This window comes from Eleutherodactylus coqui, chromosome 1 (genome assembly GCF_035609145.1).
Source record: "Eleutherodactylus coqui strain aEleCoq1 chromosome 1, aEleCoq1.hap1, whole genome shotgun sequence".
In the NCBI taxonomy this organism is placed as follows: domain Eukaryota; kingdom Metazoa; phylum Chordata; class Amphibia; order Anura; family Eleutherodactylidae; genus Eleutherodactylus; species Eleutherodactylus coqui.
The window spans coordinates 480204463-480333429 of NC_089837.1; the positions used below are offsets into that span (position 1 = coordinate 480204463).

General features: G+C 45.2%; 3 protein-coding genes across 4 annotated transcripts in view; 1 reads left to right on the forward strand and 2 right to left on the reverse strand.

The window, feature by feature from the left end:
- The first annotated feature begins 36153 nt into the window (after window positions 1-36153).
- CD63 (CD63 molecule) lies at window positions 36154-65909 on the forward strand. The gene is made up of 8 exons (XM_066585456.1): window positions 36154-36307; window positions 36541-36619; window positions 59007-59195; window positions 59296-59370; window positions 61972-62067; window positions 62387-62533; window positions 64042-64125; window positions 65241-65909. Exons 2-8 carry the CDS (start codon window positions 36554-36556, stop codon window positions 65304-65306), a joined length of 723 nt encoding a protein of 240 aa, XP_066441553.1. The 5' UTR covers window positions 36154-36307; window positions 36541-36553; the 3' UTR covers window positions 65307-65909.
- Window positions 65910-77470: 11561 nt separating this feature from the next.
- On the reverse strand, window positions 77471-118929 carry RDH5 (retinol dehydrogenase 5). 2 transcript variants are annotated; one of them, XM_066585473.1, is made up of 5 exons: window positions 118842-118929; window positions 83783-84112; window positions 82713-82971; window positions 80911-81074; window positions 77471-78599 (listed from the first exon to the last, which is right to left on the reverse strand). In XM_066585473.1, exons 2-5 carry the CDS (start codon window positions 84093-84095, stop codon window positions 78376-78378), a joined length of 960 nt encoding a protein of 319 aa, XP_066441570.1. In that variant the 5' UTR covers window positions 84096-84112; window positions 118842-118929; the 3' UTR covers window positions 77471-78375. The 2 variants fall into 2 exon arrangements, with proteins under 2 accessions (XP_066441570.1, XP_066441561.1); XM_066585464.1 differs by lacking the exon at window positions 118842-118929 and adding an exon at window positions 96029-96110.
- A 7392-nt stretch (window positions 118930-126321) lies between these two features.
- Window positions 126322-128967, reverse strand: part of BLOC1S1 (biogenesis of lysosomal organelles complex 1 subunit 1) — an 11907-nt gene continuing 9261 nt past the window's right edge. Inside the window, exon 4 of the mRNA XM_066585485.1 lies at window positions 126322-128156. Within this exon, the coding sequence (XP_066441582.1) occupies window positions 128046-128156 (111 nt within the window). The 3' untranslated portion in view covers window positions 126322-128045. The remainder of the gene's footprint in view (window positions 128157-128967) is intronic.

Genomic DNA, 128967 nt, shown 5'->3' on the forward strand with positions numbered 1-128967 from the left:
AATTTCCTAATAATTACTAGTCGTCTGATGTTGGGCGGTTGCGCGCCAGTTTGATTTGTACATCTGCCAAAGTGACACGCAGCCGTCCAATATCCATTTTGTCTTTATCCCACAGTATCTCCGACACCGATGCAAGAACTTGTTGACTATATGCCACCACCCCCGAAAGCAATTCTGTTTGTTCATCAGATGCTCTTAAACCTGATCTGGTCATCCTGGTGTCCATTAAGCAATTAATGGGTTCATTTACTGGCAGGCTGAGTGTGGTTGTAGCATATTAACTCTCCCCTTGCAAAAAGGTGGTGCAATAAGGAGGTGTGGTACATCTGGATTGCCAATTTCCTGTTGCCTTGGGGCACTGCTCTGTGGCTCCTGCAGACGGTCTTGTGGTCCATCTGCTGGCAATTGTAACATTTGGACTGTGTTGAATCTGTCCTCTGCTGAGGAAGCCCATTGTGTTTAGTAAACTGTCCACGGCGTGATTGGGGACCTCGTACTACAAAGATTCCAGGTATCTTTATTTGTCCTCATATTCACTCTACAAACCGTCAGACCATCAAAAGTCACTAACTTTCATAGTCTTAGCCTCTGGTATGGCTCGAATCCCTGCCTTCCGGATGGGTATGTTTATCCCATCTAGAAATGAACAGCAGAGGCTTCTGTCATTCATTGCTGAGTCTGATTTAAGCCCCATGTCCAGCCATGCAATCTTGTAGTCTGGTTTCAAAGTTTGTCACAGTTTCTCTTTTCTTTTGTGTGATGTGGTCAAGAGTCATAGGGCTCATATGCAGCTGAGTCATAGGCCAACATGCCCTTCCTGACTGCTCGGTTCTTTCATTCTCTGCTTTCCCAACACCACATTTAGCCCAATACGACAACAATGACCCATCACTTCTGTAATCAAAAACCAGTGAAGTCATCATCATAACAGTGTATGTTGCTTGAACAGTCTGCAGTTGACTCACAAATCCCATAGGGCCAGTATTGGGATCTGGCAATCCCTTAACCCGGGTAATATTGGTCTGTTGGCATCCAGGGTTTATAGGCAGTGTGGGGTAAAACTATCTGTGGTCTCTTTCCATCTACCCCTGCATCTCCTTGCACTACTCTAGTTGTTGTGTCTATAGGGTAAGCAGGGATTGGAAGCCCTGGTCCCCCTGGGTGGGGTCTACGACAGTTGATGCAAAAGTCAGTAGTAAGAGGGTTCTCTTGGCCACAGCTAGTACAAGTCCAGCTCTGTTCTCCTCCTTTGTCTTAGACAAGTTCAAGTCATTGTACATAAAACATCCTTTCAATTCAACTTGTTTGTAACCTCCAGCACACACTTTCTGTCACACTTTATTCCACTCATCCACTTCTTTTTTTTACATCATGATCTGCTATCCAACCTCTACTTTCTCTCTCAATCTTGCTCCACTTTTCCACATTCAAACACCCTGTCTTTGGCATGCGCACTTTCTCCTATGGGCTGCAGCTACAAATATTGTTCCCTGAACGATATACTTTAATGAAAACTTCCTCGAAGTCTTTTAATTCAGAATTCAACTAATTCAGAATTCCATTAATCTAGAATTCCTGCTGCAATGTCAAATGACTATCTAACAGACACTTCCCAGAAGTTTTTAAATTGTTAGTGGGGGGTCCCAGACTCAAATGCAACAATTACAAAAGTCTGGCAGCAAGGTAGCCCTTTCTCTGATCTACAACAACTCTATAACAAATCCACAGAGTGAATAAACACAAAACTACCAGTATCAGACTTAATCCTTCAAATCAATGTTCATCTATCCAACACAGATCAATCTCTCAATGTGTTACTTTCATTTGCTGGAGGTTATTAAAATTTTTTCCTTTGAGGACAGAACGAAAGAACAACATACAGATTGACCATACAAGTCATTTCTCCCTAATCTCCCAGTCTTTCAGGGCACAAAGCATCATAAGAATAGCCACTACATTCCAAGTTAAGGGCTTCTTCACACAAGCGTATGCTGATTTGCATGTGCCTCAGTGCAACATATTTGAGCATTGAATTAGGCTTTATTGCATGCGTATTTTACTGTACATTCCCCGCTCGCAGGGCATGCTCATTAGCGTGGGGCAAACAAAAACGCACCACTTGAAATGGCTAATTTAGTCTAATGAGTTCCAGATGTGTTGCTTCTCTAGTGAAATTATGTATCATTCCACGCATCTCCTTGTGCAGTGAGCAGAACCGAGCACAGACCAACAATAAGGGAGGAGAGCAGCGGGGAATGAGATGGTAGTCAACAGTGGCTCTACTGCTTCCCTAGATGTGGCAAACCGTGATCTGGTGCGGTGCACCACATGCAGTGTATGACTTTAAAAGAGACAGTTACAGTTGCAGCAATTAATTTTTTTTGCAGTTGTTCAGGGGCTAGATACAGGGAACTACATTTATTTTTTGTGCTTTTCCTTCTAGCTTTATTCCCTGGCTGTGCCTACGTCTGGCCAACTTAGTTCTTCTTCCTTGCTGTGCCTATTTATGTCTGACTTAGATCTCCTTCTGCTCTACTCTTCTCTCTTTCCTTTCCTATTGAACAGTTCTTGCTCTTGAGTACTCACACTTTCAATGTTCTCCTTCCCACCACACTGGCTTTCTCCTTGTTCCTCCCAGGCCTCTCTCAAGCTGAAGCTTAGTTCTGTACTTGGAAGACTAACTTTACTCCACCCACTCTCTACTCTTTTACTGTCATCTCAACCCAGCCTATAGAGTGTATCTACCAATTACAGACCACCTACACCTGGCTAAACACTCCCCTGACTGTTGCTAGGTAACAAGTATTCACTAGGGGCTAGAGGATATTACTAGTATACATACATCAGTGAGGATTATGAACAATATAACATTTTGGACATATGATACACCACATAATACCCGATTGAACACTGTAATCCTCTGAAAAAGTGCTGTAGTACCCAACTCTGGGATACTATACTTGCATATAGCGCGTGCATTTGGGCACTCCCATGAACCTATATGGAGACCTTTGGTGAACAAATATGCTGAAAAATAGAGCATGCTTGTTTTTTTGGCGTCCACGAAATACAGAAGTGTATGAACACATCGACATCAATTGTTTCTATTCTCTGCTTATTGCACACGCAAATACGCCTGTGTGAAGGAGCCTTTAGTCACTGTCTTTGTATCACAATCTCACATTGTGGACACAAGAAAAGCCACAACAAGGCTCTGATTGCAGCGTGTTTATTGACTTCTAACATCAGGCTGTGCTGTTCTTCAGCAGAAAAAGGTCAGTTTCACACGGCTGAGAATCTTGCACGAGTTCGGTGCATTCCGAGACTCACAATACTTGAGCCTATATGAATTTTCAATGGAGTCGTATACATGAGCGATGCTTTCCTGCACCAAATCCATATAGTTAATAGCATGAGTCACTTTCACTATTCAGTGTGGCTCAACACTAGGCCATTTTTATAAGTGGATCGCTCCCTACAAAAGGCTTATAGAACAAAGAGCTTATGTGTAAAGACAGACGTCGAATCATCAGCTGATTATCAGTTACAACAAATCACATGCAGGAAATCAATTTCATGTTTTGTTGCTATTTGCTTTATTATATATATATGATAATAATCTATTTAGTAAATTGGCAAAGGAATTGTGCAAACAGTGCATAGGAGGTGGCCAGGTGCAACTGTGCAAATATCTGCTTTCTTTACAGAAGCGGTCCACACCTGTCTGCTGCTCTTTAGACATGAATCAACTGGATATTGTATTAAAGGGACTGTCCACTTTAGCCATGCCATTTTCGTATGGCGTTGAAGAGCTCAAAAGGTCTCCCTGATCATCTGAAACCAGTACACTTAGGCCGCCTGCAGACGGCCAGGTCGGATCCGGCTGCGAGAATTCTCGCAACGGGACCCGAGCGTCTGCAGAGAGCAGCGTGTCACTCACCTGCTCCCGCGGCCCCGCCTCTTTCATGTGCCAGCAGCCGGCGAGCGCCGTTCCTCTGCGAGCCCCGCACAGAAAAAGAGCATGCTGCGATTTGTTTGCCGCGCGAGATTTTGTGCGGCCAAATCGCGGCCATCTGCCTAGGATTGCGTTTGTTAACGCAATCCTATGGCAGCTTCCAGGGGAGGAAATTCTGCGGGAAATCCCGCAGCGGAATTTTCGCCCGTGTGCAGGCGGCCATAGGCTGCTGTAGACTAGTTTCACACAGGCGTTAGCGATTTTGCCACGAGAAAATCGCAGCAAAATCGCATATTTGTTCAAGCGATTTTTGGGCGGCCGCAACCCTATGGAAAGCTTCACAGAGCATCGCCCGTGGACAGGCAGTCTTACACACTGGATGAATACAGTAGGATTGTTGTTGCTGCTGATAAGTCAGATCTTCATTCATGGATTGTAGCAAAGATTTCTTCATCTTGAGTGATATTACAAAATGTCATTGTTTAGCAATTTCATCTTTATACACATTTACTATTTCCAGGCACAAGTTGTGTGATTCATCCTTTCATAACTCTCCATACGATCTCAGTACCGCAGCTCATAAATCATGTGAACTCCTCACAGCTTTATCCTGTGATGAAACTCAATCATGTGATGTTAATGAGGTGAACCATCCTCTCAACTATTTTATTCCATTTTATATGGCAAAAGTTTATAAATCAAGCATGGGAGGTGTCACTTTTTCCCCTAAAGGGCCACTCTGGTGATTATTTTTCATTCATTATGTAGCTAATCCCCAGTATCTACCAGTGAACTAAGTGTGGTTAGTTATTCATTTCTATCAGAAACTTCTGACCTCTTTCTCCTCAGATGGTCATGTGACCTTCTTCTAGCCAGCTCACATTTACTTGGCTTTATGTTGTCTGAAACTGGTCAATTTCTCAGTACACAGCACTCAGCCAATCACAGACAGCTCTTGGCCATTCATTGAACTATATGAATTCTATGATTGGCTGAGGGCTGTGACCAATCATAGACTGCAGTCAGCTGTCATTCAATGAATGGCTGAGTGCTGCCTGTGATTGGCTGAGCGCTCAGCCAATCAGATACAGCCCTTACAGCAGGCGGGGATTTTAAATCCCTGTCTGCTGAAACAGAGTCAGAGCAATGCAGGGAGAAGACAAGCGGGATGCACCTAAACCCTGGCAGCTGAGAGGTGAGTATATTTTTTTAATTTTAACACATTCTCTGGATGATTTTCAGGGAAGGGCTTATATTTAAAGCCCTTCCCTATTGCTTTCAATAGGATTGCAGAAGCGCCGGTCTCATTGAAAGCAATGGGAGAACATTGCAATCCTCTGCCACAGCTGTGACAGCTGTGGCAGGGGATTCTTTACTCCCCGCGGAGATTATGATATCCTGTTCCACAGCTGTGGCAGGGGATTCTTTACTCCCGGTGGGGAGTCCTTATGTCACTGAACACTGCTGTCACAGTGTACAGTGACAAGGGGACTCCCCGTGGGGAATAACTACACGCACCACGGACCTATGGTGCATGCATGTTCTATCTTTCACGGGTATGTGCGTTTGCACAGATATGTGTAAAACACGGAAATATAAACACACCACATGGAACCAATGGATAGTAAACAATGTTTACGTTGTTTGCTCAGGTGCACGTGTGTTTATGCCAGGGATTATCTGGCCAGTAGGACTTTAACTCGTGTAGAGAAATCCATTGTCTTCTCCAGATATAGGTAAACAAGTACTCATTGTGTATGCAAGGCAAACAACAACACCTCCCCTCAGGTTGTCAAGCTGCTCAAAAGATGAAATGAATTCCATTCAAACTGAACGAATTTTGAACTGCCTAGTGAGTGTTTTAAATGACAAGTGAATGAATAGTGCCCGACAGCCCGTGTTTATATGTAACGATTCACACACTTTCGGCCATTTGAACAAATTTTGAGTGATCAATATATAATCGTTGCATGCAAATAGATTTTTACTGCTTCTTCACCTTATTTACAGTTGTGCATAAATTGTTAAATTATTATGCCAGTTCTAGTTAATTGAATCAGAGATACACAATCAGAGCTCCATTAGCATATTACCACTAAGGCCCTCTTCACATAGTCACAAATGGAGAACTAAGGGATATTTATCAAAGCAGCAACTAAGGCCACCTGCAGACGGCCAGGTCGGATCCGGCTGCGGGAATTCTCGCAGCGGGACCCAAAGCGAGCGTCTGCAGAGAGCAGCGCGTCACTTACCTGCTCCCGCGGCCCCGTCTCTTTCCTGTGCCAACTGCTGGGCCGCTGGCGCATGTGCAGAGCGGAGCCGGCGGCCGGGGAGTGACGTTTCACAGCGCACAAATTTCATGCCAGTTTCTCGGCCGTGTGAAACCAGCCTTAGGCTTCTTTCACACAAGCGCATATTGGCCGTCTGTTTTCACGGCCGGCCGATATGCGCTGTGATCTGATGCGTTGGATTCCAATGCATGAGATCACATGGGCATATTTGTGAGACGTAAAAACGCCCGGCCAAGCCAATATAGCACCAGGTGTTTTTACGTCGGACCCAAACCATAGTCCTGGAACTACGTTTTGGGCCGGAATATGTCAGCTTCCCCGCCATGCAGGCTCACCTCTCGACCCCCTCGCTCGTTTTGCGCAATGGGAGGGGGCAGTATAGGGGGAGGAGCCAAGCACTAATCTGTCTGGCCTCCTCTAATTGATGCTATTGACAAGGGGCGGAGCTAAGTGCACTCTCCCCACCCCTTGTCCATAGCCATCAATAAAGGAGGTGGGGGGACCGGCGCTTAGCTCCGCCCCGCCCCCTCCCATTGCACAGAACGAGTGGGGAGGAAGAGAGGTGAGCCTGAGATGGGGAGGGAGAGGAAATGGGAGATGGCCTGGTGAGGTTGGCGCATTTGCGCCGCCTCACCAAGCCATATGAAGGGGTGCACAAACGTTTGATTTGTGCGCCCGTTCGCCAGATTTTGTACTAACAACATAGCGTATATCGTCCGGCTGTGAAAACGGCCGGCCGATATGCGCTTGTGTGAAAGAAGCCTCACTCTGAATAATGGTAGAACGCCAGAAATAAGTAAGCCCCACTATGTATTATTCTGCCAATTAGATGATTTAAAGAAAATAACTTAAATACAAAACCAGACAATTTGTTATGTACAATGGTTCGCACAAACCTGTCTGCAAAATAATAATAAAAATACCAATTAGGCAGGAGGTTTTGAGTTAGTTTAATTAATCCCATGTAGCTGCCCTTGAGCCATCAAGAAGGATTTGTTTCTCATAATAAAAACAGTTTGCTTTGGAAACGATGAATCATGGACTGGGGGCCGAATATCCTTCACTCTCAACTTGTGATCAGGTCACAAATAATTGTTATGCTGGCCTAATAATTGTGCCAAACAAGTGCTCTATAAATATATTAGTAAGTTCCTCTAAGGCTTCATTAACGTCTGCGCCAGAGACTCCATTAGGTGCAGATCTGGCGTGGAATCCTGGACAAAATACTGCAATTTCGGGTGGCACGCTGGATAGACCCCATTATAGCCAATAGGGTTTGTCTGGCACCATTCGAGTCTGCATTATGCCGCTTCAGGTGGTTCTGGTATTTTTGTTCTTCCGGAGAATCTGGCCCAACTGATGAAAGAATCTTGCTTTATTAAAACAGAGCCGAACAATGGAAGTCACAGTGGAGGCCTCATGCAGGAAATCCACTGGGTGTAAACATACCATAAGGCTATATTCACAAGTCTGGAATTTGATGAGGATTTAGGTGCAAATTCTTTGCCTCATCAGATTTGCTTACATTCCACATTCAATGAAAGCGAATAAAGTATTTAACCCCTTAGGCGGGTTTTGCATTGGCAAGAAAATTGCGCCAGATTTGTGCGTTGCGAGACACACATCTCGCATGACTATGGACCCTATTCGTTTGAATGGAGTCATACACATGAGCAATTTCTTTTCCGCATCGCAGTGTGGGGAAAAATAGCAACATGTCGTATTTTTAGGCGTTCATTCACATCACCCATTTTAATTTTTCCAGGAACAGAGCTCTTTGTGGGCTTGTTTTTCATGTGAGAAGCTGTATTTTTATTGGGCTACATATGGCTGTTTCTTAGTGTTTTTTTAATACAGTTTTTACTTCTGGAGTGCAATGCATTATCGCTTATAATAGCGATCACAGACCATTGCAGGCCCTGACCCCAAAGTCTGGCGTCCGTTTGCCATGGCAACCCATCAGCCCTCCACGATTACACGGCAGAGGGCCGATGTCGTCACAGTATGAGCACGCTCCCTATTTGAACCCTTCACATGCCGTGATCTACATACAAGTGGTTAACAGCAGTCAGCTAGATTCAGTCACGGACAGCTTCTAATGTGGGATGGCGTGGGCTCACTTCTGAGCCCATGCCATCCACAGGACATACGTTTATGACCTGTTGCATTAAGTAACATGCCCCCAGGGGATAAAATTATGTTCTCTGGCATTAAGGAGTTAATACCATATTAAAGCGTATCTTAGATTTTAACAAGTTTTCTAAAATATAATAGTTTCTTCTTAGCCTTTACACCCTGCTTCATGTCTGTAACATCTGATTTTCAGGTGGTCTTCCCAATTTTTCTGTTGTTCTGCTGTTAGCAATCCACTTTCAGGAAGGGGATGTGTAGCACGCATTCTGCCAGTAGTTCACTATCCTGACTTCCTTGCCCTTACTTTCCATGTTGTCCTTCACAGATCAGACTTGTTAAAAGATCACTATTGATACTCTTTATTAGAACCTACTAAAAACATACACACTAGGGCTAGACAGCTGGGGTGGGGTATCCGGACATAATAGGAAACAGACAGACAAAAAACAAAAGAACTCATACACGCTTTATGTGTCCCCACCCCAGCTGTCTATCAATAGTGATCTTTTAACAAGTCTAATCTGTGAAGGGCTATTAATTACTATTTAGACTTTCTGCACTCTGGAAATTCTACTTTCCATGCTGCATTGCACTCCAGTCAAATCAGCATGGAGGCAATATCCAAATGCCCAGCCCTTTGCTTTCCCAGGACAATCAGACATTAAAAAGGCATTCTGGTCAAATTGTTAATAAACCTCTATAATGTGTGTGTAATGTGTGCACATAGCCACACGCTTTAACAGCCGGAGAGGCATAAACTGTGGAGATCATTATCACAGTGTCTGCACATCTGTAAGCCTGCAGCCTGTGAGTGCAGGAGAGCTACCTGTGAAGATAGAAACATCCTTGTATTGTTGCAACTATACAAGTTCTGTACCTAACAACAGAGTGGATTGCAGAGAAATGGAAAGGAAGACCCCTGGTGGCAGATGCTTAAAACATGATTTACAGTGGTAAAGCAACAACATTTTTAATGCAAGTATATTACAGAAATGATGGGACTAATATAAGCTAGTAGATGGGCGGAAGTTGTCTGAAGAGTCTGTGCCTCTTTAACATGCAGAAACAACACAATGTATAAAAAATAAGCATAGAATATTGACCATACTGTGTTTAAAAAAAAATGTGCATTTAACGTTACATGGAAAAGCAATGGATATTTGTTTATGCAGAAATCTGAATGTTAGCCTGTAAAGCTGGGTTCACACGGGGCGGATTTGCCACGGAAATTCCGTGCGGAATTTCACCGTGGCAAATCCGCAAGCGGACGCTAATCCCGGGATTAGCCAGCCATGTGGCCGAGATTTCTCAGAAATCTCGTCCACACGGGATGACAAATCCGCTGCGGCTAAGTCGGCAGAAGCCGCTGCTGCGGCGCGGATTTGCCAAACGCAGCATGTCTATTTTTTTTTCCGCTGCGGCCGCGCTCTCCTCTATGGGTGCGCCGGCCGCAGCGGAAGAGCGAGCGGCCAGGCCGCTTCAAAGCCACCGCGGGTTTTTTCTGCGGCCAAACCACGACATTTCCGTTGGGAATCCGCCCTGTGTAACCGTGGCCTAAAACACACGTCAAAATTACCACAGGCAAATCCTAAACATGTGAACACTCCCTTTACAAATTTGTTTATGAATGATGTTTTAGATGTTTGAACTTTGTGTTACTTTTCCTTTTAGTACAATTGGCTGAACTACAATTTTGAATATGAGCTGCACTGAGACAGATGATGAGGTTTTGGACAGCTGGTGTGGCTATTACCAGAAGTTGTCACCCAGGAAGATGCTTGCATGTTTATAGCCCTTCCTTGTTCTCTACTCAATTCCTGAAGTTTCTTTCCCACTGTATTTACAATGAATCATTTTAAAGCATGTTCATCTGTATAAGTTGGGTGTTTCCTATATTTACCCTATAATGCAAGTTGTGGAAACAGAAATAAACCCTAGTTCCTCCAGCAGTGAGATAAGCTCATGACGTCCACTGGTCACATGAAAACTAGAAATTGTAACATGATAAAGGAAGCTAGATTAGATGGATATTGATAGAAACTGCAATGTCGCTTACTAAGGGCATAGTTTTAATATTATATATAGATATATAAATAAATACATCTTGTTAATTGTATAGCGCCAACTTATTCTGTAGCGCTTTCATGTAACTTATTTATTACCCCTGTGGGAGAGTCAGCTCAGGTAGAGCGCAGGTGTGAGCGGCAGTCAGAGACCACAACAGTTGATACCATACAGGCTTGGCCTGTGTTTATTAGCAAGCAAAAAAATAAACAAAATACAGCCTTAACTTCAGGCATAAATCAAAATCCTGCTTATCCAGCACTCACTATACATAGTCCTTCCCTAACTATACGTACGGCTTGCTGCAGCCGCACGAAAACCACACACATTTGTACCAAAGTCCAGTTTGTCCCTTGGTTAGGGATAAGGCGTCTCTTGAGACCAGCAGCTTCCAGCATTCCTAGTTGCACCCGGACTCCCTCTGTCTGCCTCTGTGCAGACTTTATAGGCTGGGTTAATTACAGCCTCTACACCTGGGGAGCTTGCCTCCTCCTAATAAGACCTGGAGTGGAGGGGGTGGAATAGACAGCCCCACTACCAAGCCTGCCATCCATTCCAAAAAAAACAGGCCCAACACATTTTGTAAGAAGCATCTCCAGCAACTAACTTTGCTGGAGATCACGTCACCCCTGGTTTTTCCCGTGTCTCACATAGTGAGACACAAACTCCCTAACAGGCGTAATACCTGAATCCAGGGGAAACATAGCGACCATCTAGGATTAACTCCTTCAGTGTCTCACAGCCCCCCCAAGTTGGGTACTCATTTTACCGACCTCGAAAGGATTGTTTTCAATGGGGAAAACTTGCATCATATTGCACCACGTTCACCTAGCTGGTATTATTATATTATGTCGCCACCAGAAGTTAGGGACGGTGATATAATACAGGACTTCAAAAAAAGGTCACGCCCCCAGGTTGTGATTGGCTGGGGGAGTGTTTCATCGGCGAAGTGCAGTCCTCAGGACTGCAGGACCAGAAGTGTCTAGGGCGTCATCAACTGTCAGTGGGGTACTGGCCGCAAGGGAGCAGACAGCCGACGGCCGGCATGCACCACTGAGATGGCTGGTGGGAGAGACGTGATTCGCCAGGCGGCCTAGAACCATAACAGAAAAGTGCCTCCTGACCGAGCACAGCTACGATGCAAGGGGTGAGGGGTGAGACGGCGGCCGGGAGCTCCGAGGACAGTGAGAGGTGCAGCGTGTATATCCTTTTTTGCCGGGCCTGGAGGCTTAGGTTGAGGGTTCGTTTTCTTTTTAGGCTTAGATAATTAGCTGTAAATGGTGGCCAGCATTTACAGCTCATAATGTTAGCCTGGCTGCCAAAGTAACCCTCATCCTAAACCTGTCTGGCCGGCAAAAATCAATCCAGACGCTGCTAGCACCTTCAAGCTTTGACCCAATCAGGAGCTAGGGGTGTGACAGGGGCGTTCCCCCTGTCAAACCCCTAGCTTCCGATGGCATCAAGATACAATAATACCAACCTAGCTTGTGGTATGCATGTACTATGCTGCCACCAGACGCATTGAAAACAATTGGCGATGCGAGGGCATGCCCAAAAGATAGAATGTGCCACAATTTGTTTCCTGCATCATGGGGCGTTGCGAGAAAAAAAATTGTTCATATGTATGACCACATTCAAAATAGGGTTCGTATTCGTGTGAGATTTGTGCATCACCCGTGTGAAGGCAGCCTTAGGCTTTCTTCACATGGAAATTTAAAGGGGTTGTCCCGAGGCAGCAAGTGGGTCTATACACTTCTGTATGGCCATAATAATGCACTTTGTAATATACATTGTGCATTAATTATGAGCCATACAGAAGTTATAAAAAGTTTTTTACTTACCTGCTCCGTTGTTAGCGTCCTCGTTCCCATGGAGCCCGACTAATTTTCGCCCTCCGATGGCCAAATTAGCCGCGCTTGCGCAGTCCGGGTCTTCTGTAGTCTTCTATGGAGCCGCTCGTGCCAGAGAGCGGCTCCGTGTAGCTCCGCCCCGTCACGTGCCGATTCCAGCCAATCAGGAGGCTGGAATCGGCAGTGGACCGCACAGAAGAGCTGCGGTCCACGAAGCAAGAGGTTCCCGGCGGCCATCTTCACAGGTAAGTATAGAAGTCACCGGAGCGCGGGGATCAAGGTAAGCGCTCCGGTAAGCTGTCTGTACGTCCCTGCATTGGGGTTGTCTCGCGCCGAACGGGGGGGGGGTTGAAAAAAAAAAAAACCAGTTTCGGCGCGGGACAACCCCTTTAAACAAACCCTATTCACTTACAGTGGAAGATAGTCATGCTGCGGATGTTTAAATCCACAGCATGCTCTATTTGTTGTGGAATTGCAATGAATGAATTCCATAGTGAAAATCTGCGCCAAAATCCTAATCAAAAGCTGCATGCGGATTTTAGTGTGGATTTACTCTGCAAATTCACACGGCAGTTTCTGACATGGACTTCATTTTTAAAACTGCAGCAGAAATCGGCGGCAATTCTGGCATGCGGAAATGTGTTGGTAATTCTGCACACAGATGTTGCCCATTGAGAGGACTAAGACCTCGGTCAGACGGGCGTTTTTTGCCGCGATTTGCAGATCGCATGTCGGATACGCATCCGCAAATCGCGTGACTGGGCCCGACGATTCGCCGAAAAATCTGCAGCTAGCAGTGTTTTCGGCAAATCGGGCAAACACGAGAAATCGCAGATTGCGCCTATCTGCGATTCCTTGTTTTCTCTATATGCGCTCAATGGGGCCGGCGGCAGCAGCGCTGACCCCATTGAGAACATATACTAGACAAATCATTCTCCTCTGCCACAGCTGTAACAGAAGAATGATGTTTGCCCATTGAATTCAATGGAGCCGGCAATACAGCCGGCTCTATTGAAAGCAATGGGCTGCCGGCGAGCGCAGGATGAATTTTCGGGAAGGAATTAAAAATATAAGCCCTTCCCTGAAAATCATCCAAAAATGTGTAAAAATAAAAAAAAAAAATATATATATACTCCCCTTGTCCCTGCAGCCGTAGTTCAGCCGCGGCCGGCCGGCAGTTCTCCTGAACTGCTCTGAGTAGTATTCAGCAGGCGGGGATTTTAAATCCCCGCCTGCTGAATGGGCTGCCTCTGATTGGTCACAGCCTCACCAATCAGAGGCAGTTCTCACTCACCCATTCATTCACCAATCAGAGGCAGCCCATTCAGCAGGCGGGGATTTTAAATACCCGCCTGCTGAATACTACTCAGAGCAGTTCAGGAGAACTGCCGGTCGGCCGCGGCTGAACTCCGGCTGCAGGGACAAGGTGAGTATATATATTTTTTTTTTTATTTTTACACATTTTTGGATGATTTTCAGGGAAGGGCTTATATTTTTAATGGGCAAACATCCTTCTTCTCTGCCACAGCTGTTACAGCTGTGGCAGAGGAGAATGATTTGTGTAGTATATGTTCTCAATGGGGTCGGCGCTGCTGCCACCAGCCCCATTGAGCGCATATGGAGAACACAAGGAATCGCAGATCGCAGATAGGCACCATCTGCGATTTCTTGTGTCCTATAATTTATCGGACAACCGCATAAAAAGCGGCCATGTGTCCGATACCATTGTAAAGCAATGGTTCTAAAAGATCGCAGATCGGATGCGCAAATCGTGGGAAAAAACGCCCGTGTGACCGAGGCCTTAATCTGCGTGTGGATCTGTGAGAAAGTCTGTGACAGAAAATCCATGTCAGATTCCCCCAAGTGAACATACCCTTAGAGGTCCGAGATGGAAATACCCCTTGTGTCCATTCATTTCTATGTGGGTGATGTGGAAGACAAATGCTATTTATACCACAATATGATACTATTAGTAGTTGCTGGTTTCTAGCCCTTGCCACCATTACCCAAAAACCCGTGGTGCTGTATAATTAAGCACTTCTCCAATTTGCTATTTTAATAATTCCTCTTTTAACAATGTTAACAAAGCCTTCCTGTATTTCACTACAGTTCTTAGTTTGTCTAACTGAAATCTGCTTATCACTTTACTGACCTCGTACTGGAACTTGCAATGTGTGTAACACAACTTATGCAGAGTCCTCCTAACTCTAGACCTATTCACCAGCTTTATCGCCTGATGATATGTACAGCTGGCCTGATATTCTCAATTATTACAACCGGATGGTTTCCCAGTCTTAGGCCGGCTTTACACATGCGTAAGCACAATTGCATACGCCTTAGATCAACCTTTTTACGCTATGAATGAGGCTTTTTTGCGTGCCTATCGGCGTACTTTACTGTACTTTTTTTGCCCACAGGACATGTTCAATTGTCCGTGGCAAATAAACGCACCAATTTAAATGGCTAATTAGTTCCAGAGGTGTTCTTTTTCCAGAGGAATTATGCAGCGTTGCACGCATCTCCTTGTGTATTTGCGCACCCCCATTAACTTCTATGGGGACCATTGGTGCACAAATGTAAAGAAGAGCATGTTCTATCTTTTTTTGCGCAGCCGATAATGCGCAAACAAAATACACGCATGTGAACAAACCCATTGATACGCAAATATGTCAGTGTGATGGAGCCCTAACAGTCAAACAGAATGTCCAGCTACGATCCCATAAAAATAAATTGTATTGGCATCTTGGAACGTGGTGAAAAGAAACTAAAATCTGCAGCCATTGGTCAATCCAGGGGTGTACTAAGGCTTCTATTCACACAGGCGAGTGCAATATCGGTCTATAAAACCTGGACCAATATCTCACTCGTAAACCTGCGCTTTTTTGCAAGAAAAGCTAACTGCATCGCTGTACATGCAAGCTTCACATGGGTTTTTCATACAAATGAAAAAAAAATTGCATGTTGTCCCAGTACTTATAAACAAGTGTGATGCAATTTTTGCCTCACATAGGAAATAATTGGTGATAATACCCCAAAAATAAGACATGCTGCAATTTTTCCATCTTACAGCATGACTGCGAATGAACAATCGCACATGTAAAAACACCCCGTAGATTGGTGGTGGTGGAGCACATACAGTGCAGTTGGTTACAACACAGTGCTATCTCTAGATCAAATAACAGGATGTTGAGAGATGAACTCCATTAAAAAGAGATCCTAGTTGTACTATGATCTAGATGGAGAGCAGAGCATAACAAAACAGTACAACATGTGCAACATGCTAGGGCATGGTGGCTGGTGAGATGATCAGCATCTCTCAGCACTGTCATACAGCCTTCTGTAGAAAGGTTTCTCCCTCTGGAAATAGCAAAGGTTTTTTACCCTCTTTAATACAGCCATAGACTTTCCATAGACTGTATATTCCTGTGTGTAAGACTCACATAAACGTAAAATGACAATGCTGCCTTCTTTCTGTCACTGCAGAAAGCCCCTGAGTGGTCGTTTCTAAGAAATCCCTTACTGTGTAAAATGTAGCATGCTAGTTCTTGCTCAGGAAAGCAAGCTTGGGCAGGGCTAAGAAACAGCTGTCAGTTTACTAACACTTTTTAAACACTTGATTGGGAAGTGATAGGTTTTTATTAGAGATAAGCGAACACCAAAATGCTCGGGTGTTCGTTATTCGAAACGAACTTCCCGCGATGTTCGAGGGTTCGTTTCGAATAACGAACCCCATTGAAGTCAATGGGCGACCAGAGCATTTTTGTATTTCGCCGATGCTCGCTAAGGTTTTCATGTGTGAAAATCTGGGCAATTCAACAAAGTGATGGGAACGACACAGCAACGGATAGGGCAGGCGAGGGGCTACGTGTTGGGCTGCATCTCAAGTTCACAGGTCCCACTATTAAGCCACAATAGCGGCAAGAGTGGGCCCCCCCCCCCTCCCAAAAACTTTTACTTCTGAAAAGCCCTCATTAGCATGGCATACCTTTGCTAAGCACCACACTACCTCCAACAAAGCACAATCACTGCCTGCATGACACTCCGCTGCCACTTCTCCTGGGTTACATGCTGCCCAACCCCCCCCCCCCCCCCCGCACGACCCAGTGTCCACAGCGCACACCAAAGTGTCCCTGCGCAGCCTTCAGCTGCCCTAATGCCACACCACCCTCATGTCTATTTAGAAGTGCGTCTGCCATGAGGAGAAACCGCAGGCACACACTGCAGAGGGTTGGCACGGCTAGGCAGCAACCCTCTTTAAAAGGGGCGGGGCGATAGCCCACAATGCTGTACAGAAGCAATGAGAAATATAATCCTGTGCCACCGCCATCAGGAGCTGCACACGTGGGCATAGCAATGGGGAACCTATGTGCCACACACTATTCATTCTGTCAAGGTGTCTGCATGCCCCAGTCAGACTGGTAATATGTACCTTAACAGTAACCGCGTTGGTGGTAATGTGGTGGTGACTGCGGACCTAGTAGCGCGGTTGTATTTTGTTGGTTTTCGGAATGTGGCCAGGATTAAGTTGGCCGTGGCGGGGGATGTTTTTGAGGCACTACGTGTCCTCTCCACGTGTCCGTGGTTATATGCACCTTATCAGTAACCGCGTTGGTGGTAATGTGGTGGTGACTGCGGACCTAGTAGCACGGTTTTATTTTGTTGGTTTTCGGAATGTGGCCAGGATTAAGTGGGCCGTGGCGGGGGGATGGTGGGGGGCTCTCTTGTAGTGTCGGTAAAGGTGAAATTCTTGGACTGCCACCAGACGAACCAATGCAAAGGCATTTGCCAAGAATGTTTTCCCTGTTGGAGGAGGAGGGGGATGTTTTTGAGGCACTACGTGTCCTCTCCACGTGTCCGTGGTTATATGCACCTTATCAGTAACCGTGTTGGTGGTAATGTGGTGGTGACTGCGGACCTAGTAGCGCGGTTTTATTTTGTTGGTTTTCGGAATGTGGCCAGGATTAAGTGGGCCATGGTGGGGGGGCTCTCTTGTAGTGTCGGTAAAGGTGAAATTCTTGGACTGCCACCAGACGAACCAATGCAAAGGCATTTGCCAAGAATGTTTTCCCTGTTGGAGGAGGAGGGGGATGTTTTTGAGGCACTACGTGTCCTCTCCACGTGTCCGTGGTTATATGCACCTTAACAGTAACCGCGTTGGTGGGAAATGGCCTCGCCGCCATCATGTCTTTGGGAAGCCTCTGTTTCCACACCCCAGAGACATACCATTAGCAGCGGTATAGGCAGAGCCCATAATTCGTAACATTTCAGCCGTAGCATTAGGACAGGCCCCACTAACATATCACTAGCAGCATTATAGGAGGAGCGCAGTCTTCGTTCCATGTCAGCAATAGTAGCACTCAAGACAGGCCCCAGTAACAATTCCGAAGCAGCAGTATAGCGGGAGCGCAGTCTTCGTTCCATGTCAGCAATAGTAGCACTCAAGACAGGCCCCAGTAACAATTCCGAAGCAGCAGTATAGCGGGAGCGCAGTCTTCGTTCCATGTCAGCAATAGTAGCACTCAAGACAGGCCCCAGTAACAATTCCGAAGCAGCAGTATAGCAGGAGCGCAGTCTTCGTTCCATGTCAGCAATAGTAGCACTCAAGACAGGCCCCAGTAACAATTCTGAAGCAGCAGTATAGTGGGAGCGCAGTCTTAGTTCCATTTCAGTAGCCTTAGTATAGCCAAGGCCCAAGTTACATTTATGTAGCTAAAGTGTAGGCCAACCCCACACACACTTCTGTACCATGAGTGCAGGCGAAGAACATACAAATTGCTATGATTACACTGTAGGTGAGGGCCCCAAAAAATTGGTGTACCAACAGTACTAATGTACCTCAGTAAACATTGGCCATGCCCAACCAAGATGGCAGGTGAAACCCATTAATCGCTTTGGTTAATGTGGCTTAAGTGGTAACTAGGCCTGGAGGCAGCCCAGTTTAACGAAAAATTGGTTCAAGTTAAAGTTTCAACGCTTTTAAGAGCATTGAAACATATAAAAATTGTTTCGAAAAATTAGATGAGTGAGCCTTGTGGCCCTAAGAAAAATTGCCCGTTCAGCGTGATTACGTGAGGTTTCAGGAGGAGGAGCAGGAGGAGGAGGAGGAGGAATATTAGACACAGATTGATGAAGCAGAAATGTCCCCGTTTTGGATGGTGAGAGAGAACGTAGCTTCCATCCGCGGGTGCAGCCTACGTATTGCTTACGTATCGCTGCTGTCCGCTGGTGGAGAAGAGAAGTCTGGGGAAATCCAGGCTTTGTTCATCTTGATGAGTGTTAGCCTGTCGGCACTGTCGGTTGACAGGTGGGTACGCTTATCTGTGATGATTCCCCCAGCCGCACTAAACACCCTCTCCGACAAGACGCTAGCCGCAGGACAAGCAAGCACCTCCAGGGCATACAGCGCTAGTTCAGGCCACGTGTCCAGCTTCGACACCCAGTAGTTGTAGGTGGCAGAGGCGTCACGGAGGACGGTCGTGCGATCGGCTACGTACTCCCTCACCATCCTTTTACAGTGCTCCCGCCGACTCAGCCTTGACTGGGGAGCGGTGACACAGTCTTGGTGGGGAGCCATAAAGCTGTCCAGGCCCTTAAAGACTGTTGCACTGCCTGGGATGTACATGCTGCTCGATCTCCGCACCTCCCCTGCTACCTTGCCCTCGGTACTGCGCCTTCTGCCACTAGCGCTGTCGGCTGGGAATTTTACCATCAGCTTGTCCGCAAGGGTCCTGTGGTATAGCAACACTCTCGAACCCCTTTCCTCTTCGGGAATGAGAGTGGGCAGGTTCTCCTTATAGCGTGGGTCGAGCAGTGTGTACACCCAGTAATCCGTTGTGGCCAGAATGCGTGCATCGCGAGGGTCACGAGAAAGGCATCCTAACATGAAGTCAGCCATGTGTGCCAGGGTACCTGTACGCAACACATGGCTGTCTTCACTAGGAAGATCACTTTCAGGATCCTCCTCCTCCTCCTCCTCCTCCTCCTCCTCAGGCCATACACGCTGAAAGGATGACAGGCAATCAGCCGGTGTACCGTCAGCAGCGGGCCAAGCTGTCTCTTCCCCCTCCTCCTCATCCTCCTCATGCTCCTCCTCCTCCTCCTCTACGCGCTGAGAAATAGACAGGAGGGTGCTCTGACTATCCAGCGACATACTGTCTTCCACCGCCCCCGTTTCCGAGCGCAAAGCAGCTGCCTTTATGCTTTGCAGGGAATTTCTCAAGATGCATAGCAGAGGAATGGTGACGCTAATGATTGTAGCATCGCCGCTCACCACCTGGGTAGACTCCTCAAAATTACCAAGGACATGGCAGATGTCTGCCAACCAGGCCCACTCTTCTGAAAAGAATTGAGGAGGCTGACTCCCACTGCGCCGCCCATGTTGGAGTTGGAATTCGACTATAGCTCTACGCTGTTCATAGAGCCTGGCCAACATGTGGAGCGTAGAGTTCCACCGTGTGGGCACGTCGCACAGCAGTCGGTGCACTGGCAGCTTAAAGCGATGTTGCAGGGTGCGCAGGGTGGCAGCGTCCGTGTGGGACTTGCGGAAATGTGCGCAGAGCCGGCGCGCCTTTACGAGCAGGTCTGACAAGCGTGGGTAGCTTTTCAGAAAGCGCTGAACCACCAAATTAAAGACGTGGGCCAGGCATGGCACGTGCGTGAGGCTGCCGAGCTGCAGAGCCGCCACCAGGTTACGGCCGTTGTCACACACGACCATGCCCGGTTGGAGGCTCAGCGGCGCAAGCCAGCGGTCGGTCTGCTGTGTCAGACCCTGCAGCAGTTCGTGGGCCGTGTGCCTCTTATCTCCTAAGCTGAGTAGTTTCAGCACGGCCTGCTGACGCTTGCCCACCGCTGTGCTGCCACACCGCGCGACACCGACTGCTGGCGACATGCTGCTGCTAACACATCTTGATTGCGAGACAGAGGTTGCGGAGGAGGAGGAGGGTGCTTTAGTGGAGGAAGCATACACCTCCGCAGATACCACCACCGAGCTGGGGCCCGCAATTCTGGGGGTGGGTAGGACGTGAGCGGTCCCAGGCTCTGACTCTGTCCCAGCCTCCACTAAATTCACCCAATGTGCCGTCAGGGAGATGTAGTGGCCCTGCCCGCCTGTGCTTGTCCACGTGTCCGTTGTTAAGTGGACCGTGGCAGTAACCGCGTTGGTGAGGGCGCGTACAATGTTGCGGGAGACGTGGTCGTGCAGGGCTGGGACGGCACATCGGGAAAAGTAGTGGCGACTGGGAACTGAGTAGCGCGGGGCCGCCGCCTCCATGATACTTTTGAAGGACTCCGTTTCCACAACCCTATACGGCAGCATCTCAAGGCTGATGAATTTTGCTATGCGGATGGTTAACATTTGAGCGTGCGGGTGCGTGGCGGCGTACTTGCGCTCCAACAGTTGCGCAAGCGACGGCTGGACGGTGCGCTGAACTACACTGGTGGATGGGGCCGAGGACAGCGGAGGTGAGGGTGTGGGTGCAGGCCAGGAGACGGTAGTGCCTGTGTCCTGAGAGGGGGGTTGCATCTCAGTGGCAGGTTGGGGCACAGGGGGAGAGGCAGGGGTGCAAACCGGAGGCGGTGAACGGCCTTCGTCCCACCTTGTGGGGTGCTTGGCCATCATATGTCTGCGCATGGTGGTGGTGGTGAGGCTGTTGGTGTTGGCTCCCCGGCTGAGCTTTGCGCGACAAAGGTTGCACACCACTGTTCGTCGGTCGTCAGGCGTCTCTGTAAAAAACTGCCAGACCTTAGAGCACCTCGGCCTCTGCAGGGTGGCATGGCGCGAGGGTGCGCTTTGGGAAACAGTTGGTGGATTATTCGGTCTGGCCCTGCCTCTACCCCTGGCCACCGCACTGCCTCTTGCAACCTGCCCTGCTGCTGCCCGTGCCTCCCCCTCTGAAGACCTGTCCTGTGTAGGTGTTGCACACCAGGTGGGGTCAGTCACCTCATCGTCCTGCTGCTCTTCCTCCGAATCCTCTGTGCGCTGCTCCCTCGGACTTACTGCCCTTACTACTACCTCACTGCAAGACAACTGTGTCTCATCGTCATCGTCCTCCTCACACACAGAAAGTTCTTGAGACAGTTGGCGGAAGTCCCCAGCCTCTTCCCCCGGACCCCGGGAACTTTCGAATGGTTGGGCATCAGTGACGATAAACTCCTCTGGTGGGAGAGGAACCACTCCTGCCCAATCTAAGCAGGGGCCCGAGAACAGTTCCTGGGAGTGTTCCCGCTCCTGAGCAGGTGTCATTGTAGTGGAGTGAGGAGGCTGGGAGGAAGGAGGAGCAGCAGACAGAGGATTCGGATTTGCAGCAGTGGACGGCGCAGAACTGCGGGTGGACGATAGGTTGCTCGAAGCACTTTCTGCCATCCAGGACAGGACCTGCTCACACTGCTCATTTTCTAATAACCGTCTCCCGCGTGGACCCATTAATTGGGCGATGAATGTGGGGACGCCAGAAGCTTGCCTCTCTCCTAATCGCGCAGCAGTCGGCTGCGACACACCTGGATCAGGAGCTCGGCCTGTGCCCACACCCTGACTTGGCCCTCCGCGTCCTCGGCCGCGTCCACGTCCTCTAGGCCTACCCCTACCCCTCAGCATGCTGTATTACCAGTGATTTGATTTCACAGGCAGGAAATAAATTGGCGCAAGACTGCAGGCCAAATATAATTTTTTCCCTTTTTTGAAAACGAAAGGCCCCACTGCCTCTATTGAATGAATAATCTAAGTTTAATAACTGTGCTGTGTCCCTGCTAATGTGTCACAGAACTTGAGGGTAGCAGAGTTATTAACTCTGGCAGAGCAGGTATTTTTTTCCCAATTAAGGAAAGCAAATGGCGAAGCCAGCAGTAAACCGTAGCTGGGTGCGTCTGATTTTTTAACGTTGTACACGCAGCTCACACGTGTCCACAGCCCTTAGGACGGACAGAGGCAGGACAAATAGATTTCGTTTCCCTTTTTTTACACCAAAAGGACCCACTGCGTATATTCAATGAATAATCTAAGTTTAATAACTGTGCTGTGTCCCTGCTAATGTGTCACAGAACTTGAGGGTAGCAGAGTTATTAACTCTGGCAGAGCAGGTATTTTTTTCCCAATTAAGGAAAGCAAATGGCGAAGCCAGCAGTAAACCGTAGCTGGGTGCGTCTGATTTTTTAACGTTGTACACGCAGCTCACACATGTCCACAGCCCTTAGGACGGACAGAGGCAGGACAAATAGATTTCGTTTCCCTTTTTTTACACCAAAAGGACCCACTGCGTATATTCAATGAATAATAACTGTGTTGTGGCCCTGCCTACACAATTCTTTCCCTGTAGTATCAATGGAGGGTGCAATGCTCTGCAGAGGCGATTTTGAGAAAAAAAAAATATGCAGCACAGCTAACAGCAGCCTGGACAGTACTGCACACGGTTAAATATGGCCCTAGAAAGGACCGTTGAGGTTCTTGAAGGCTACACTCACTCCTAACACTCTCCCTGCCTATCCAACACTTCTGTCCCTAATGCCGGGTGCAACGCTCTGCAGAGGCGATTTTGAGAAAGAAAAAAAAAAGGCACTGCTAACAGCAGCCAACACACAGGTATTACTGGCCCTAATAAGGACCTTTGGGGTTCTTGAAGCCTACACTAACTGCTATTTCTCTCCCTACAGCAGCTCCGGTACCAGCAGCACTGTCCCTCATCTAACTCACAAGGCATCTGAGGCGAGCCGCGGGAGGGGCCGACTTTTATGTTCGGGTGACATCTGATCACCCCAGCCACTCACAGCAGGGGGGTGGTATAGGGCTTGAACGTCACAGGGGGAAGTTGTAATGCCTTCCCTGTCTTTCAATTGGCCAGAAAAGCGCGCTAACGTCTCAGGGAAGGAAGTGAAAGTAACCCGAATACCGCATGGTGTTCGTTACGAATAACGAACATCCCGAACACCCTAATATTCGCACGAATATCAAGCTCGGACGAACACGTTCACTCATCTCTAGTTTTTATTCTTATTATTTTATACTATTGATAATGTATGTCCATATCAATACATTTTATAGCTTCAAATAGCTAATGGGTGTCTTTTGTTTCAATTTTGCAGGTGGAAGAAAGATGATCCAGACAGAAAATTTGAACAAGCTATAGAATGTACCTGAACACAATGCTAATTTAACAATATGGCCAACATTGCTCTTGCATGGGCCCACTGCCACAGCTTTCAAACCCTTGAATAAGCTATATTTTTAAATCCAGTAAACAGAGAAAAATCTTCCTTACTAACGGACACCGTGTGCTATTTGACAGCCTGACTACTCCTCGTCTTCCAGTGTAAGAGTTCAGTGTGTGCATCTATGACTAAAAGATGGGGAGAAGTTGGGTTGTCATGCTGCATGTTAAATCTGACAGCTAGGACGGTAAGCAGAGTTTTTCTCTGCTAGAGTTGCGCTAGAAGGGTGGTAGGGGCCACAAAGTAGACATTTCAATTTATGGAGTTATTATTACATTATAGAACACTGAGGCACCACTACTACTTTGTGGGGCGCTGAGGGACTACTATTACTCTGTGGGTCTACTATTGCATTACGGGGGCACTAAGGGACTACTATTGCTTTGTAGGGGCACTATCACATTATGGGGTAATAGAGGAACTACTATTACTGTGTGAGGACACTATTACATTATGGGGCAGCAGAGGCAGCATTATTATGTCATAGGGCACCAAGGGGGCATTATTACTTTGGGGCCATGGAATATTATTATATGGCCATTATTACATTATAAGGACCACAAAGGGGAATTATTTCTTATGATGGGAACTATGGGGGAATTATTAATATATAGGGTCACTTCTATTTTGTGGAGCACAAAATTGGACACTAGTAATCTGTACAGGGCACTCAGAGTATGCAGAGACGAGTCGTGACTGAAAGAAGTCTTCATGGCGGTCTGGGCTTGGACAGAGAATAAAATGGAAACTATAGGCCTGGAAGCTTGACTTCTATACTAGGAAAGATCTTTGAAGAAATTATTAAACATCGTATATGCAAGTACTCGGATACAAACAAACTAGTAATACCGACTAATCTAAATTCCTTCTATGGATTGATCAGCAAAATGAGGTACCATCGTTCCCTCTACTCTTCCTTAGTCAGAACTCATCTGGAATACTGTGTCCAGTTCTGGGCACCCCACTTTAAAAAAGACATAAACAAGCTGAAGCAAGTTCGGGGAGGAGCTATCGGGATGGTGAGCGGTCTACAAATCATGTCCTATGAGGAACGGTTAAAGGATCTGGGAATGTTTAGCTTGCAAAAAAGAAGGCTGAGAGGAGACTTAATAACTGCCTACAAATATCTGAAGGGCTGTCACAGTGCAGAAGGATCAGCCTTAGGCCACCTATCTACGGCCATGATGGAATATTGCTAACAACAGGGGGAAAAGCTGTCAGGTTTCCGCACTGAGCCTATCTGACAGATGGGCTCACCGTGGAAAATCGCGGCAAATCGCGACATGCCGCGATTTAAATCCCACGAGCAGAGAATCACTATGATTCTCCACTCGTGGATGTCGGAGCTGCGCTTTCCATAGTAACGCTATGGAAAGCGTTCATTGCGTTACCCGCAGCCGGATTGTGGCTGTGGATAATGCAATGAACTATCGCCCGTCGACAGGAGCCCTTACTCTCATTTGCACAAGGAAAGACTAGAAGCAATGGGATGAAACTGAAAGGGAGGAGACACAAATTAGACATTAGAAAAAACTTTCTGACAGTGAGGGAGATCAATGAGTGGAACAGGTTACCACGGGAGGTGGTGTATTCTCCTTCAAAGGAAAGCTTCAAACAGAGGCTGGACAGAAATCTGTCTGGGGTGCCATAAATGTCTCTGATGGTAATACTTCTTTAAGTTTTATTTGGGACGATTTGGGTTTGTTCAATCTTGCGAAGTGGCCTTTGACCAGAAAAGGTTGTCCAATTTTGCATTAGACTAAGGTTGGCCGAACCTACCGATGTTGAATTTCAGCAATTTTGCTCTCAAAGGAAAGAAGGCACTGCCCAAGGTGTCTGGCCGCAGCTCACATTCCTTTCCCTATTGAGAGTACATGCATGCTTGGCTGAACCGAGCATGCATGTGTATGGGGAGATCAAGAGGAATAGCTTTCAGACAAACAAGGACTCAGCAGACAGTTATTGAAGGTGTAAAGGTACTTTCAGGCTACATTCCCGTATAGCGTATTAGTCGTGACATTTCCATTTCAGAATTTGCACCAGTATTCTGCAACAAACTAGAATACACTGCAAGTCAATGGAGCTGTAACAAACTCCATCTACAAAAAGTGTAACATTTCCTAGCAGTTTCCAGGCGTGCTGCATATTTCAGTAATTGAATGAGTCTGTGGCAAAAATAAATGCATTAAAACCCACATTACATTTTCAGACTGATCTACAGTGTATTTTTCATGTATGTGAACCTAGCATCATAGAAAAAGGTTGGATCAGACAACCTACACTGCCTGAGGCTAAAAATCACACAGGCGACCGTGATGTCGGGCTGAGAAGCTTGGTCTGATATCGTGCTGGCCAACATGTGTTTTTCACATCGATGCTGTGAAATTGCGATCCTCAGGTGCGTGTTTCACATATGTAAGAAGATCGCAACTGTTTACCTTTGAATTCAATGGGAAACATCGCTTCACACTTGCATGCACAAGGCACGGCATGCAAGTGTCATGCATTGAAAACAGTGGGTGAGGCGTTCTGAGGGATTGCCGAAAGATAGAACAAGCTGCGACTTTTAACCTTGTGGCGTCGCTGCGAGGAGAAAAAAGTCACTCATGTGAATAAGTCCATTGAAAAGAATGGAGTTCATATTCAGGTGAGTTTCGTGCGTCTCGACATTCTCGCCTGTGTAAATGTAGCCTCACAGACAAAATGCTGCACAATGAAGAAATGCTCCAAGTAATGCCTGGTTCAGACACAACGATTATCTTTTGAGCGATAATCATTGTGTGCATTTGCAGGGCAAGGTGATCGCTCAAACGGTAGTTTGATCGACAGTTTTCAGCGATCACTTTGCGCCCCAAGCGGGTTATGCAGAAGACAAGCGGGGCCGCTTGTTTTCTGCATCCAGCTGTTCTCTGCTCAGAGCGCCCAGCTGAGCGCTCTGAGCGGGGTATGCACAACACAGCTGGATCGCTGTGCTCTTCATACTCTGCCTGTGTTCACGGAGCAGGATACAGTTGAAACAATAGTATCAGCTGTATCCCGCTGTTAACTCATGATAAGGCTGATCGTTCTCTTTCAGCATGCTGAAAGACAATGATCAGCGACTCGTTAACGAAAACTGCACGATGTCAGTGCAATTAGACTAAATGATTCTCACTCAAAAGACGGCTTTGAACGATTTTTGAGCAAGAATCGTCGGGTCTAAATGGGCCGTAAGCCAAAACTCAACACACAGAGAATTAAAAAGTAGCTGCACTTTCAACTATTTTTTAACATGTCATGAAGACATCTCAAAAGTATTGATTAGTGCGGATCCTGCTGCTGAGACCCTCGCTGATTGCTAGAATGTGGGGGCTGAGCAAGTGCTTAGCCCCCTTGGCAGTCTTCTCTGCTTTTCAGCTCCTTCTGGCAGCTAAAGACAGCTACTTGGAGATCTATAGAAAGTGCTATACACCTCTATGAGGCCATGTTCAGCTGCCAGTAGTAGCCAAAAAGCAGCTAAGACAGTCAAGGAGGCAGACTATTTGGGTGAGTCCGGCAGCCCCTCGTAGATATCAGCTGGAGTCTCAGCATTGGGGCCTCCACTAATCAATACTTTTGACATATCTCTTAAAGTTGAAAGTGCAGCTACTCTTTTTTGCTGGGTTCACACGGGGTGGATTTGCCGCGGAAATTCCGTGTGGAATTTCGCCGCGGCAAATCCGCATGCGGCCGCTAATCCCGGGATTAGCCAGCCATGTGGACGAGATTTCTCAGAAATCTCGTCCACATGAAACGGCAAATCCGCCGCAGCTAAGCCGGCAGAAGCCGCCGCAGCGGCGCGGATTTGCCGACCGCAGCATGTTCATTTTTTTTTTCCCCGCTGCGGCCTCGCTCTTCTCTATGGGAGCGCCGGCCGCAGCGGTAGAGCGAGCAGCCGGGCCGCTTCCAAACCGCCGCGGGTTTTGAAGCAGCGGTTCTCCCGGCGGAAATCTCGCGTTTTTTGCTGCGGCCAAACCGCGAGATTTCCATCGGGAATCCGTACCGTGTGGACCCAGCCTTTATGTTCTGAACAAACATGGCAACATAGTATTTTAGGCTGACAAATGACCACGCAGTTCACCCTGTTAACTTCTTCCTTCACCCCCATGTTGATCCAGAAGAAATCAAAAAAGCCCAATGAGGTAGAAGTCAATTTTTCTCCTTTTAGGGAGGAAAATGTTTCCTGACTCAAAGTCTGGCAATCAGAATTATTCCTGGATCAACAACTGAAGTAATCAGTGACCATAACATGTGATATTATTATGCTCCAGAAAGGTGTCCAGGTCCCTCTTCTACTCTTTCTAGTGAGTTCACCATTATCACATCCTCAGGCAGGGAGCTCCATAGTCTCACTGCTCTTAGGCCTCATATCCACCAGCGGTTTTGATATGCAGAACCCATGTGGGACACCCGCAAACCAAGCCGCCTATATGGAAGCATGGGGATCCGCAAAGTAATTTAAGCATGCAGATTTGTTTGGCGGACCTTTTCGGCTGAAAAACAAATTGCAGCATGCTCCATTTTTGTGCGGATTCAAGTCAATGGAAGCTGTCCGATCCACGACACACCCGCAGCTGACACTGTCCGAAGGCGAGCCGTGAGGATCATGTGCAGTACAACAAACCCAGGAAGAGGGGAGATCCACGCAGACGCCGCTGCTGGGAAGATACAGGTAAGAATGTGTCACTGGCCAGGGGCAGGGCTGGATTCTGTGTGGGATTCCGCCCGTGGACATGAGGCCTTACAGTAAAGAACCCCGTTCAATGCTTATGTAGAAACCTTCTTTCCTCTAGACAGAGTTACAGTCACAGTCCTGGGTATAATAGATGATGGGAGAGATCTCTGTATAGTCACCTGATATATTTATACATAGTTATTAGGTCGCCCCTCTGATGCCTTTTTTTTCAAAGCTAAATTACTCCAATTCCGATAACCTCTCTGGGTATTGTAGTCCACCCATTCCATGTATTACTGTAGTTGCTCGCCTTTGTACCCGCTCAAGCTCTGATATGTCTTTCTTGAGTACCGGTGCCTAAAACTGTCCGCAATATTCCATGTGTGGTCTGACCAGTGACTTGTTAAGAGGAAGAACAATGTTCTCATCATGTGACGAGATCAATGAATTTTAATTTCAATCGCTCATCTCCTGTGGCCCAGTAAACAGGATGATTAGGAAGTAGTGGGATCACCATCTTGGGCAGCATAGTCATTAACCCCTTCGTGACCACCAATACGCCTTTTGACGGCCTGTATCTGCGGTCTATGTATGAAGAGAGATCGCAGGGTGATCTCTCTTCATACATCTTGAGTGCTGGCTGTTTCTTACAACCGAAACCCGACAGCAACAGCACCGATTAGCCGCGCAGCTTATAGGAGCTGTTAACCTTTTAAATGCTGCTGTCAATTCTGACAGTGGCATTTAAATCCCCCGAGATCGCAGGGTGCCGTGCAGGTGTCATGGCAGCCGGGGGCCTTCTAAAAGGATAAAGGGCTGCCATGGCAGATTGCCTATCAAGCCATGTCCGTGAGGTGGCTTAACCCGTTAGTGACCAAGCCTGTTTGCGCCTTAATGACCGGGCCAAATTTTGGTAATCTGACATGTGTCACTTTAATATGGAATAACACCGTAAAGGTTTTGCAGATCCAAATGATTCTGATATTGTTTTTTCACCACATATTGTACTTCATTTAGGTGGTGAAAATAGACCGATAGAATTTGTGTATATTTATTAGAAGCGTTAAAATTGGGGACATTTTGGAAAAAATCATCATTTTTTCACATTTTCAACTGCAATATCTCAAATATGTGCAAACATAATATAGAAATTTTTGATAAGATATATATTTCCATCTGTTTACTGCTTCTGGTCTTGCGTTCTCCATTTTGGCGACGGGCGCATGTACCAAAGCTGGGGAAAGTTCCATGGATAAGGATCCCATGGGGGGACATCGCTGCAGACCTTAGGTAAGTAATTTCACCTCCCCCTCATGGTTCGGATCCGTGACGGCAGGTGAAACTTTAGCTTTTTTTTACTTTTACATGATCACGTGACCTAAAACGGTATACTGCGGCCCCCAAGAGATCTCCAGGCTCTTGGTTACATTTAGTAACCAGATGCGGGGAGATTTTAAATTACCCCAGCAATCTGTGGCTTTTGCGCATGTGTCTGCTATTTTGGAGACGACGCTTGTGCAGAAGCCGGGGTAAGGTCTGCAGATAGATCCGGGGGCCTTAGGTACTTAATTTCACACACACACCCCTCCCCCAAGGATATAATCCATGAGGGAAGATGAAACAAACTTTTTTTTCACACTTTTTAAACTTTTTTTTAACTTATAGATGATCGGTTATCCATTGGATAGCAGCGATCGTGTGACTGGGAACCGCATACAGCAGCTCTCGGTGACAGCTCCCTGCTCTCGGCTACTCATACTAGCCGGGAGCATGGAGTTCTTAAATTTCCTAGGCCTCCCGGCCCTCTGCCCGTGACGTAATGACATAACAGATGCACAGATGCCGGCATCAGGTCCTCCAGGATCAGAATGTGGGGGACATCGCAGAAGACGGGGGTGAGTATTCTCAGCTACCCTACCGGATCAAATCCATAAGGTAAGCTGAAACTATCTTTTCTTTGTATTGACTTTAAGGCGATCGCGTGACCAGGGGAAGTGGGGGTGTTCGGCGACCCGGGATGACAGCTCCAGGATGTCGGCTACCTCCGGTAACTGACAGTATGGAGCTGTCACGTCCTGAGTCTGCAGGGTTTTAATCCCCAGAGGAAGCATGTTTTACGTCCTCAGGGATTAGAGCCCAGCAGGCCAGGACGTTAAAACACTATGGGCTGGTCACTAAGGGGTTATTAGACTGCCTGCCTGATAGCATTACATCATACTGCAGAAGCGATCACAGTATCGCAAGTTGCTGTCCTCTCTGGGGACTAAAAAAACTAAAAATAAGAAAAATAAAGTTTTACTAATTATTAAAGAAAAAAAGTAATAAAAGCTAAAAAAAACATTTCTTGCCCTATTTGTAATAAAAGAATTTAAATAATAAAACGAAAATCCATATTTGGTATCACTGCGTCTGTAAAAGTCCGATTTGTCAAAGTAATGCGTTATTTACTCAGCACGATGAACGTCGTCAGAAAAAAAATAAAGAACACCAGACCTGTCTCCAAGAAAAAATGCAATAAATAGCAATCAAAAGTCGTATGTATTCTAAAGTGGTACCAACTAGAGATGAGCTAAGGCAAATTACTCGAGCGAGTATTACCTTTTGCGGGTACCTGCCCGCTTGTCTCAAAAGATTTGGGTGCCGGCGCGGGAGAGCGGGGAGGAACGGGGGGGGGGGGGGAGATCTCTCTCTCTCTCCCACGCTCACCCCTGCTCACTCCCGCAACTAACCGCTCACCCCCGCCGGTACCCGAATTTTTTGAGACGAGCGGGCAGGTACTCGCAAAAGGCAATACTCGATCGAGTAATTTGCCCTAGTGAGTACACTCACTCATGTCTAGTACCAACTCAAACTACAGGACGTCCCGCACAAATTGACCCCTCGTATAACTATGTTGATGGGAAAAAAAAAAAGCTATTGCGCGCAGAAGATGGCGGCCCGTGGACATTGGGCCTTAGACAATTTAATGTACGATATGAATGTGTCTATGTATTGTTGCTTTTCTATTTCAATCGGGTTATGTAAACAGTTATCCAACAACTGAGAACCAAAGCATTGCGACCACAATAATTTACTGCCTATACACAACTGCAGCACAACTGGGCTACACGGCGGCTGGTGGTTGGGTAGATTTTTTTTCTTCTCTCCTCACTGTTACATTTTTTTTGTGTGTAATGTATAGTGTTTGTGGTAATCTCACAATTTTATAGCAACACTTTTCTTGTGATTTTCAACCGCATGAACAGAATGGAATTTTTTATAATTCCGTTTCTTAGGCTGCATTCCCAAAAACGTATATCGGCTCGGTTTTCACGCTGAGCCGATATACGTCGTCCTCATCTGCAGAGGGGGGAGGATGGAAGAGCCAGGAGCAGGAACTGAGCTCCCGCCCCCTTCTCCGCCCCTCTGCACTATTTGCAATGAAAGGAGGCGGGACGGGGGTGGGACTAAGTTCTGAGAATTAGCCCCGCCCCTGTTCCACCTCTCCCCATTGCAAATAGTGCAGAGGGACGGAGAGGAGGCAGAGAGGGGGCGGGAGCTCAGTTCCTGCTCCTGGCTCTTCCATCTTCCTCCCCCTGCAGATGAGGAGGACGTATATCGGCTCGGCGTGAAAACCGAGCCGATATACCTTCATGTGAATGCAGCCTAACAATGTAACATTTGTCTTCCGTGTTATACAGAGAGGTTAGACTGTTAAATTATCACAACAATCACAACAGAAATAAAAAGGTGTTAACAAGCTGTAATAATAGTGTCTACATCTGTACCCGGCGCCCAAATGTTTCTCTGTATCAGCATTAGAAATGTCACCATTTGGGAGGTTTCCTGTCCTTACGGCTGTAATTACTACAGAAGGAATAGTCGCAGACAGCTTGCGGCTCCACATGACTTGCATTGCAGTCTATGATGGCACAGTCACGTTCAACTTGCTACCAAAAAAATCAGTTTGGGATTTTTGCGACTGTTGTACCACAGTTGTGTGAGGTCTTAATGTGCCCCATTGACAATCATGAAATGTGATGTTGCAATGCAACATTGTGTTCTTCATGTCCCGCGACCAAAGGTGTTGTGTAGCCATAAGGTCGACTTACACAGTACAAGTATCATCTGAAATGCCTGTCCATGTGCGGTTCGTACATGTATCGGACAGCATACGGACAAGTGTCTATTGCGAGTTGTGCCAGAGCCTCTCGGATCCAATTTTAGAAAAACGTTTGGTGCCGTGTTAGCCAGTAGAGCAAAATGTGATTGTTCCCAGCAAGAGAAACCAAGTAATCTTGTAGATGTGATACCTTTGAATGGCTAACAAAAATACATGATGTTATAGCGAGCTTTTCAACCCACTCAGAGTTCTTTCTCAGGCTTAAATTGAGGCATATACAGTATAGATACACACATACATATAAAACGGCATAGACATGGTGTGATTATTTCGTCACCCAGCAAGTATGTCTGAGGCCTTTAAGGACTTTTACACAGGATTACTGTCAAGCACTTAAGTGCCCAACAACAATCCCAATGATTATTGCTCCTTACTTTCAGACAGGAGTGATAGTCATTGACTGGAGACGGAGCGCACTGGAGATCTCTTCCAGACGCCTGCCTCTATTCACAATAAACAGGCAGTTGTTCATAGATGAACGACTACCTGTTTACATGGGCCAATAGCCGCTTGGTTTTCAGGTGAGATAAAACAGGCTTCAAGCAAGCCCATTTTTACAAGGCCCGGCAGGGTTGGGCGGGACATGGGCGGGGCTTTGGTTATATGGGGCGGGGTTATGAAGGGGGTTGGAGTTTAGTGCATACTTATTTAATTATGACATTTAGAATGTCCTGGCGGTACACACATAGGGCAGTATATAATCTACCCCCCCCCAAGCACACACATAGGGCAGCATATAATTTATCTCCCCCCCCCCCAGCACACACATAGGGCAGCATATAATTTATCTCTCCCCCCCAGCACACACATAGGGCATCATATAATTTATCTCCCCCCCCCCCCAAGCACACACATAGGACAGCATATAATTTCCCCTCCCCAAGCACACACATAGGGCAGCATATAATTTATCTCACCCCCCCAGCACACACATAGGGCAGCATATAATTTATCTCCCCCCCAGCACACACATAGGGCATCATATAATTTATCTCCCCCCCAAAGCACACACATAGGGCAGCATATAATTCATCTCCCCCCCCAGTAATAAGCAGCCCCCCCAGTAGTAAGCAGCCCCCTCCCCAGTAGTAAGCAGCCCCCCCAGAAATAAACAGCCCCCCTAGTAATAAGCAATAAGCACCCCCCCCCATATACTTACCTCCTCCCTGCTGTCAGCATCGCGCTCTCTCTGCTTGCCCTGACGTCAGTGTGCAGCCCGGCACGCTTCCTCCCCGAGTCCTCTCCTGCGGAACTAATGAGCAGGGGACTCGGGGAGTAGGATCCTGGCTGCACACTGACGTCAGTGTGCGCCGGGATCAGCACGATTACCAGCGGGGAGCTGTGGCGCCCACGCTGGTAATCGCTTCAGTGGTGAGTGGCGTCGGCACGCCGCGGGCCACATAACACGAGGCAGTGGGCTGGATTCAGCCCGCAGGCCTTGTGTTTAGAAAAAAAGTTCCCGGCGGTGACGCGGACCGGCGCTAAATACCTAACGGCCCGGCCCCGGTCCGGTGGTTGGGGACCCCTGAGCTAAAAGCCAAGTAACTCCACCAAGTGAGTGATTCTCACTCCCTTGCCCTGTTGTGTCCCGTTTGTACATGGCACCACAGTTCCCTGTTGCTTTCTTTTGAGGAATAACTCGGGCGACTATTGGCCCATGTAAAAGTACCCTTAGCCTGACCTGTCCAAAACTGGTCAGCGCACTCACACGATATTATATCCTGGTGCATGTTATGTCCCTACAATTCAGTAATAATGCCAGATAAATAGTACAATCATTGTCTAAAAAATTCCATCGCCTAGAAGGAGTTGTCAGAATCTAATGACACTTTCTCTGTGTGATTGTAACATTGATATAAGTGAGTGATTACAGTATCAGAGCAAAGGAGAATGTATTGTGGAGAATCGACATCTTAAAGGGAGGATCCAGCTCCCTGCTGTACTGCCTCTAGCTTGGATACAAGATGTGATACAGGCGGGCATGGAGGCTCTAGTACCCTGTTGTACCGCCTCTAGTTTTGATACAAGATGATATACGGGGGGCATGGAGGCTCTAGTACCCTGTTGTACCGCCTCTAGCTTGGATACAAGATGTGATATGGGCGGGCATGGAGGCTCTAGTACCCTGTTGTACCGCCTCTAGCTTGCATACAAGATGTGATATGGGGGGCATGGAGATGTACAGGCTCCGTATGGTATCGCAGCATATCGGGCAACATTGTCTGTAACTGAGCCTCTAGATCGTTCAAACTTGTAAGCTGCCAAAATTGGCATCCCAGGTGGTTCCATACATGTGCTATTAGCGATAAATCTGGTGACCGGGCAGCCACGGAAGTGTGACAATGTTGTAGGGACATCCTTGTGACCCCCTTGTGTGTGCGGCCAAGCATTATCCTGCTGCCTCTTGGAAGCCGCCATGAGGGGAACACGTGGTTGCAGGATGTCCTGAACATATCGCTGAGCTTTCATTGTCCCTCGTACCACTACTAGAGGTGACCGACTTTCATATGCGATGGCCCCCAGACTATCACACCAGCAGGGGGCAGTGTGTCACTCGACAGCAAAGGCCGGACAGAGGAGCTCACCCCGAGGTCTCCAGACACGAACATGGTGGTCATCAGTGACCAAACTAAACCTGGATTTGTCGCTGAAGACAACCTGGTTCCTGTCCGTAGCGTCCAGATTCATTGTTCACGACACCACTTCAAACGGAGGTAACGGTGTCAAAAGCCGTACATGTAATAGGCACCTCGATACCAAATATCCTTCAGCAAAGTGCCTGGAAATGGTTCAGACGGACACGGGGGCCTGTAACGGTAGTGCCACCTGTCTCTGGATGGTGAACAAAACAATTGGAACTGCTCGTACTTGTCGGACAATCAGACGATCCTCTCTACTGGTGTTCTGTAGGGGGCGCCCTGATCCCGGTCACCTTGTGTGCCCCCATCCACCGGTCCCAACACCTCCTAACAGTCTGGTCAGACGCTCCGCTCTACTGGTGGTCTGTAGGGGGCGCCCTGAGCCCGATCACCTTGTGTGCCCTCACACATCCGCTGGTCCCAACATCTTCTAACAGTCTGGTCAGACGCTCCTCTCTACTGGTGTTCTGTAGGGGGCGCCCTGATCCCGATCACCTTGTGTGCCTCCATCCACTGGTCCCAACACCTTCTAACAGTCTGGTCAGACGCTCCTCTCTACTGGTGTTCTGTAGGGGCCGCCCTGATCCCGGTCACCTTGTGTGCCCTCACACATCCACTGGTCCCAACAGTCTGGTCAGAACAGCTAAAGGTGGTGGCAATTCGTCAAAATGACCATCCAGCTTCTCACGTCCCAATAATGCCCCCCCCCACTCAGACTGGGTGAGGTCTCTTCTCTGCGTCATAGAGGCGTCAAGTGGTCAACAAGCGAAAAAAGAGGTCACTGCCCCCAGGTATCGTCTGAGAGCCTTTGTTTAGGCCAACGGTGGAACCACTTTTAGGGTCTCAGGTGGAAACCGTTCATCTAATAACACCACAATGCTAATAATTTGCCTGAGATGTAACTGCATGCCGCGTTTTGCATCACCACCACAACTCCTCCCAGCGACTGATTATATTTTCGGACACAGAGAGTATATTAATACTTATTTATTTCCTATACTCCATTACTGTAGAGAACTACTGGCCCCGAGGGATCATAATCTCCAGGTTGAGCTCTGGGAGCGGGCAGGAAGCTATGACTCCACTTTACCTCACACGGTTTTCCGTCACCACAGGAATGACGCCCTGAAATGACGGGGATTCCCGCCATGAGGCAGCAGAGTCAACTCCCGGGGTCACATGACCGCTGATTAGAGTGCGGGGGCGGGAGGCTCAGCTGAGGGAGGCGGCCGTACAACTCCAGCATTACAGCTCGCTGTGGAGCAGCAACAGGCAGGAGGAGAGCGGCGGTGTGAGTGCGCGGTATCTGGAGTGCAGCGAGGTGAGTGCCGCCGGCAGAGATCACTGCGCGGTAGAACGGGGTGGAAAGAACTCTTGGATGAAAGTTGTTACTCAACGTTCGATCCTTTTTAACTGTTTCCTTGCTGTAGTGCAAACTCCAGGGAGTGCTGCGCGTCTGCTCCGCTTTGTTTAGGGTGTAACTGGGTACTTGGTGGAAGGGAGGGCCGCTTATAAATACTCTGTAACATCATGTCATCCTCTTTTATTGTGCAGACACGGCAGCAGGATGGCGGTGGAAGGAGGCATGAAGTGTGTGAAGTATCTGGTCTTCATTTTTAACTTTTTGTTTTGGGTAAGTGCATTTTTCCCCCCCAGTTCTTTTGCCAAAAAAAAAAAAGACACGTAGCGGTTGTGCTAATAACCAGACGTTCCTACAGCCATCACATGACGATCTGCTCCTTAGGGATGATGGGAGTATTAGTTCTGCGGTCACGTGTTGGTGTCCCGGATCAGGTTCTTAAACCCCCCCTGGCGCAGCGAGAGCAACAGCTGTTTTGTTCTTGGTTCCTGTATTCGCACATTACATGGCGATCGCCTTCTGGAAGGATGTTTTTGTTTTGACAACCTGTTTTGAAGATGACTTTTACGGATCCTCATGATTTCTTTTGGTTATTTGGTGTCACTGCAATCGTGATTGTGTTACTTTTCATCATTGAGGTCAGCTGATGATCAAAAAACAAATGGCAAAGTTAGATCGCCTGCCGGAAGACTTTGTATAATATTGTTTTTTTTTTTTGTTTGTTTTTTTTTATGGAAAAATGAAATTTTGGGTTTAATTTCTGAACATAGTGTGTAAGCAGGCTACAAGTACTGCGATGACTCTTCTCACCTGGCCATCTTCTGTTGCTGCTGAACGTATTTGCTTTTTGATGCCTACGTATAAAGGAGCTACCCTTTTTTTTTTTTTTTTTTTGAGTGCTTTTAGACAGAGCGACTTGGCGTCCGCTCAAGCAATGTCGTACGCTTGTGCAGCTTGTTTATACAAATTGTTTGCTTGCTAAATCGGTCAGTCGTTCACGTTCGCTATATGTGAGGACTGGGCGATCTGTACTTAAACCAAAGGAGTAACGAACGAGCCAATGATGATTTTCATGCTCGAATGAAATGACAAGCGAACGAATTATTGAACTATTATCGTTAAATCGCTGGATCATTCAAATTTTTTATTTATTTTTTTCCTCATCTTGAACCATAATAGTTAAGTGTAAACGCACATTAAGATAAAGCTTGTGGTTGAACGGCCTGCTGATGGTTATCTAGCCTTAATGCCCCGTTAACGTATTTAATTTGGTAGATCAGCCAGGTGGAGGGAGAAGCGGATGCCAGTCACCTGCTTTCTAGTCTCGCCCTTGCCCCCTTATGACAAACATTGGGATGTTGCATACAGGATGATTCATGACGGCATATCCGCTGCTTCTAGTAAAACTTAAACTTTATTCCTCCGTAAATGTGAAGTGTCAACCATTGCAGTCTTTATCAAACATCAGGATTGTTTTGGTCAAGATGTCGCATTTATGGGGGACTTAAGTTTAAAGGGGTTGTCCCGAGGCAGCAAGTGGGTCTGTACACTTCTGCATGGCCATAATAATGCACTTTGTAATGTACATTGTGCATTAATTATGAGCCATGCAGAAGTTATAAAAAGTTTTATACTTACCTGTTCCGTTGCTGGCGTCCTCGTCTCCATGGTGCCGACTAATTTTCGCCCTCCGATGGCCAAATTAGCCGCGCTTGCGCAGTCCGGGTCTTCTGCAGTCTTCTATGGGGCTCCGTGTAGCTCCGTGTAGCTCCGCCCCGTCACGTGCCGATTCCAGCCAATCAGGAGGCTGGAATCGGCAGTGGACCGCACAGAAGAGCTGCGGTCCACGGAGGAAGAGGCCATCTTCAGCGGTGAGTAGAGAAGTCACCGGAGCGCGGGGATTCAGGTAAGCGCTCCGGTGAGCTTTCTTTACCTCCCTGCATCGGGGTTGTCTCGCGCCGAACGGGGGGGGGGTTGAAAAAAAAAAAAAACCCGTTTCGGCGCGGGACAACCCCTTTAATTTTTACCAGAAGCAGCGGATATGCCGCCATGAATCCTTCTACATGCCACAGTGACCTTCTTGATTCCAGGTTTGGTGCTGCATATTCTGTCCTGACTTTAGGGCTTTAGGAGGTGGCGTTAACTCTTGAACTTTTCCAGACCTTGGGACATTTCTCGGCCTGCCCACATAGACCTTACATTGTCAGCAGATTCTTCAAAATAGAGCAATTTAATATGGTTGTGTTCATATTTTTTTTTTTTTTTGTGGAATTAAGTTATTTTAGACTGCTCACATGGGTTATCCCACTCCCATGTAATTTTCGGACCAAAATCATATAGAAATAGGACACATTGATTTGAATAGGGTTATTCACATGGGCATATTTATTTCCCCTTTACTCAGGTGGACAGTATAAGTTTAAAAACAACAGTTTTTTTCTTTTTTTCTGATAAAAATCGCACTTTCAGGTATTTTGTTAAAAATGGATTGCATGCATTTGATACGAGTGCAATCCATTTGTAATGCATGTAACTATGAAGGTCATAGAAAAAAACCAAACTGATCCCGAGTATTCTCAGGATCACTGAGGGTCTCGGTGGACCCCCACAATCTATCAGTTTCTAGCCATCCAGTGGATGGGTGCAAACTTGACGGGGAAAAAACCTACAACTGGAATACCCCTTTAAGAGAACTAGGAAGTACACCAAAGCATGGAATTTATTTATTTATTTATTTTTTATGCATGGGAAGAAGGATGGAAATCCCATTTGAAAACTGGAAACTCGTAAGAAAAGTACACAAAACCTGGACTATTTTATTTTATTTTTTTGGATGATTTGTTATCACCTGTGTAAATGCAGCCAGTTATGAGGGCTAATGCCCACGGCCGGATTTCCGCAGCGTTACAACGCAGCTATTAGTTTCTATTGAACCTAATAGCTAAATGTTCATGCTGCGGAATTCCACAGAGTGAAATAACCTGCGTCATGCCCTATTTGCTGCGGTAATACACTCGGCCGGCTTCTATTGTAGTCAATGGAAGCCGGCCGGCACGCTATACTTCCGCTGTAACACAGCGGAAGTATAGCGTAAATATGCCCACCGCCGGCTGCGTCATGCGACCCCCCCCCCCCCCCCCCCGGCGTGTCATGCGCTGTACTGCTGATGCGCGCCGTCGCATCATGCAGGACTCGCACCGCGGAACCAAGAGGTGAGTTTAGTCTTGGGGGGGAGAAGGGGGGGCAGTGACACCCCCGCTGCGGTTTTCCGCTTGCGGAGCCCATCACAGCCGTGGGCATGAGCCCTAAAGCTGTATGAAAACCCGCACATGACGTGAGCTTTAACATGTGACTGTCTCTCCAGTTGTTTGCTCTTAGTTTCGTGTTTAACCCTCTTTCCTGACATCTGCTATACAGCGGAAGCTGCAGAGGAGTCTATGGAACAGCCTTGGGCATTGAGTTTGTTCTACATCTATTAGGCGTCAGCTCTGGGACAGAGGGAGAGGCACCATCTGTCACCTGATCACCCTGTGCCTGAACCCTACTCTCTAGGGCGTCATTGTAGGATGCTGAGGACTAAACGTGGCATCCTAGGGCCTAGTGGTCAGCATTGTGGCCTCTTGGTACTCCTATTATACCCTAATAGAGGAAATGTTTAATAGAAAAGCACTGACCGTGTAAAACACATCAATACCAAGTATTGCAGTGCATTATACAAGTGATCAAGCATAGTTAAGTCCATTAGTTTAATTGTTTTTTAATTTTTTTTAATTTTTTTTACCCTAGTCCCACTATCTCCATTTCTCACATACATGTCACAACCCAATGCTCTGAGCGTGTTCTTGAAATTGATAGGAGTCTCAGTGGTAACCTCCCCCCTTCAAAAACAGCTGTGTTTATGAAGAATTAAGAAAAATGGTTCTTGGGAAATTGTGGATGCAAAAAAGCTGAAACATCATTGCCAAAACTGGCTAGGATGAAGGGGTTAAATGTCAATTTAATCTATGATTTCAGAATGTTCATATAATTTGACTGTGTAATTCCCTTGTGTCGAAATTAACCGGAAAGATTACATCACATCATGTAGGCAGCTGTTGTGCAATCTTGTAGCCCAGGTTAAGTAATTTGTCTACACTTTCTTCTTCTATATAGTCTTCTTTATGTATGCGCTGCATTTCATGTCCAGTACACTTAAAGGGATCATCCAGGCGTATAAAATTGATGCACTAGCCTCAGGATGGGCCATCAGTATTTGATCAGCAGTAGTCTGCCTCTTGGGATCCCCGCTGTTCAGTTGATTGATGGGGGCTGTGGTACTTATATGACCGCTGCGGCCGCCTCAATGTGCACATGAGAGTGCGATCATGCTTGTATTGAGAAATGTCATATTGATCGTGACTGTTCTGAGTACTATTAATGTGTCCCATTAAAGTGAATTCCACAAGCCTGTAGTACTCAAAATAGCCACCATCAGTGCTGTTTTCTGCGCTGGCACTACCACCATGGTCCCTTCAATCAGCTGATCAGCAGGGCTTCTGAGCTGCAGACTCCCACTAATCAGATATTTATGGCCAATGCTGAGAATAGCTCACCAATTTTCGAAGGTTGGATAACCACTTTGACTTATGTAAACGGTCTCCTGCCTCGTTGCAGCGGTACACAAGATTGGTGCTTTATGGCTGTGTGTATATGGAGGCACAAACTTTTTTTGCTCACTGGAAATATTTTTTTAGTCACTGCGTGAAGTCTATTATAAATCGAGAATGTCAAAGTCTGGATTCTTGTGATGGGTTATCACTAATATTGGCATTTCCTGCTATTTGAGGACTTTTACTGTAAAGCTCCTTAAAGGGATTTTCCCACCACTTAAAACTTGCTTCACAACCACTCTGTCCTTGCCGGGTGCTGCTGACCAGGACATGTGAATGCTCCGGCCAATCACCAGCTGTAGAAGTGATTGGCTGCAGCTGTCCGATATCCTTGTCAGCTGCAACCAGAAACGACAGAGAGGTTGTGAAACAATTTTAAGTGGTGGGTAAACCCTCTTAATTCCCCCCCCCCCCCCCCCTATTGCCTCTTTTATTACCATGGAGTACGGTCTATAGGATAATTAGGACTACATTTTACACTTGTGAAGGATTTGCACAATGTTCCTTTAAGGTCCCTTTCCCATCCTGAACTTGCACTACAGGTTTTTCTGCAGCCTCTTATGGCTGTCTGTGTTTTTTGGTTGGTAGAAAGCCGAAGGATGATTATACACAGAAGAAAGCAAGGAAACCCGTAATCATGGTAATCATATGGTCTCTGCAATGTGACTATCTGCTTACTGATTCACTGTGTCATTGACATTAGAAGTCTTCTATTACATTCTGTGAAAGCGGTTTGTACTTCTGACTGTTAGGGGTCTTCACACTGGCGATAAAACCGCGCAATTTTCGTGCGATGCGAGAGTGAGTAAAAATACACACCCACCTTTCCCCAAGGTTTCCCTATTGAGCCTCCTATTTATTGCATCACAAAGCAGAAAATTGCAGTTCTCGTACTTTTTTTTTTTTTTTGTAATGTGTAAATGGAATTGCGGATTCTGCAGCGGATTTTGCCCATAGGGAATCATTGCCATGCGCGGGTCCATTAAACTGATTTTTGCACCCGCGGATGGCATTATAAAAGAATTGCGTTTTTCATGCGTGGGAGAAAAAACGCGGTGTGCTCCATTTGCCGCGGATCGGCAACATTGCTATCACATTGATAGCAATGTGTGCGGATATCTGCATGCAAAAAATGCCATTTAAAGCTAATCCGCCGTGGAAATCTGTGGCAGATTCTGCGTGGATTGTATTTTTTGAGTGGACATGAGGGCTAAGACGGAGCCGTACGTCCACAGGAATTTGTCTTTCCTGCTCCTCAAACGGAGGATTTGTCATACTTATCAAACACATAGTGGTAAAAGCAGTCCTAGTTCCGGATGTACTGCAAATACTCGAGTATAAGCTGATTTTTTTTATTTTATTAATTTTTTATTTTTTTAAATGCTGGAAAAAAAAATGCAATGCTCACCTCCCAGCCTGCATCTGTGTCCCTGGCGCGATGGTCTCCCCAGCCATGCGGCAAGCTGCTTGAGAATTCTCCCCGATGTGATTCCCCTGCTCGGCTTTGAATTCCCCCACCACCAGCGCTGTATACATAAGCGCTGTGATTGGATCAGACGCCAGCCAATCACATGTAGTATTGTAGCTAAGCCTTATTCATGTAAATGGCAGTGCAATACCAGACACAGTCTGTGAACAAGTGTGGCGCTGTTTTTGGAACAAAGCAGACATATTTTTGTTAAACTGACCCCCCCCCCCCCCCTCCCTGTTTGTTTCTTTCTTCTTTCTACTTTTCAAGTAGCTTAATTGCTTAATTGCTTAATTGCCACACGCGTATTTCTGCAATGTATCACTCGGCAGAAATCTGCGGCGTTGCCCCGCAGCTATTGGGTTCTATTAGCGCAATGCTCACGGTGTGGAATTCCACCATGGAATTCCGCCCCATGAAAGCACCCGTAACCACCCGTGGCATGTTCTATTTGCTACGGGCGGACGGCTTCCATTGCAGTCAATGGAAGCCGTCTATCACTATCTATCTGTAGCACAGCGGAAGATAGCATGAAAATGCTTTTCCGCCCACCACCGGCCACGTCAGGTGATGTGGCCGGCCGGTGCGCAATGCGCTGTACTGTGCTTGCCCGCCGGCACGGGATGCGGGACGTTGGGCAGCGGATCTGGAGGTGAGTATGGGGTCTCTGGGGGGCACCATGACTGACTCCGCTTGCGGGGCCCGTCACGGCCGTGGGCACTAGGCCTTAAGCACACATTTGACTAATTGAAGGCCCTTTTATACTGCACAATTATGCAAACTGCTTGTCAGATCAAGCTTTTTGCACGGTAACTGTGCACTGACAGAACAATTAGTGATAAATATCTGATATCTTTCATGCGGACCCAAAAATCATCGTTGGTTTGCTGCATCAATGGCCGATTTATTGTGGATGAAGGCAAGTGGGCCAGGAAAGCCGCCCCAGCGATGATCGCTCCTGTGCTGTCGGGCACTGGAGCATCCAACAGTCCTGTGTAAGGGCCTTTAGCTTGGATCTGGGGGTCATCGTTGAGGGGAGAAACTGGAAAAAGAAAAAGTGGTGTCCTTAATGGGTTAAAGATAACAGGTTAGGCTGCTTGGGGTCCTCCAGGGAGAATGGAAAGTGATTCTCCACTTATCCAAATCGAGTGGTGTCTATAGTTTACATGTGATGGACCCGTATTACTCATCACAGAGCTACGCTTTGAAGCTCCTGGGCCCCAAAGCAAAATCTGTAACAGGGCCCCCAACTATAATGCTTTATTCACAGTACTGATCTCCCTATATGGAGAAGAGAGGCCTTATGGGCCCCCTAAGGCTCCTGGGCCCGGGTGCAACCGCATCCCCTGCATCCTCTATAGTTACGCCAGTGGTTTGATGGATTTCCTTTCCTTCAGCACACAGTACAATTCTCACCATGTGGCGGTAAAGTTAGTCGTCCTTTTAAATACAAAGTTTGTTTGTACTCGACATAACTTTATTTAATGATGATGTAACTACAAAGAGTACAGAGGTGTACTTCGAGCTGTAATTGTGTTCATTAGTTCTCGCTCTTGTTCTAATTGGCTTTTGCCGTGTGGAATTCTCCAGCGATTGTTGCCCTCATCCTGCATTTAGTTTAAATAGACTTTCTAATGGGAAACCTTCAATATAAGTGATTCCAGCCTAATAAAAGCTGCTGCCAGTGACTTCTTATATTGGACTTTCTGTAAAGTATTTTGGTTAATGAATTCCCAGATAGTTAGTTCTTGGTTGTGATAGATAACTGGCTCTCCTCTGTTGTATGCCATAAGAATGCACTGGGGCGAGGTATGGCATTGTCAGAGGTTTGCACCAGGGCAGCAGCGCTTGACGTGTCTCAAGCAATACTGCAGTAACATCTCTTAGGCCTCCCTCACACAGGGCGTTTGCAGAAACGCAGCGTTTTGCAACGCTGCGTTTACTGCAGATTCCGCCTCGTTTCAGCAGCGCTGGCATACTTTATGCCAGCGTTTTGGCCGCCTTTTCAGCTCGGCTGAAAACGCAGCCAAGAATGCTGAAAAGAAAAAAAAAAAAGTAAATACTCACCTAGCCGCTGCAGTCTGGGTCGCGGCCACTGCTCTCTGCCGCTGATCCGGACTTCCTCTGCACTCAAAAGTCTATTGCCGGAGGCCAGGTTTGAGAACCCCGGCTCCGGCAATAGAGTGCTGTGATTGGTTGTCGGCGCTTGCTCGATGCCCAGTCACAGCCCTTCATTGACTGTCTCAGCCAATTAGAGCTTGCCGGCGCTGATTGGCTGAGATTGACTGTCTCAGCCAATCAGAGCTTGCCGGCGCTGATTGGCTGAGACATTCAATGAAGGGCTGTGATTGGGCGCCGACAACCAATCACAGCACTCTATTGCCGGAGCCGGGGTTCTCAAACCTGGCCTCCGGCAATAGACTTGGGAGTGTTGGAGAAGCCCGGATCAGCGGCAGAGAGCAGCGGCCGCGACCCGGACTGCAGCGGCTAGGTGAGTATTACTTTCTTTTTTTCTCTACCTAGCTGGGACTGATTTTCGGGGCAGGGCTTCTATTACAAGCCCTCACCCCGAAAATCGGCGAGCGGTTAACGCTGCCAAAAACGCGGCACCAAGTGTTGCCGCGTTTTCAGCAGTGCTAAAACCGCTGCCCCTTCATTTCAATGGGCGACGCAGGGCTGAAAACGCCCCAAAATAGAACATGCATCGCTGTCAAAGCGCAGCGTTGGGAGGCGCTGCGTTTTCAGCCCTGTGTGAGCAGGCCCATTGAAATGAATGGGAGTGTTGTACAGTGTTTAGCGCTGGGCTGAAAAGGCAGCGCTAAACGCTGTATAAAACGTCCTGTGTGAGGGAGGCCTTAGAAATGAGTGGATGTTTTAGAACTGCAGAGTTAAAAAGTTGCATACGTTGTGGCAGAAATTGGGCAATTGTTGCATCAAACATACAGATAATTATCTGCAGACTATTGGCCCATCGAGCTTAAGGTACCTTTAGGCTGGATTCACACGAACGTATATCGGCTCGGTTTTCACGCCGAGCCGATATACATCGTCCTCATGTGCAGGGGGGGAGGATGGAAGAGCCAGGAGCAGGAACTGAGCTCCCGCCCCCTCTCTGCCTCCTCTCTGGCCCTCTGCACTATTTGCAATGGGGAGAGGCTGGATGAGGGTGGGGCTAATTTGCAGACCTTAGCCCCGCCCCATCCCACCTTCTTTCATTGCAAATAGTGCAGAGGGGCGGAGAGGAGGCAGAGAGGGGGCGGGAGCTCAGTTCCTGCTCCTGGCTCTTCCATGCTCGCAGATGAGGACGACGTATATCGGCTCGGCGTGAAAACTGAGCCGATATACGTTCGTGTGAATCCAGCCTTACACAGGATCGACTATCGGACGAATAATTGCAAATTCATCATTATCGGCCAACAGAGTAAATTCAAATGATGGGATGACGAAGGATAAGTTGTTTCGGCTTACTAAAAGTTGTCGCTGGTTAATCAAAAGTTGACTGACGTCACAACTGTTTCTATTTGAACGACTTGCAAATAAACTTGCATGGAGATCCTGTCTGTGAATGATACCTCGGCAAACAACTGATGAACAATCATCACGCCATGTAAAAGCAAGCAAATGACTCTCGCTTCAACTTTTCTGAGGGACTACCTGCACTATAGTTGCACTGTGTAAAGTTACTCTAAGTTTGATGAGATCTGCTCTTATCTATGATGGTCTTACTCGGGGGCATAACATCTGCTACTGGAGAGTTGCTGCCATACCCATCAGATGATCAAATGCTGAAATCTGCAGGTTCAGACAATGTATAGCTAATGTGTATGGCCACCATAAAAGAAGCTGGATCGGCAAGTACATCCTGTATATGGCCGCCTTTTTCCCTCTAGCCTAACGTTTGAACTTCTGTTAGATGCAGCAAAATTGCAACTTGCAGTAGTACAAGCCAGCTCTGTATGTGACAAATTACATCCAAATTGATTGTGTCAAGAAGACAAGGCTCATTTCCCCCTGCGGTATAAGTGAAATAACATGGTGCAATCCCTTAGTGCCCTCACAGTGAAAAGAGAAACTTAGTTTCTTATGAGAATTCTCCTCTAGTCACGATTGGTCCAACGACTGGTTGGCATTCTTCATGCTTCTTCATCTGTATCCCCCCACCTACCCCCAAGCATCTTGCTCACAATCTAAACAATTTACTATATGTAACCATAACTTTTCAAAAAGTTTAAGAGGTAACCTGGGTGGAAATGGTGGTGTTGTGTTATATGGGAAAAGTTGAGGTGATGGGCATGACTTGAAGTGTCCCTCTGATTATAAAGCGAAATCAATAGTACAAGTGAATGTTAGAAACTTTGCAATAGATCTTATTGCCGAAAATGCCTTTTTCCACTTATCAGGCCTCTCCTCCTCCTTAAAGGGGTTATAAATAGAGATGAGCGAACGTACTCGTTAAGGGCGATTTCGCAATCGAGCATCGCTATTTTCGAGTACCTGGCTACTCAGGTGAAAAGATTCGGGGGGCGCCGGGGGTGAGCTAGGGGTCACAGAGGGGAGTGGGGGGGGGGGGGGGGGGAGTAGAGAGCGCCCCCCGAATCTTTTCACCCGAGTAGCCAGGTACTCTAAAATAGCGATGCTCAATTGCGAAATCACCCTTAACGAGTACGTTCGCTCATCTCTAGTTATAAACTATTGCCTTTCTGCAAGATAAGCCATAAATAGTAGATTAGCGGAAGTTTGGTTCCTGCTGATCATCTGCGCTTTGAGTGGGTGAACTCGTGCATAGTTGATTTCTGCATGAAGCGAACAGCTCTGTTCTCCCTGTAGTAGTGAGGCCTGGTATTACAGGCAGATGTACTATTGAAGTGAATGGGAACCTCTCCTGTAATACCAAGCCTGGCCATTGCAGTGGGAACAGAGCTGTCTGCTTCCTGCAGAAATCTTTTCCATGCATGAGCACACTGGGCTGGTAAACAGGCAATTGGTCGAGTCCCAGGTGCAAATCCCTTATGATGTCCCTCAATTTGAATTCACTGATAAAATGTTTCATGAGAGGATTTAGCTTTTTCGCTTCCCTGCCAACTGATTATGGCTGCCCGTAGAACACTATGGAGATGCGAGGAAGAAGCTGCACAATGAGGGCCAGAAAAGCACATAAACACTGCTATTAGAGGCTCTGATAAGTTTTTTCCACCTTGTCCCAGGGCTGGATTGGACAGCTACACTGCTTAGTACTGCTGTATAATATCCTCCATGCTACTGTCTCTGAGGGTGTAACCAAGTCATTGACATTGGATCTACAAATAGAATCAGCAAACATAACCTTTAAGATAATAAAGGCCATGGCAACATAAAAAATACACAATAAAAACTGAATCTGAAGAGGGAGAGAACAAAATGATGATTACATCTTAGACCTGCTCTATTGTACTCTGATGTCTATGGCCCTACTAAACGGGGTTATCCTGCCAAAGAGGGTGGCTCTGTGCTCCTAGTATGCCCGCCCACAATAGGGGAAAAAGGACTTAAAAATGGCAAATTATTTTTTACATTTAAGGTTTTTTTGTGTATTTTATATTGTGATCGGGCGTATTAGGGCTTACTAGGAAGTTGGAGCACAGGGCTGCACTTTTAGGGCAATTACTCCATTAAATATGGCCTTTATAGATCAGGGTACGGTAAGGCGAACCCAAGGATCTAATTATAATTTTGTTACCTCCCTTTTTTCTTTTCCTCTCCTGGATTCTTTGTGATTACTTAGTAGTTTAATGTGACTATGGCCTTTTAATAAAGTTTGTTTCATTCTGTTTTTGGTTCTATTTTCAGTGATATGGTGGTTTCTCCTGGATATGAGCATTTTTTTTTTCTCCAGTGATGTGTGCCTCTGGGCGTATACTACAGAAAAAAAAGGGGGGGGGGGGGGGGATTAGGATCTCCTTATTTTTGTGCCCTGTCTGGAAGATGACATGGAAGCTAGCTTCCTCTTCTGATCTCTCATTGAATTTGAAGAGCCGTAGTCTTTGGGCTCACATCTTGAACTCCTTATGCGAATTGGCAATTTCAATTGCTGGGAGCATGGGTGCATGTTGTTGTTTTTGTGTTTTTGTTTTTTTGTTGTTTTTTGCGCAAGCTAAATGCCTTACTACTTGCCCATGCAAAAATGACAGTAAAATATATGCCAAAACACAACAAACCTTCTGCAAATATGCTGGTCTTATATGGATCTGTTCTTAGGCTTGTTTTCTTGTTTCATCATGAGGGTTGGTGGTTCCCTAGCGATGCAGGAGACTACACCAATCAGGAAAGCTTCCACATCGGTCAGGTGCTACTGATTATGTCACACCGGTACATACAGATTAGATCTTGATAAAGTACTGTATGTGGTTGTTCCCAGCAAGAGAAGCCAAGTAATCTTGTAGATATGGCTAACAGAAATCCATGTTATAGCAAGCTTTTGAACCTACTCGGGGTTCTTCGGGCATGGATTTGGATTGGTTTTACTAACCTGCATTGTAGGATTGTAATACTACTCATGGGACTCTGGGATTTGGAGCGCTCTACTTACAGGCTCCTCGTTCTGTGTGATGCTGCAGGCCATCATCTTCTGTTCTTGTAGTCAGTGCTACTTGACTGGCTACAAGAACAGAATCTATACCGCTGTGTACAGTAAAACTGCTGCAAACTCTCATTTCTAGCCCGTAGTACACTTCTGCTGAAGGTGGTGTAAACACGCTGACTTGGTATCCTGTGTTGCTTGATGATTAACTTCCTTTTTGTTGTATGCACAAAAAGGAAGCTGTGTGTGGGGGTTTTCCTTTATGCAAATAAGTGGCAGCGGAGATGTTGAATCTGGAGGATAAAACAGCAAACATCGAAATCATCGCAGGCCATTCACGAATCAGATGTAGAAAAAGTTGTCATCCGAATCGTTATTTGGCCAACCGTTATCCTGTTTCTTCGTTGCCTTGCATTTTTGGCTGGAGCAGGTGGTCATTAGAACATCTGAGGAACCAGAAGGCTTCAACAGTGGAAATCGGTCTTGTTGGATCCATGCTTCGTAAAGCCTCTGTAGACCTTGTTGGAGCATGCCGCTGAAAGTAGCAAGATTCCTTGGTTAAAACTAAGGCCACTGTATTCCGGATTAGTTTTTAGCGTCTACAGTTCGGATGCCTGACCATGGCTCGACTAACTGGAACTCCTGTTCATCATAGGAATCTATGATGCCTAGGGACTGTCTGTCTGGCTCGGACACACACCCATTTTGCAGACGCGAAATCTCATCCAAAATACGGTGGCATGACTCTGGCCTTGAAGGAGTAAGGGAACAGTGAAAAAAGAGGGGTGGAACAACTCCCCGGAAGAAGACAGGTTCTTTTTTGGAATTATTTTAGTTCAAAAGGGTTGAAATTCTTAAGGTGCAGCCAAGCCAAACATTGTATCAGCATACAGAGAGGACTTGTGTATATAACTAAGCAATTAAAAAGTGATTATAGAATATTTGCTGGGGACATCCTTTTTTTTTTTTTTTTTTTTTTTTTTTTTTTATCACATGCGTTTATAAAGTGTGTTCCCAGAAAATGCTGAGGAAGGGGCAGCCTAGCCTCGAAACACATCTATGCTGGATCATACAGAAGTCGAGTCAATACCCTATGTGTTTGTGCTTCTCTTAAAAGTCTGTGCCCGTACCCAGTCGTCTTTTAACTGCTTATCTGACTTTAAAGGGGTATGTCCAAAATGTGTAGCATTGGAGGCAGTGATGGATCATAATCGCTTCCCTGCTGCTGCGCCTGCCCTCCAGCTGGCCTGTTTACGTTGGCTGTAGCGACGACCTTGTGGTTTTCTCACATGACTGCTTCAGCCAATGACAGGCTATGAAACGGGCAGTTGTTGATGACCTCCCATAAATAGCCCTGGGCCTCTGCATTAGACCATATGACTGGTTTGTGTTGTCACTGTGGCCTGAAGACCTTGTGACTTGGTGCGGCCGAGCCCCACTGAGTTATTTAAAGGGACTAGATCAGTAAGTATGCCCCTTCCATGTCCTCCAACCCCATAAAATGCTATTAATAGGGGGAGTTCAGCATACAAATGCACCACAAACTAATATGCATGCCTTGCATGTGGATTTGGGTACGCTTTGCTGTGAAATACTCACTTTGCATTAGTGGAATCTGCAGCATTTTTATTACAACAGGTTTGTATGCAAATCTCTATGCAGATTTTGCTGTGGAATTATTTGTGGTGACTTTTGCTTCATTGCTACTTGTGAATCCCACCCATACGCTGAAAGTATCTGTAACATTCCTGACCTGGCTGAGTTGTGAAACGAGAATGTCTGACTGTTAGGCATGTGACTGCAGTGCAAGAAGCATATGATCTCACAAGGCTGTAGTTTGCCAAAGGATGAGCTCATTAATGTGGGGTTATTCAAGTGAGCAGCTGGCGATATTTCAGCAAGAACGTCTTGAAAGGCCTTCTCCGGCCAAAATATACTTTTCCATCCCTGCCCTGCTCACCTGATTGCGTGTCACACTTTGGAAGTCTCCAGTGTATTCTAGGCACTTCATAAAGTGCAGCCGCCTGTCTGATGCTTGTTGGGCACCATCTTCAGAATGAGTAACTTTTTTTTTTTTTTAATCAATCCCATGATGCATTAGCTATGGGAGCTATTACACTAAACGACCAATCAGCCGCAGAGGCCCAACAGATTGTCCCAGCGATAATCGTTCCTGTGCACAGGAACTTCTATAATGAATGGGGGTGAAGTGGGGATCATTTCGGCCGCCCACCTTACTCCCAGTAAGCAGGCAGTCATTCATAAGTAAACAACTGCTTGTTTTACCTGTTGACATGGGCCCATACAGTGTTCAGTTTTCTGCATGCATAAACTGAATGTCGAACGAAAAGCAAACAAATTCTTGTTTGTCGTGGCACGAATTTCCACTCAACAATTAGTCAGATTCTCTTTGGATGATGGGGATCTGAACAGTTATCTGCTCATGTAAAAGGCACTTAACGTTATATCGTTCTGCCTGCTTGGGGCACAGTTATCATATATTACTATATAGTCACTGATCAAAACTACAGACTGTAAATATAGTCAGGATGATCTGTGATCTCCTCTATTATAACTGTGTGACAGGAGCCTCCAATCATCATTAGTAACTTTGACAGGAATGTCTGTGTCCCCCTCTATGCAGGCTATGTAGTAGATCCATATAATGGTATCACATAAACTGAGAATTTGACAAAAAAATTAATCCATACCCTCTTAAGTAGATCTGAGCAGATCAGCATTGAGATCACATGACCATCTGAGGGAAAAAAAAGGCCAGGAGATTCGGCTTAAAAGAAAAACTAACCAGGATAACACTAGCTCAATTGTATATACTGTGGGTGTAGCTGCATACTAAAAAAAAAAAATCCTCATGAGTGGCCCTTTAAAATAGTTATTAGTGGGGAAGGCTCTGTTATTAGAACATGTTCTTCTCTACCCCATTCCTACTTCTCTTGGGTTCTTCAGGACAAACTTGAGTGGTACTTGCAGTTCCATGCAATGATACACATTTGTAAGCTACAGGTTTTTTAGGGTTCATCATTCTGACTGTGATTGCCCAATATTACTGTCTGTTTTGGCTGCAGCAGTCACATGGTTATTTACCCACATCACTGCTGCAGCCAATAATGGCTCTGACCGTGGACTTCATCAGTGACCTGGAAACTGTTTGGGGCCCTACATTAGAAGCCCACGTGGCCTGATCGTTGGTCAACAGTAAAAATCTTTCTGACTTGAAAATAGGTATTCCCTAATCATTTCATCATGGAAGAAACAAAAATGACATTGAGAACTTTGAGTTAGCTCTTGGCTCACCAAAAGATAACTCTGGCCCCCAAGGAAAATCTCTGCCCCAGAGAGAAATGTCCAGCGTAATCCTTTGGTAGAAAGAAACTAAATTCTTTTGCCCGCTCTACACATAAAACTTGGACTCATGAAGAACTTAAAGAAAGGGGATGAACCGGGGTGGAGAAGCTTTTCAGGACCTCAGAAGACAATTTCCACAGCTCAGTGATGCTGAAGTTAAAGAAGGCATCTTCATTGGCTTGTAGATTCGTCATCTTCTTAAAGATAAAAACTTTGAGCAAGTTCTTCAGGGTCTTGAGAAGGCAGCATGGGAGGCATCTAAAGATGTTGTGCATGGCTTCCTGGGAAATCGAAGGGTTGACAACTATGTTGAGATTGTGAGTAAACTTCTAGAGAAGTACCATTGATTAGGTGGCAACATGTCACTCAGAGTCCCTTTCCTACATTCTCACCCGGACTTCTTCCCTGACAACTGCGGGGCCGTGAGTGACGAGCATGGAGAGCGATTCCATCAGGATATATCGAAAATGGAAGCTTCTGTGATTGTGGACTACTGCTGGACAGTGCCAAGAGACCCAGAAAAGGAGTACAAGCGACTAGCAAAGAGAATCCGACGTTTATTTGACGTTACTGTTTCTATAGAACTAGAGTTGGGCCTACTAAACAAAATCTAATGTCACATTCATTTTCCTCAACCCAACAGTAGGGTCCATTTTTGTTGTCCAGTGTTATGGGCCATTGCTAGGGCCACAAGATCTGGTGCTGTAATGAGTTGCATGGTGCCACCTTGAGTACATTGATGATTTTATAGTTGAGCGGGGTGGCTGAAGTATGGGAAAAAATTAAGCTGGAAGACCCCTTTAAAAAAGTTTCATTCCTAGTTGACTCATAACACCATATTTAGCCTGTGACTATGAACAAGCCATCTGTATGCCCTTGGTGGGTTGTTGGTAGAGTAAGGCATGTTCCTGCCTGGTAACACTCGCGCCTTATCTGTAGGAAGGTTAGGTAAATATCACTGTTTGCAGTTCTCTGGGTGTTGCACTAATATAATAAAGCGTGTGTCACGGCTCTTTATTAAAGTGGCCGTATACATTAAATGTTCGAGTTATGTTTCTCAAACCCACCCCCTTTAAATATACAGTCGGCCCAGCTGAGCATACGCGTATATTTCAATGAAAGGGTATAGTTGCTCCTCAGGCTGGTTTCACATGGCTGAGAATCTCGTGGGAGTTCTGTGCGTTGGTAGACTCAAAACTCACACGGATATGAACTCCATTGTTTTGAATGGGGTCATATATGAGTGACTTTTTGGCTCACTGTGATGCGGCGAGGGAAAAAACCGTGGCGTGTTTTATTTGTTCTGCGTTGTTCGGCACACACTATCCATTGATTTCAATGGGACCTTACATCACATGGCTCTTGCATACCGTGCTATGTTTGAAATCAGTGGGAAACTCTTCCGATCCGCTATTACATGTTAGAATCTGAATTTCGCAAAAAGGGTAGGTGATTCTCCTTCCTGCATGGCATTGTACGCTACGTCACTAGTGACAAAGTGTTCACAGCCTAGCAGGGAGTGCCGATCTATTGCCGAGACTGCTCATGCATGCTGTTTCTCTGCAATTGTATATGAACACTCGTGGCATGTGCTGTCTCAGCAATAGATCGGCATTCCTTCCTAGGCAGTGAACGTTGCATCACTAGTGACGTAACCTACATTGACCTGCCGGAAGAAGAATGCAGAGAATGGACGCATCAAAACAAGAAGAGGAGGATTTGGACGGCTGGAGGTGAGGTGATCCGGGGGACTGGAGAAGATCTATTTTATATATATATTTTTTTTAATGGCAAAACCCCTTTAAATTGAAAGGGTAAAATTGTGATGACAAAAATCAGCACTAAATTAGCTGGGTAAATCTTTCCATATGACATATTAAAGGACCACTCTGATGAAAGCACGTGTCCATCCCGGTCCCCCTCACCTGATTGCTTGTCACTCTGTTTCCTCTGTGTATTGCAGTCACTTCATGCAGTGCAGCCCCCTGTCTGTCTTATTAGGTACCATTTTAAAGCTGAGCTTTTTTACTGTTTCACATCTATCCCGTAATCCATTAGTTATACCATTTTTGCCTGCTGGGAAGACAGTTTAATGATCATTACATTCTATGTTTCCTTAAATTAGCTACAGCCTTTAAGTATACATTGAGAAGGATAAGCTGTGATCTCCTCTATTATAATTGTGTGACAGGAGCTGTGTGATTTATCATCAGTCATTGTGATGGGAGTGTCTGGTGTTTCCACCTTTGGGCAGTTTCTGTGTTAGATCCATGTAATAGCATCACCCAGACTGAGAATTTGATATATCTGCAGTAATATGCAGATCGATCAAATTCATTGGATTTCGCAGTTCCGCTCATGTTAGCGGGTTGGAATTGCGTAATCCGCTCGTGTAAAATGGAACACAGCATGTTCTATTTTACTGTGGAATGCTTAATATAGAATCCATTGTGCTCTGTAGTCACAGATATACCCGCAGCCGCCCATATGCGTATGGGCTGCAGGTACCCGTGTCGTCGCTTAGCGACGGCACGAGAATTATACAAAAAAAGAGTACTGTGCATAAACGGCTGCGGCTGTACGCAGGGTCACAGCTGGAATCTGCTGGGGGCCTCCGCAGTAGGGTTCTGCGTAGGGCAGTGTGAGCCTGGCCTTGGTGATACACATGTCTGACCTTCTGATATGGTGCATTGGGGAGATCCTAGCTAGTGCTGCTAGCAAGGGAAGTATGTTTTAAAACTTTTCCTCCCCCCCCCCCCCCCCCCTTCCTTTTTTATCTTTAAATTTGAAGCTATTTGCAAATATTTTAAAGGGCCATAAAGCAATTTGAACAGCCCCAAACTCCCCTAGGTATTATATATAGGGATCAGTGTGATTTTGGTCAGTGAAAGACTAGACTGATTTCACTGTGTGCATTTATACATCAATCTTTGGTTTGTGTTTTTTTTTTGTTTGTTTTTGCATTAATGCGAGTGTAATCTGTTTTTATATGCATTTTAAAAAAACACAACACCACTAAAAGTTGGCCTAATTGATGTAATTTAAAGCTACCATTTGAAGTCCATGGGTGCATGAAAAACAAAATGGATCTACAAGATTACGTGGTTTCTCTTGCTGGGAACAATCACATTTTAAACAAAATGGAATAATGTAGTGGCCAGGATTGGAATTACAGGCAAAATTCCCATTGAAATGAATGGCAACTCTGCCTGTAATTCCAATCCTGGCCACTGTAGTGGGAATGGAGCTGTTTGCTTCCTGCTGAAATCGCCATAATGCCTAGGCCCAAAGAATAGCTGATTGATGGCGGTCCTGGGTGACTGACCTGCACCGATCTACTGTTGATAGGCTATCATTAGTTTACCCCAGGAAAGCCCCTTTAAGGGAGCTTTGCCCTTGGGTTATATTCCTTATTTATCTTGGATTTGGCTGTGTTAGTGGTTAATCATCTTTTGTCTAAGAATATTATTGGCTCTAACAGGGCATTACATGGATCTACAGTCTTATGTTTCATCTTTAAAGGAGATGTCCCGCGCCGAAACGGGTTTTTTTTTTTTTTAAACCCCCCCCCCCCCCGTTCGGCGCGAGACAACCCCGATGCAGGGGTTAAAAAACCCACCCGCACAGCGCTTACCTGAATCCCGGCGGTCCGGCGTCTTCATACTCACCTGCTGAAGATGGCCGCCGGGATCCTCTGTCTTCATGGACCGCAGGGCTTCTGTGCGGTCCATTGCCGATTCCAGCCTCCTGATTGGCTGGAATCGGCACGTGACGGGGCGGAGCTACACGGAGCCCCATAGAGAAGAGGAGAAGACCCGGACTGCGCAAGCGCGGCTAATTTGGCCATCGGAGGGCGAAAATTAGTCGGCACCATGGAGACGAGGACGCCAGCAACGGAGCAGGTAAGTATAAAACTTTTTATAACTTCTGTATGGCTCATAATTAATGCACAATGTACATTACAAAGTGCATTATTATGGCCATACAGAAGTGTATAGACCCACTTGCTGCCTCGGGACAACCCCTTTAAGCTATTTTTTTGTTCTTTGGATATAATGTATCTATATAATTTCTTATTATCCATTGTATCCATGTGGGCCAGAGGCGAAACTTGAAGCTTCTGGGCCCCAATGCAAAATTTGTAACAGGGCCCCAGCTATAATGCTTTATTCATAGTATTGGGCTTCCTATACGGAGAAGAGAAGCCTTATGGGCGCCTGGGCCTGGCTGCAACTGCATCCCCTATAGTTACGCCCCTGATGGATGGAGTGGGTGCTTACAACACCTCCTGAGATCTCTGTTGCATTCTTTTAATGTTCACTTTTTGTGGTCATTTGTTAGTCATTCAGTCATTCACTACCTTGGCGACCCTAAAGGCTCCCTTCCTTCTCCGTTTTGCACTGCTTCTTTCAGTTGGTTGATATCCATGCCAGCTATGACCGTATCAATCCGTGGGGTTATATAATAAAGACTCTTTATACACTTTGCAAGGTTTCCGCGCACTACTTTGTAGTCTGTTTTTGCAGCTTATGTTTCAGTTTTACCTTCATGTGGTGTTTGTATAGTATAACGATGTCTTTGGCGTTCTCTTTGTTATAAGCAGTGGCTCCCATTACAAACTTAATATGCCAATACCTCGTTGCCCGTACATATGCCCAGTGGCTTGGAGGTTCCACATTAGTCAAGCTGGTTGTATAGAAAGAGCTTACTCTAGAGTACACTGTATAAAAGGGCGGTCAAAATGGCCAGTTTTCCGTGGTAATACTATTGATGGCCTATCAGGACGTTGCAGATATAGAGTTAAAAAGAATACATTTTATTAGTAATTAATTTAAAAAGTCAAAGCCTACCAACAAAAAAACAGTCACATAGAACATATAGTGACAGGACAAACAGTTAACATAAAAAGGGAGGATCTTATGGGGGTTAAGGGAGGGGGGAGTATATCTACAGTTCCCGTGTAGCCCTCCAGAGGTCCTCAGGAGTCACTTATATAAGATGGTTCACTATCAAGGTAAGTATTTAGTACTTGAGCTGTTATGATTCGCATCCCCTTGAGATGGCGATTGTTTTTTAGTGCGAACCAGACAGCCCTTTTATTTATAAGGACTCGTATGATTTTTAGTATGGTATTCAAATCAGTGTCGTTTGGTGTATTGTTTACACTGTATCATTTCGTGCATTGTTTACACTGTATTCATATTATTTTTGACTCTCATTTGTTTTTGCTCTACGCGTTTCCCTATCGGGATAGCCGATAGTTCGTCAGGAGCTGGGCAACAATACGCCCCTAGAGAAGTAGGAGAGAGTTTTCTATCAGAAATGATCACCAAAACGATGGCTGAGATGTGCCTGTCACTTTTCAATAAAGAGATTCCTAGATTCCTCAAAACTGCCTCATTTATAAATTGCGCTTGGATTCTATCTGTAGAGTGAATCCTACGTATGCTTGAAACCTATAAGGTCCAGAAAGCTATTCAACTGGATCCTATTGCCTCGCAACTGAATGCCGTATTCGCATTAGATAGTGTAACTCTAAGATAGAGTAAAGTAACTGTGCATCGTGTATTATACACGGCGACGATGCATGTGCAAAATAGCCAGAATTTTGTCCACCTCCAATCGTGTCTCAAGATCCTTGGTGATTTTCGTAGGGTTAACACCAAGAGACCTTGGCTCTTGGAAAAATGACTGTCAGGTTAAACACCTATTAGCCCAGCACAATAATAGCATGCAGGATATACAGCCCCACTTCAGGCTAAGACCTACTAGTAACTGCCACAATGGCAAAAAGCATTTTAAACTGGCTATAAGGCTTGCATTCAGTAAGGCAGAATTAGCTGTAATAGCTTATAGAGCGAGACAGAAGGTATAGAGCAGGGCAAGAGGAGGAGTGCCAGGAGTGATCTCCAGCAGCACCTGCAGCTCTGATAGGTGGCCTATCAGGACAGATCATCAATAGTTGATCGGTCGTGATCCATTGCTCAAGACCCCGACCGATCAGCTGTGCGGGCGCATGCTGTCAGCGCCACAGTAACAGAGATCGGAGCAGTGGTGCAGTAAGTAGTAAGCTAAACTATATGGACATGACGTACTATCTTGCGCTGTGGAATCCACCTCTTCTCAATGAGGGGGTGAATTCCACACCAAAATGTGTTAAAGTCCACACCTAATGGTGTAGATTTTGATGCAGACTTTTGGCTGCGGGCATTCCACGACAAATCTGGCCAGTGTGAATATGCCCTTAGGCCTCATGTCCACGGGGAAAATCAGGCCCGCCGCAGACTCTTTATGCAGAATCCCGCAGCGGGTCCCTCCTTTCCCGCAGACATGAGGTCTAAAAAGAATTGCTTACCTGGCCGGACGCTGCGGATCTGCCCTCCGTCGCAGCCGGATCATCTTTCTTCAGCCCGGCGGATGTGCTTGGCACGGCAGACAGCGTGCGCCGTGAAGTCTATTTTTTTTTTTTTAGCTCCTGAATAAAAGGATGTATTTCCCAATGTGGTGGTTAGCAATGATTAGTGCATATTGCCATGGTTGGCTGTGCTGAGTTCAGCTACTGATGCATGATGTTCCTGACCTTCATACGACTTACAATTTCTTCCTCTTTCCCCTCTGCAGATAGCTGGATGCGCTCTCATAGGCGTGGGAATATATGTGTTGGTGCAGATGCCCAACCTAGATGCATTTAAAAACTTCTCCGCATCTGGTCCGGCCATTGTCATTATCGCAGTGGGGGTCGTCATCTTCTTCATCTCCTTCTTCGGCTGCTGCGGAGCGGTGAAGGAGAACTACTGCATGGTCACCACGGTGAGCCGCTACGTTCTGTCCTACCATATTGACGAATACGATTGCAGAAATGCTGGTTCTGTATTTTAATATCATTTCTTTATCCTTCTCTTGTGAGCAGTTTGCAATCTTGCTGGGTTTGATATTCTTGGTGGAAATCGCAGCTGCAATCGCTGGATATATTTACAGGAATCAGGTAAGTCTCTTATTATATACTGGTGGTTCTATTAACCCCTTTTCATAATAGGCCGGCTGCACTCTAAATTTCAGTTTCCGAAACTTGCATTTTAATAGTATAGAGGAGTAATTATAGTTGAAGAAAATATAAAGTTTGGATGACTAAGGATCCTTTTTATATAGGGCGTCGCAGCAATTATTTCTACTGTGCTTTTACAAAGGAACGATCAGCACTCGGTGAATGGTGGTGGAGCAGACGGGAATCCTTCCAGCCCACCTGCCTCCATGCACCACAAACAGGCGGTCATTCATAGTGACCGATGGTCATTTAGTTTGTACATAATCATTCATTGTAGAGAACCCTAAGGCCTCATGTCCACGGGGAAAAGAACAATTAAAATCCGCAGCAGATCACCCGCACGCGGATCCGCGTCCCATAGGGATGCATTGACCACCCGCAGGTAGATAAATACCCGCGGATGGTCAATAAAAGTGAATTAAAAAATTTCTGGAGCATGGGAAAAAAAAATGGACATGCTCCATTTTCGTGCGGGTCTCCCGCGGGGACGGCTCCCGCAGGCTTCTATTGAAGCCTATGGAAGCCGTCCGGATCCGCAGGAGACCCGCGCCTGAATTAAACTCGCCTGCTCCGGGCAATGCAGGTCTTCCTTCCTTCGTGGCAGGATCTTCTTTCTTGTGCCCGGCGCATGCGCCGAAGAAAGAAGATCTGGCCGCGAAGAAGGGTAGACACGCATGGCCCGCAGCAGGTGAGTTTATTCTATTTTCAGCCCTCATGTCCGCGGGGCAGGAGAGACCCGCTACGGATTCTCCATGGAGAATCCGTAGCAGGCCTGATTTTCCCTATGGACATGAGGCCTTATGCGACAACTGTTTTACATAAACTCACATTCGAAAGAAATGGTAACTGGAGTATTATGAAAAGTAGTGGTACATACATTAAGAAATCAAAGGGGTTATCCAGCCTTTAAAAGTTGCTCATCTATGCCTAGAATAGGCCATCAATATCTAATGGTCTGCCACTTTGTTTCCCCACCGATCAGCTGATTTGAAGGGGCAGCAGACCTACATCGGTCATATATTGTTGGCCTTTCCTTAGAATAGGCCAATTTTTTTTTTCTATTTAAAACCCCTTTTTAAAAGTTTATTTCTATAAGTGTTTTTCTACTCCCAACTCCTAAAAGTCTTTGTAGGGATAGTTGAACTACTTTTGCTGCAGAAATTCAGCATTTGCAATACACGCTATTGTTAGGGATATCATCAGAGGGATTTCATAGTGTTTCATTGCCTGGTCCAAATGATAAGTGGTGTACACAAATCCCTGACACATGACAGTGTATCATCCGGCAATGAAAGCTCTTCTGAGTTTATTACAGAGCAGACAATGTATATAGAAGTTCTCTTGTGCAATCAGAAATACATGCCCCCTGTAATCATAAGAACTCATGATTGGCTCCAGGTGCCAATGGTTTAACATATTTTAACACCTCAAGGCGCGTAACTCCAAACACGTGATTCACTGGATCCTAGCCTACACTGTTCTAGTATTTTCTATATGTATGGAGAGTTAGACATCTCTAGTTATCTTTAGGCATTCCTAAGCCATGACTGGATATAGGGGGGGAGAAGGAGCTTGCAGTTACATGTCTGACGGCGATACGGGAGGACCATGCACAATACAGCGAACCTGGAAGTGCAGAGGTGCGGGCGCTGCTGACTGCAAAATACTGGCTGCAGGCAGAGCTGGATTCTGTGTGTGGGATTCCCTGCATGGAATCTGACATGATGCCTCAGTGTTCTTTTACATAGCTTTATCAGAGCCATGTAACAAGTGCCAATCAACGAGCCGGGCGCTTGTGGGTTTGTCTGGACTTCATACATGCTGACTCTGCATGTATGATAACTGATCGTTCATGCAGTGGTTTGTACCCCACACTGTTTCATCGCTCCCGGCAGCACATTCCCCTTTTATACAGGGAGGTGTGCTGCTGACACCGTTGACTTTTGGCGCCACATGAAAGATGCAAAGGTCCAACGAGTAAGTGTTTGCTCACTCGTTGGGTGCTTAGTGACACCTATCATGGCCTGATCAGGTTGTGTAAAAGACTTTACTCAGGTTATGTTGAGCAGTACAACTAGGGCATAAACTACTGATGAGGGCAATGCTGGTCTCTTCAAAGTAGTGCATGATTAAGGCTGTCCTGGACAAATACTAGTTAGGTAGTCATTGTGCCTAGAAATTGGCTGATAAAGCAGATTGGCTCCTGGTGTCTACAGTAATCTATTCGAGTCCCACTTTCTCGAAGCCGGTTGAAATGCCAGTGAAGACTGGCATTCTAAAGAGGTGTGGTGTTTTTTTGGGTGAGATATATAAACATGCCCTGCTATCACCCAGAACGAGTCCATAACTTGGTCTATGGTGCTGTTCTGAGGTGACTGTTCCCTTTAAGCCCCTGGACCAAGATACATAATGGGCATGAACTCATGTGGCAATCTATTGAGGGAAATCGTAATCGGCACAGAAGTGTCAATGACTGTCTACCTGGTAGGTTTTGCCTTGTGACCGTCTGAAGTCTTTCTTTACCATTCTTGTCATTTTTAGTTACACGATGCACTGGACGCCTCCTTCCGGGACAGTATGAAGGGCTACAACTCCACTAAAGAAACTTTTCGAGTAATTCATGACCTGCAGAGAGATGTAAGTGTTTTTCATTTCCACTTTGTTCAAAAGCCATAACTTTTTTTTTTTTTTTTTTTAATTGCAATGGCAACTATATGGTCTTTCAGCTATTTATTTATTGATTTATTTTTTTTTATTTTTTTTTACATGGCGAGGGGGAGGGGGGGGGGCATAGATTTGGACATAAATGTATGTCCGTTCGTGGGAATGGCTTCCCAGCCAGGATGTACGTTTATGCCCGGGTGTGCGGGATGAAGACAAATGCTGTAAAAGTTGTTGTATGTGTTACTATTTCATGCAACCAATTGCTAACACCGCTTGTTCTCTTCCGCTGTAGTTAAAGTGCTGTGGTGCCAATAGCTCCGGGGACTGGGCAAATTATGATCCATTTAAAGGGACTAAATTTCTGCCCGATTCTTGCTGCAAGAATATTTCTACAAACTGTGGCCGAAGCGTTTCCAACCCGAACAACTTCAACAATGAAGTAAGTATGAGGCCATACAGTTTAGTGTAAGCTTGACTTGAATAAATACACAAGTTACAGGGAATGAATTTAGACTTTGAGTACTTCTACATGGGACAATTATTAAGCACTTAGCGGTTAACAGAAAGGAGCAATTCATTTCCAATGAATTACTTGTCATTTAGTCGCTGGCAGTATTTATACTGAAGTATTATCATTAAGCTTCCCCCAGTCCACCAATTATCTGAACAGTAATCAGTGGAAAGTCTCAAAGGGCTCCTTTGTGCAAAATGAAGAACAGGAGAGTAAAGGTCCTTTTACTGAGCTGATTGGCTAACGCTTGTCCCAGTGGTGCTCGCTCCTGTGCTGTTACTCAGGAACGAGTATCACTCGCAGCGCTCCTGGAATGGAGGCAGAGTGGGCCAGGCATACTACCCCCACCTACCTCCATTCACGGTAAGCAGACAACCCGTTCAGAAGTAAATGGTTGCTGTTTACACCGAATGGCACTTTGTTAGTTTTCAGCATACAGAAAACAGAACAATCATCCCAAGTCAAAGGGCCATAACTTTTTTTTTTTTGCAGTCTGCAACCCCATAATTCAATGAGCGCGCGGGATCGCAGGACTAAGAGGTCATTAATACTAAATGCCCGGATACCCCTTTGATGAAAGGGCGGTTACCTTTTAATAGGAGTGCTGGATAACCGCTTAAATAAATGCAATGACTGCAGATTGTATGTCATCCATCGCTTCGGTGCACATTCCATATTCGTTCTAGGATGCTAATTGCAAAGAAATCCAAGATGTCAGAGCTGTAAAATATAGTTCTGGAAGATGTTAATCAAAGTTCCCACACAAGAGAGAATCACCCAGTGAATGGAGATGGAGCGAGCCACAGATTGCTTCCGCCCACATTCATTCACAGCGAACAGGCAGTCGCTCATAGATGAATGACTGCCTGTTCAGAGGTCAATCGTCAATTGTTTTATGCCTGCAGAACTTGAACGACGAAGAGAAGCAGATGACTAATTGTTCGTCAGTCAGTTGCTGGTAGCATTTACAGTAAACTATTCTCGTTCAGTCCAAAAGGGCCCTAATATTCTTCTAGATTTTACACTGTTGGGTAACGTTAGGCTTTTCATACTTCTAGAAAAATGTTTCCAACCCTGGAAGTACCTTGGTGATCCTTAGCCCTTTCCAATCCACTGTCTGACCTCTGAAGACATTCTGATTGAAGGCTGTACAGCTCCGATGTCGGAAGACGTCCGGCAGGGTATTCTTACTGTATATTACTGGCCGCTCTGTCGGGGGCCTCTACAGCATGTCACATACCACAGTACTGGCTCTAACCAGCAGATGGCACCATTGTATAATGGCAGAAAGAGAAAGCCCCCCCCTAGGAAACCCTGAATCCAAAATTGGATTGCAAAGGGTTAATAGAAATCTCTATCAGTAACTCACTATATACATAGTTTGAGTACAGCATATTTAGTCTGCATGTACTTATGTGTAATTCTTCTATTCGCAGGGTTGTGTGAACAAAGTAGAAGGACTTTTTAAAAATAACATACCCATCGTGGCTGGCGTTGCTTTGGGCATTGCATTCTTTGAGGTGAGTACTTATTTTTGGCGGAGGGCGGGGGAGGTATACTTGCCACAACTTCCGAGCCATGCTTGGTCTGCTCTTGGCGCTAAAGTAGTCCATGGATACTGTATGTGCATGATGGATGGCATAGAGAAGCAGAACTTTTTGTCAACTCCTTTAGTCACACAGCTGACCTCAGAAGCTGGTGGGACTCGCAGCAAGAGGATTGCCCCTAGCCCCATGATTAGAGTCTAGTAGAAGGAACAGATATATTTACTTGGACCGTAAACTCTTTGCCACCCCAGGGTGTAAATCTACCTTATGGGTGGAAAGCAGTTCTTGGAACAGGGCACTAACGTTCTATGGATGGCGCAAACTGAGTAGCTGAGCCTGCACCATCCACTGTGGGAGACGGCTGTAACTAACAGCCAGTCTACTACTGCAACAGCAGGGATCGGTGACTAACAAAAATCCCCACTGTTTACCCGTTGCATGCCACAATCACCTGGAAAGTGTTTACATAAGGGAGGGTACTCGCTCTGTGCCATCATCAGCCCTTCATATAATCGCTGAGGGCCAATGAATTGCCTTGGTGTCCGGGTCTTCCAGGGCCTGTGATCGCTATGACTAGTGATTTATACATGCATGTATTAGCACGATCATAGCATCGCAGGTTCAGAGGAAAAAACCCACATTTGGTTTTACTGCAAACCTAAATATCCTCTATGGCAAACCCAATTAAAAATAAATAGCAAAGCCAAAATGATTTTTTTTTTTTTTTGGGAGGCAAAATTAACAAAAAAAGACACAGAATACAATCAAAGGGATTTTAAAACTCTATAGAACAGATATTGGTCTCAATTAGAGATGAGCGAACATACTTGCTTAGGGCGATTTCACAATCGAGCAGCGCTTTTTTTCGAGTGACTGACTACTCGGGCAAAAAGATTCGGGGGGGCGCCGGGGGTGAGCAGGGGGTTGCAGAGGAGAGTGGGGGGGGGGGGGGGGAGCTGGAGATGAAAAGGCCTAATGTAGCAAAAAATTGTCTCCTAGTGCAGAAATAATCACATCCACTCTTATGATGGTTCTAGAAGTATTAATTTGCAAAATTAAAACCCTTTTTTTTTTTTTTCTCCCTTCAGATCTTGGGAATTGTCTTTGCCTGCTGTCTAATGAAGGGAATCCGCAGCGGATATGAAGTCATGTGACCTACTCCGCTGAAGACTACGCCGTGATGTCGCCACTTCTGTTGCCATATTAAGATGCACACTGGCATCTGCTCTATCTGCATGATTTGCAACTTAGTTGCATATGCCATACTGTAGCTTGATAAGACAAAGTTTTTAGTTTTTTTTTTTTTTTTCTTTTTGTGTTTTTCTTTCCTTGTGTGAATTAAATATATTCTATATGATTAGTTGTTTTTATATATGTTTTGAGGAGGACCTGTAGCGGTCGCTCCTATCCTTTCATGTGTACCGCACACTTTAGCTACAGATGTGCCTGCAAGCTGTAAAGTAGCCAATGTATCCTCATTTTAAAGATTTACCAGTCTTGTTGATGGGAAGGAACGCATAGGAAAAGCGAAGCCGGACTGTAACATTCCTTTAGTGCCTTAATATATTTACCTCTCTCCAGAATGGAGCAGACTATAGATATGTAAAGTTGTATGTAAGCTGTGCCATAAGTGCTGCCGAGGGGGTAATTCTCGCTATAAAGCATGTGCTGTTATTGTCCTGCACAATTAGTGTCTCGTTTTCAGTTTCTACAAAACCGAAAGTTTTTAATGCCAAGAATAAAGTGATTAGATCGGCTCTTTAGTCCAAACTTGATTTCTTTACTTTATATAGATAGATAGAGTGGTGTGTATTAATTGCTGCCTTAGGCCTCCTTCAAACGAGCGTGCTTTTTGCGCAGGTTAGGCGCCCAAAAAGATAACTTCTAGGCTGCTCCAAAGATCTGGTGAATTCAAGCTTCGTTAAGTAGCCCGTTCATGAGATCCGAGGTGCGTGTTTTCTGGCTCCCATAGGAGTCTATGGAAAACACACCAAAGATGGGTTATGCCCTATCTTTTCACACAGCACGTACCTGTAGATGAGCGTTGCACTTGCATGTCCTATCTTTGACAGGTGCGAGTATTTTGTGCGCTTTTAAAATAGTTCTTGTGAATGCTTCAATAGGAAAGCATTGGTTCTTATAGGTGTATAGCTGTGGTACTCCAGGTATATGATATCTGGAGCTAAAACCTTACAGAACCTCATTTCAAACATATATGTACATCCATGTAAATTTTCAGCAAAATTGGAGATGGTCGAGTGGGGACTATTTTTAAAATTGGCCAGTTGACATGGAATGACCCAAATGTAACCAAAAATGACTTACTGTATATACTCGAGTATAAGCCTAGTTTTTCAGCACTTTTTTTTTGTTGTTGAAAAAGCCCCCCTCGGCTTATACTCGAGTCAGGGAAGGCTTTAAAAAAAAAAAACCTCAGACACCGGCTGGGAGGAGAGTATGGTGTCTCCGGCGGCGGTGCGCCCGGCTGCTTGAATTCTCTCCACTGTCATCCCCACCGTCCTCTTTGCTCAGCTGTCATCCTCTGTCGTCAGCGCTGTGTAAGTAAGAGCTGTGATTGGATCGAGCGTCAGCCAATCACAGCCAGAGCTCAATCATTCACAGCCAATCAAGCTGCTTTAGAATTCTCCCCGCTGTCATTTTCCTGCTCGGCTTTCAAATCCCCTGCCGTCAGTGCTGTGTAAGTAAGAGCTGTGATTGGATCGATTGCCAGCTGTGATTGGGCGATGACAGCGGGAAGAATTCAAGCAGCTTGTCACACAGACGCGGGCTGCGAGGTAAGTACGGAGGTTTTTTTTTACCTAGCATATACTCGAGTATAGCTCGACTTGTACTCGAGTCAATAAGGTTTCCCAGTTTTTTGCGGTGAAACTTATTGTCTCGGCTTATACTCGGGCCGGCTAATACTCAAGTATATACGGTATTTAAGATTTTGTTAAACACATTTTTAATGTATATTCCAATGTCAGTATGTTATAAAGTAACTCAGCAGTTTTCATATTTTGGATTACCCCCATCATGGCCAAAAATTGGCTTGTAGTTCTAGTCATACAATAGTTTGGTAACATGACACCCACCATACATAATAGGGTGATGGTCACAGCTCTTCTCTTCCACCACCCTGTACAATGACCTCTGCATAGGTCACAGAGGATGCCCACAACCTTCTTCCTAAAAGTCGAGGAGTCCCCTCTCGTCTATTCTGTCTATGGCCCATGAGGCTGAACTACAGAACAGTCTGCCTATAATATAGCTTAGTCAGGTGAGTGAAGACTGCAAGAGATTGTGCAGATTTTAGTTTTTAACATGCATGGTAAATTTTTTATTTTTTTTTTTCTTGCCCACTGTTGCCCTTCTCCACTCTCAGTTCAACTATTGCAATTTGCTGCTAATCGGCCCCCAATGCGCCAGACTCGCCCCTCTCCAATCCATCCTGAATGCGGCAGCCAGGCTCATCTTCCTGTCTAGCTGCTACTCAGACTCCTCTGCCCTGTGCCAGTCTGCCCGTCAAATACAGAATGCAATTTAAACTTGCCACCCTCATCCACAAAGCTATCCACAGCACCGCGCCGCCCTACATTGCTTTCCTCATCTCAATCCACCACCCAGTCCGCGCCCTCCAGTCTGCTAACAAAATCAGACTGAGTGCCCCTTTAATTTGAACCTCTCATTCCCACCTCCAAGACTCCAGAGCAGCACCGGTCCTCTGGAACGGGCTACCCCAAACTATCCGGGCAATCACTGACACACTAAACTTCAGGTGTGCTCTAAAAACACACCTCTTCAGGGAGGCATATCCTATCCCCTAAACCAAACCCCTCTGTACTCCACCTGATAACATGCTCCCTGTCCTACTGACTGCAATCCCTGCAGTCATACCGATACGGCCTGACCATTGTCTGTGTGTATAGCATCCCTCACTCTCCACCTCGCAATACCCTGCACATGTTGGACCCTCACCCTATTGTCTCCATCAGTTGATTACTTCATGTAACCTGGGTCTTGTTTTTATTTTCACTGTCTTGTAAGCGCTGCAGAATATTTGGTGCTATATAAATATCATTATTAGGGAGGTGTGGCACTGTGGAGCACTTATGACTTTAATTCTAAAAGGCTCTGATGCGTAATTAGTTTGAGGTAACGGTATGGTCTTGCATAGTGGCTAAGGCCTCGATGTCTTATTGCTTTCAAATAGACTGTTGATTGTTGCATGGCTTTTGCAAGTAAAATGTACATTTTACTCGAAAAACTGTGTAGCCATTAAGGGTCTAGTCATTAATTTTTTTGTTAACACTTTGCAATCCAATATTGGATTCAGGGTTTCCTAGGGGGCTTTCTCTATCTGCCATTATACAATGGCGCCATCTGCTGGCTAGAACCAGTACTGCAGTATGGGACATGCCAGAGAGTAATATACAGGAAGAATACCCTGCCAGACCTCTTCCGACATCTGAGCTGTACAGGCTTCAATCAGAATGTTGGAAAATGTCAGACAGTGGATTGAAAAGGGTTAATGTCTGCACACTCATTTTGTAAACCAATCTGTTTGAACAATTCTCCACAGTTTGTGGCTGCCACATGAAGGTGCAATTACACAGGTGATTTTCCTACATAATTTCTGTGCATAGCAAGATGCCTGGGAAAATAACCCTGTGTGTGTGTGGTGTCGTTCCCCCCCCCCCCCTCCCCCCCCCCCCTATCTTTGGGCAATTCCTTTTAAAGGATCACCTATTCTGAGCCTTGTGTGGTGCAGTGTGTTAGGGCAGCAGAAGGGCAGTCTTAAGCTCACGCTCAGGTCCTGAAGGTTGCGGGTTCAATCCCCACATAGTTCAGTTAGCTGCTCAAGGTTGACTCAGCCTTCCATCCTTCTGAGGTCGGTAAAATGAGTACCCAGCTTGGTGGGTAATAAACAATTGCCTGAAAGCGCTGTAGAAAAAGTTAGTGCTCTACAAATTGTTTCATTCTTCCCTTTTGAGAGCAAAAAAAAGCATCATGTTCACATGTCCGTGTGAGTTTCTTGTGAAAGCGTGTTTTTTTTTTTTTTGTTTTTTTTTTCCCCCTCCTCCTCTCCTCCCACCCCCAGGGGGTATAATACTCATTCTTTGAGTCTGTATATTTCACCTGAAGAAAATAAGCTGGTTACACACTTGTACATTGTTCACCGTACTTGGTCTACAAGCACTCCGTGATTTCATGCCTGTCCTCCTCTGGCAGATGTTGTTTTTTTTTTTTTTTCTTGGAAGATTGATCAGGAATTAAGGTAGCTTGAGAGCAGTACAAAACCATTAGCTATTGAGTGAGAAATTTGAGATCTGGAGTCCAGGGTCATGCATGGTATATTGCAACCATTTGTAGAAACCTGTCTGAAACGCAGGAAACCTTCCAGATACCCAATTTAATGTACCGTACTAGTTTTGGGAAATAAGATGCCAAATTCTGTCCCTACATGCTAATCTGGGTATGCAAAGCAATAGGGAGGCCAGAGGAGATGGTTTCACACAGCTGAGAAAATTGCTTGAGATTAGTGCATTGCGAGACGCATGAATAATGAACCCCATTCTTTTGAATGTAATTGTATACGCAAGTGATGTTTTCCTGCATCGCTTAACTTTTGACGTTCCTCAGAACGCATTGCCCATTGACTTTAATGGGGACCTTTTAATGCCTCGCATGGCTCTTGCATGCTGTATGATGTGAGGTTTCTCATTGAAATCAATGGGTAACCCTTCGTTCCTCTATCGTGCGTGAGGATCGGAACTTCACAGAAGCAAGGCGGTTTTGCCTAAAAAAACTCCTTGCACCTTTGGTAAATGGCATGTTCATGAGCGTGATATCGGGCTGCGCTTTACGGCCCAATATCGCACTCGCCTGTGTGTAGGTAGCCTAACGTAGGACTGAATGCAAGGTAGAGGAGAGAGGCATCAGTCTGTCGTTTATACTTTACCTTGTTCTTGTAGCTACGCCTTTGTGTTTTGGCTCCATTTTTCTAAACTGTTTGATTTATAAATCATAATAATGGTCAAAAAGGTAGCATCGTTGTTAACACACAACTGTTGGGTCATTGTGTAATACAACATAGTATATTGTGAATAGAGAATAACAGGTTACAAAAAAATCCCACGCTCCAAAGTGTGTGGTTTTATACAAAGTAAAAGATATAGGATTTAAACTTCATTGAGGGGTTCATGATGACCAACAAAACTCTTCAAAAGTCCAGGTTGGCCTTCACAATTAATGCATGTTACATCTAAGTTTCTTCTAGGAGAGTAGATGCTCTTCCCTTCTTTATAGGGATTCACTGATAGAGTGGACGACCATAATTGTATCCATAGGTGAACACGAAGCAGCGGTGTGGCAGCCTGTCTATTGATGGGCTTCTCACACCAGGTGTGTTTGATTTATTCTATACATAGCCTATAATCCCTTACTATGGCACTGTACTCTAATAGTATATTGTGAGTCCCAGTCGTCGCTATGTAGTTATTTATTGCTCAAGTCCAGCTAATTGGTGAAGAGAGCTTTCAGATTATAAGGGTACATCTATATAGGATGCATTTTCTAGAGCATAAAATCAGCAATGAGTCCATGGCAAAAATTTATATTTGCCACACGAATTTACTGCATATTCAGTGAAATTTCAACATGTGCATTATGGAGGTTAAAAAGGTGCTGCTGAGGACTGGAAGTGGTGCAGAAAGCACAAATGCTTTGGGAGCAGCATGTGGAACACTATCCAGAGTTAAGGGAAAGACTCAAGGTAAGTCCTGACTGTTGCTCACCTGGAACAGCCCCCCCACACCCACCCCTTGTAGAACCTCTGTTTGATATACTGTGGGTCCCAAATTAGCTGTGATTGAACAAGCTCGTAGAAAATCATGTCACAAAACGCAATATGTTTTAGGCAAGACATTCTGTTTTATTGTATCAAGACACTGCTTTGTATAGACAAATCAGGTAGGTTTCAAGTTGCAATAGAAAGGGGTGTTACAAAGCCAAACACTGTTACATCCTTCATTTGGTTCAAACGGGATTTCCTTTGAAGTGTAAAGAATGATGATGTTCTGATGACTCTTCTCTCTGCTGACTCTATTGTGCTGATAGAAATCTCATGTTTCTTGTCTTTAGGTGTCTGACTCTCTCAGGTGATGGTAAACAAAGATATATAAAATTTGCATTAACATTGTGAGTAATTTACTCTGCAGAGCATTCTGCTTGCTAGAATTAGACTGAAATGCAAACTAAATCATACAAGATATAATTTCCCTCATGCGAGCTTTTGTATTCCATGTACCATCCATCCTGACAGGGGCCCTCGCAGTTTGTCGTCTCTAATAGATCCAATGCCACTTTTGTTTTCCATGTCCTGTAACCTTTTTTAAAACGCCTTGCTTTAGGCCCCCCCCCCCCCCCCCCCCCAGTCCTCCAATACCAAACCCTAAATCTCCTATATAATTTCTTCCTCAGAGTCCCTAACATTGTCTGACACCCCATCCCTCTCTGGTATGGCTGGTATATTTGCCCACCCCCCCGTTAACGGTACTCTTCAGCTCCGAGCTCTGCTGTACTAGTTACTGAAGCTGGTGTCCTGCGCTGGAAAAAAGCCAAAAATGAAAGAGGGAAAGTAGGCAGGGGTCTGATATGGTCTATTTAACTTAAGGGTCAGGTCTGGGGTCTAACTTTTATTTAGGGGGTCTCCTAGTTGTACATTAAAGACTTATCTTGGGTTATTAGAACCAATTTTCCTTAGATCTAGTCTTGACTTAGAATTATTTCAACCTACAATGACCATCATGAAACAAATTAATATTGTAACTTGAGGGAACACAATTTGTTAAGCAGTCCCGTTGAAAAGGCATAGCATATCTATGAAGTGGTATAGAATTGTTCCAATTGCTAGACATACTAGACACAATCAGCCGTTACTGACCTCTTCCTACTCATCCCCCTGCAATAGCAGCGGTTTCTACTGTCTTTGTGTACAGGCTGCTGTGATGTTTCATAAACTTGCTGTAGCAGCCAATGACAGCGCTCAGCTATGGCTCCTCAGCACTGTCATTGGCTGCAGCTTGTTTGTAGACGGGATCAGTCTGACTGCAGCCTGTAAAGTGAGGTCACAGGGAGACCGGAGCCGCTAGTTGGGTGGGGTGAAGGAGGCGGGAAGACATGAGTAACCGCTGATTTGTTATTTTAACGCCTCTGGAATCTGGTGACGGGTTTCCTTAGCCCGGACAACCCTTTTAAAATTTTATGGACACTTTTGAGGGACAAAAAAAAATTTCACTTGTAGGGATTCTGTTATCAGGTTCATACTGACCGAACGCTGAGACAAAGATGCCTATAGCCTCCATCTATGTTTTATTCTGAAACGCTGCGGTATTTCAGAATAACCAGACTTTAAAGTGTGATTCGGGCAAGAACTCCGAATCACGGAGACGACTGTGCCAGCCGTTCTCTGCCCGCAGCATGTAGACTCACAGCTTTTTGTGTATAGGGACCGAATAGTCAATCTACATGATGTGGGCAGGGAGAGGCCAACATGGCCGCCTCCATGATTCGAAGCTCTTGCCTGAGTCAAAATTCAAAGTGTGTGTTCTGAAATGCCGCCGCCGTGTTTCGGAATAACACATACACGGGGGCAGTAGGCATCCCTGTCCCAGGTTCATGCTGCCTGTGGTTATGGTCATAAATTAGCTGACAACATACATGTATTTAAAGGGGATTCCCAAAGAAACTTTGAAAATGGAGGGAAACTAAGCCATCAGTCTAGCCTCACTGACTGATCTCCTATTGAGACTTTGGGTACGTCTACATGGTTGGTTACGTGCCCAACATTAATCCCAGCGATTAGCACTCCTGTGCTTTTACACAGGAGCAATGATTGCTCACCAAATCAAGGCAGAGAGCATTGGAGATCTTTTCTGGCTCCCTGCCTCCATTCACATTAAACAGGAAATCATTCATAGAGGAACGACTGCCTGTTCGCACCGGTTGACTGTCATTCAGTTTTTAGGCGAGTTGAAAACTGAGCGACTCCGACAGGTGAGTGATTCTGGTTCACTTGCCCTGTTTGGCCCCATGTTTATACAGGCCAACATTTGCCCATAAACACTTGTTTGAGCAATTACGACTGCCAGCCTGCGAAAAAGTACCCTTTAGTCTGCAGTGTATACAATGATATCTAGAAGCTGCAGAAGACAAACTGTAACATTTTTAATTAAACCTCACTGCAAAAATGATTGTCAGACCAAAATGGGGAGGAGGATGGAAGAGCCAGGAGCAGGAACTGAGCTCCCGCCCCCTCTGCACTCTTTGCAATGAGAGGAGGCGGGATGGGGCGGGGCTAAGTTCCAGGAATTAGCTCCGCTCCTGTCCTGCCTCTCCTCATTGCAAATAGTGCAGAGGGGCAGAGAGGGGGCGGGAGCTCAGAGCACTGCTCCCAGCTCTTCCAGCCTCCTCCCCCTGCAGAGAGGGACGCTGTATATCGGCTGGGCGTGAAAAGCCAGACTACATACGATCGTCTGAATGCACCCTCAAAGACAGGCTAGTTTGGACCTACTGTAGGTCTGCTTTACCAATTTGGACCTACTGTAGGTCTGCTTTACCAATAACCAAAATGTTCCGAGAAAATATTCTGTCATATGGCTAATAGCAGTAAAGAAATAGTACAGCTGACTTCTAAAAGTTCACCTTATAAATAAAGAAACTGCTCCCTCTGCTGCTACCTACCCCACTGACCAGCGACTTGAAGTACACAGTATGACTGTTGGGCACATAACTACCTGACAGCCGTTCCAGCGACTAGAGATCTCTTCCAGTCTCCATTCGCTGAGCAAGAAGTCATTCAGTAGTCCTGCAGCGGAACGACTAGCGACTACTGAGCAACTTTCCGTTCAGTACCCTGTGTAAATATTTTTTAAAAAAGGAAAAAATTCACGCAATTTTTTGAAAACCGCATGCGTTTTTTAAATTTAAGTGTATTTTTTAATTGTGATTGAAAACTGCAGAAAACCCCCGCGCGATGGGTGAACGCAGCTTAACTAGCGATCAAACATTCTTACCATAACTACTACATACAACTCGAACCTCGCACAAAACAATTGCAGTAGCCTCATGCAGGAAATTCTCAGCCTTTTACCAATAAAGGGTATATTGGAACAATGACAATAATCCGGATGAGGTTTGTACTTGGAACATGTTTATTGTTAGAATCAGGTAAGTCAAGATAAGTCAGAGCTGTCACAGTGATTACATTTCAGTATCTTAAGGGGTGTTCGCAACTCAGTCAATCATAGCTGAAATCTGTTGCATAGCTAAAGGTTTATGGGCCCGGGTGCAAAGATTTAGCTTGGGGGCCCCCCGCTGGGTCTCTTAAATGACCCTTAGATGCAGCAGAAGCAGCCAGAGACATCGATGGAGTCTTGTAGGCGCAGTTTCTTAGTCAACAATGCTCATGTTTTGCATGTGGGGGGGAAGTGTCAGCAGAGGGTCTCCCATGGGTCCTGGGCTGTATGAAGAGTGCAGACTCACCCCAAGTCTGAAGAATTTAAATGGTCTGACACTTACTAGATAGATACCAGAACCAAGCGTACTGAATAGTAAAGCCTCATGCCCACAGCCGGGTTTGATTCCAACTGCAAAATCTTGCAGCGGAATTAGACCCTGTGCCCTGGCAGTGACCCCCGCGTACCTGTCAGTTGTCTTCTAACTCTGCTTTGCGGATGTGCCGGCTGGTGCACCGCCACACATGCGCACTGCAGAGAGTCACGCCGGTGATGACAAGGATCCGCCACGACTCGCAGTGGGACGGATGGGTTCCATTGACTGCAATGGAAGCCGTCCGTGCGAGCCTCACACTAGAATAGGACATGCTGCAATTTTTCCCCCGTGAGCAGAAAATTGCAGTTGATTTCCGCTCATGGCCATGGAAAACCGTTTTCCTTGCATGCCTTATGGGGAGTATGTGCTGCGGGATCCGGAGGCGAAGGCTCGCTTCAGATCCCGCAGTGCAAATACGTCTGTGGGCATTGGGGCTTACAGGACTAGAATTAACTATAACTTAGCTCCCTTCATAGATACTCTAGCAAAACCAAGCTTAGATACGGTACCAGTGCTAAGCTCACTACATAGGTACAGTACCAAGCTTACTACATAGATACAGTAATAAAATTGAGCTTAGATTATAGACACAAGAATCGAACCAAGCTTACTGCATAGATACGGTACCAGAACACAGTTTCCTGCATAGCTACAGTACCAGGAGCAAGCTTACTACATTGATACTTCCGAAGTCTTGGAGAGAGAAAGTGTGTGTTGCTTGGAAATTGCATATTATTCTTGTAAATTATGCAGTAGTAATCAAAAAGAATGTATGTTGTTGTTGAAGTCTGAACACCACTCCCCGCTACGGCCATTGAAGGCAGATCTGCTGTAGATCCAAAGCAAATCTGCAGAAAATTGGCAGCATTAATTGACAGCAAGTCAATTGTTATATCTACCTTCATGCAGCAATCCATGAGCATGGAAGGACCTGCAGCGGCAAAGAAGCAATGCCACGCTATTTCTTCATAAGCTGAGCATTGTTATTGGAGGGAAACACAGGACCCCTCCTCCTCCTCCTCCAAGTGTCGAAGACACTTGGCAAGGAGCTCCGCTCCCCCTACTAAATGGCTTCTCCACTGTGGAAGCTGAATCTTTCACCCAAACCTGCATCACCAATGCAGCGGACACAGTTTATTGGGAAGCCATGGGAGGTTATTATTAAAGTTCAGGTCATTTGGTGTGGTGAGGAGGGCCTGTGAGTCCCTCTGGCTTAGGGTCTGGGTCACAACTGCGACCCCTATAGCTACGCTACTGGCTGTGATGGGAATACCTCTCTGTATACCACATTCACCATTTTGCTGAATTATTACAATAGCCGAACGGGCTGTTCTACACTATTTCCGTAACTCCCATTCATTACTATGAGAGTTATGGAAACGTCTTTGCAGGATACAGGTACTGCTGTCTCAGCCAAGACTGACCGAGATGGGAATACGCCTTTAAAGACGTTGTCCAAGATCAGCTGCTTTCTTCCAAAACTGACACCTCACCTATCCACAGTTCATCTGTGATATCAAACAGAGTGAATGTAGTGGTATGCCGCTGTTTTTGAAAGAAAGCAGCCATTTTCTTTATATTCTATACAAGCCTTTTGATAACTTGAAAGAAGAGGAATAGGGAAATGCTCATAAACTTGTATATCATCTGTAGACTAATTATATTACTAGTCAGAAAATGGAGACAGTATATTTTTCATTATACACTGCCCTACCAAAAGTATTTGGATACCCCTATCAGTAGAGTGGATTGTGTCTTATTAACATGTCATGTGCACTAAACCATGCTACATAGGATGGAGACCCTTGGAGATGTCAGCCATAGTTTGGGATGCCATTGGATATACACGTTATGCCTCTGTAGGCAAGCCTGCCTTCAAAATGCATCTACAATGGTGCAAGGAGTGTTCTCATTGGACAGTGGAGCAATGGAAGAACATTCTATGGAGTGACGAATCACGCTACTCAATCTTCATGTCAGATGGATATTCCTGGGTCTGGAGGAGGCCTGGGGAACATGTTTTGCCTGAGTGTGCTGTGTCAACAGCTAAGTATGGTTCTGTTATGGTCTGGGGATGTTTTAGGTGGCATGGGTCGGGGTCCTTTGGTTCTAGTGGCAAGAATCATGAACACGGAGGTGTACCTTGACATTCTAGACCAGTGTTTCCCAACTCCAGTCCTCGGGACCCCCAACAGGTCATGTTTTCAGGATATCCTATAGTAGAACACCTGTGGCAATGTCTGAGGCACTGACAATAATTACATCACCTGTGTAATACTGGGGAAATCCTGAAAACATGACCTGTTGGGGTGCCTTAATGGGGTTCTGTCATTAGAAAAAAAGTTAAATACTTACCTATTCTTCACTAGGCAGTCTTCTTACCGCATCTTCTCCTTGTGATCTCCTACAGTCCCCTGGGTCCCATCCCCTCCAGCCGGGTAGATCCTCTTCTTCCTGTGAGGTTACGTACATTGCTGGCATTCTGCTTCCTGCAGCACAATGTACGTTACATCACTAGTGACGTAGTGTTCACTGCCTAGCAGGGAATGCCAAGCTATTGCTGAGACTACGCAAGTGCGCTGTCTCGCTGAAGTAGTATATGAACACTCGCAGCGAGACAGCGTGCATGCGTAGTCTCGGCAATAGCTTGGCATTCCCTGCTAGAGAGTGAACACTATGTCACTAGTGAGGTAACCTACACTGACCTACCGGAAGGGGAATGCAGAGAATGGACGCTCCATAACAGGAAGAAGAGGATCCGGACGGCTGGGGGTGAGGTGACCCGGGGGACTGGAGGAGCCAGGAGAAGATTGGGGAGGAGAAGATGCGGTAAGGAGACTGCCCGTGGAGGAATAGGTAAGTATTGATTTTTTTTTCTGATGAAAGAACCCCTTTAAAGACTGGAGTGGGAAAACACTATTCTTGCCACATTTTTGGCAGCACATTCTGGGAATGTCAGCCGTACTTCCAACAAGACAACGCACCTTGTCACAAATCTAACGCTGGTTTACGTTGTGTTGAGGATGTGGATGTTGTACGATTGTGCAGTTAGTCCAGAGTCCCGACCTGAACATCTTTGGGACAAAGTGCAACGTCACATCAGGAAATATGAACAGCGTCCATCTTCTGTGAGAGAACTCGCCAGACATTTGCAGGATGAATGGAGGGAAATCTCAGCTAACATGTGTCAGACGTTAATAGAAAGTATGCCACAGAGAGTCATTAGGGCCAAAAGGAGGCCAATTAAGTATTACCATATGGAAATAAATACTACCTTTGATTTTTGGCTCAGATTACTTTTGGTAGGATAGCAAATATGAATATTTCTAAAGTGGTTTATGTTTACTTCTATAGAAACCCAAACTATAAAAAAAAACTAGTATTATGTTAGTTATTTTTTGCTTTAGTGTACTATGGAGATGTGTCAGATTATCACTACAAAGACATTGCATCATGTGAGTCGTCATCAGCGGCTTATTTCTGACTTGTCATCCAGACCTGATCCCGTTAAATCAAACGCTCACACTGGTTCCACCAAGAAGCCAGCGGGCTGCTACAAGTCTAATGAGCACCAATTCACAGTCTCACAGTCATTTCCAAGAATGTATGTTAGTGGACTCTCTGTGCTGGTTTGGGGAGAACAAGGGCAAGTACAGCATCCACAATGAAGGCCGGCATGTAGGATGCAGGTAGCCACACCAGCTTGGCATCCCATCCCGGACTGTATCTTGTTCGCGGGTACACCGCTTGTAAGGCATGCTCAATACATTTAGGCACTTTGGAGATATCGGTATCACAGATGAAATTCATGATCAGCCTTTGCACTTTCATATCTGGTTTTAAGAAAAAAAATGTAGAAAATGTTAAATATGGAAAGGAAGCATTCAATAAAGGATTTAATACTAAAATCATATGGCAAATGTATACTCAGGATCGAACTGGGAAAAGAAAACTATGATAACAGGAAAAGAAGGCAACAAAATGTTCTAAAACAGCTATGTACTTTTTAACCCACTAGAGACCACAATAAGCCTTTTACCTAACCTCACTAATGGGCTTTAAAACTGCACATACTTATTTTTAAGGAGGTGGCTTGGCTGACTACTGACAGCCAGGTTCCTGCTCTACCAGCCAGTAGCAGAGAAACCTCAGATTCTAGCAGTTTAATCGCTTACATGCCACAATCAATAGCAACTGCAGCTGAGCAGATGACAGGAAGTGGGGGCTGCTTTTGTCACCCATCCACACCCTACAGTGCTATTGCAAGTTACTAATGGTTTCCCATGACAGCCGGAAGCCTGACAAAGGCCTCCAATACCTGCCGTGTAACTTGGTAGAATGCACTATTCTAGCAATTGAACAATCACATCTTCCATTGACTATAATTGGGTCCGTTTGGATTCCGCCCAGCTGCCCAACGTTTTACTGGCCATAAAAGTCTTGCATACAGCGCGACTTCTTCTGGTATTTTGTGCCAGATCTGTGACGGAGCCTCGGAAGGCAGGTTCCAGCGCTGATGTAAAAGCAGCCTTAGGCCCAAGGTCCACGGGTGGGCTGGATTTGCGAAATCCACAAAGGGCACTCGTGCGGAAGATCCATAAATCAAGTCACCCATAGGTATACATAGGCATCTGTAAATGGAATAAAGTATGCAGATCTGATTTGCGGACCCTTTGGTCCGGGAAAATAAATAAATAAATAATCGCAGCATGCTCCATTTCGATACGTATCAAGCACGGACGGCTTTCTTAGAAGTCAATGAATGCCATCCGGTCCGCGGTCTGTCCACAACTGAATTGCAGATGGGAGGCGGATTTAACGGGAAAGCAGGAGTTTAAAAAAAACAACTTACTTCCGCACACATCCACAGTGAAGAAGATAGAAGACCCGAACGGGTAAGTAGAAGACCAGCAGTGTCCTCGCCTGCAGGAGGGTCGGGTTCTGCTGCCGGCTCCCGCATGGGGAATTTGAACCGCCCGTGGACGAGGCTAACCCAGAAAACAGTATACTGGAAACATCTGCACCTCTTCGGTGTTTTGGATCCACAGTTATGCAGAAATTGGCACAAAATAAACTACATCGATAGGGTGATTTTTTCACGTTTTTCCCGCATTTTATATGTTAAGATCAGTAATGAGGCTGCTGGCTAATTTTTTTATATTCGTACACAGAGCAGAATTTAATGGCACATTTTTTTCAGCATTACTATGCAAAAAATGGTTCCTTTTACAGTGCATCTTTCCTACTTTTAGTGCAGCCTAAATTGTGCGTGCGCCACTTTTGTAAATTTGGTGCAATTTAACACTGCCAAGCTCTAAAAAGAATTGGCGCAGTATACGTCGATATTTATAAGTTAAGGTCATTAAATTGTGGCATCCTGCTAACAGTCCATCTGATTTCTAATTTTCTGTAATGGATCCATAGGTTTTCAATGGGGCTTCCATCATTATCTTCAAGTGTCCATTGTCAGATTTCCGTCAAGATCCATAATCAAGTGACCAGACGAAGTGAGACTCATTTTTCTATTCTGTTGAACAACAAGATCCCAATGGATCCATTTTTTGTTTTTAACACTCCAAGTCTACGGCACCAGGATGATACAGATTTAGGCATCCTGTCACACCATGTTTGACATCCATTTTTTGGCCATACGTAAGAGCCCTAAAGTTATAAATTCCTGTATTTCAAGAAACACGGCTCATTTTGGGCACTATTTAATGATTAGTTGCCGTTGTGCAAGGACTATATCTCGTCTACCAGTATTTGTGAGCTATGAAATTCATTGTCTCGGTCCATTAAAGAGTAATTGCACTTTTTGCAAACTTTTGACATATCCAAAGTTTTAATCAATGGTGTCCCACTGCTAATATCTACGGGGCCCCTGTGCAACTGCACTTATGGGATGTCCATCTTTGAGTCTTTTGCAGCACCTTAAGGTAGAAAATGTGGTCCAAAATTGTTGTACAGGCCTGGTCTGGAGCAATTTCCTCATTGTACCTTGTGTAACTATAATCTGTACAATCTCTGTTGGCAATGGCTGTAGGAAATAACAAAGGAAATAACCCGGTCAACTCTAGAGAAATGTATAGCGAGCCGTTTTTGTCGCTCTGTATAACTTAAAATCCGATACTCCCAGAAACTCACATTTTTGGTAATATACATCTCCGTAACTCTTCTTCGTCTCAGGGGGCATCTGGTCCCAAAGCTGCCTCAGGGAATGTTCAATAGAGTCCAGATCGGTTACTGCAGTCTTGAAGAAGCCAGGCTCTATAATACAAACCTTGACACCAAAGTGCTGCAAGTCTCTTCTGCAGGATGAATGGGAAATCACATTACATTTATTATACCAGATGTTATTCATACATGTGAGGTGTTCTTAGTGGCTGCTATGGGGTCCAACAACTAAGGGAGCCCATTCCCATTTAGACATACATTTGCAAAAAAGGTATTCAAGCCCCACTGCAAATAGGTTTATTAACCAAATTTACAAATGTTCAGCTGTTTTCACAAAAAAAACAAAAAAACAATCAAACAAGACTAATAGTGTAGCACAAATAAATTAGTTGCATCAGGTGTGCTTGAGATAAAACACACCTGTAGGGGTTAGGGCTTTATTGACTGTGATGTTTGATTGCATGTTAGAACTATGACTAATGCTGCATTTACATTGAATGATTCATTCAGAAAATCATTGAAATGAGCAAAACTGAATGATAATCGTTCAGTTTAAACATGAGCCAATGACTTTATGATGAATGAGAATCATGCGCTTCGTATTCATCGTTCAGTTTCAGCTGGCATAAAACCAGTTGCGACTCATGCAGTTTAATCACTGATTGTTCAGTATTTCACATAGGAATGTGAAAGACTGAAGACTAGTGCGTGTATTGTTCCGCTGCAGGCTCCCCCTGGAGAATTCAGCACCATGGACAGCAGACACAGTGTGTGGTCCTGCTAATTAGCTGTTCTGCCAGCCAGGGTGAGAACTGAGAACAGCTGTAACAATGTTATCAGATCTCTGCTGGCAGAGCACAGCATGCGGTCCTGCTTATCAGCTGTTCTGCTGAAGGACAGTTTTCAAGCAAAACTGAAAAACGTTGTTCGGCAGAAAACTGAAAGATGGGCACATTTAGACACAAAGATTATCGCTCAAAAGACGGTTTTTGAGCGAATTTTGAGTGATAATCTATGTGTCTAAATGGGGCTTAAGCTTTTCTAACAATACTAATTGTGTATTATAACTGAGAGAACACATAGTATTTTTTACATTGAGCCAACAACCTTATATACTATAAACTCTAAAAACATGGACAAAATGATCTGATCTATCAAACTCCAAATGATCTGACCTGCTAATAACTATTTTAAACCAGTCATGGTTCATTAAAGTAATACTGCAGTCCTACATTTTACTATCATTGGAATCATTTGTTGCATCAATGTTCTAAGGAAAATGTATTTGTATGTTAATTAACAGCTCAGACGATGACCATGATGACTAATCATCGGGTCGTCCATATGGCCAAAATCTTGGTAAAAAATTAATACAAAGGCGATTAAGCTTCAATTTCCATACAGATTCTTGTAACATCTGTTTTCATAGAGCAGAATCATAATAAGTAATGAGTAGTACAGCTGATAAAACACGATACATAATTCAGACTGTTCGCTCGGCAGCAGCTCGTATTTTAACTCCGACTTTTAATCTGCCTCTGCCATCTAATGTCATTGAGTTTTTATGCAGAATGTGGTGACATCGTAGTGGAAAAAAGAGTAATGGCGCCTTCTCGTAAACATTACGGAAAGCATCAAATCTGAAATTTCCATATGTGTCTATATGCATTGCCTTTTAACTAGCAGCCTACGGGTTCAATGGGGCTTTCTAGGAAGTTGAAGTGCTTAGAAGAAGTTGGAATGAAAGTGTATACACTTATAATGCTTCTTACCTGAGACTATCGGAGAAAGCCTCCACAGCATACTTAGACACACAGTAACCCCCTCCATTGGCTGATAGTCTCCCAAGTACGCTGGCCATGTTAACAATCCGTCCTTGTGTCTGTTTTACTAACGGCAGAAAAGCTAGAGTCACTCCAATAGTGCCAAATGTATTCACTTCCATAACTTTCCGGTAGTCACCGAGTGTCATCCACTCTGTTGGACCAATTGGGTTGGCAACACCAGCATTGTTCACTAGACCATAGAGACCTACAGTGGGTGAAAAAAAGTTGATGTCGAAGAACAATCTGAAGAAAGATGCAAAAAAAGTCTGGAATATAAGAAGCTATTGAGAACTGAAAAGGCCGAGACATCAAAACACAAAGAAGAGGCATTTGAGGAGTAAACACACAGTAGGAGGTTGCAATACATGGTATTGCTATTGCAGAGGCCCACACAGAAATGTCAGTGGTGATGGGCCGGCTCCTCTCTCCGCATGCCCAGGCTGCCCGGCGCTGGTGCATAGCAGAGAATGAAGATGTTGGGAGAGGGTAAGCCGCAGGCCTCTGCAGCGGCATGGGACCGCATCCCGCTGCGAAGATTCTTGCAGCGGGATCCGACCTGGCTGTCTGCAGGCGGCCATACTCATGTTCCTCCACTGTCTGCTCGCAAAGCCACCACTTGTTGGTGACTACTTATGTGCATGCTTACAAGAACAGGACAAGTCCTCTTCAGTAGTAGTAATCTACACTATAGAATGAGTCATGATTTTGTGGGTGGACAGATCATTTCTAATGATGGCTCCAAGTCGCGGCCATCATTCTCTACATTACTTACATAAGGTGTCCCTCTCTCCATGGGTTGGGGGAGGGGGTTATTGACTCTCCTTTTGAAAATGCAGTTTAAACATTTATTAGACATTTCTGTAATTTGCACCTTTTTGAAAATAGAAAAAAGTCAAATAATTAAAAGAAACGAGGAATGTGAAAAAAAAAAACTAGAGAGATCCCTGCCCATCAGATATACACTCAAGTACTGCTGGCATATTATTAGTTTACGCTTCTTATGATTGATTTCTTACCTCTGTCCCCAACCTCTGCCTTCACCCATTCCACCGCTTTCCTAATGCTGTCTGGATTGGTGACGTTCAGTAAAGTGGTTTTCAGTCCCGTAGGACAAGCTTTTTGCAGGTCATTTGCTCCTTTTTCCGTGAGGCATCCCGCTAGGACTTGAAAACCTTTCTTGTTCAGTCTTCTAGCCAGTAGATTGCCAAAGCCAGTATCACATCCCGTGATGAAAACATGTTTGTCAGACAGTCGTGAGATAGTCTGTCTGTCTCTCAGAAACCATCCAATAGCCCACGCAATGGCAAACAGGATCACGTAGCACCACATGGAGTCCTATGAAAGGCCTACATTAAAAAAGAAGGCAAAGAAATATCCACTGTCTATTGCTATAATCATTAGTAAAAAAATGATATGAGAAGCAAAAAAACCTAAATCTTGTATGTCATATCCAACGCCATCCACCTCATGGCCCCAACGCAACATATATTTGCTAAACTGTTATTGGCTACATAAATATGAATAGAAGGAAACATTGCATACATACATGGTAGATAAAAGTTATACACAATAAGTTGGCTGACAGCTGTCTTCTCAGCACCTCCATACACATGCATGCTCGGCTTAGCGGAACGTGCATGTGTTCAGAACCAAGAGAGGTGGGAGAAAGCCATTATCAGACCTCTAGCAACAGCTTATCTCCTGAAGAACAATAGAATCAGGCAGTTGGAATCCAACTGCCTGATCCTTATCTTCCAAGACATGATGGAGAGGCCCCTGAAATTGGTGATTCTGCGAATATACATCTAAAATTGTATGGTCATCCTTAATCTGAAACACAGTCTAACCAACTGCAGTGACTGAGACACAAGGCCCACGCTGAGGAGCTGGTGGGGGTAGAGATGCACTTGTCACAGTGGCTCTACCAGACTCCTCCCCGGAGGGACGCATGCAATGTCAGCTAAGGCACCGCTAGGCCTCTTCCAGGCAACGCTGGGTAGCGGTTACTTGTATAAATGTGTAGTGGACTGAAGAAATTGTCACTCGTGACGCCACCGTTCCTTCACACTGTTGATTATCTGGCAGTAGAAAAAATAGAGTCCACACACTGTTAACTTTAGAGAACTCAATCACTGGGAACCGGCAGGGACTAGAAACTTTCCTTCTTGCTTTGCAAGATACTTACACGCCAGTGCAAAAAGACAGTTTAGAAGACGGTCAGGGAGGAGGACATGGGGTGAAACCGGGCCTACAGTTGCTCCCTGTATGACTCCGCTCCTGGACACACACACTCCGGGATGCAAGGTAACACCAGATGGGGACAACACACTGCAGACACTCACTTAAGATTAGTAGCTTAAGCACTGCACAGCGGACTCTGTCTCTTCTCTCACTCCTTAACCCCTTCCCGCTATATGACATACATATACATCATGCAGCGTCGGGGTTTGTATGAAAAGAGATCTCTTGATACAGCGTGGACGTCAACTGTTTATTACAGCTGACACCCGCTGGCAATAGCTGCAATCAGCCGCGCGGCTATTAACCAGAAGCCGTGTGGGTGTCATGGCATCCGGGGGCCTTCTGCCTTAGCAGTCTCCCTGTCAAGCCATTCTATAATGCTATAGCATTACATCATACTGCAGGAGCGATCAAAGCATCACTAGTTGTGGTTCCCTAGTGGGGCTAAAAAAAAAATTTTAAAAAGTTAAAATTAGATCAATAAAAAGTTTTACTAATTGTAACAAAAAAAAAGTAATACAAGTTTAAATCACCCCCCTTTTGCCATATCTATAATAAAATCTAAACCATAAAACAAAAATACATATTTGGTATCGCCGCATCCGTAAAACTCTGATCTATCTATATACCCAGCACGGTGAATGTCGTCCGTAAAAAAAAAAAGAACGCCAGAAATGCACTTTTTCAGTCACCCTGTCTCCCAGAAAAAATGCAATAAAAAGCAATCAAAAAGTAGTATGTATTCCAAAATGGTAAACTACAGGATGTCTTGCAAAAAATGAGCCCTTGCACAACTATGTCAACGGAAAAATAAAAAAGTTATTGCGCGCAGAAAATAATTTAAAAAAATTAAATGTCTTTGAAAAAATAAAAGTAGTACAGCAAAAAAGAAAAAACACTAGAAAAATTTGGTATTGTAGTAGTCGTACTGACCCATAGAATAAAGTTATCATGTCATTTTTGTTGCAGTTTGTGCGCCGTAGAAACAAGACGCACTGAAAGTAGGCGGAATGACGTGGTTTTTTTTTTTATTTTACTCCACTTAGAAGTTTTTCAGTACATTATATGGTACATTAAATAGCACCATTGAAAAATACAACTCGCCCCGCAAAAAACAAGCCCTCATACAGCGACGTTGATGGATAAAGGAGTTACGATTTTTTTAAAAGGGGAGAGGAAAAAACGAAAAAGGGAAAAAAGAGCTGCGTCATTAAGGGGTTAAATGGGGTTCCTGGAATTGGGGACATCAGGGTACCTTCCCTCAGCTTCCCCCATCTCTTCACCCCATGAGGGGTGAAGGTACCCCCATGTGGCTGGCACTCTCACTGCACTCTCAACCGTTGAAGAAGATGGAACTCCAGACTCTCTCAATCACTCATATTTATATCATACAACATCACATGACTAGACAAACTTGTTACATTTCCAGACATATCCCAGCCACTTTCAGACATTAACCTCTTGCATGCTGCAGCTGTGAAATACACATAATAGAAGACAAGATACTTTGCACAGTGCATCCACATAAAAGACATGACAAGGATGACAATTATGGAGGGGCCAGACATACGTGTTTTGGGCCGCTACACAACAACAGACTTGAAGGGTTTGTCTGAGTTATGAAAGGCCATCTTACTGGGACCCCTGTGGTGTAAAATAAGAAAGCAGCTGATACTCACCTCTCGCTACTCGTCCCCCATTGCTAGCTTAGGTCTCCGCTGTATTTGTTTACAGGCTTCCTCTGATATCCCGTAAACCTTATGCTGCAGTCAAGGACAACGTTCAGCAATGGTTTCTAAATGCTGTTCTTGGCTGCTGTAGCATGGTTTTAGACTTTTTCGCCTCTAAAGATGATGTCAGCAGGAGCTGTCGGTGGGGGACGAATGGGGAAGCCAGGAGAGGCGAGTATCAGCCACTTCCTTATTCTACACCACCGGGAATCCGTTGAGATGGCCTTTTATTACTTGGCCGACCCCTTTATTAAGTAATGTATGGATACAAATTGAACCCAAAGATGATAATGTTTTCGGTAGAATGGTGGCTTGTTATAGAAACACTCATGGGCAAAACTCGCACGGTGCTATGTAGGCATAGTAGTGCTATGCCTACTGCAGGGCCGAAGGTTACCATGCACAACACTCTGATTCTCCGTAAAGTGTTCTCCTAATCTGTGTCATGCTCCGCCCCCTCAGCTCCGGCACTAGGCGTAACATAGTGCCAGGAGTGCTCCTTTAAGTACAGATGGTAAGACATGACAATTCACACAACGGGGTCAATGAACACATTGGATTATAATTGTAAGCAATAAATAAGCAAAAGCGTAAAGCAATGCCTATATAAGAGCAGAACACGTCATTCTAGAAGAGAGAAGTGGTTTTCGCTCAGTATTTCAACATTCCTGGCTGTAGATTTATTGTGAAAGCCGCGTATAGTGTGTGGCCGTTTCATCATTTCATTGTGAACAACTGTTCTCTCTGTCTTCATGGAGAATATAAGGGGAAGGTCTGTAATTAAACCCATGTACTACCTGCGTCACCACCTAGACAGCGGAACATCGAGTAGAATTATGCAGCTTTTTATAGTTTTAATTTCAATAGTAAATCATATACTCTAGACCTTCGAAATTCATGTTCAGTGCATTCAATCATATTTAATGGGGTTTTCCAGGGAGAATACTATTGATGACCTATCGTTAGGATAGGTCATCAATAGTTGATCTTCTGGGGTCCGTCGCTCTCCTTGATTTCAATGGAAGCCATGCCTGCAATTACAAGCGCTGGCCACTACACAGAGGTCGGCGCAGAGACTTCCGCTGCTTCTGCTCCAACCTCTGTGTATTTGCGGCGCTGACAGCAAGCTCCCACTTAACTGATTAGTCGGGGGCCCCGAGCAATGGACCCAAGACCATCAACTATAATTATTTATTTTTCAGAGGACACAGTTGTTCAAAGGCTTATTTTTTGCAAGACGTCCTGCAGTTTCTATTGGTGCTATTTTGGTGTACTTATGACTTTTTGATAGTTTTTATTACATTTTTTTTTGGAGACAGGATGACCAAAAGGCACGATTCCGAAGTAGTGAATTTTCTTTCTAATGACATGGGGTAAATAATGTGCTACTTTGATAGATTGGACCTTTATGGATACAGCAATACCAAATACGTTTTGAGGGTTTATTTATTTCAATTGTATTGTAAGTATGGGAAAAGGAATGTAATACTATTTTATTTTTTTAAATAAGTAATGAAACTTTTTTACATTTTTTTCTTTAGTCCCCAGAGGGAACATCTTAAGGAATGATGAGATGCCTTAGAGGGGTGGTAAGTGCCGGAGTCTGGCATATGAACACTGAGAAAGATTAGATGAGGTTTCAAATGATGGGCGATTCTCTAGAAGTGACTTTCCGTTAATGGAGGAACTTCATAGGTGTGCAAACCTGTTGTGGGTGATTGTCTCATAACAACTTGGAGACACTTTATAAAGATCCACCCATCGTATTATTGTTGTGGGAAGACCTGGAGTTTAAGCATCTTGATACAAGTGCATATGTGCATGAAACTACAGGTCTCAGCCGGCCTGCTAATGGAATACCCCACATGCAGGGGCGTAATTATAGGGGATGCGGTTGCACCCGGGTCCAGGACCCTTAGGGGGCCCATAAGGCCTCTCTTCTCCATATAGGGAGTTTAGTAGTATGAATAAAGCATTATAGTTTCTTACCCTGTAACAGATTTTGCATTGGGGTCCAGGAGCTTCAAGTTGTACCTCTGGTGTATGGGTACAGATCGAGAGGGGGAATGGGGGGGGGGGGGGGGGGGGGCTGGGATGATTTAGTGAATCCTGCATTGAGCAGGGGGTTGGACCAGATGACCCTGGAGGTCCCTTCCAACTCTACATTCTATGATGCCCAGCTGAACTTTTGCACCTAGGCCCCTGAGCCTTTTGTTACGCCCCTGCCCACATATGCTATCTATTAAGCCCGCTATACAATGAGGGTGTAGGTTCCCAGCAGTGACGTGACTATATTGTTAACAATGCTATAAATTATACGTGTTTCCGTGAGGGCCCCACGGTTTGGCAAATTATAGTGGTTTTAATTGTATTTTATGATTTGTCATTAAATTATGGTTTTTATCTCCATATGATAGAATGAACTGAGTCTGAATTTCAGTCTGGAGTCTATGATTTACTATTGGATGTCTGTAATTACATCGCCAACTCTAGTAGTTCTGTTACTATTTCTGTGCAGGTAGAGATGGAACAAAAGCTCTCTAAGCGCATGAATTCAGTTCTGCATGCAAAAAAGCATTTCCATCTTTACAGCCGTTGCTGCGCAGGACGCTGGCAGTAATAAGAACATACATGTTGGGGGAGGGGTGTGTAGGAAAATGTCAGAGCGATGAGACGTCCTTTAGATTTAGGCTGAATTCAAACAGACGGATTTCCACACGCATTTGCGCACTAAAAATTTGCGAAGAAAATAGATCCCATTGATTTCAATGGCTTCAATCACATGGCACATTTTGGTCGTGCAAAAATAAATACCCAGAATGCTCTTTTTTCCTGAACTTTTGCACAGGGAAAGAAAACATTCTGAACTCATGAGACTAATTGGCCATTTCAATGAAAGCATCGTTGAGAGTTCACAGAGAGCCCCTGATAGAGAGTTCAAATTGCGCCAAATTTATTAAAAAGGGACGGGCCTTTTAACATGTTGACATATCAATCCAATTACCATCTTTGCTTAGACTGTAGGGAAAAAAACCAAAACCCTTATCTTAGTAAGCCCTCCTGCTCACGGGCGCAAATTGGTTGCGAAATACGCGGCGGCCTCCACACCGCGGATCCGTAGAAAATATCGATCATAGCATGCTATGGGAAACCGGTACTTCCTGCACACTTGGGGAAAGCAATTGTGGTTTCCGCAAGTGGAGGAAAAAAATCGCAGCATGCTCCATTTTTCCACGGATTGCGTGTGGACGGCTTCCGTTGAAGTCAATGAAGACATGCGATCAGTGACCCTTCTGCAATTTACATTGCTAAGCAATGACGCTGGAAAGGCAGTAGCTTAAGAAAAAAAATGTCCATCTGCAGTACACATGAAAATGAACGTAACCAGGTACACATGAATGCCGCTGCTCCCAGGGCCGGAGTCCGCTGCGTGATTCTGCATGGTGAATGCCGTGTGCAGGAGGCCTAACTGTGGGCTATAGTTATCCTGCAAGAGAAAGCAAGATAACTGGATGATCCTAGGGGTCCAACCTCTGGAACCCCTACCAATCCTGAGAACTGGGGTCTGGGGCATCCTGCAATGAAGGCGGTGGCAGTCACACGTGCGCACCGCTGCTCCATTCATTTCAATGGGACCATCAGAGATAGCTGAACACAAATGCTTTTCCTATCCAGTGTAAAAAAGACGGATAGTTAGTTGAAATGGAGACTAGAGATGAGCGAGCATACTCGCTAAGGCAAACTACTCGAGCAAGTAGTGCCTTATGTGAGTACCTGCCCGCTCGTCTCTAAAGATTCGTGTGGCGGCGGGGGAGAGCGGGGAGGAATGGGTAGGGGGGGGGTGGAGATCTCTTTCTCACTCTCTTCCCCCCACTCCCCCTGCTCTCCCCGGCCGCTCCCCGCTCTCCCCGCCGGCACACAAATCTTTCGAGACGAGCGGGCAGGTACTCGCATAAGGCACTACTCGCTCGAGTAGTTTGCCTTAGCGAGTACGCTCGCTCATCTCTAATGGAGACCAAAGAGACTCTGTCACAAATATTTTCTCTTGTGCTACCATCCAGGCTTCCATCCACAACCAGGATTCACTGGATTCACTAAGCACAATGTCAAACCAGCCTTATGGATCTGGGTTGTACGTATCTGCTATGTATGGCTCCCATAGAGGTTCCTTACTACCCCTCTAATTCATACTTTTTTCCTGCCAGATTTGAAGGGACATGACATGTTCCATCAGATGCCATATTATGGCAGAACATTGAGCCCCTACCAGAGGCGTAACCTGAAGTTCCTAGGCCCCAATACAAAACCTGTAACAGGGCCCCCAACTATAATGCTTTATTCATAGTACTGTGCTCCCTATATGGAGAAGAGAAGTCTTATGGCCCCCCTAAGGCTCCTGGGCCCGGGTTCAACCGCATCCCCTGCATCCCTTATAGTTACGCCAGTGGCCCCTACAGTAGCACAGTTCTGCATTGTGCATGGAGCCCAAATTTGATCCTCAAGGACCTATCGTAAGCTTCAAGTTAAGCTTCTGTCCATGTCAATGCAGTCAGCTCTACGGACACGTTACGTCCAACCTATGTAGACATATAAAATAAATCCGCATCTGTTTGTAGCCGCCATCCTGAAGACTGGCGTCAGAAGTTTACATTCAACTTACTAGAATTAGCAAGTTTGTGAACTTGTAAGACTGATTGACTCCAGCACTTATTTCTTACCTCACCATGAATGTTCTTTCTCAAGCTTTGAAAGCTTTTTATTACTCTCCGCGTAGTTTTCTACATTAATAAGATGACTTCTATGAGATATGAAACAGTCCCGCTGCCTATCAGCACAGAGGACACATCAAATGGGAGTAGATTGTGAATATCATGAATAAAAATGATAGGCCACAGACAATCAGGGAATAAAACAAAATTTACATCCCATAAAACTGTTACTGTTTATTAAACCTTGACATACTGTGGATCCATAAACAGGAACAACTGTCACTTCCCTGACAGATAATACATTTTACACCAGTAATTCAACTGCAGCGTACAGAGATGGGAGTGCAGAGCCGCAATAACATATCATTTCATGCATGAGTGTTGATGTTAAAATAGGGAAAATTACAGTATGTTGGAAAATAGAGCAAGCACTTAAAGGGAATCTGTCATTGTAGTTTTGTAGTCCTCACTGAGAGCGGCATAAGATAGTGCCTGTTTCAATGGTTGCAGTGATTTATCTGCTCTGTGTATCTCAAGTTTCTCCAAAACTCTGCTCTGTGCAGTAGTTTTGGAGAAACTTGCATTTATTAATAGCACCCAGACCCAGAACTAGTTCTGCATATTCATGAGCTGCGGACTAGCCACACCCACCCCGCCATCCACCCAATCATTGGCAGATCTCTATGCACAGTAAGAGGTAGACAGCACTCAATCAGTAACAGGAGGGCAGGTGGGTGTAGCTCATGAATATCCAGGACTACTTCCTGTAGTCCTCTATGCTTGTGCTGCTACTGATAACAGGGAAGTTTTTCCAAAACTTCTGCATAGATCCACACAGCAGACATATCACTATAATCAGTATGACTGCCATTACCTTGTGCTGCCCCCAGGAAGGAGTTCAAAAAGATGCTGACAGAATCTCCTTAATACATGCAATATATATATATATATATATTTATATCTTGAATAGAGATGAGCGAGTATACTCGCTAAGGCACATTACTCGAGCGAGTAGTGCCTTAGCCGAGTATCTGCCCGCTCGTCTCTAAAGATTCGGGGGTCGGCGCGGGTGACAGGTGAGTTGCGGCGGGGAGCAGGTTGGAGCGGGGAGAAGAGAGGGAGAGAGAGATCTCCCCTCCGCATATTTGGAATTTCAGCCGCACTTAAGCAGCGCTGCTGAATAGAGCCACCTGATTGGCAGTTCGGCACCACGTGACTACACTGCGTGCACGCGGATTGCCTTAAGCAGCCGTGCACTACACACTACATTTAAGCAGGCGTGCACGATGAGCCTTGCTAACCCTAAACCTAACCCTAACCCTAATCCTAAACCTAACCCTAACCCTAAACCTAACCCTAACCCTAACCCTAAACCTAACCCCCCGCGGGTCTCGTAAAGTAGCACTCGTGCACATCTCCAAGGGGGGTCTGTGCACGGCTGCTTAAGTGTAGTGTGTAGTGCACGGCTGCTTAAGGCAATCCGCGTGCACGCAGTGTAGTCACATGGTGCCGAACAGCCAATCAGGTGGCTCTATTCAGCAGCGCTGCTTAAGTGCGGCTGAAATTCCAAATATGCCTCCCCTCTGTTCCCCATCGCTCGAGTAATGTGCCTTAGCGAGTATACTCGCTCATCTCTAATCTTGAATCAAATGTCTGTGTAGAATACATGTAATTATATATTTACATGTATTCCACAGACATTTGATTCAAGATATAAATTGCTATACTCTGCACCTATCACTGAAGGGCATTTTGTGTTCGATTTCTAATACATATATGATACGGAGGGTCTTTGAGTAGATATCAGTCAGCTATCTTACATAGTTTACCTTGGCTAAAAATTAAAATTGTTTAAGAGCCTCGTGTGGCACAGAGTGCTAAGGCAGCAGAAATGCAGTCTTAACCTCTCGCTCACGACCTGAAGGTCGTTCAATCCCCACATGGTTCAGGTAGCTGCTTTAAGGTCGACTCAGCCTTCCATCCTTCCGAGGTCGGTAAAATGAGAACCCAGCTTGGTGGGGGGGGTAATAAATAAATTACTTGAAAGAGCTGCGGAATAAGTTGGCGCCATACAAATAACAAGATTTTTAAGATTTATTTAAGAGAGATAGTTCATATGTGTGGCCCTTGACCCACTTGCAGAACTCTGCCCGAGGATGGTGCAGTAACTGAGGCAAACTAGTTCTAGTCACAATAGGTACAAGCTTGTTGGTTACAGAGCATGTAAGAGGCAAAGAGCTTGGCAGTTACAGTAATGGTACAAGACTTGGTGCTAACTGCACCTCAGTAGAGTAGGGCCAGCTGGATTGCAAAGGTGGATATCTTTTTGGGCCACTCAGTTCAAATGCCCCAATGGCTCAGTCCTCAACTGCGGGCATTTTTAATTTTTAATGGAGGCTGACTTCTACTATTTAGCTTCAGGGTTAGATATTCTCAAACCAAATGTCGAAGCTCTACATTTCCAGCAATGGCGCTTCCTAGAGCAAGCATCCATGTTAAAGCAAAAAAAAAACAAAACACGGGCGGGTGGATTAGACTTTGTACTTGAAGACATTCATTATAGCTGCAACTATAGGGGGGTAGATAGAATGTGGCCCTGGAGCACTCATCCAGCTGACTATGCCAAATGTAGTAGGGTCAGTTCTTATGTGTGGTCCTTGTCGAACTTGTGGGATCGACTTAATGATAGCGCAGTAACTGAGGTGGACACCAATGATAAACTCAAGAATACTCTAAAGGGGTATTCCAGTTACCCAAAGTTGCTGTTAAATGAATGCTAATTGTTATTAAGGCCTCCTGTCCACGGGCGATTCTGCATAGTGTTATCCACGGCGATAATCCACACGCGGGTAAAGCAATGAATGTCCGCTTAATAGTTGCATCTCTTAGTAGGGCACTTAGCTTACCAGTTACAGCCTATTTTATTTCACAGGGCATTCACTTGAACAAAATAGAAAGCAAGGCAACAGATTATGCAAAACAACTTGTCCACTTGCCAGCTTTCCTAGGGCTCTAATAGCCCCCAGTACAGATTTCCAATAATAATGGATAAAGGGGACGCTCCCCAGGCCACAGCTCCACACAGTTCAAGAGGCCAGGGCAGAATCACCACAAGGTGTAAGGCTTAGCTGGAAGCTTGCTGAACCCAACTCCATTCTCACAGAAAAATGACTCATACTCCAGTGAGTTTTTGGCTCACTAACACTGCTGCACTCACTGTAGCTGGAAGATCCGAAGGCCATATTCAAGCCCCCAGGTACTAGAGCAACCCACTGGGTCTCCACAATCACATTGTGCTTACATGATAGCTAGTGTGATAACAAGCACAACTTCTATTTACATTTTTTTTTAACCTAAAATCATGTTTTTGCGCTAAAAAAAAAATCAATCTAAAAGGCTGGCCATTAGAGGTCTCTTTCTGTTAACTGCTTACTGTCAAGTGTCTTACTTGAAAGCAGCCGACTGCAGAACACGAGGTGGAGGAGGGGGATAAGTATCGTACTTATTGATGTTTATGACAGCAGAGGGGTGAGGGAGAGAGAGACACTTAGATGTTCTGCAAGAGCTAATGACTTATTTGCCACTGTTTATTCACATGTACACTGCTCAGTACTGCTGTATACTCCTACATGATGATGTTATGTCTGTGTATGTATTACAGACAACTAGAGATCAGAATCTGTAGTTCTCTGTGCCCCAGTATATAGAACACAGCAAAGCAGCAGACTCCTCCTAGCAGTTCTGAGAGAACTGAGAATCAAGGATATAATCTGCAGAGGGAGAAAACGGGGAATAAAAGTAGAATACAAGTTATATAATGGCTAAATATATACTGTTATTGCTCATCTACACACACAACAGCTTTTTCTGAAAAGTGATCTGGAAGAATACAGCATTTTGCTAATATCTCTACATTACAGAATGACTTCACTTTCATATACTTTGTCAAACAAATACTGACTTCATACACCATAAACCTTACAATATTTATTCAGTTGTCAAACCCACAAGCAGTTGTGTTGGTGGCCGCCCCATGGCTTGCACATCTCAATTGTAAATGTCCTATTTGTCATTGATGTATTAAGTTGCGACAGGCGCCTACTTAGTTTCTTCTCTCAATCTATTATATAAATTAGAAGCTTTTTGAATCACTAATCCTTTATCAAAAGCTTAGAGAAAACTGGAATGTTGATCCAGTGTCCTCAGAAAAACAGCCAAGCGGCATAACAAGTAGAGGAGTAGATGCTCCTATTGAAAGCTTATTACATCACCATAAAGTACTAAAACACAGAAGAACATCCCAAAAATGCTGCGCAGACCTGCTGCGTCCCGTATATGCATCATACACAACTGAGACTTTATAGCCAGTCAAATCCAGAAAATGATGTTATGTCAAAAGTTGGTAGAACTCTTCCTATGGCTTCCAGATTCTTGTGTGAGCACTGAAATAATAAGTCCTAGAGCCCTGCATGGTATCACTGTGTAGAGATAGGGTTAAATAGTAACAGAGCCGGCATTGTGACAGCAGTGCCTGCCACTGACATGCAATGCACACGACAGACACGGTCATTGCAGCTCCTACCTTCCCAATCTCTTGGGCTTTTCCTGCTTGGGTGGAACAGGATCTTGGGTCTCTGGAAACAGCAACCAGCAGCTCCGTGTAGGGTCGTGCTGCGCTCGCCTCTGCCTGGCTAATTGTGAAGGCAGCCGCAGTTTGTAGGCAAAGTCCATCGGCTTTAAAGGAGAGATTTTCCTAGACTTAGTTACACAGGGGGGATGAGGAGGAGATTGTGCTGTTAACACTTAACATTGCTGGAGACAGCATATAGAGAAAAAAGGTAAAGGGGATTCGAATGAAAAATGGCAACAAGTCTACAGAAGTCTAGGGCTGAGTTCACTGAAAATCCACGAGAATTCCGCTGGAAAACCGCAGCTGAGGGGTTTTTAGGTGGATTTGCCTCCTGCATTTCCGATGCGGCCATCTCTTCCCATAGAGAGGAGAGAGGCCGCTGCGGGGAAAATAGACATGCTACGTCTTTAATTTCCGCGCCACATGGGCGTCTACGCACAGTTTGGCTGCAGCGTGTGGACGAGATTTTTGCAAGACCTCATGCACTTTGCTGGCTAATCCTGGAATCCAATGCATTAGATGGTAGCGCATATTGTCCGACCGTGAAAATGGCGGCTAATATATACTCGTGTGAATAAGCCCTTAGGCTGTATTCACACAAATGATTTTCACGTGCAAGTTCTGTTCGATTGGGATGAGGACACATCTTGCACATGAGCGGTTTCTCTCTTGGACCAATAGTCCGAGATAGAAAAATTGCAGCATGTCCTGTTTTTGTGGGCGATACTTGTTCAGGAATCACCTATTATTTGCTATGACAGCGAAATATTGAAGAGGTTTTCCCAGACTGAATTATTGCTAAGCAATATATAGTTAATCGGTCTTCAATAGTTAATCGGTGGGGTTCTGCTGCTGGGGGTCTCCAATGATCAGCTAAATGAGGTGACAGAAGTGGTTGGGGAATCACCGCTGTCACTTCAGAGGTCCAACAGAGTCCCATTCACTTGAAGGTCATGTGACTGATAAACGTGATGGTATATACCTGAGAAAAGTTTGCAGCGCTCACCTGAGCACCGCGGCCCTTCAATCAGCTTATGGGTGGGGATCATGAATGGTGGACTCCCGCTGATTAACTATTGATGACCTATCCTGAGGATAGATCATTAATAGTTTAGTCCTGAAGAATCCCTTTAGTTATAACAGACACTTTTGATTTCAAGACCCCCTTCACATGAGCATATGTGCTTTTGCATGTGGCTAAGAGCTGCATATTTGTGGAATGAACTATGCTTTTTAATATTTTACTATACTTTTTGCGTCTGCAAGGCATGCTCATTTGCGCGCGACTATAAAATATGCTTCGATAGAAATAGCTAATTAGTCTAATGAGTTTCAGATATATTCTCCGCCTGATAACATGCTTCCTGTCCTACCGACTGCAATTCCTGCTAGCCGTGATCAACCGGGACCTGCAGTCATACCGATTCAGCCACTATATGTCCCAATTTGACCATTGTCTATGTATATAGCACCCCTCACTCCCCACCTCTCCATACAGTGCACATCTCCAGCCCCTTTACCTTCTGTATCCCCCCCCCCCCATTATCTGTAGTATGTAAGCTCATTGGAGCAGGACCCTCACCCCTTCTGTCTCCATCAATTGATCACTTCATGTAAGCGCTGCGGAATATGTTGGCGCTATATAAATAAAGATTATTGTTATTATTATTCTTTTTCCTCCACAGTAAGGCCGCCTGCAGACGGCCAGGTGGGATCCGGCAGCGAGAATTCTCGCCGCGGGACCCGACCCGAGTGCCTGCAGAGAGCAGCACGTACTCACCTGCGCCCCGCAGCTCCGGATCTTTCATGCGCGCAAAGGGGACCTAAGGCCAGGGCTCCAATGACAATATATCATGGGCGATTATTACACTAATGCTATAGTATTATATCAAGATGCGACATCATGTGTAAAGTATTTCTATAGGGTCACATGAAACTGCATGTGTACTTGCTATATTAAAAGGGGATTTTGAAGATGCATTAATTCTGCATTTACCCAATATTGTACATTCCTAGAACACCTTGTAGTATAGCTTTCATCCACCGTATGCTGCACTTCCTATGCTTCATGCTACAGAGTCATTTTTAATGTATGGAAATTAAGTCAATTTAAAAAGTGGGATATATACATACATGCACATGATTCAGTATACACAGTGCTAAATATCCAATATACTAATCTTTACTCCAGATACAGAATGTCTACCTTACTATAAACGGAACAGGGCACAGAAGGATCAATATACAATGTATTCAGATTGGCATATCCATGGAAACCAAGGCTGCCGGAAGAAACATGTATCAACGACATTGATAGCTTAATTGTGAGAAGAATTTGCATTCTTTGTATCATCAACCCAACACTGTATGACTGACTTCACATTTGCACTGGAACCTCTGTTGCAGAAACAGTACAAAATTCCGGAAGAAATAGTGCCGCATGCAGTGCTTTTTCTACTGGTAAAATGACAGGTAGCTGAGGGAAAACTGAATGGACCCCATTATAGTCAACGGGATCCATTCGGCGCTGCTCGTTTCCGTTTGGCCAGGGGATTCCCCTTTCCTGCTCCCCAAAAACTGAACCCTCAATGTAGTTGTGAAAGCAGCCCATTTCCTATAAATGTTCAGAAAGAAATGATTTACCCAAAAACAAAATTATCAAATTACTGTGTCATTTTAAGTTTAATTTTTCCACAGTGAAGCCAAATATACAACATATGATCCTCTCATATAATTTCTATTTTTTCTTTGAACTACGAGAATCTCAAGCTCCTGGACCCCGATACTAAAGGTGTAACAGAGCCCCCACTACATGCCAGCCTTAAGTTAAATAGCACCCTGTGTGGATGTTTTTTTTGCCCCTCCCCCCTTCCCTTCCCCTCCCCTCTTATCTTAAGAAAAATCAATATATTGCAGTTTGCCTGTATTCTGCTTGTGCAGAATAACTTGTAATGTTAGTGTAGAGTGTCGTAAGAAAACAAGGACTCTTGAGATTGAGTTTTGAGCTTGCGTATTTTGGCCAAAATATTAACCAATATCTTGTATTTATCATTATTTTTGCAACAAGCAGTATGGCTTAAAGGCTGGGGGAGCCCGGGGGGGTCAGTGCTAGTGTGGTTCACTTTTGAGGTGAAAGGCAACCCACTGGGCTGAATCATACATGGGATCATTAATAGGTTGTAAGCCTACATGGTGCACTACATGTATTGTTTGGCCTGGCCAATATGTGATAGGTTTGAGTGGTTGGCAGCCAAAAGTCAGCAGCAGCACTCCTGAACAAACACGACAATCAGGAAGGGGGGTGCGATAAAATAAAAGCCGTACCATAAGCAAAAATAGCTGGCAAGTCTCTTTGACAGAGACGTCCATAAAGGTCCTACATAGAGCCTATCTAGTACCAGAGAGATTGAATGCGATCTACCCAGAGGCCTCTAATCTGTGTTTCCGAGGATGTATCGATGTGGGCTCTCAACACCACATCTGGTGGTCATGCCCAGTGGCACAGGCTTTTTGGAAAAGGGTCTCTCACCTTATAGCTTCTGTGACTGGGACGAGCCTTAGCCTTGACCCCTTTGTATTACTGCTAGGAAACAAACCGGCCGGAATGTGCAACGCCCCCTTCAAACTATTACAATATATTACAATGGCAGCACGAATTTCAATAGCACAGCAGTGGCGTAAACTAACACTCCCATTCGAACTCCTCGTAACCCGCATCAACAAAACCCTTTTAAACGAAAAACTCATAGCCACACGCCAAGACAAAATTCAGCAACTTGAAAAGGTTTGGAGTCTCTGGATAGCTTACACCAATGTACCAAACTTACCCTACTTTGTGAGATTATAGGCAGACAATGAATAAGACACGCTTCAAAAATAATAAGATTGACATTAGAGCAACTCCACATCCATATACTGTCCTCAATCTATAACACAACAATGAGTGGGAGATATCGGGATCGGTCCCCTCCTTTCTGAGTGATGTACGATGAGATGTTGAGAACTTTACCCTGTCTATTGTTCCTCTTTTCTTTCTTTTCCCTTACCTCTTCCCCTCTTTTCCAGTATTATCAAATTTTCCATAGCCTTTTTTCTTCCCCCTTCCCCCTTGTTGTATTAATTCCAATGGCTCATGCCCGTCTGAAAAACGGGATCTCTGTACTCCAATGTTAAGACTTGACTATATCCCCCTGCGTGGGGTCTTCGAGGCAGAGTGTTGCCAACTTTAAGTTCAAACCCAATAAAACTATTTGAAACATAAAATAAAAGCCATGCACGCTTTGCCAGAGTCCATGAATATGTAAAATGGGCTCAAACAACACAGTCCATGAATATGTAAAAAGCAGCACAGCACAAAAAGCAAATAGCAGGTCTTCACATCTTCTTTACAAGTAAAAAAGACTTATCTTTATTGAGACATCCAAACAGGCAGAGCAACGTGTCGGCTGATATAACAGCCTTTTTCAAGCTTTTCAATGCTTTGAATTCTGGATGCTGAAAGCATTATTATTATTATGTTTCAATTGTTTCTTTTATTCTTCTTGTTAATTGAAATGCAGTGACACCATTAAGGCCGGCTGCACATGGACGGGTCGGATTCTGCATGCGGGGGCTAGTAGCGGAATCTGGCTCTATTCCTGGCCGGCGACCCTACGTACCTGGTGTTTTCTTTATTGCAGATGACTGTGGTCGCTCTCCGTCGGTCATGAGCAGTACAGATTTTTTTTTTTTTAATCTTTGATTTTCCCGCACCGTCGCTAATTGATGACGCAGGAAACCCACGATCAGGGGCGTAACTATAGAGGGTGCAGGGGATGCGGTTGCACCCGGGCCTAGGAGCCTTAGGGGGCCCATAAGGCCTCTCTTCTCCATATAGGGAGCCCAGTACCATGAGTAAAGTATTATAGTTGGGGGCCCTTTTACAGGTTTTGCATTGGGGCCCAGAAGCTTCAAGTTATGTCTCTGTGCAGCATAGTTTAGGTATGGGTACGGGTACAGATACAGATAGAGGGGGGCCCAAGTTCACCTTTTGCATCAGGGCCCCTGAGCCTTTACTTACGCCCCTGCCCACGATCTATCCGCAATGCCAATTGCAGATGGGCTACCAGTCGAAAAGTTTCTATTGACTTCAATGGAAGCCGTCTGTGTGGACACCTCACAAAAATAGAACATGCTTTGATTTTAAATCCGCTTGCGGAAATCGCCTTCGCTAACCACTCATTTGAGCGGATATGCGGATGTTCTATTGTTTTAATGTGTGCGGAATACCACAGATCGTCCGCCCAGGTGACGATCGTGGATTTCATAATTCAAATCAAGTCGTGTGAGACCAGGCTAAGGCTGCCTTTAAATCTTCAGTGGAAACTCCAGTAAAACGTCTGTCGCAGATCCGGTCCAAAATACGGGAAGAAAGATCGCTGCATGCAGTGCTTTTTCTTCCAGTAAAATGCTGGGCAGGAAAGCAGAAACTAAACGGACCCAATTACAGTCAATGAGGTCTGTTCGGCTCTGTTCCATTCCGTCATAAGACACATCCATTCAGCCAGGGGATTCCCCTTTCCTGCTCCCCTAATGGAGCAGTAAAATGGAACCCCCGCTGCAGATGTGAAGGCAGCCTAAAGTTAAATACATTTTTAACATGCAGACAAACTTCTCTAAACACCCGTGCAACAAAGATACAGTTCAAAAATATAGTAATGCTACAAAAAGAAACAAAAAAAAAATTCTAAATCCAGAATAGGCATCTTCAGCTTCAAACATGGATCTCTGAGGCTTTCTATGCAGAGAGTTTATATTTCACTACAGGCTTCACAGTAACATCCGGTCGCAGCATTATTGGCTTTAAATAAAAGGCCATTAAAAATGTCACAAAAAAACTCTGCAAGATAATGTGTGTGAATCCAACTTTTTGTATTTGTTTCCGCTTTGACTTTTCACAGTCCTCCGGGCGCCCTCAGACTCACTGGTTTGACAGGTATTCACAGCAGCACACAGCAATATACAGGCTGTCAGAGGAAGTGACTGGCACCGACAGCTCTATGACAGCCTGCCCTGTCTGATCGGCCGTACTGACACATGGACTGCCGCCAGCTGCGCTGCCTTCTTATTTAGAGGATGTTATGTAATGGGCGAGCGGTACGCGGCCGTGTTGCAGGTTATGTGACAGCGCGGCAATGACAGACGGAGGACAAGGTGGCACATTTTTAGCAAAAATAACTTTTACAGAACAACAAAATATTATTATTTCATTGCACTGCAGGGCAAATGCTCGTTCACACAGGCATAAGTGTATTTTGACTGAGGAAATATGCCGCTTATTTGCACGACCGAAATGCGCTTATGCCTGTGTTTTTCGCCTGCTTCGTCTCGAGCGGGGGAGATACTCTCTCGAGCAATTGCCTTTAGCGAGTATACTCACTCATCTATAATCATCTCCTCTATAGACAAGTCATCATAAAATACGTCATAAACAGGAGCGAGTATACAATTCATGACACCCTGTACACAAATATTGCGTCTTACACAAATGGCCTCAGTCACAAGAGTCTGCAAAGAAAGTGTACGAAACCAGAGGGGAAATGGAAACAGGAAAAAAAAAATCACGCCAGGTCTAGCTTATAAAGTAAAGGCCCATTTACACCAGCTGATGATCGCTCAAAAATCGCTAATTGGCGATTGTTATAGTGATAATCACAGCATCTACAGGCCCATTTATAGGAGCAGATAATCGCTCAAAGAGCGACAGCTTTGAGTGATTATTTTGCATAAAAAATAATTGGTATTTAAGTAGCTACTCAGCTTTTTAAATACCGATTATTTATGCAAATGAAGCCTTCCCTAAATGTAGTTAATAGCCCAAAGCTATTATCTGAGCTCAGATCCTTTGTTCTCCATGGGGAAACAATGCTATCAGCACTCCCCGTGGAGAACTACTGATAAAAGTGAGCAATGATTTTTAGGTGAGCTTGATTTTAACGATCACCTAAAAGTGCCCGAAATGCGCACCCATTTACGATCGCTGATTAGCGAATTTTTCGCGATAATTGTCCAGTGTAAATGGGCCTTAAATGTGCTTTATAGGCACTGCTAGCTGATCATTAAATTGAGTCCAACCTAAAAATCATTGTTCAGCCTTATCAGCAGTTCTTCACGGGGAGTGCTGATAGTATTGTTTCCCACTGGAGAACAAAGGATCTGAGTGCAGATAAGAGCCTTGGGCTATTAACTGCTTTCAGCTAAGGCTTCATTTGCTCACTTTATTGCTATTAAGTATCTGAGTAGCTACTTAATAGCTTATGCAAAATGATCGCTTAAAGCTGTCACTCAAACTGCCGTTTGAGCGATCTTTTAGCGATCATCGGCTGGTGTAAATGGGCCTTTAGACAGACTATTGTTTTTCAAAGAATCGAGATGAGGGCTACTATTCCCTACTGGGGTATTTACAGGAATACAGCTGGTTAGACAATGGGTTCCTGAACCCAGAAATATTATCGGAACCTCAGTCGACTATCGGGTTATGAATCTTTAACAAGGGTAATCCTAGGATAAAATCAGTAGGCAGGCCCTCAGATACGTACAAAGATAACGTTTCTTCACAAAACTGCCCAACCCTTAATCATATGACCGGAACAAAGTGCTTCAAGTGGAACAGGGGAGAATCTATTCTGGAAACAGAAATTGGCTTATAGAGTGTTTCTATCTTCTGACCGGATATCAGGGAGAACTTAGAATTAATCAAATTAATGTCCGACCCGCTATCCAGACAAACACCAACAAATATCATGTTATTATCTGATATTAAACTGGCTGCTGGTTCCTGGGTCCTACTGGACAATTGCGTATAAAGTGTCCATCTTGTCCACAATGAAAGCACAAACCTTTATTTCGTCATCCATCCCTACGTTCTTTATTGATAGAAACTGTCCCTATCTTCATAGGCTCATCCGAAACCTCTTTGGCGAGCGTAGGGGAGGGAGACTCAAACACCGTTTCCCATTCTCTCTCTGGCAGACGGCGATCAACCCTAATTGCCAAGGTCATAGCACATAGCATCCTCCAGCATGCAAGGTGTAGCATACTGAACCCTTGCTCAAGCTTCACGAAATGAGACAAAATCACTCCGTCTGCCAGGAAAACGCTCTGCTAACTCAAGTTTTGGTTCTGTTTGCACAGAAACGTCAAAAGATGTAGAAAAAAACTTAATGGCAGACAGCTGTTGCATAATATCCGCCATCTGCTGTGACAACGCAAGTACCCGCTGAACCAAAGCTTGCATTGGATCCTATACAGACATAACTTTAACCTGTTTAATAAGTCACTGAACAGGATCCATACGGCATCCAGCGCAATTTTTTAAGGCTGGTTATAATACCATGTTTGTCCTGGACTGCTAATAAAAGCATGGGGTGATTTGGGACCGAAGCAGTCAGGACAGGCGGGTACGCTCGCTACTAAGAGGGCTAGACACAGGAGCAGACAGAACCAAGGGGTAACGAACAGAGCAGGGCACTCTGAACCCCTCTGACAGAACCAATCTCGAAGCGGAGCACCTGTCCCGAAAGAGATGACCCCACTACTTGCATGAGACAAGGTCCAGAGACAGAGGGGAAACAGAGTAGAGAAATCGGAGACAATCAGTAAAGGACAAAAAAAAAAGGATGAAAAAGCACAGCATACAAAAGAAACAGGAACACAGTTAAGAAAGTTGTTTTCACCTACATAGAAGAGGGTTCCTTACTGTAAGAGCAGTGAGACTATGGAACTTTCTGCCTGAGGACGTGGTAATGGCAAATTCACTAAAAAAAGTTCAAGAGGGGCTGGAACATCTTTCTTGAGTGATCTCTCCCCCCCCCCCCCCCCCCCGCAACCCCCGCTCACCCCTGCGCCCCACCTGCATTTTCTGCAACGAGCATGCAGTTACTCGAAAATAGAGGTGCTCTCTCTAGTAACTGCCCTTACCAAGCATGCTTGCTCATCTCTAGTTCTATTCTCTGCGTATTGTGCATGTATATTTTGTGTGCGCGTCTGAAGCCGCCCTCAGCACAATGTATTTGCGCAGTAAACGAGGCTTGTTTGTGTGTGTGCCTGTGTACCTTACTAAATGTATTTGCGCAGGTACGGCATGTTTACATGGGTAAGGGACACCTTCCCCCACCCAGATTTAAATGGCTATAAAGCCTAATGAGGTCCCAGTGTGTGATTTTCCCGAAGAGTTCGCAAAGCGTATTGTGCACGCCGCTTCTATAGGGCTCTTTGGTGCGCAAATATGCAGGAAAATAGAGCAGGTTCAATTTTTTTGCACATGTGAGAAATGCGTGCGCAAAAAAGGAAATGAGACCGAACAGTTGGACATAAAAAAACCTGCAGAAATGCACCCGTGTATCTACGAATGTTCTCATAATAGTCATTCTTTGAGTGTTCTCCCAGGAGAGTCTACAGCTCCCACATTCTCAGTTTAGCAGCTTTCTCCAAAGTTTCCCCCTGATGCGGATCAAGAAGAGGATTAACTAGGAACAATAGGTGTATTAACGCTCCTGGTAAGTGGCGGAGAGCCCTTACGTGCTCGACAGATCCTGATCACAAGTTATGAAAGATTTCTCTGTGCTATACATTTTACGTAGCACTAATCGCACTTCCTCCCCATCCCTCCCATTACATGTATAACTGCAGGCAACATACTATGTTATTCCCTCATTTAAAGGAACAGTATATACTAAGTATAAAGTTTATAAAAAGGGCTGCTAATGGCATTCACATGTATATACCGTGTTTCCCCCAAAATAAGACCCTGTTTTATACTGTTTTTAGCCTAAAAGGGACAGGGTCTTATTTTCAGGGTATGCATTATCATACTTACCCAGCAGACGCCGTTTGGGTCCCTCCCGCTGGTCTCCGCAGTTACGGCAGGCTTCCTTGCAGTTCTCAGCTGCCTACAGAAGATCGTTTGCTGGTAATGGGGTTTGTAAATCCCGCCTCCAGCAAGCGATTAATCTGATTGGTTCTCGAGCGCCGTGGCTCAGCCAATCAATGTGGCGTTTGATGAACCAATCACAGCCATTCAATGCGATGGCTGTGATTGGTTTATCGAGCGCTGCAGTGATTGGCTGAGCCACGGCGCCCGAGTACCAATCAGAGCAATCGCTTGCTGGAGGCGGGGTTTACAAACCCCGTTACCAGCAAGCGATTTTCTGTCGGTGACTGAGAACTGCAGGTAAACTTGCCGGAACTGCTGAGCAACTTTTTGTACATTTTCACTGTGCCCAGCCACTTTTTCAAAAAGTAGCTGAGGCCCAGCACATTTACTACAATCTACACCAGAAACTGGTGTAGATTATAGCAAAAAGCTACTCTTGCTTGGAACTTGTGCAGGTTTTCATCTGGCGTACGCCAGAGAAAAATGTCGTATGAGGCTCATGCCTCCTAATTAATTTGATAAAATGTAAAAAGTTTTTGGTATTGTGTTTACCAGTAGAACAAAATGTTACTATGTTATTCCCGAGCGGCGGATCCCGGCCGATCAACTAGATGACAAATTAGTAACCGTGGATCCCTCTAGTCCTGTTTGTCACTCGTGACGCCAATGTTCCATCCTCTGCGGTGGATCTCCCAGATGTCGTAATGTAGAATAAAGTAGTCCACATGAGCCTCGCTCTCTGGCGGTTTCTCTCTCTCACTCCGGACAAAGAAAGTTTGCCAGAGATTCTTCTCTTGTAAAAAATATAACTCTGGATGACTTGATAAAGACCGCAGAACAGCGGCTGAAACATTGTCTGTCTTTTAGGCCTCCTTCCCATGAACGGATTTACGCCGCGTAAATTCGCGACAAAAATCCGCTGCGTTGCCCCCTGCTATTAGGTTCTATTGAACCTAATAGCACAATCTCACGATGCGTAATTCCACCGCGGAATTTTGCACCGTGAAATCTTCCGTCCTCACCCGCGGCATGCTCTATTTGCCGCGGGTGTACGCACTGACGGCTTCCATTGCAGTCAATGGAAGCCGTACGTTCACGCTATCTCCCGCTGTAACACAGCGGAAGATAGCGTGAAAAAACGCTTCCCCGCCTACCGCCGCGCGTCATATGACGCGGCCGGCGCGTCACGTGACACGGCCGGCCGCGTCATGTGACGCGGTGGGCGTGTCACATGACACGACGACGGTGGGCGGGGAAGCGTCTTCACGCTATCTTCCGCTGGTAAGTATGGGGTCTCTGGGGGGCGCCGTGACGGGCTTCATTGCGGAATATTACGCAGCGGAGCCCGTCACGCTCGTGTGAAGCCGGCCTTATGGAAGAGAATAAAGAGTTATATTTTTAACAATCTCTGGCAAACTTTCTTTGAACTTGCACCCCATATGCTGCTCCAAGCCTGTTGAAGGATTTACATGGTGAATATTTGGATGATGGGTCCACATCCTGCGAGGAGCGTGCAGTAAGCTCGGTGGTGAGTTCACCCCAGCAATATTATCTGGGTGTTTTAGAGTGCTGCTGTCTTTGTGTTGGCTTTTGATATGGGGTCAAAAGGGCAGCTTAGTGCTAATGATTAAAACCCCATGCATTTCGTACGGTGTTTCCATATTTTTGTCTACCCCTGTATATGTGTTTACTTAGATATATTTTTATACCACCCTAATGAAGAGGCCTAAGTAGCCTTCTAAAACTTGCACTGTTTACATCATCCTTTTGTTTGTTAGCCACTAAAAGGTATCACATCTACAAGAAATATTTTCTCAGGGACGGGCGCAGTATTTACTTTGACTGCAGTATGAATCGCCGATCTAAGTAAATAGGCCCCATTGTTCTCAACTTCCTGCTAGTGATGCCAGTGAAGCACACTACAGTGTCTACCCAACCTAGAATGGCTGGGAGCAATACATGATATAGAACTGCACAGCAAATATAAGATACATTGTAGCCCACCGTCCTGGAAGTCGGCTGTCCCCCTCACTATGGAAATGTATCACATGTACAGTACATGTACTTCTCATTTAGGGATTCAAATCTGGTTTCTATTAATAAAGCAAGAATTTCTAAATGGAGTGGAAATCAGAGTCCAAGGTAATTGTCCAATGTCAATGATTAACACACAGAAACTCTGGGAAGGTCTCTGGAGCCAAGAATTGTGATGCTGGACAGTAATCTGCACAGTAATGAGGTAGCTGCTATGTATACAATGACTGAATGACCACCGAGAATTGTGAGGTTCAAGCTTACCGCTCAGTTTCAGCCGGCATAAAAATCAGCATCGGCTCGTTCACTCATCAGGCAGTCTAAACACGCTGCCCAAGCGCGAATGAGCTGGTGATGACGTCACTAGCTCGTTCACTCGGGCATATGAGCATTATTATTATCACATTTTCTTAAAATATTTTGTCTGAAACTTTTTCAAGATTTTTATGTATTAACCCTTTCCAATCCAATTTGTATCCTGGTTTTCCTAGGGGGCTTACTCTTTTTCTGCCGTTACACAACGGCGCTATCTGCTGGCTAAAGCCAGTACTGCATGAGGTGACACATTGGATAGGCTCCGACAGCAGAGAGGCTGGCAATATACAGTAAGAGAACCCCGACGGACGTCTTCCAACATCGGAGCTGTACGGCCTTAAATCATAATGTCTTCAGAGATCAGACAGTGGATTGGAAAGGGTTAATGACGGAGACAGTGCTACATCGAGGCTATACTTGTATAGTACTAGAATAAAGGCCCCTTTACACCAATGTATTTCCGTGCGCTTTTACGTGTGAAATACGCAGAGAATAGAACCCATTGATTTCAATGGGTTCGTTCTCACTTTTTTTTCACACGAGGGGTAAAAATGCAGCATGCTCTGTTTTTGTGCACACATTTAAATAACCTTTTCAATCGGAGCGCGGTTGTGTCACGTTCGCAAAAAAACCTGCTCTGCATGTGCAAAAACGACAGTAAAATGTGCTGATACGCACTCAAATCTACCTAGTTCATAACGCAAATACGTTGCGCTGAGGCTAGTGTTTTTGCGCACACGCTTGTATGAAGGGTTCCTAAAGCTGGGATCAATACTCTCTGATTGTATAGCCTGTAAATAAAATGAGGCGTATGCTGCAAAAATGTGTTTTCAAAAGTATTGTGCCCTGTGCGGCGGTGGTTAATCAAGTAAAGGGACAATGTGCACAGCGTTACCCTCTTAACTGCCACAATGTAATACTGCACGTCCCCTGCCTGGTCAGACGGATGAATCTCCTGGTGATAATATCTGATCACTGAGGGTTTTGAAGCTGGACCTGCAGTAATCAGGGGATTGATGAGTTGGCATCCATATAAAAAGGAATTGTGATGAGACAACTCTGTAAATAACAATATATACAACTGATATGGTTATGTAGAACACTCCCTCCCCTAGAAGGAGTTGTTGGAATTGAATGAAACTTTCTCTGCGTGATTGTAACATTTACATAAGTAAGTGATTACATATCAGGGCAAAAGGAGAATTTATTGCAGAAAACTCACACCCTTTAAAAAAGTGTACCGCCTCTAGCTTGGATACAAGATGTGATACGGGTGGGCATGGAGGCTCTAGTACCCTGTTGTACCGCCTCTAGCTTGGATACAAGATGTGATACGGGTGGGCATGGAGGCTCTAGTACCCTGTTGTACTGCCTCTAGCTTGGATACAAGATGTGATACGGGTGGGCATGGAGGCTCTAGTGCCCTGTTGTACCGCCTCTAGCTTGGATACAAGATGTGATACGGGTGGGCATGGAGGCTCTAGTATCCTGTTGTACCGCCTCTAGCTTGGATAGAAGATGTGATACAGGCGGGCATGGAGGCTCTAGTATCCTGTTGTACCGCCTCTAGCTTGGATAGAAGATGTGATACAGGTTGGCATGGAGGCTCTACTACCCTGTTGGGCCGCTTCTACCTTGGATGCAAGATACGGGTGGGCATGGAGGCATACAGGTTCAGTATAGTATCCTGTGGCATATCACACCACATTTTCTGTAATTGAGCCTTTAGATCATGCAAACTCATAGGCTGTTAACAACCAGATGGTCCCATACATGTTCCGTTGATGATAAATCTGGTGACAGGGTGGGCCATGGATATGTAGCAATGTTGAGGGGACATTCCTGTTCCACCCTTGCTGTGTACGGCCCAGCATTATCCTGTTGGAAAATGCCTCTTGGAAGCGGAACACATGTGGCTGCAGGATGTCCTGAACATATCGCTGAGCTGTCATTGTTCCTCATATCACACCCTCCAAGACCATCACACCAGCAGGGGGCAGTGTGCTGCTCCACAGCAAAGGCAGAATTGGGCGCTCACCCCGAGGTCTGCAGACACCGTCTTTGGTGCCCAAACTAAACTGTATTTGTCGCTGTAGACAACCTGGTTCCACTCTGTAGTGTTGGTTGGGTGTCAAAGGTAGTACACATAATAGGGACAGTGAGACCATATGTACTTCAGCCAAGTTCCTAGAAATGGTTTTGACAGACATGGGGGCCTGTAACGATAGCGCCACCTGTCTCTGGATGGTGAACAACAAAATAGTTGGAGCAGCTAGTGCTTGTTGGACAATAAAATTATCCTCTCTACTGGTGGTCTGTCGAGGGCATCCTGAACCTGGTTGCCTTGTGTGCGTACCCTCATGCATCCAGTACAAACAGTGATGTTGACAGTGCCCTGCAATATGAGATGTACAATGCCTCTATAAAGGCTAGCCGCATAGGAAATAATAAAAGGGACTTACCCAGTGCCCACTGGAGGCTCCACGTAGGGAACACTCTACTAGCACCTTAATGTCCCGGTTTGCTCCTGAGTAGGTAGAGGACTTCTGATACCCGTCTTTATGCTGTGGATCCAGGATAATCCACGCAATCTATGTGCCGATCCTCTCACTAAGTCCTTTGAACCCGGAAGGTGACTACACCACTGCTGCTGACGGCGTTCCGAGACATCCATTGTAAGTTTGACTGATGTTCTATAAATGTATGTCACTGTAAAGTTTTGTTATGCTTGAAAAAGATGCGGCAGAGTGTCGAAATGCGTTTCATCCATGTTTTGTATTTTGGTTGTCAGAATAAAATAAGCTTTATTTGACATTATTGGTGGTCACCTTGAAGTGCCTGTTATAAGGAGCGCAGGGAAACCTTTTTACTTTTTGTTTTTGGCATACTAGTGGTCCCAACACTTCCTAACAGTCTGGTCGGAATGGCTCAGGTGGCGGGCATTCCAATATTGCCCTCCCTCTCAAACTGTCTTCAATTGTGTCGTAGAGGCGTCTAGTGGTCAACAAGCTCTAAACAAGCATAAAAAGAGGTCTAACACACAAGTAGCCTCTGAGAGCCTTTTATAGGCCAAAAGGGGAACCACTTTTAGGGCCTCAGGTGGCAAGACCATTAATCTAATTACTCCACAACTTTTCTCATTAGCATATCCACCTGAGATGTAACTGCATGCAGTTTTGCAGTAAAACGACAACTCCTTCTAGGTGTTTGATGTTTTTTGACAAAGAGTGTATGTTTAGTACTTTGATGAATACTCGTTTGCTGTTTGACCTGCTGCACAATCAGACATGACTTCTGACAGTGTTCTTGAGGAATCTTAGCCCATTCCTCATGAGCAATGGCCTCCAGTTCAATAATATTCTTGGGCTTGGCATGCAGTGCTATTAATCCTATCTAAACCACAGGCACCGCAAAGGATCCCTGACAAACCCCATTATAAGTCGTGTGACACATTCTGCGTCATGCTTTCTGTTTACAATGAGAACAGAGCTGAAGGTGAGAAACATTTCTCTTTATTGGATCTGTGGAGTGTTCCTCTAGACTCCCCAGAGGCCTCTTTGCATCATATTTACGTTGTATCAGATAACTGCATGTCTGGAGACACTTTTAACACTTTCCTTAAAAAGTCTCAATGTGTTATAGGGAAAATATCTTCTGAGCCGGCCAAGAACATTTCAAGTTTAGAGAGAGGATTATGCAACATGTAATAAGCTTATATAAACACAACTACAGTAGTTCAGAGCTGGAGAACTGGTACTGGATAACAACTTCTGAGAACACACTAGTTCCAAACAGTGAACAGATATAACGAAGGTAAAAATAAAAGTGCAGAGACCAATAATGTAACATTCAGCTGTAATACGGCTCTAAACAGTACAGAGAAAACGAACCAACTTACCTGCAGGATGCACAGACTTGTATGGAATCAATTGCAGAAGACAGTAAGAAAAAGGCCCAGCATCCATAAAATCATTGTTTTATTGAGATATATTAAAATCTCAATAGGAATGACATACAATGGCGAGCCCTACGACGCGTTTCAAGCTGTCACAGTAGTTTGCAGTCATAGCAGAAGAACATGCTCAGTTTACAATCAATAGACAAACAAAAAAGTAATTATTTGAGTAAGCAGAAAAAAAGGAGATAAAACACCTAACAATTAACCCTTAGTAGTGCAAAATCAGGTCAGATCCCTCTTTTCCTTTCAGTTGGGATTTTAATATGTCTCAATAAAGCCATAATTTTATGGATGCCGGATCCTTTATTAAGGATGCCGGATCCTTCTCTTGATGGCTCTAAACAGGAGCCGTTTCTCTATTGCTAAAAATGGGATTAGATCCCGACAAAACAAAGGAGGGAAACCATTTCCATGTTTTGTCCTGATGGGATTTAATTTGGTTCTACCATGTTTCCCTGAAAACAAGACACTGTCTTATATTAGTTTTTTCCCCAAAAGAGGCACAGTGTCTTGTTTTCAAAGCAAACTCTGCCTGAGGTAAGTAACCTGTAAGATGACCTGCCAGAACAGAGCTATGAATCTCTGAAAGTACTTGAAATGTCAAATGTAGCGGTACAAAAAGTTTTGTCTTTAGGCATGCCAACCAGCACCAAATCTTGTGCCTTATGGATCTGCTCCTCAAGATCCAGGGACACCTTGGACACCCCCCCCCCTCCGACAGAATGGGTGCAGGGGGTTCATCAGAGACCACCAGAACAAAACTCCTAGAGAGAGCATCCACCCTGCTCGACTGCCAGGTCCTCAAAATCAAACCAAGCGAAAAACAACCACCGAGCTTGTCTAGGGTTAAGTCTTTTTGCTGATTCTAAATAAATTAAATTTTTGTGATTGGTGATAACTGTCACCTTATGTTGAGCTCCCTCCAGAAGATGACGCCATTCCTAAAACACCCACTTAATGGCTAACAACTCTCTGTCTCCAATGTCAAAGTTCTGCCCAGTAGATATATACTTTCGTTAGAAAGATGCACAAGGACGAAGATTCTTTAATTTGCCAGTGCTTTAAGACAGAGCAGCCCCCACCCCGACCTCTGAAGCATCCACTTTAACAACAAAATGTTTGGATGAGTCTGGCTGTACAAGAACGGGGGCAGATGCAAAACACCTCTTCAAACTCTCAAATGTATGAATTGCTTTTGTCGACCATTTAGAAGTAAAAAAACCCCTTTTTTTGTCATATTGGTCAAAGGTGTGACCCTCTCCGAAAACCCGCATATAAACTTACGATAGTAATTTGCGAATCCCAAGAATCTTTGAAGGGCCTTCAAATTCTTAGATTGAACCCAGTCCAGAACAGCTCGGACCTTTCCCGGGTCCATCTTAAACCCCTCTGGGGTTATAATATGTCCTAGAAAAGAAATCTCCTGTACTGCGAAAGTACACTTCTCGCTCTTGGCAAATAGGTAATTTTCACGGAGAGCTTGCAACACCTGTCGAACATGCAGAATATGACAATCGTAATCAGGGGAAAAAATAAGGATGTCATCCAAATAAACCAACACAAACCGTCCGATGAACTTCTGAATAACATTATTTATGAAAGCCTGAAATACTGCGGGGCATTGGTCAAACCGAAAGGCATCACAAGATTTTCAAAATGACCTTCGGGAGTATTGAAAGCTGTCTTCCATTCATTCCCCTCTCTAACCCGTATTAAATTGTATGCCCCCAGCAAGTCCAACTTGAAATAACCAACGGTCACCTATTAACTGGCTAAACAAATCAGGAATGATCTGTTGAGTTCCCTAAAATCCAGACATGGTCGCAGACCCCCATCTTTCTTTTTAACAAAAAAGAAACCGGCAGCTACTGGCAAATTGGATGGGCGTATGTGTTTCTTTCTCAAACTGTCCATGATATACTCCTTGAGAGCCTGCCTCTCTGCACCTGACACATTATACATGCGACTCTTGGGTGGCTTGCAACCTGGAATGAGGTCAATAGTGCAATCCCCCCACCTATCAGGTGATAACTTATCTGCTCCCTCCTTAGCAAAAAATGTCAGAAAAATCCTTGACGTACTCCGGTAACTCCTGGGTTTGTACTGCAGAGACATTGACTCACATGCAGTTCTGTCTACAAGAAGAATTCCACTGAACCACGTCTCCCTTTTCCATTTCTACCACTGGGTTGTGCAACTTCAGCCATGGCAAACCCAACACTACCTGTGTAGGGAGGGATTCCATGACAAACATTATTTTCTCAGCATGAAACAACCCAATGTTAAGACAAACGGATCATTTCACTGTAAATCATTAGACTAACGGCGAAACTCTGTGCAAAAGTCTTCAATATGTGATTTTCCCTGACGTAGGCCTCTAATCTAACCCTCAGCCAGGAATACCCTATCTGGTCTATGTAGATCAGCCCAACCCCCCCAAAAAAATGAATCCACCTAAGACAAAGCCTCAGAGGTGGGAGGCAATGAAAACCCCCAATCCTGAGGATCTCCCTACAATCTGGAGATTACCAGCCCTACCCTCTGAGACTCATCACCAGAAGAAACAGGACACAGTTTAAAGTTTAATTTGCAGGATTCTTTGAATGCAAAAAAATCCTGTCTTTTACCAGTAAAACGATCTGGTAGATCCAGCTAAGGTTATTTAACTAACCCTATACCACCTAAACGTTGTTGATTAAGTTCAGCGACCTTAATAGCCAGAGACCTAAGCTGGCTTGATAATGCCTCAATGGGATCCATGTACCTGCAAGGAAAAACAAAAACCCACTGGGGAAACGTCTGGCTGCTTATTATGTCACATCCGTGCAGCACATGAGCACCTCGCCCAGCATGGACGCAGGGTGATCTTCACAACTACAGTAGCTGATAGACTATTGCACTGAAGAACAGTGCGCACCACAAGTGAAGTACGTAACCCAGATGTAAAGCCCATTCGACGCCAGTACAACACTCAGCACGGCGACAGGGAACGTACACACAGTAGGAAATAGCTGAACGGCAGCACCACTCCAGGGAGCAGGAAGCCTGTCCCTAACCTAGCAGAGGAGGTGAAGGGTCCCTGCCTAGAAGCGGAGTATTCGTCTTAATAGATACAGCCCCACGATCTTCATCCTGGGCCCTGATTGTCCCTATAGAGACCCCTGGAGAGATAAACCGAACAGCAAAGCAAAACAGAAATAAATAGCAAAGATCCAAACTCCAAGTTCTCCACTATGGAACAGAATAATCAGCACTGATCGCAAACAGGAGTGAGAATATAAAGCCACTCTGCACCTGAAAACTGGCAGAGTGAATAGAAAACCGCACCTCCACCCTACTCCCAGGCATGTCTAATCCAGCATCCATCCATGCAGCAAAGAAAGACAGCACCAGCAGTCTCTGCACATGGTGTATTAACCCTTGTCCTGCATAACAAGGCGACGGGTCTTGGCCTGTATCGAGGCCACCATGCCATGACGCTGTTGCGGCCAACAGGCCGTGACAGTATAGTGCAACAACATAATCGCTGATCTGTCCCACTAGATAGGGGACGTAGAGTGCAACAACATAATCGATGATCTGTCCCACTCGATAGGGGACTTTATCATACATCCCCTATCTAGGCTACATGATAAAGTCCTGAAACTTGTTTGATGGCACACTTATGAACAGAGTGCAGTCTTTATGCTCACCAGAATTATGTTCAATAAGGCCCAGGCAAAGAAGGTTAGGAAAACTGGCAGATTTTTTTCTTAGCAATAGAGTCCATAATTTTCTATTTGCACCGACAATCCTGACAACTGACACACACTTGGAGAGCATTCAGGTTGGAAAAAGTCCTATTGAAGTCCCAGCAGGAACTGTAATAATTCACAGCCTGCTTTGGGTGTGTCTTCACTCACTATAAGCCACTTCCTTTTTCTTCAACCCGCATTCTGACATATCTTTCACCCCTTAAAGGGCCAAAATTGGGTTTATAAAAGAACCACACACATATGTATACAAACAACTGTGAATAAAGATACAAAGGAATGTAGCCCCTACATTTTCATACATACTTGTTTTTAATGTTGTATTAAAAATTCTACGAAAGTCTATAAAAAAATGCCATAATTAGTGCATGTTGCATAGTCTATAAAAAGCTGATACAGAGAAGTGGGGTGGCTTGGTTATTAAAATGGGCTGACCAGACAGCCCACTTAATGATGTGACAGGCATAGAGAGAGGAGCCAAACTACATGACCCGATGTCAGAACCGCAAGAACTGGAGGCTCTGAAACTATGGTTCCATGTAAGTATTTAGCTTTACTGGATAACCCCTCTACGGGCTCCTTCACACGGACGTATTTTTGCGCACGCAATACGCAGAGAACAGAACCCATTATTACCATTGGGTTAGTTCTCATTTTCCATATATTGTGTACAAAAATATGCAACATGCTCTACTTTGTGCACATTTGCGAACTAAAAGACCCAAAGAAGTCTATGGGGGCGGTGCAAATGCGCATGCAAAACACAACGGGAAGCGCAAAAAACAGCGCAAAACCACGGAGAAAAGAACACATTTGGATTTCATTAGGCTAAAAGGCAAAAAATGGCCTTTAAACATACTGTGGGTAGCCAGGCCCTTTTCTAAACTTTGGCTCCTACGGGCGGCTATCCACAGGTATATTTTCGTACGTATTTGCATGCATAGAATAGAACTCATTTATTTCAATGGGTTCATTCTCATTTTTTAATTTTGTGCATGCATTTCGTGCGCATGAAAAAAGACGTAGCCTGCTCTATTTCTGCGTAGATGTGCACCCTATACCTGCGCAATACGCTGCGCAATTGCACGGGGAAAAGAACACATGGGAACTAATTAGGCTAAATTGTTGTTTAACTCTGGGCGCGATTGTGTCCCGCGCCAGCTCCAAAAATACAGTAATATGCGCAAAAATTAGTGCAGCCCTTTCATTATCCCCGAGTGACGCCTCCAAGGGCTTCGCTCTCCAGGACCTATTTCTCTAGAGCCGAGTCCACACAGCAGAAAAATCTTCTGCAAATCCACAGCCATATCTGCACGTGTAAGATGCGTATTTAGCTGTGGATTTGACCCCTCTACATTGAAAGAGTACCCAGCTTGCTAGAGGGTAGAAGATGACTGGGGAAGGCAATGGCAAACCACCCCGCAAAAAGTCTACCAAGAAAACGGCACGATGTGACGTCACCCTAGGGGTGCCTACTAGAGATGAGCGAATCTACTCATTTCGAGCAATTGCTCGATTGAGCACCGTGATTTTCGAGGACTTCAGTATTCTGGTGCAAAGATTCGGGGGGCGCCGGGGGGGAGCCCTCTCTCTCTCCCTCTCCCCCCCACTCCCCGCTGCAACCCCCCACTCACCCACGGCGCCCCCCGAATCTTTCCACCCGAGTACTGAAGTACTCGAAAATCACGGTGCTCGGGCGAAAAAGGGGCGTGGCCGAGTAGGTTCGCTCATCTCTAGTGCCTACCCACTAGCGATATTTTTTCTTGCGATGCGAGAGCGATGATTATGAAACCAATGATTTTCAATAGTTTCATACTGATTTGCGATTTTTTTTTTTTTTTTTAAGTCTCACAGTGCACAGGAAAAGTCTGCAATATTGCTCACCGTTTTCAATGGGGCTGGCGGCAGCAGCATCAGTGCCATTAAAAACATATGTAGTATATCGCAGACTTCTGGCACAGCTGTGCCAGGTATGGCAGAGGATTCCTTCATTCCCGCGGGGATGATGGAATCCTCTGCCACAGCTGTGGCAGAAGTCCATGATGCTATCCCATTGCTTTCAATGGGACCGGCACTGTTGCGGCCCCATTGAAAGCAGTGGATTGCAGGCAACCCCCGCAGCGATGATTTTCGGGGAAGGGCTTGAAATATAAGCCCTTTCCTGAAAATCAGCCATAGTTGTAAAAAAAAACTGGCACGGCAGTCTTCTTCTATGTTCTGGAGGCCGGGGATTTAAAAATCCCCGCTCCCAGAAAGCACCTGTGATTGGCTGAGCGCTCAGCCAATGAGACCAGTGCTTTCTGGGAGCGGGGATTTTTTTAGTCTTGTTTTAGTGTTGTTCAGCTCCTTCTGACAAGTGCATTTTAGTGCGTTTTTGTGTGCGGAGAATAGAACCCATTCATTTTAATCCCCTTTTGTTTTTGTTTTGCCTGCGCAGCTCATGTGGGCGCGAGAAAAGAGGACTTTTTCTGTTTTGTGTGCATTTGCGCACCAAAGAGCCCCATAGACATCTATATATTCATTCAAAACTCTGCACCTACCCGCTAACACCGGCCACTGGTTTGGTGCACTTTCACCGCCCATGTGAACTAGCGGTGCCTGTGCAAATGCGCAAAGACCACTTGTTCTCTGCACAAAAAAGTTGCGCAGGAGCGAGCGTATTTTGGAATACACTCGTCTGAAGGAGCCCTTAAGGTTATGGAATCAGCGGATTTTAACCCCTACAAGTGCTATACAGCGGCTAGAGAGACATTTTTGAATATACCTATGTTTGCCAGCAGTCATGAACCTTACCTTTTGTAAGTGAAGCTTACAAAAAGAAGTCTTTATAAAGCCTGCAGGGTATGCAAATCCCTTTAGAAAGGTCCCCTGAGTGTTTCTCTTTATTAGGCTACCAGCTGATTTGCAAGTCTTTTCCTCTTCAGTAGAAAAGTGAGCTGCAAGTGTGACGCCTCTTCCGCTATCCCGTCCCCGGCAATGGCATCATTGCGCAAAACCTCAGGCACTTAGCTTGAGAACTTTAATGGCATGCACCTTTCACTAGAGAAAAGAGGAACAAGCATGGCAATCTAAAGCGCAGTGTGATGTGTAATACTATTGTATAAGCATTTTCATTTCTAATCACAAGCATAGCTGAGAACACAGTGGTCCTGTCCTCAGTCTCAGGCTGGAAATCACCCAGACTGGTATTAGCAGTAAATGCCATACATACAAGGCTATGGAGAGTAGCTGGCGAAGAGACATTTACCCACTAGCCCTACTTTCCTGCCAGGATCTGCTATAACGCCCCCCACCACAGAGCTGCTGATCACCAAGAGCAGAGAGGGGTTTCCATTGGTTCTTTTTGACAAACTAGAAGTTGTATACAAGTGAGACCCGTCAAAAATGAAATATTATCCCATCAGATATTGCGTATTCCTCGTTACTGAATGGCTTCCACATCGTAGTGTTATTTCATGTGATAAATCCATCCCACGTGCCAGATTCTCCTTTAGAATGACTGTAAGGGCGCCTACCCACTGGCGTTTGCAATTTTCGTGCGTTAAAAATTGGCGCGTTTTCCACGCGTTTTTCGTGGCTTTTTCGCGCCTTTTCCGTTAATTTCCATTGACATTCATGGGTGCATTCAGAGAAAAATAAGGACACATATGCAACTGACAGTTCCTATGTTAAAAATTGCAACGGACCGAAAAAAAAAAACGCAAGTGGACAAGAACACATTCAATTCTAATTGCTCTTCAGAAAAAACGCAAAACGCAAAGGAAAAAAAATCGCAAGTGGGTAGGCGCCCTTAGACTGCCCATAAACGTAGAATTGTCTGATCCTGTCCTATTAAGCACAAATTTATTCTCTATACACAGTGAAAGCTTTGAAAGGCATTAAGGCATTACATTATAATTAATTTAAAGGGGTCATGCCGAGTTTCAAAGTTAGCCCCTATCCCCTGGATAGGGGATAGCAATGATCGTTGGGGTCCAATCTCCAGGGCTCCCACAAACCCCAGAACTGGGTCCAGTCAGTCGCCGAGTGAATGGAGTGGAGGTGGCGCAGGCGCATCTCCGCTCTATTCCTTTCATTGATAGCATGGGAGATTATTGAGTTCGAGTGTTTCAACAATCGGTGGCGCTGTGACTTAGGGGATTGACCGGACCCCGTTCTCTGGATTATGGGAGTTGCAGCCGTCAGACCCCCATGATCATAAAGTTATCCCCTTGGCACAACCTCTTTCAAGGGGGACTTTTACTATTGATGACCTATACTCATGATAGGTCATCATAGCTGATCGCTGGGGGTCCGCCACTCTGTATCCTAAGCAGTCAGCTGATTGTCTGGCCCGTTGTCAGTGCAGCAAGCCAGAAGTCATCAGCAGTGGTCAGGGCTGGAGTGTAATAGACGACTTTACTACTATTTAAATGAGCGATGCCTCCTATTACACTTCCAGCTCTTCACTGTAGTCAGAAGCGAAAGTGTAATAAGAGGCATGATTTCAGTGGCAGGGAAGCTACACTTCCGGCACGGACACCGTCCGGCTCTCTGCACTGGCTGCGGATTCGACAATCAGCTGATTGGCGTACCGCTAGGTGTCCCAATTACGACTCAGCCCCTAAGCAAATGGGGGCCCATGGGCCCACTGCCAAAAACAGTCTCACCGCCACGCCCCAGCTGTGGGTGACGCCGGGGGAAAGAGAGGGCTGTTACCCGTGGAGCCAGTGGCTAATTACAGGCTGTGACTTCTCCAGCGCACTCCTCCCTTCCACTGAGAGACTGCAAATTGTGATTGGTTACAACTGCAGTCTATCAGTGCACTGTCAGCCACGTGATTGATCAAGCCAGCGGTGTACTGACCAATCATGTGGCTGGAAGTGTTAGGAAGCGGAGGAGGTGGTAAGTACTGTAATCTATATCTATGGCTGGTATAAGTTATACATCTCCTTGTATATACTGTATACAATTGCACACTTTACACACAATTAAAAAACGCATCAAAAACACATGCGGTTTTTAATAGTGTATGCAGTTTCTTAAAAACATGTGGTCTTTGAATACAGTATGCAGTTTTTTTGTATGTGTTTTTTTTTAAATTGTTGTTAAAAAGTACAACAAAAAACATGAACACACCCTATGGTACAGAATTTGACAGCGCTTTTTAGTGCACCCCATCATTGTGAAACGCAAAAAAGCGAATGCAAAAATAGAACAGACAGCTCTTGGAAAATTGCGGCGTTCAAAACATCAGGTTCGAGCGCAGGTCCGAGTAACCCCATTAAAATCAATGGGAGCATTGTACCGCGGTTAGCACGGCGCTTGGGATACACGCTAATAATGGTAAAAAGCAGTGTGTGAGAGAGTAGCCTAAGGGGCTACAAAAAATTTTCATGTAGCGCAGGAAATCATGTTTGGAAAGATTACTGTGGCTAGATCATGCATAGCAATTCGTTTTGCAGCTTTAGGTATGGGGGGGGGGGGGGTCGCGAGCTGACCTTATGCACCCATGTCCCTGGGCTTTTAGTTACGCCCCTGGTGTATAGGCATGTGTTTATAGGAATTATTAGCTGGCCCTGTAAATTGCGCTGTGCTTCACGCTGGGATGGTTTGACCACTCTTTGGTATTGCTATCCTGACACATGCCAGCTCTAGGGCTAGACTATAGAAATGGGAGAGTTTATTAAGAGACCGGTTTCACACATCGCAAAAATATTAGCCCAGCCTAGACCTCCACACCCAACTATGCGGCATGTCTAGAAGCAGCTTTGGGTTTTCTCCTCTGTAAGTGAATGTTTTTACACTTACTTTGTACTAAACTTTGTGGAATTTCGGTGCAGATTATGCAACAGGAATACGGTGGGAACCCTATTTAGGATGGTCCACAAATAGCACCATGCCAATACAGATTTGTTTTCTACTGCGCTGTGATTGGGAGTAATCAGTCATATCAAATCATTCTGTACAGCAATTAGACACAAAAACCAAAAGGAGTCTCCAATAAAACCAAAGGAGCCTCCATTCTTGTCGCCAGCTCTATCCCTTGAGAGCTCATGGACACGCGGGATGAGGGTGTGGGTAGGTACCGCTTTGTCAAGAGGCAAACACCCTTGTCACATTAGCTTCATTGTATCTCCCCAATTCTGCCCAGGTCTCCAGATTCAAAAAAGAATGCAGTTCCCAAGTCAAAAATCTCCTAGGCCACATCCAGACCTTGGAATCTGCCATAAGCAAACCCAAAACACGGGTGGGGGGGACTGAACTAGCACAACTAAGAGGTACACTCTTTGTATATGGCCTGTACCAAGGGATTCCTAGAAAAATGCAGGACACTTCTATGAGTTCGGTAATAAACCCAGTCGTACTCTAGCTCGTGCATTATGTAAGGAAAGAACTTGCTCCTACATCCCACATATCTCTTCCACTTCAGGCCGCAGCTTACACCTGTGAAAGCAGATCGCTGAGACATTCCGGGATTATTACCGTTCTCTTTACAACCTGTTTTCACTTATCTCATTGGAAGACCGCAGCTCTCGCAGATCATTAATTCAATCACACCTCCTAAACTTAGGCTTTTCCTATCTCCCCCAGAAGCAGTTCAATCACTAGAATCCCCTATCTTACAAGAAGAATTCACTTTCACGCTAAAAAAATTCCGCACAGGAAAAGCCCCCAGCCCGGATGGATTTATGATCTAATATTAGAAGACATTTTCCGAGGTCTTGTCCCCTCATTTCTTGCAAGTCATCAACTCCCTTACCTTGGGAAACAGCCTACCAAGGGATATATTCAAAGTGATCCCTCCCAGTGCCAGAGCTACTGACTCATATCCCTGTTAAATGTAGACTTCAAACTCTTCTCAAAAATCCTTGCCAATCGCCTATCCCTCTTCTTCCGACATGTGATACGTGGAGACCAGGTGGGTTTTGTGCCTCTGACACTATCAAGGCCATAAATATCATCCATCAGGCAAACAAAAAACATCCCTCCCTATATGTCTTCTCTCCACGGATGCTGACAAAGACTTTGATAGGATTGACTGGGATTTTCTGCATGAAACCCTCTGCCACATGGGATTGGGTCATAACACGATGACATGGATCTCTAGCTTATACTCATTCCCCTACGCTTCGTTAAAAGCGAATGGTCAGTTCTCCACCCCTTTTTAAATTTCTAATGGTACGAAATAGGGTTGCCCCCTTTTCCCTTTATTCTGTCCCTGGAGCCCCTCCTCGGTCATAGTCGTTCCAATACCAACATCGGGAGTTTCCAGATGGGGGACTCCATGTACAAAGTGGCCGCATACGTGGATGACCTGCTGTTCTGTTTATTGTCTCTGCATATCTCTCTGCCCAACCTTCTGGATGAATTTCGCCATCATGCTACATGAAATTCATTATCAAAAATCGGCGGCACTCAATGTATCCCTACCTCAGCCCCTGGTTGCGGAGCTGAAAGACTTGTTCTCCTTCGATGGGCCAGAGACAACATCAAATATCTGGGCATCTATCTTACAGCAGATACATCAGACCTCTACGTAGCTAATTACTCAAGCCTCCTAAAAAACATTAAAAAAGATCTTGACTCATGGACTTGATATTTAGGATGAATGTCCTTCCCAGAATACTATACAGCCTCCAAGCCTTACCCATTCACATACCTACATTATTCTTCTGTCACCCATCTTCCCTGCTCACAAAGTTTAGCTGGGCGGACAAGACCACCCATATTGTGCGTAACATCCTGGCTAGATCTAAGGAATGGGCGGTTTGGGTCTCTCAGACCTGTTGGCTTACCACCAAGCCTCCCATCTGCTGTGCATAGTCGATTGGCACAGGCACACTGATTTTAAGTAGTGGATTGCGCCAGAACAGACATTCTCTGCGACACCTCTGACTGCTCTACCCTGGCTACATGCAGATATCCCTTCGGAGGCCAGCTCTCATTCCTCAATAGGCCCCACCCTTAATCTTGCCCCCCGAGTCTTCCCCCAATCCAGGATTTTGCCTATGTCTTCGCACTTATTTCCCAATTTGGGAAACCTAGCATTTCCACCCAAATTAGAAGGTGAAGCGTTCCTTTTACGGCTCCATAGAGGTAGAGGTAGATGTAGAGCATCTCACTTTCTCTCAGGACGACAGTAACTATTAAGGGGTGCGCTTGAAAATACCATAGCACCCATGCTGCTGACCTATTGGCAAATCCACCAAATGAGACATTTTCTCCTTTCTCTGCCTCCCGCTCTGGGATTCTCCCGAGTGCAGACTCCTTTTGAGCAACTTTGCACTGGGTCGGGCCCTTCCCGTCCCACCCTAACTACTTTTTCAGATGCCCCACCCCCATTGTATGTCCTTGCATAGGAAAGCAATCCATCGTTATAATTCACATCTGAACAGCTAGCTAATGTCTATACCTTTACATATAAATCCTCCATCTCTAGTAAAATTCAGGAAACTGGATTCAAAATTCCCTCATGCCGGTATAGGGTACCCTCCCATCTACATAAAATGTTGCCATGTTTTCCCACTCTGTTGGAGATGCAGTACAGAACAAGGGACCATACTTAATGTATTTTGGGACTGCCGGTTTTGACGGGCTTCTGGACAGGGGTATGGCACATTACCTCCAAATTTACAGATTATGCTCTTCCGAAATCACCCCCTATTCTTCCTCCTGCACCTCAGCAACATCCATGTGTACTCCTATAGGCGCTCTGTGGTGAGACATCTGGTGAACGCAGCCAGGGCTTGCATACCGAAGAGGGAGGTGACGTCTGTTGCCATAGCTATCTCAATGTTAATCTCACATGATGAACAAGACGATGGAGATGGAGGACCTCACGGCATCCATTAAAGACTCACAGAAAAAGTTCACCAAAACATGGTACCACTGGATGGAGTTCCTAAACTCACAGGAATATAAAAACCTATATGGTCAATGACCTCCCCGACCCACTACTAGAAGTCCAAGTACGGTTGAGTAAATCTTTTTTCCCATGCCCCTCTCTCCCCAATATGGTAAAAGGGGGTTAGGTGCATGGGACTCTTCTGGTCTTCCTTACACCTCCTTCCCCTTTTTTTCTCTTCTCTCTTCTTCCCCTATACCTTCATGTACCTGGTACCTCCCCTTCTTTCACATTCATCCTCTCCCCCACCCTTTCATTGTCCTCCGGTTCATGGTGACCAACAGTCAACGTTCAGTATAAAGGAATCCCTATTGGCGCATGGTTCGAAACCCACTCATCCCCCCACAACAACTCGATCGCTATCGTGTCCCTGTCTCCTGTTATTGATAGGGACAAGCATATGAAAATATGTAAACCTGTACACCACTGTTGTATTTGACAATGTTAGATTTTAATTATATTTTTGAAAGACAAATAAAGAATTTGAAAGTACTCATGGGTTTTACACAGTGCCTGCAAAAAAGGACCGTGACATGCTCTATCTTGGCGTGTATTACAGACACATACACGTAAGATAGTATATGCGGAAAATGCCCACGGCACATAAAAGAAAACGCCCGTGTAAGAGAGCTCTTATAGTTGAAGTACAACAGCAAAATACAAAGTAAGATGATAAAAGGAGTTATTGATTCTGAAGGTTGTGAAATCATTGTGAAAGAGGCGGCAATTGTTTGACAAACCAGGAATTTGATACTTCGCCGTAGGCCAAAAGACAGGAATAGAATATGTAGATAATGACTGCGAAAATCATGTTTTTTGCGGTTTTCCTACTATCGAGAGTGCCGTTAGGTTTACACTGTACAGACAAACCATCAATAATGCACATTAATCAGCAGTCAGCAAGGCAAACCAATTATTATAGGCTGGTAGAGCCAGATGGTCAGGGCATGCACTAACACAATGCTGGCATTAACGGTTAACTTCCATCCGCACTCGAGGACAAAACAGAAGGCATAAAACAAGCTTTACAATTATATGGAGGGAAAACAGCAGGTGTGCAGAATATAGCAACCCGTGATGTCACCCGGCCGCGCCTTTACATTGTAAGAGACCGGTTACAGGGCGAAATGGCATTATCAACCAGCTGCTTCTGGTAAATAGTAGGTAGGGGCATAAAATGACAGGTCTCCGCCTCTACAAATAGAACCGCCTTAAGCAATACCTCATAGTCATGTCCTTAGTTGGCACTCAAGTAGTTTATAGCATCTTAGAGTCTGGACATCCCAAAGCAAATGGTACAGAGTATCACGTACGTTATTAGACACGACTGGCGTTGCAGGTCTTGATTTTTCCATTTTTGCTCATCACAGTGGGGTTTTTTTGGGGGGCGAAAACTAGACATTAAGTCTATTACAGTCAGTTACAGTTGCCGGATGTGCTTGATGCGATAAGCCAGGTCGGCTTTTATTAGCCAATATTCTCTCTTACATCACGAGTAACCATAAGAATGTGTATGAGCACGTTGCCCGTGTCCGCCATCTTTGATAAACATGTCCCCCTTTTACTTTCTTGCTCCCCTCTGCAATATAATAAACGGATTCGGACAGGATAAGGTCAATAGAAGACAATGTAGAATCATGATGCAACCTCTAGCACCTAAAGGGGTCGTCAGCTTTAGCAAACCTGCTCTTATATAGTGTATTAGACAATTCAACAGAGAAGAGTCCACAGCCATTGAGAAATGTGTAATACGTTAATTTTCCCTGTGGGGAAAGAACTTGTGAAAGTACGAAATGTGTTAGGGAACTGGCATTGGCTGTATATGGCCCATGCTGTGACATCTTATAAAAAATAATGATATTTTGGGTGAAAGTGACAATTCTGCGTTCTAGTCCTGGATTATCTGGCCGTGATGTGGGCTGTAACACATAAACGTGGGGAGCCTGTATGACTGAAGGGGGTTACAGTACCTTGACTTCAGCTCGTCACAGACCATTCTAGAAAAGTTGACATTGCTTATTTTGAGCATCCTCTAGATCCTCATACATTAGCAACACCAAGGCTTATGCAAACCATGGACTGGCTCCACTAGCCAAACTGCTTGTTACCTGCCTCAGCTTAGCAATGGAAAAGTCTCAATGTACAGAGTTAGTGAAATTAAACCTCCACAACACAGAGGTTTCTGCAGCTACAAACAGGACAAAATTTGGACTTCTGACGATGCACTCGCCCTTTTTGAAAAAAAGTAAGAAAGTCACCAATAGGGGGCGCTGTAGCTAAACAAATCAAGCTACAAATATTCAAGAAGTCCCCCTTGCTTTTCAACAACACTGTGCATTTGCAAAAACATGTTTTCCGCCGCTGAACGCAGCGAGTCAGATTTAATCGCTACAACAGCTGTCTCTCAGATCTGACACTGATGCAGGTCCATCATGGTAGACCTGGTCCCCTACAGCGCCACCTATCGATTACTTTTTTGCATAAATTTTTTTCCCCCATAAATGGCAAGCGCATCGTCTGAAGCGGCTGCTGTCCGAATTTCATCTTATTTGGAGCAGCAGAGGCTTCAGAGTTGGAGAAGTTTAATTTTTCCAACCCTGTATTTAATATAGTAATAGAGGCGCACAAGGAATTTTTGGAAAAACAGTAAATTGAGTGAATTACAAAGTTGGCTACACAAAGGTTGTGTCTTCAGCTTAAATCTTGCCACTAAATGTATGAAACCTGGATACTTTGTATAAGCAGTTAGGTAAAATACATGTACTAACTCAAAAGTAGGCCATTCATTGCATTTAGCAGGGGGTTGGACCAGATGACCCTGGAGGTTCCTTCGAACTCTATGACTCTATGCCATTTCCTGTAGGACGTACAGTAATATTTACATTTTAGTTCACAGTTCCGGTAGATTATTGTGAAATTAAATCATTATGCAACTTTGGTAGGATTCCAGCAGAATAAACAGTTCTGCATACCTAAAAACAAACAGCATCTTTATAATTCTGCTCCTTGAACTTAGAATTTTTTTTTTTTTAAGAAATCCCAAAATACTTTTGAAGACTTTGTGGAATGGAAGTTTTTAGGCTTCATGAGTTTCAGTCTTGTGCTGCAGCTCAGGAGACGGAAGGCTGGAGTTGGCCTTTATATACATATTCCAAAGCAGTGGCGATTATACGCATGTCCTTCTCAATACTTCTGGCCCAGTTCTCCACATCACCGATCTCCTGTAGAAGAAAGGATAGAAATCCAGTATTAAACTCTCTACTAGAGTTGAGCGAACATACTCTGCCAAGCTTGATGCTCGTTCGAGTATTAGCATACTCGATGGTGCTCGTTATTCGAACGAGCAGCAAGCCGTGTTCGACCCCGCCCCAGTTTTTGGCCCCTCCCCACTGTGCTGTGCCTGTTTTGGCCCCTCCCTGCCACGACGCGCCTGTTTTGGCCCCTCCCTGATACAACACGCGTCAATGGCAAATTTTTTTGTCTGGCGGGGGAGAAAAGGGGGGGGGGGTGGAAGCTCGGCACCCAGCGTCCAACATACAAAAATGCTCGAGTCTCCCATTGTAGCCAATGGGGTTTGTTACTCGAGTAGAGCTCTCGAATTTTACGAAAAGCTCAACTCGGATAACGCGGACCCAAGGATTTGGGTGCTCGCTCATCTCTACTCTCTACTAAACTTTAGGACCTCTTTTTTAATTGCAACTTTCTGATACACTTGTTCTCACTAGAATGTCCAATTACTAAAAGGCTGTGTGACATTACAGAGTAAGGAACTTCAAGATTTAACGTTTTACACAGTAGTCCTCACCATTCATGACAGCTTGTAATTGGCTAATGGCCCTCTTACGCTGGCCGAGTTCTTGGCCTGATGTAAGGAGCGCCTATCGATGCGCATGTCCATCGGCGCTTGTTTCCTTTTCTTTTACAAGGGCCAAGAATCAGTTTATGGGGACCAATGATTGGTATTCGGATCATTCATCCCCATATGCTGGCTGTTCGTTTCCTTGTTTACATGGTGGGACGTACCGCTGATTA

Excerpts from the sequence above, each read along its gene's own strand:
- CD63 (XM_066585456.1), top strand. The coding sequence starts at position 36,554 with ATGGCGGTGGAAGGAGGCATGAAGTGTGTGAAGTATCTGGTCTTCATT. Across the intron at positions 59,196-59,295 it reads ACTACTGCATGGTCACCACG|TTTGCAATCTTGCTGGGTTT; the intron begins GTGAGCCGCTAC and ends TCTTGTGAGCAG. Across the intron at positions 64,126-65,240 it reads TGGGCATTGCATTCTTTGAG|ATCTTGGGAATTGTCTTTGC; the intron begins GTGAGTACTTAT and ends TTCTCCCTTCAG.
- RDH5 (XM_066585473.1), bottom strand. The coding sequence starts at position 84,095 with ATGTGGTGCTACGTGATCCTGTTTGCCATTGCGTGGGCTATTGGATGG. Across the intron at positions 82,972-83,782 it reads GGCAGAGGTTGGGGACAGAG|GTCTCTATGGTCTAGTGAAC; the intron begins GTAAGAAATCAA and ends CACCCACTGTAG. Across the intron at positions 81,075-82,712 it reads GCTTTCTCCGATAGTCTCAG|AAGAGACTTGCAGCACTTTG; the intron begins GTAAGAAGCATT and ends TTCATCCTGCAG.